A 123132-nucleotide genomic window follows, 5' to 3' on the forward strand; every position below is an offset into this window, starting at 1 on the left:
ATGGACATAAGACCTAATGAATAAATATGTAAGACATGTTAATTCAGCTCAAGAAAATGATTGCATAATCAGAACTGCCCGTTCAGTATACCAACCTAATTAAGATAAAAGATGTCATGGAAAAATATCAATTAGTCATTTGTACCTTTATAGCTCACAAAGTTGCTTCTCCAGCCAGCTTACTCCTAATGAGTACCTCTGTGTCTAGCTCCTTCTCTATGCTGTGCTATATCACAAGTTCTTTAATAGTTCTCAAATACCCCTGATCCTAGACAAATCACAAAAGCTCTTTTCCTACTAAAGAAATAAAGCGGAGCAGGGGGTGGGGAGCGAAGACAAACTACTTCTAAATTTCACAAGAGAAATGGTCTTAATGGTACTTTCCTTTTTTTTTTTTTTTTGAGATGGAGTCTCACTCTGTCACCTAGGCTGGAGTGCAGTGGCACGATCTCAGCTCACTGCAACCTCCACCTCCCAGGTACAAGCCATTCTCCTGCCTCAGCCTCCCAAGTAGCTGGGATTACAGGCGTGTGCCACCACACCCAGCTAATTTTTGTATTTTTAGTAGAGACAGGTTTCACCACGTTGGCCAGGCTGGTCTTGAACTCCTGACATTGTGATCCACCCGCCTCGGCCTACCAAAGTGCTGGGATTACAGGTATGAGCCACCACGCCCGGCAGGTACTTTCCATTTTAAAACTAAAAACGGGCCAGGCGCGGTGGCTCACGCCTATAATCCCAGCACTTTGGGAGGCCGAGGCAGGTGGATCATGAGGTCAAGAGATCAAGACTATCCTGGTCAACAAGGTGAAACCCGTCTCTATTAAAAATACAAAAATTAGCTGGGCATGGTGGTGCGCACCTGTAGTCCCAGCTACTCGGGAGGCTGAGGCAGGAAAATTGCTTGAACCCAGGAGGCGGAGGTTGCGGTGAGCCGAGATCGTGCCATTGCACTCCAGCCTGGGTAACAACAGCGAAACTCTGTCTCAAAAAAAAAAAAACTAAAAACGAGCCACATCCACTTGCTACATATTTTGTTACACTAAACCTCAAAATGTTCGTTCCCTTCCTCCAGCTAAAGATTGTAGTATGTGACCCTTCCGATTCTGGAGTCCCTTCTCACACCCTTTATTAACTCTGCCCAGAGGGTGACACACAATTCCTCGATGGCTCCCCTGCTGCATCTACCAAACCTTGCACCCTGTGTGCTGAGGTCATCTTTCTGGAACTGTTGTTAGAAAGCACAAGAGCCTTCTGGGCACAGTGGCTCATGCCTGTAATTCCAGCATTTTGGGAGGCCGAGGTGGGTGGATCATTTGAGGTCAGGAGTTCAAGACCAGCCTGACCAACATGGTGAAATCCCGTCTCTACTAAAGATACAAAAAAATTAACCAGGCATGGTGGCACACGCCTGTAGTTCCAGCTACTCGGGAGGCTCAGGCAGGAGAATGACTTGAACCTGGAAGACAGAGGTTGAAGTGAGCCAAGATCGCGCCACTGCACCAGACTGGGAGACAGAGTGCAACTCGGTCTCAAAAAAATAAACGAAAGCACAAGATCAGCATTCCCAGGCAGCCCGCCTCACCTCTCTTCCTCTGGGTCTGCTCCGTGACTCTAGAGAAAAGCTCCATCTCTTGGTAAAGCGTTCCAGGCGTGTCTGCTTTTGATGCAGCACACATCGAGGCACCACCTCTTCTGTTAAAAATCTTATATGTCCCAGGACTTTGTTCTTAGGATAAAGACCAAAATGTGTAGCCCAGCCCCATTTGGACAACTTTACCTCTTTTCTTGAACACCCCGCATACCCAGCCTTGTTTGTTTCTTAAAAAGCCAGGCTTCCTTCTGCTCCAGTCATTTGTCTTAGTGACTCACTAGACGTTGTGAACATTTTGCTATATCTGACCTACAGAAACAGCCATTTCAAGCTGTTAGGGTGCTGCAAAAGTAATTGCATTTTTGCCATTAAATATAATTGCAAAAAACGCAGTTACTTTTGCACCAACCTAATAGTATGTGCCTCTCCCCACACTGCTCTCCCTCCACCCTGTGGCCTGGCAGCCTCCATTCTCCTGCAGCTCTCAGCTCTGCCTCCCCTCAGGTGCCTCCCTCACACCCCTCACCATGCCCCATTCCCGGCCTGCTGTGAGTTTCATGGCACCCTTTACATCCTCTCCCGGGCCTTTGCAGTTTGCGATGATATAGTGTGACTATGGAACCAATGTCCCTCTCTTCTGCTAGGATGGAAGCTCCATGCCATCAGGATTGCATCCTCAGATGGGCACTTAGTAAACACGTGACCCAGAGCCCAGCAAGCATTCCTTCCACACATGCTCAGCAAGCATGGAAGGCCCCGGAACCTGCCATGGCCGCAGTTCCATACCCGCGCATCCAGACCCTCACATCAGCTTCCTGTCGCCCCTCACAGCTCATCTTTCTACCACATTTTCATTCTGAGCAGCTCAGAAATGTGGGATCCTGGGACCATGAACTCCACTACTACCTGCTACCATTGTCTCAGTGGGTGAGGCGAAGACACAGACAGAAATGGAATGACTGACGTGAACACAAGCGGAGGACCAACCAATGGCAATGCCAGGGTCTGCACTCAGGATTCTGGGTGTCCCACTCTGCTCAATCCCCCCAGCTCCTGCAATACTATTATAAAAATGGTGTACAGCTTACCACATCAAAAACACCTCATCATACAGTCACTATCGCCAGTCACAAAGTAGAAGCAGAAAAAAGATGACTCAAGGCCAACGTACATCTGACCCCTAATTATTAAAAATACAGCCAATGTCCTATCATTTGAATTTTGCAGGCCAGGCACAGTGACTCACCCCTGTAATCCCAACACTTTGGGAAGCTGTGGTGGGAGGATCACTTAAGGCCAAGAGTTTGGGCCACACAGCAAGACCCCCCTCTCTACAAAACATCAATTGGCCAGGCAAGGTGGTGTGTGCCTGTAGTCCCAGCTACTTCGAAGTCTGGCAGGAGAATTGCTTGGACCCAGGAGGTTGAGGCTACAGTGAGCCACGATCCTACCACCACACTCCAGCCTGGGTGACAGAGTGAGACCTCATCTCAAAAAATAAATAAATTTTGCTTCACATCATAAACGCTTAGGTTTATAATTATTTTTAAAAAATAATTTAAAGCTCTATTCCTCTCTTACTGATTAAAACTTTCTTTTTTTGAGACAGAGTCTCACTCTGTCACCAGGCTAGAGTGCAGTGGTGCAATCTTGGCTCACTGCAACCTCCGCCTACCAGGTTCAAGCGATTCTCCTGTCTCAGCCTCCCAAGTAGCTGGGATTACAGGCATGTACCACCACACCCAGCTGATTGTGTGTGTGTGTGTGTGTGTGTGTGTGTGTGTATTTTTAATACAGATGGGGTTTCACGGTGTTGGCCAGGCCGGTCTTGATCTTCTGACCTCCTGATCCACCCGCCTCGGCCTCCCAAAGTGCTGGGATTAGAGCCATGATCCACCGTGCCCGGCCTAATTAAAATATTTAAAAATTTGAAATTCCTAGCAACAATATATTAACAACTATATGCATATATGATTATACACACATATAGAAAAAATAATCCACAGCACCCAAAACTAAAAACGAAAAAATAAAACCTGAGAAGTCAACCTGCAGAGAATGAACCATTGCTTACTTTTGAGAAACCAATGGAGGGTAAAAAGAGCTAATATTTTAAAACCAAAAAAAACTTTCACGGTGACACTAAGATCAAGCTATAGTTTCTTTTCCCTCTTTTTAAAAAGATTTCTTTCTGTCTGACCAAGTGAAATTGATGTAATTGCCAATTAGAGCCCCCATGCAATTATTTTGCCAATCAATTTATATTTCTATATAATAAGGCTGACAGTTACTTTTAAAGGAAACATTATGAAATATTCTTCAATGAAGTAAAGAATTATTTAACAGATAAATATTCTTAATGGGCCTCTCTTACGGTTTTCAATAAGCTGTGCACTTGATTAACCCCACAAGCCTGTCTGGCACAATCGTAATTTCTACAAATTAGATAGAAAGGAGGGATCATAAAGAACAAATTAATCACCGAACGAGCTGCACTTCAGTCACACGAGAGCTCATTATTCATATGAGTAAAGTTGAGGAATGAGCTACGACCACCATAAAACACAGCCACGTCTTCAAGGATTCTGCAGGGTGATTGCTCCACCAGTCTCTGGCTGATGGCACTGCAGACGGTGGCCAGAATGCAGGGAAGCCCACTACAGGGTGGGCTGCAGCCTTAGACAGGCTTGATCCTCTACTCTTCAGGTTCCCGAAACCCTCCTGGTGTCTAAGCCCAGGAGTTAGAGTTTATGGTACCATTAAACTCTTTTTTTTTTTTTTTAGCCAGAGTCTCACTCGTCACCCAGGCTGGAGTGCAGTGGCACAATCTCAACTCACTGCATCTTCCACCTCCCAGGTTCAAGCAATTCTCCTGCCTCAGCCTCCCAAGTAGCTGGGATTACAGGCATGTACCACCATGTCCAGCTGATTTTTGTATTTTTAGTAGAGACAGGGTTTCACCATGTTGGCCAAGCTGGTCTTAAACTCCTGATTTCATGATCCGTCTGCCTTGGCCTCCCAAAGTGCTGGGATTACAGGTGTGAGTCACCGCGCCCGGCCGCCACTAAACTCTTAAGGTAACAATGACAACATCTGAGGCGCTCAAACTCTTTCTACTCCACTATCTGATGAAATCATGGCACAGACTCATGTCACTGGGTTTCACCACCCGGTCTCTCACCAATTGCTATGACCTACCTCTACAAGACTGGTGAAAATATATCAAATATGACTCCTCGGCTTCCTGGCTGTGTGGTTTTGGCATGTTGCTGAATTTCTTTCAGCCACAGCTTTTCCATCTGGAAAGTGGGAATAGCAATACTAGCTTCACAGGGTTGTGGTTCAGATGAGAGGAGGCTGTGCAGCATCACGCCCGGCGCAGGGCACTCCGGCGCAGTGCCCAGCTCCCAGTCGGTGCTCAGCTCCTGCCACCCCTCAGACTGAGGCAGGACTTCAGCAGCTGGACCAGTCTTGCTCTCGTCTCCACCCCCACAGCCTCCTGCACGGGCCAGCACCCACCGGACAACCCAACAAATACCCTTCTCTGCAAATTCCCTACATTCTTCCGTTTCCAGTGAAATCAGTCTCTACACAACGACCACTCCGAGGACTCTCCACCTCCGAAATCTTAATCCCGCATCGTTCTTCAGGACTACAAGCTCCTAACCTTGAAGCCCAGGGCCTCCAGTCCTCAGACGCCTCCATTCCTCCCAATCTCTCGTCTCCCTCTGCTCCCCGCCCTACTTGGAGTTTGTGGTCAATCATGTTAGCAACAGAGAACCCCGTCTACACCTGCCCCCATGACACCTGCTCCATCCACCATCACACTTGCCTGGCAAAAGCTGAGCCCCAACCCCTAAGAAAGCCTCTGCCTTCTTCCCTCCTGTATTTGGGTTACATGGAAGTGGAAACTCAACAGGAGAGAATCCGCCAACCACCTGCAGTGGGTCAATGCAAGCACTGGGTGCCTTCTGTGTTTCCCCTTCCTCCCTCTGTCAGGGATGCGGTCACCTCCCCCTCCTCAGCAGCCCTGATAGGGTCCCTTTCTACCGCTCCCACTTCAGTAGCCTCCATCTCTCTCGCTGTGATTTCTCCCCAACCCTCACCAGATGCAGAAAGAAACTCATAAGCTTCATGTTCCTTAATCCCATCTTGGATTAAAAGTTCATAAAACTGAAGCTAAAGCCCTCAGGAGCAGCTGATGAATATCCCCAAGAAGTGAGAGGCTGTTCCCACAGGGGTTTTGTGCTGGAAAGAGCAGCTCTAAGCCAGCCATCATCTTGTTAGAAAGGTAACGTTTGTCAAATATTCACATACCATTTGCCGGATTTTTTAAACTTAAGGCCATTCGTATAATATTCTCACCGTCGTAAAGCTGAGTTTACGTCTAAATCTGTTAAATATGGGAAAGCAACTTCCTGCGCTTTTTAAGAAGGTCCCACTCTGTAGCCCAGGCTGGAGTGTGTGGCATGACCCTGGTTCCTGCAGCCTTGAACTCCTGTGCTCAATGGATCCTCCCACCTCCGCCTCCCCAGTAGCAGAACTACAGGTACTCGTCACCACACCTGGCTTCTGCACTACTGAAAGTTTTGTTTTAATAGTCCTAAAGACTGTAGACTTGTAATTTTAGAATTTAATGAGTATATTTGGTGAAATGTTTTTTATAAAGAACTGCTCACTTGGAGTTGTAATTTTGTCATGGGAGTTTGACTCTACCCATTAACTCTAGGAATGCTTAACTCATTTCGATATTATGATCTAGAGCTAATTCATTCAACCTGAAAAAAAGGTATGTGCAGATTTTATCAAAATTACTAACTTAACTTTCAACATTTTTCTTCCTTATAAAGTGACTGATGCACATTGCAGAATCACAGTTCATTTCTATATAAGGTATCTGCCAGGCTTATTGAATAAACAAAAAATTATAACTCACCTCTATTAAACAGCAAAAGGACCACTGCAATTCTCCAGCAGATGAGCAAACAGAAAATAGGATCTCATTTGCTTAAGGAACAGCCAGAATTCATACTCAGATCTTCCTGAGTCAAAAACCCTTCCTTCTGCTCACTGCCTTTCAGATCCAGCTACACTGGCATTGCCTAAGGGGTTTAAAAACAAAAAGCAAAAACTGAATGCTCTCCCTGGGGCCCCTATTCTGATTCTCTTAATCTGGGATGGATCTTGGCCGAGGTTGGGAACCACAGTAGCATACCTGTCACATTCTAATGGATCATTCTATCCTGTCAATGTAGGTTTAAAACAAAATGTTCTCCTACAGTCCTTTAAGTTGACAAGCAGAAGTACAATCTCCAAGACCACCTTGTTCCAAACAAGGAACATGGAAGCTTTGGGTGTCCTGTGGTGGAAGGGCAGGTTATCCAGCTCTAGCTTAGCCAGCTGGCACAGCACTGACGTGCAGAGTGGTGTTATTCCTGAGATTTGGAGAAGGCACAACAAAGCAGTTGCCAGTGCACAAACGCAGAGCAGAGGCAGAATGGCAGCACCCACTGTGAGATGTGTGCAAAGCATGCTGAATTGAGTGGGGTGGGGTGAAGGTGGGAGTGTCGGGTGGGTCCCTGAATAACACAGACCTAAGAGGAAAATGGTGTTAGAAGGAATAATTGTCACTACCATGTTCAGGGTGCAAAGGTGTGACCAAAGGCAGGCAGACCCATAGGGAACTTGATGCAATAAAATGGTTGGAAGATCACGAGAAGCCAACAGTCCAGCAATCCCAAGAAGCAGCAAATCCCCAAGGGAATGCAGAGAAACACTTTGGATGAGGGGAGAACTAGGTGGTACCAAACTCTTGACTGGGGAGAATGAGGACCTAGCACGGTGACAACAGAAGAGACTTGGTAAACTGAGGTTTGGTAAACTCAGATTTTACCACACTGAGTTCAATATTAAACTTATTTCTAAACTCAAATAATATCACGTTTTTTGCGCCTGTTTTTGTTTTAAGACATGGGGCCTCACTCTGTCACCCAGGCTGAATGCAGTGGCTCAACCCTAGCTTGCTGCAGCCTTGGCCTCTTGGACTCAAGTGATCCTCCTGCCTCGGCCTTCTGAGGAGCTGGGATTTCAGGCACACACCACTGCACCTGGCTACATTTCTTTAGGGAGGCAAATTTTCTGAGAACAAAACATACTTCATTCACTGCCTTTGAGAGTGAAAGTAAAAAAAAAAAAAACAGAACAAAAAAACATACTTCACAACTTAGAATACCATAAGTAACAGTTTTTCAAGTAACATAATTATAAGAATTATATGAAGAGTGAAATAAATCTAAATCATCTATTAATTGAGCAAATTACCTTTCAAGCTAGAAATCCGTTCGGCAAACATCAGAGTAGTTACTGAAAGCTTACAGCCATGAATCCTGAATTTCTAGGAAAGAACATCAGAAATCATTAGGCACTCCTTCCCACCATACCCCAGACACAAAAACCATCTCTGATGGGTTATCCAGACCCACACCACTGCAGAGCAGGCCATCCACATCATTCAGAAAAAGAAATTTCCTGGCCAGGTGCAGTGGCTCACGCCTGTAATCCCAGCCCTTTGGGAGGCCGAGGCAGGCAGATCACCTGAGGTCGAGAGTTCAAGACCAGTCTGACGAACATGGAGAAACCCCGTCTCTACTAAAAATACAAAATTAGTTAGGCGTGCTGATGGGCACCCATAATCCCAGCTACTCGGGAGGCTGAGGCAGGAGAATCACTTGAACCCAGGAGACAGAGGTTACAGTGAGCCAAGATCATACCATTGCACTCCAGCCTGAGCAACAGGAGTGAATCTCCATCCACCCTCCTAACCAAAAAAAAAGAAATTTCCTTCCATGAACTTGGTGTTAATGAAATCCTCCAATAATGTAAAAGAGAAGCACAGTGACAAGGGAGAAAACCAAAAGACCACCACACTACAGCAGAAAGATATTTATAAATATTCTAACAGCTTTTATTACAATGGTGCAAGGGAGTATTTCATCCAACACTCACCGACAACAAACCATCATCTTCTATAAAACAGCTCCAGAAAGTTCAAACAAAAAACTAAAAGACACATGATCTGTAGTAATTCTCATACAATACAGTTTAGTGTTCAAACTTCATGTCACTCCAATAAAGTATAATCATTTTCTAGCAAACAAGTGGCAAAAAAGTTTGCTGTTTTATTTGTTTGCCTATAAACATATCAGAACATGCCTCACAATTAAAAACTTTGGATTACAGCACTCCATGACATCAAGATCTATTCGTGCTTAGTATCAGCCAGTTGTACCAAATACCATAAAATACAAAATGATAGGAAATATAAACATCGATTTGTATTTCAAGTTTAAACATTTTATTTACAAAAATAGGCTGGGAGGAAAAGGGTTTGTGCCCCCACATTCTCTCCTGGTGCACAACGATTTTGTGCCATTTTCTAAGGTTGTTTTCTCTGACGATTTCCAAAGTCACATTTGGATTCCTTCAGAATTGTATTTGTCAGCTAGCAGCAAGGAGGAGGAGGAGGAGGAAGGGGAGGAGGAGGGGGAGGAGGAGGGAGGAGGGGGGGAAGGGGGGGCAGGAGGAGGGCGGGCGAAGGAGGAGGCTGGCAGACAGCGTCGGCACACGGATAAATGGCTTTGACTGAAGGACCCGCGCCGCGCCTCATGCACCGGCAATGCAAGCACGCTGCTCGGCAGCAACACCGACGTCACTATTTACAGAACGGCGGCCTTCTCTGGGTTCTGAAGGACACTTGTTCCCCAACGTGACACCATCAGACGACGCTTTCAGGCAGACACTAGGACATGACTCCGAAGACGGGGTTGTGGCGGCAGATGCTGGGCCCGTACTCTTCATAGTCCTTCTTGGTGTGGCAGACCTGAAAGAACTCGGGCTACCAGAGGCAACAGGCAGAAGGAGAGAACGCACTTCAGAAGAGAATCGACGGAAAGCTGCTACCACGCAGGCAAGACACTCTCCTCATCCCAGCCTCTACCCTGCCTCATGGGACCACTGCTGTGTAAGATTTTACCTCTTTGATGGACTGAACTACTACTAAATGGGGATTATTTTACTTTTTAGAAGTTTTGTCAGCCTCTGTCTTCTTAGGACCAAACAAATGCTGCTCCCCCACTAACAACATGTGAGCTATTCACAAATTTGAGGGGGAAAAATAATAATTATTTGGAAAAGTCACTGGAATTAATGATTAATGTGGGTTTTTTTTTTAGATTATGTTTGGATTCCACTTATCATGTTATCTGTAACCCCTAATTAACAAGGATACTTGATAAATGTGTTGTGTGATTATTAAGATATAGTTTATATATAGGGCCAGGCACAGTGGCTCAGCCTGTAATCCCAGCACTTAAGAGGCCAATGCGGGTGGATCACCTGAGGTCAGGAGTACGAGACCAGCCTGGCCAACATGGTGAAACTCCATCTCTACTAAAAATACAACAAAAAAATTAGCCAGACGTGGTGGTGGATGCCTATAATCCCAGCTACCTGGGAGGCTGAGGCAGGAGAATTGCTTAAACTCAGGAGGCAGAGGTTGCAGTGAGGCAAGATCACACCACTGCACTCCAGCCTAGGCGACAGAGTCAGACAGAGCGAGACTCTGTCTCAAAAAGAAAAATAAATATATATATATAGTTTATATCTACAGAATTGTCTGTTTAGAGCGCACACTATTTCACCTTCTTAGACAATATTTGCCCAAACTCAACAGCGAGCACAGGAATGGCAACACGGAGCCCTTGAGAGAGGGACTTACAGTCGAGGCCAGCATGGAGCCTCCGAACCATACGGCATAGCGCTGCATGTGATGCGTGACCACCTGCACCTCCACGGGCTTCGGCTGGAAGAGAAAGCAGCTCTCACTTACTGCACACACACAGACACATCTGTGATCCAGTCACCCTCCAGCTGACCCGACCATGGCTTCACCCGGAGCCACCCTCCACTCAGTGGCACAAGTACAACCTCACACCCAGCACTCAGTGACACTCTGCCTCTGCTGCCAAATCCCCCACCAGATCTACCATAATTCCAGCCCTGGGGGCTCAAAGGAACACGGTGCGCCCAGCAAGCAGAACCGCCCTCTCACAACACTGAGGGCATTAAAGTACAAAAGTACAAAATCCAAGCAACTAACCTCACTGATTTTTTTTTTTGACCAAATATTTCAGATGTTCTGGCACTGGAGGGTTCATCCCAAGTAAGACTGACCATCCCCAAAATACGAAAAGAAGCTGTGCTTTCCCAGCCGTGGACTCGTGCACTCTCTTTCTGGCCCGCAGCCCCCCATCCAAGCCCGCTCTTGGTTAGAAGCCCAAGATAATCACCAGCTGCCAGAGAATTACTATCTTGGAGAGACGCCTTGTAACTCCCTGCTAACATGAGTTATTTTCGTTTAATGAGAACATTTCCAGAGGACATGAGAAGATCTTCATGGTAAATTAGTACTATCTCCTGGGGACGCTGGTCATTATGCCCCATGTCGTAAAAGTACGACACAAAAGGCAACTGCTAGCAGGTATGACCAGGGAGACTGTGAAGCTGCCGTGGCTGTGTCACCAGGACCATAGGTCTGAACCACCGGCCTGGAAGGAGCTCCGGCAGCAAACCCCCGTGGTAATGTCACAGTGCAGCTCAGAAAGCGACACACATTTGTTTTTCTTTCACGTGGCCCAGATAAACTCTGTGTCAGGAAGGCCCAAGTCAGGCCCAGCGCAGAAACCGCCCTCCTCCCCCGGCACCACGTGGAGGCCCCTGGCTCCTACCTTGATCCTCCCGCCGCTGAGCTCCTCACTGAGCCTCAGCCTGGCATCCACTACTCTCTTCAAATCTCTCTGCAGTCGGCGTCCGAAATCCCTGAACATGGTGGAGCCTCCTGAGAGAACGACATTCTACAAGACACAAAGGAGATGGAGCCTTGGGTAAAATCACCCACCCACAACAGAACCCCACAGGCCCAGTCGCTTGTGGGCATGACACACCGGCCCTATGAGAGACACGATCAGAAGCAAAGTTAATGCTATTGGAAAAAATGTAGATTTCTTTTTTTATGGTGACAACAATGTGTCACAGATGGCTCCTGGATCCTTTCCTCCATTACAGCAAGGCAAAAACAAGGCGATTCTGCTCCCTTATGCTCCTCCTGCCTACCCCTCACAAGGACCAGGAAGCCACAAGTAACAACAGAAACTCTCCAGCTGACTTGAGCCACATGACCACTGGCTCTCCCGCTGCTTTGCCTTAATCATCACCAGGGGAAAGTCTTCTAATGGATGCCTGAAGCCTCTTAGAAGGACGATCTTGGAAAGAAAGCATCCAAGTTACCCAAAGAAACGTTCTCCGGTGAGCCACCCAACCAGCACTGCCCTCCAGTGCCAGGACTCACTCAGTGGCCACACAGAAGCTCGGTGTGGGGCCGAGGAAGGGGAAGCACCTGCCTGCCCCGCTCCCCCTGCCCAGAACCTCAACCAGCCCTCTGTCCAGTGTTGTCCGTGCTGCCCGCCTGTCAGTCATCCACACCATCAGCTCCTGACCTACAGCCACTGACATCCTCATGGCTTGATGGCCCAGGTCACCCAAGCAGCCAGTCCTCTTCTGATGCATGTCAGAGGCTACAGTGGCCTAACCTACGTCACTCACCTCTCGCCCTCTCACCACGGGCACTGCATCATCTCATACCCTCACAAGATGAGGAAGGGTGAGCACGTACAGTAAGATATTTAGACAGAGAGAGAGAGAGAGACCACATTTATATAACTGTTCCTATAGTATATTGTTATAGTAATTATTGTATTTTATTATTAGTTATTGCTGTTCAAAAGTCTCTTGCTGTGCCTAATTTCTAAATTAAACGTTATCATAGGTATGTATGTACAAGAAAAAACACGGTATATACAGGATTTGGTACTAGCTGCGGTTTCAGGCACCCACTGGGGGGTCTTGAACCGTATCCCCCACTGACAAGGGGGAATAATATATCTCCTGATTGAACTTTCTTAGAGAAAACACCAAATGAGAAAACTACATAAGGAAATTCATCCTTCAAGGAGTCAAAAAGCCCTACTTGCTTTAAGACCCTCTCAATATGTTAGCTCTTCCCAAGTTTCTGACCAACTGTAGAACTCTGTTTTCAGGCAGTCCTCTCAGTCAGCTCTGTGTGCGTGAACAGTGAGTCCCTCACCAAGTTTACAGGTAAGCAGAAGTCACAAGGAATCAGTACAGAAAAAAATGCACTTTTCTGTCCCCAGCAACCCAGGTTCTAAGTTGTATGGTGTGAAAGCAATCCACTCCTGCTTACGGCTCTCCGGGGGAAAGACAGCCAGGATGGAGTGGACAGGGATCATTTTTCTCTCATGCCAACTCCTAGAACTGCTGTGACAGCACTCACGTAGACTCAGGATTAGATAGTTGAAGTGAGAGCAGGAAGAATGAAAGGGGGCAGGAGCCATGGGAAGCCACCAGGGATCTGGCCTTCCACCTGGAAAAGCCACCAGAGATCTGGCCTTCCACCTGGGGAAGCCACCAGACCGGAAGCCACCGGGGATCTGGCCTTCCACCTGGGGAAGCCACCGGGCATCTGGCCTTCCACCTGGGGAAGCCACCGGGGACGGGAAGCCACCGGAGATCTGGCCTTCCACCTGGGAAAGCCACTGAGGATCTGGCCTTCCACCTCAGGAAGTGACCAGGGATCTGGCCTTCCACCTGGGTAAGCCACTGGGGATCTGGCCTTCCACCTGGGGAAGTGACCAGGGATCTGGCCTTCCACCTGAAGCCGCCACCACGGACCTGGCCTTCCACCTGGGATCTGCCCCAATTCTACCCTGAGTGTCTGTAAAGAGAAATTTCACCTCTGATTACCTACCAACAGCAGATGTTTCATAAATCATCTAACATGCTGTAGCTGCTCAGCTTCTAAGGTGAAAAGGCCGTCAGGGGCTAAAGAAGCTGTGTCCAACCCTTTGAATCCAACATTTTTGTTTATCTGTAGTGAATATCAAAAAAATTATGCACAGGACCTTTTTATTAGCTTGCCAGCTATCAATAGTGTGAGTGTACTTTATGTGTAGCCCAAGACAATTCTTCTTCTAATGTGGCCCAGGAAAGCTAAAAGGTTGGACACCCCTGAGCTAAAGCTTCTACAGTGGCTTGGCCAGGGACAGAGCCATGGGAAACCACCAACAAGTGGCTACCTGTGGTCTCACAAAACTGTGCCACAATATTTTTTTATCAGCTCAAGAATCTTAAGTCATATATGTATGTATGTATTTCAAGACAGTCTCATTCTGTCATCAAGGCTAGAGTGCAGTGGCGTGATCTCGCCTCACTACAACCTCTGCCTCCCAAGTTCAAGCAATTCTCCTGCCTCAGCCTCCCAAGTAGCTGGCACTACAGGCGACCGCCACTACACCCAATTAATTTTTTGTACTTTTAGTAGAGACGGGGTTTCACCATGTTGGCCAGGCTGGTCTCGAACTCCTAACCTCATGATTCATCCACTTCAGCCTCCCAAAGTGCTAGGATTACAGGCGTAAGCCACCACACCCGGCCAAGTGTAATATGTTTATGGGAAGATCTGGGCTTGGCCTTCAGGGACAGGAATCAAGGTGGTTCTGAGGCCATCTTGCCAGGGCTCTCTGCAGCAGTGAGAGATCTGCTGGAACCTACCACCCCACCCCACTCCTGGTGCCTGCCCCCCACTTCTCACAGGGAACAGCCCTGAACGCAGCAGACCCTCTAAGGGGGGTACCCCCACCTTACAGAGACTATCTGATAATGAACACACTGGATAAAATTCCTGGCAACGGTTCTCTGCCACGAGAATTGTGCAGTCTGTCCTCATCTGGGGGTTTCACTGCTACAAGTTTGTTTGCTTTCTTAAAACTCTGTGGGCATGGCCAACTGAAGAAACTGCTGTCACGTCCATTTCTCAAAAGGCAACCCCGACACCCCTCGCCACACGGATACTATGAGGTAACTGAGCACCTGTCTTCTTGACAAATTTTAAGTCTAGTTTTCAAGCCAATATCCTGTCCCAGGATCAGCATCATGAATAATCACTGTTGTCCTCTATCACCTTGTGGAGAAATCTCTCATGACCAACCTGAGAGTGCCTGGCTCCTGTCAGCATCTAGGGACCATCAACCACAGCTGCAGCTATGGGAACGCTGAACTCAGGGGAGCCCCTGGTTAACAACACTCAGATGACATGTCACCAAAAGGTGAGGACTGGCAGGAACAAGTCCCTGGCAGATAGGGTGGCAGCTTGAAATCACATAAACAGGATTATATTCTGATCCCTGGCTTCCTTCAGATGGGTCTCATGGCCTGGTGACTGTTTCAGACACACTGCATACCTAGTTACCATCATATTAAGAATCATAACTTAAAAGCATTATTGATATTTTGATCATCTCATCTTAAAATAAGCCTCGACTGACCCCTCCTCCTGCTCTCTAGTTACTGGCAACACTGGCTGATGACGTCTGGAGAGATAGACCCTGGCCTATATCCAGTAAGAATTAAATGAGGACTGAGGAAGAGCAAGGATGGGCCAGTGCTTGAAATCAGACATTCTAAGGGTACTTTTGCTGAGGTTTCTGGTTTCGTCTTTTTGTTCTTTTGCTATTGTTTTTCATTTGCTTTTTAAAGTCCACTGCAGAAACTCCTTTAAAACTTTTCCAGGCTAAGGTTCCTACAGCCTCGCTCTCTGCTTAGTCTCCTCATAGCCCGTATGTCAGGCGATCCCCGTGTTCCAAGGAAGCCTGGGGTGTCAGAACTCTCCCTTGGCCCACCGCTGTGCAGCAGAGGAGCCCCAGGCCAGGTTCCTTGACTGTCACCCTAGACTTGGTGAGCTTATCCTTCCCTCAGACAATGGTCAAAGGAACGAGTCTGCTTCTAACTGTGACACCCAATGCCCAACACAGCACCATGGGCATACCTGCTGCCTCATCTCAAAATTCTGCTATTGTTATTTGGAAGGATAATCTGAGGGGTACGTAGTCTGTTCACACCTCTAAGTCTTCTAAATGATCCGAAAGTACCAGGGGAATGCTCCCTGTCTGCTCGGCGTTCTTTCCGTATTCACCCAGAGGACTGTCTCCCCTCTGAACTTGCACCTCGAGCCACTGGAAGACACGGCAGGAGGAAACGCACGTCATTATCCACATGGGGATGGGTGAGGAAGGTATTCTCAGTGAGGGTCTAAAGAAGAAATTTCTCTCAGCTCTCAGCGTCAGAAAAAGCTGGGCCTCTTAGGAAAACCCACTGGCCTTAATCATATGTCCCATGAGCCCTGTGCCTTCCATTATAGACTGGGTTCCCCTCTTTTCCCTGGCTGCTGCGAAGCTGAGAGTCAGGAGGGGCCTCTCCCATGGCTAGGCACTACCACAGAATGGTGTGCAAGGGCTCTGTCCTCGTCCGACCCTGCTGCGCTATCTCCCACCCTCACTTCTCCTTACCAAGTTTCCTTCAGCTACTTCATCCTTGCATATTGGATAAACTTTCCTGCCTGCTTCAAATTTTCCACACTAGAAGGCAGGCAGGCATGCAGGCAGGAGGGGAAAGGGGTGTGAATTTCTAAGGACAGGCAAATAGGAGAGCTGAAGCTCAGCTGCACTATCTTCAGGCAAAATACAGTTAATCATTCAAGGAGTTTACGAAAGGATGCTGGCTCCTCATTTTGAATTCCTTTTTTCCTTCAGTAATTGAGGGACAAACCTCAAAAGCCTAAGTATCCCTGTGATTGGCAGCAAACATCCCGCTGCATTCGGCAAGCACTTGAATTAAAGGCACTGAACTGGCAGGATGGCTCACGCCTGTCATCCCAGCACTGTGGGAGGCCGAGACAGGTGGATCACCTGAGGGCAGGAGTTCAAGACCAGCCTGGCCAACATGGAGAAACTCCATCTCTACTAAACATACAAAATTAGCCAGGTGTAGTGGCGCATGCCTATAATCCCAGTTACTTGGGAGGCTGAGGCAGGAGAATCGCTTGAACCCGGGAGGCAGAGGTTGCGGTGAGCCATGATTGTGCCACTGCACTCCATCCTGGGCAACAAGAGCAAAACTCCATCTTAAAAAAAAAAAAAAGGCACTGAACTACAAACGTGAAGAAAACATACTGGTGAGCTCTGCAGAGTAGAGACTGCCTGCATTTTTAAAACAATCGTTTGAATGTTATAAATGCATTCATATCCGATTTTTCTTCTAAAAAGCAATTCTATTTGTTTCCTACATTAAAAATAAGTAAAACAAAAATCATTTCATGGCTGAATCTTTCCTTTCACTTAAGAAAACGCCCAGGAAGACAGCTGCAGGTGGAAGCTAAGACTGTGCTGCGCTCTCAACGGGGTCTCAGGCAGGCACAGCCCCGGCCAACGGCAGTCCCTCAGGCGCCCATGTGCTCCGCTTTTGCCAAGAGCACCAGGAGAGCTGCACACACCACCCCACGCATAGGCCCCTAAAACAGAGCCAAGTCACTTCAGTAGTGGCATCCATCTCAGGAGATTCTATAAGGGGAGGTCACGACCCAGCAACAGGCGGGGGCCCAACAGCCCTCATTCACGCTGCTCCTTTGCGATTCTAATCCCTGCTTCCTCACCGTGAAATACACATGAGCACCAAGTGTACAGCTCAGCACAGACTAGAGCTCCTCACGGTCAGCACTCTGCATGGGCACAGTTAACGTAGCCACAGGCAGTGAACTTTAAAACTAGGCAACACAATAAAACCTGAAGACAACATGGCATGAATACTGGAAAGATTCGGGACAGCCTGTGCCATCAAGGTACTTCTGGAGAAAATTCTGAAAGGAACATCATGAGCTCAGAAAGTATTCAGCAAACGAAAAGAATCTGGAACAGGAGAGACTTTGAAAAAAAGGGCAAAAAATGAAAACACTACCTGAGGGGTAGTGTGAGTCCAAGTTATAACGTGCATGATGTTACCCAGCATATATCGTATGTAAATGGATACAAAACTTCAAAGCGGCCAGGCACGGTGGCTCACGCCTGTAATCCTAGCACTTTGGGAGGCCGAGGCATGCAGATCACAAGGTCAGTAGTTCAAGACCAGCCTGACCAACATGGTGAAACCCCATCTCTACTAATAATACAAAAATTAGGCGGGCATGCTGCGGCCACCTGTAATCCCAGCTACTCAGGAGGCTGAAGCAGGAGAATTACTTGAACCCAGGAGGCGGAAGTTGCAGTGAGTCGAGATCATGCCACTGCACTCCAGTCTGGGCAACAGAGTAAGACTCTGTCTCAAAAAGAAAAAGCAAAAAAACTTCAAAGCCTGATTAGAGTTGAAGAAAACAAAAATCCCTAAACCGAGTCAATTAAGACACTCAAGTTGCAAGTGGTGGATAAGACAGCAAGGGTCCCACTGGGCCATGGCAAGGGGACAGGATGGTCTCACCAACCAGGTCAACTAAGCACCACTGTTATGAGAGCTCACCAGATATACTAATCTCCTCTAAATCCTCTCAGATTTCTGGCCTAGAAGTAGATAATCTGTATCTGGTGGCATTACAGGCTCTTTCTGTTGACTTTGCTGTGTTAGAAAATAGATCAAATACAAAAGAGGACTTAACATACAATCAGATTCACATTAAATCCTTGGAGTGATACATGAACTGAACAGTAATTCCACCTTCTTAAGACATACATGGGCTCTTGTGCAGAAGGTTCTGTAATAATTTTAACCACTGTAATCAAACTAGGTGACAAAAAAGATAGTGACAGATAAAATTTATCCTCAGAAAACTTCAAACAGGGCAATTTACCCAGCAAAACTGGGAGCTGGATTTCAGAGAATGAGAATTTGTAAATCACTATTAATGGCTATTTTAATACATTTAAATTCTACTTTTATGTAAAAGGCAAATATTAAGACAACAAATTAATACAAGAGATTTTTTTAGGCCTGGCATGGTAGGCTGGGATCATGCCTGTAATTCCAGCACTTTGGGAGGCCAAGGAGGGTGGATCACCTGAGGTCAGGAGTTTGAGACCAGCCTGACCAACTTGGTGAAACCCCGTATCTACTAAAAATACAAAATTAGCTGGGTGTGGTGGTGCATGCCTATAATCCCAGCTACTTGGGAGGCTGAGGCAGAAGAATCACTTGAACCCAGGAGGCAGAGGCTGTAGTGAGCTGAAATCGCACCGTTACACTCCAACCTGGGCAACAGGAGTGAAACTCCATCTCAAAAAAATAAAAATAAAATAATTTTTTAATTTAGAAAAAATTTCAAGCTTAGCAAAAGCGATACACTCTTTATTCAGATTTGCCTACTGTTAACATTTACAGTAGTGTTTTTCTTTATCATTTGCACGCATTTATTCTGTCCCCTCCCCGCCACATACACACACACATATTGGGGCGGGGAGCATCTGACAGTAACTTATATACATCATGGCCCTTTACTATTAAATACTTTAGTGTATATTTACTAAAACTGAGAACATCCTTTACATTACCACAGTACAACTGCCAACTTCATAAACTTAACATTAATACAAAACTTTAATCTGCTGTTCCTATTCCCATTTTGTCACTTGATTTATTAATATTCTTTATAGCATTTTTTTCTCTCCAGTCCAGAGTCCAGTGCAGGGTCAGACTATGCAATTACTTGTCATGTCTCTGTAATAGGTTTTTTAATTAAAAAATTATTCACTAGGGTATGAAAGTAAATGTTCATTATAATACTTGAGAAGCATTACATGATCTTGAGTTGCCTTCAAAGGCATAGTATATAAATTCATTTCTTTCATGTATTCACATAACCATACAAACAGTGCTATGACTATGTGGTCAAATGATTTTGGATAAAGTCACCAAGATACTTCAATAGGGAAAGAATCATCTTTTTCAACAAACTATGTTGGAAAAATTGATATCCGTGGAATGAGAGGATGAACATTTATTTACTTTCTCATTTAATATACACAAATTAATTCAAAATTTATCACTGGTTTAAATGTAAGGGCTAAAAGTACAAAATTTCTTCTAAAAACCAGTTTCCAAAACTTTGTAATTTTGTGGTAGGTAAAAATTTCTTAGCTAGAACATAAGAAAGCATGAAGCAAAAAAGAAAAAAGTTGATAAATGGGTTTCCATACGTTTCTGTTCTTCAAAAGACACCACTAAGAAAATGAAAAGACAAGCCACAGACTAGAAAAAACATCTGCAACACATAAACCTGACAAAGGATTTGTATCCAGGATATCTGAAGAATTCTTATTGAGTTGTAACTCAATAAAGAAGAAATCAATTAAAAATGGGCAAAAGATTCAAATAGACATTTCACGAAAGAAAATATACCAATGACCAATAAGTACAGGAAAAGACATCAACAACATCTGTAATCCGGACCGTACAGCTGAAATCCACCACACACCACGTTCAGGTTAAGACGAACACTGCAACTCCTGTCCATTGTTGGTGGGAGGGCAGACGCTCTAAGTACTTTGGAAAAAGTCTAGCAGTTTCCATAACGTGAAAATTATGTACACTTAGCATACAACAAAGCAACTGCACTCCCAGCTATTTCCCAAGCGGAATAAAACATATCCAGTAAACGCTGAGTGTATTTCCAAATGTCCAGAGCAGGGCTCTTGGTAACAGCCCAAACAACTCAAATGTCCGCCAGCAGGAGACGGCTGACTTGTGGCACAGCCATTTGCTGAAGTGCTCCCAGCAGTAAGAAAGGACAGATGACATGCACGTACACCTCAAAAGCACCAGCTGAGTGAAGGAAGCCAGAAACAGAGCACATGGAGCAACTCCATTTCCAGCAGCCCCCATTGTCTGCGGTTCACACTCCATGGTGTCAATTGCCCATGGTCAACCACAGTCTAAAAAGATTAAATGGAAAATTCCAGAAATAAACACTTTGTAAGTTTTAAACTGTGTACCATTCTGAGAAGCGTGATGAAATCTGGAGCTGTCCCACTCTGTCCCGCCTGGGGCACGAGTCATCTCTTTGTCCAGCATGTCCACACTGTATATGCTATGTGCCCTGAGTCACTCAGCAGCCACCCCGGTGATCAGATGGACTACTGCAGCATCACACTGCTGGAGTTCAGGTAACCCTCATTTTATTTAACAGCCCCAAAGCACAAGAGTGGTGATGCTAACATACTGTTATAACTCTTCCATTTTATTATTAGTTATTGCTGTTAATCTCTTCCTGTACCTAATTTATAAACTTCATCAAAAGTATGTATATATTCAGGGAAAAAAACATAGTACGCAGAGGGTTTGGTACCATCTACACTTTCAGCCATCCACTGGGGGTCTTGGGACATGTCCCCCATGGATAAGAAGGGACTCCTGTATACCAAACTCTGGAAAGTCAAATCCCCTCTACAGTGATAGCAGATTGGTGCCTTCCTGGAGCAGGGCCTGAGGAACTTCCGCAAGTGATGGTTCCCTTCTTACTTTAACTGTGGTGATTATCACATAAGTATGTAAACTTGTCAAATCTTTTCAAGTCATACACTTAAAATGGGTTCATTCTACTCTATGTAAAATACACCTCAAAGTTGAACTTTTAAAAACAGAGCAACAGAAGAGAAAGTGATGGCGAGGGGCCACTCTGAGTTGAGAGGGCAGGAAAGACCTTGCTGAAAAGGTGGCGTCTGAGACTTAAATGGCAAGAAAGAAGCCTAGAGAGGGTGCACACGTTCAGCCGAGGTACACCGTCTCTAACTCTTCATTTTCTCAGTGGCCTGTAACAGGGTGAGGATGGAAGATTGAGTCAAGTCACCCAATTTTATTTTAACATTTTTAACATTTAATCCCCAATAGTTGCTATGGACAATAGGAAAACAATACGCTCTGTACTTTGAGGCCTTTCCTAAATGCAAACTTCAGCTCTCACCCTAGTTCCACACGTTTCTTTGTGTTCAGAAATTCCAATGTGAACCAGTAAACTCAACACAGCCTTTAGTATTTAAGAAGGAACAGCCCTAGATCTCTACTCACTCCTCCCCAAAGTAACTATCCATGTAAGAAAATGAAAAGACAAGCCACAGACTAGAAAAAACATCTGCAACACATAAACCTGACAAAGGATTTGTATCCAGGATATCTGAAGAATTCTTATTGAGTTGTAACTCAATAAAGAAGAAATCAATTAAAAATGGGCAAAATGCTCCTTCTGCCCTCTGCAGACACTCCTGTCACCCCCACTCTCTAACTCTACTCCTCCTCACTGGCAAACATCCTCTTTCACACAGACACACTTTAGAGAGAACTCCGGGAGAAGGCGAGAGCCTCTGGGTCCCAGACCAAATAACAGCTTTATCTCATGTTTTGCTCCTGCCTGAGCTTCTGAACATGACAACTAACAGCAGATACATCCCCACATCCACTGTCTACACGGATGTGACACACGCAGCAGTTTCCAGATCTGTAACAACACAGAGATGGTCATGTCTCCTGCACACGTGTCACCAGACAGGCTGCATTCCTACATGTCTTCCACTAGCTCTGCCCAGATACTGTTTCTAAGCTACTGCTGCAAAGTACTCTTGTTTTCATCATGTTGACCTTCAGCCTACAATTACTGAACTGAACTGCAGCTCTATACACAGAAGAACAACAGCCTCCAGGTTAGAAAAGTCCCAGTGTGGGCACATCCTGGGGAAGCTGGCCAGAGCAGAGCTGCCCCAGATGGTGCCTCTCACGGACAAGGTGGAAGGAGCTGGCTCGTACTTCAGCAGCCCCTGACCAGCCTCACCCTAAGCCACCTGCACCACCCATGGGGCTGACTCCCGGCTGCAACTCGCCCCACGCCCTGCGGCCAATAGCAGAAGTTTCCGGGGACAAGGGGACCCTGCCAGAAGGAGAGTGGAGGGTGGAATACGGTCTAAAAGGAACATACAAGTGCTACGCGACAGGCTCTATGGAGCTGTCAGCCTGACAGGAACACCAGATGACAGCAGAGCCCGGCAGAAAACAGGCGTTTAGAAAGGCAAATCAGCACTGGCCCCAAATCCAGGTTTCCTGACAGCTGTTTGAAGCCCTTCACCATCTGACCCCAGCCAGCTCCCTGTAGCCAAGTGGGAATGCCCAAAGGCTCCCTGCAGCCAGATGGGAATGCCCAAAGGTTCCCTGCAGCCAGGTGGGAAACCCAAAGGCTCCCTGCAGCCAGGTGGGAATGCCCAAAGGCCTCACATTCCCCCCACTGCCTGGTGCTGGGGCCTGAACCAAGCAGCAAACCCACTCACCCATGGGCTGCCCTGCCCTGCCCTCATCTGTGAAGACATCACCAGGCTGCTCACAGGTCTCTAAGGAAATTACATGGTAATGATGTCAGCACCGGCTCAGAGAAGGCAGGACTGTGACAAGCATGGTGAGTTCTCTTGCTTGAGCCTCTCCGCCCTGGGCCATGCAGAGGCCTGAGCAGTGTCAGGTGTATGCCCCGTCTGTCCACTCCTCCCTGAAGCCGGCACTGCACACAGCGCTCAGTAAGCATGGCCCTCCTCAGGCATCGTGGAATGAACGATGAGCATTTCATTCGCTCTACCCTCTGGAATAAAGGGGGGTCAGTAAAGGAAAAAAGACTCTAGCAAGTAACTCAAGAACCAGAAACAACAACTGACAGTTTCTGGTAAGTCCTTGAACTTTGGTAACCTCCTGATGTTTCTCCCTAGTTTCCAGGTTCTCAGTCAGGGACAACTGTGCTCCCAGTGGACATTAAGCAACATCTGGAGACGATTTTGATTGTCAGGCCTGGGTGACGGTGTGTGGGTGTCACTGACACTTTTTGGGTAGAGGCCAGAGATGCTGCTAAACATCCTACAAGGAAAATGTCAATAGCACCCAGGCTAAGAAACCCTGCCCTAGCTAGCATCAAGCAGTAAAACCAAAGGTGCCTGCACACCAGCAAAGAGGGCCACTGGGGAAGTGGTGTGCTACTCTGCAGCTAATTCGAGATGCGCAGGAGTCCCCAAAGGCAGAGGTTGCTCGGGGGGAAAAAGCAAAGGAAACCAGGCAAAATCCCTGGGAACTTTAAAAATAGAAAAGTCAATCGGCTAGAGGCTGCAGCGGGTGAGGAACTGCTGCTCTGACCTGGGTGTGGAGCGCCATTCCAGAATATCACTTGAAGTCATTTCATGGAATACAACAACAGTGCTTACTATCTGCCTGACACAGCTGAAGGCAATTCCACACACCAACTCCTTTTACCTTGTCAATAATGGGATAAAGCAGGTACTACTCCTATCCCTGTTCTGCCGAGAAGGACACTGAGGCACAGTGAGATCAAGTAACCTGCCAAAGTCACACAACTGAGCAAGCGGTAGGCATTGCAGAACACACACCTGGCAGTCTAGGAGCTCACTGGCATGTGGTATCCACACCTGCAGGCCACACACTCACCACACCTGAGTGCCACCAACCCCCTCAGCCCATGCACGCAGCACGGCACTCTAACCATCAGCCCACACTGCCTCCCTTCCCGTGACACAGAATTCAGACACCACCTTGTAAAGACCAATCTGTAAAGTAGCTCTCCCTGCGCTGAGCTGAAATCTGCCCTGGTCTCCCTCTTTCCTTGGCACTGCTCACCTTCCAGCCAGCTGCCCATCAAATATCCCAAGACAGCCTACTGCTCGCTGCCAAATCGCAAGTCAAACAATGCTACTTCCCTCAACCATGTCTCACAGGCCATTATTTCAGGATCTCTTGCTGTTCTGGGACCCCTCCTCTGGATATTCATCAAAATCCAACAACAAGCCTCTCATAATGTGGGCCCTCCTCCCAAGCAGAACACAACACTATCAACACAGCGTGTCTCCCCAGGACAAACAGAAATAAACTCTGAAGCAGTGAGGCGGAACTCTGACCCTGAGGGCCATCCAAGGTCAAATGACTTACCATCTCCTAATAGAGCAAAAAGTGGTCTGTGGCTGTAAAAACCTCTGCGTCCGAAGCAGTGGGAACTAGAAGAAGCGTTACTACTTTTAAAGTCCCTTTGGAGGAGAAATGAACCTATTCTTACCACCACCAACCATGCTGCACAAGACAAACAGGAAATCAAAAATTAAGTGTTATAGTAACTGAAACCAAGGAAAACATTTCTTAACAAACTCAGCTTTACAAAAGCCTACCCGCCCCTGATTAAATGAAAAAACTTTAATGGAAGGGTTGTTTCCATTCTAAACAGAGAAATGACTCTATATGAGGAAAAGGAAAAAGCCCTAGATCCAACTTCGCAGCCTTCCCAGCCCCTCACACTGCCATCCCTTTCAAGCATCCCTCTCCCGGTGCTTGAAAACACAGAAATAAATTAGAGCACAAACCACAACAAAGCAGGTCTGAAGCTTGTCTGAAGCTTCTCAGCCATGCCTACGACACACCATTTCTCAGTGTGACAGGTACTGTTATTACTAACACACAATCCAATTTTCTCTGAGAAAATGACATGGTTGAGAATCTGCCTCTCTTTCCTAAAATGTATTCAGCAGGTGTCTTTATGGGAGATTAAACACAAGGAGATGTCCCGGAGCAGCAGAGGGGCGGGATCAGGAGAGGACAGACTGTCCCCACTCATTTTCCTAGTACCCCTTCTCTAGCTTTAGCTAGCCTGCTTGCATCAAGGTAAAACTGGCTTTCTAACTCGTCTTTTATGAGGATTAAAATGTTGCCTGAGCTTATTATTTTTCAACCTAAGGAATTATCCAGATTTATGTACTCTGGTGGCTTAAATGCAGCTTACAGGCATCATTTGCTTTGGGTTTTTTATTACCTATGCTTGTTTCACCTTCAGAGTGGGGAAAAAGCAGAAAAAAAGAGAGAAGTGAAATTCCCAATAAATTTATTCTTTCCATTTCATCTCAAAGTAAAGTAACAGTGTTTATTCTAATAATTATGTACCTCAGAAATATAAACATTTAGCCTAATAGGTTTCTTTTTTGTTTTTCTATTTTTGGGGCTTTTTTTTTTTTGAGACAAGGTCTCACTCTGTCACCCAGGTGGAGTGCAGTGGTGCAATCCTAGCCTCCTGTAGCCTCAACCTTCCAGGCTCAAGCAATCCTCCTGCCTCAACCTCCCACCTGTAGCTGGAACTACAGATGCATACTACCATATCCAGCTGATTTTTTAGTTTTTCTTTTGTAGAGATGGGGTCTTGCTATGTTAACTAGGCTGGTTTCAAGCTCCTGGTCTTAAGCAATCCTCCTGCCTCAGCCCCCTAAAGTGCTAGGATTACACACATGAGCCATCACATCCGGCCTGCATTCTTAGTCAATTTCCACAAGGAAAAGTAAGTAAACATTTTTCTAAGGGAGTCTTTAAGAAAAGATGTCACAAATGATAAAATTTTAATATTCTAAAATCAAACCCCTTTAATTTTAGAAAAGCAGCAGATTATCCCATACAACAGTCTAGACAGAAAGCTCTCAGCAGCCAATCTAGCACAGACAAAACATTTTTAAATGCCCTATTCATCTAATATTGTTTTCAAAGTAATAAATGAAACAGCATATATCACTACTTTATTTCACTGCTTATAGAGCACAGAGCAACATGACTTCTTTTTTTTTTTTTTCCTTGCAACAGGGTCTCCCTGTGTTGTCAAGGCTGGAGTGCAATGGTGCAATCTCAGCTCATTGTAGCCTCAACTTTCTGGGCTCAAGTGATCCTCCCACCTCAGCCTCCCAAGTAGCTGGGGTCACAGGTGCATTCCACCACAAATGGCAATTTTTTTTTTTTTTTGGTAGAGATGGGGTCTCCCTATATTCCCCAGGCTGGTCTCGAACTCCTGGCTCAAGAAATCCTCCAGCCCTGGCCTCCCGCAAAGTAATGGGATTACAGAGGCGTGAGCCCCTGCACCTAACTTAACATGACTTCCGAAAATAAGATTCTGAACTCGAGGTTTGTTTACTTTAGCAGCTTAACAAATATTTACTAAGCGTATCTTTTGAAATACTTCTTTCAGTAAGATTATAGAGTTGGTCTTCAAATCTAAAGTCAAACTCCCCAGACAGCAGACAAAGGCCCCTCAGGTCTCACCCAACCTACATCCCCGCCCTCCAGCCTCCACATCTCCATGGTCTTGCAGACTCTGAGCATCTCTGGGGGATGTTTCCGGCACCTGGAAAGCCCCCACTCACCAATTGTGCTAAAAGGAAACCAATTGTGCTAAAATTGCGAGCCTGGCAACCCCTCCTTCCCCGACTCCTCGCTGAGAGCACAAAGCCCACAGGCCCCACAGTGTACTGTGCATCTCATTCGCCAGTTCAGCAGCATTTACTGAGCACCCGCACGGGCCAGGAAATGTTCTGAGCACCGCGGGTCAGCAATGAATCTGACATATCAAAATGGTTGCCCTCTTGCGATGTGTTTTGGGTAGGGAGATAGAACTATTAAGTATAAATAAGTAAAATATATAGCAAATCATGAGATAAATGTTATGGGGAAAACAACAAAGCAAGGCAGGGCAAAATGGTGTGGGGGAAAGTGCCAAGGTACAGTCTGAAACAGGGTGGTCAGGGCGCCTCACGAGAAGACGGTATTTGAAGGCAGTGAGGAAGTGAGCCACACCGGGAAGAATTTTCCAGGCAGAAGGCGCAGCAGATACAAAAGCCCTTGTAGCAGAAGGGCTTAAGCAGCAGCGAGGAGGGAACCAGGCAGGCTGTCATGGAGTGGGGCAGACAGGAGGAGCAGGAGATGAGTTCAGTGAGGTCACAGGGCCAGATCACACAGGGCCTGGTAGCCCCTGGCAGGATGAGCTTTAAGTCTGGGTGAGCGGAGGGCTCTGGGGTTTCCTCGGACTGACCTGATTTAGGGTAATTAAGATGGTAACAGCATCACTCTGGCTTGTGTTGGAAAAGGGGAGACTAATTAGGAGGCCACTGCAGTAATACCAGCAAGAACTGAGATGGGCTTGGCCAGGACAGCAATGGATTTGGCCATGAGAAATGGTGGCTTCTAGGTATGTTTTGGGAATGGAGTCAACAGAACTCACTGACAGGGATGACGTCCAGTATAAGAGAAAAATGGAGGCCAGAAGACAATTCTAAAGTTATTGGCCTAAATAACTAACTGAAAGGCTGGAGCCTCTGCTAACGAGAGGCGGAACAGGTTTACAGGGTGGGCTCCGCTCACACCATTACATCTGAGGGTCTATTTGACACCTCAATGGTTATAGAAAGACTACTGGATGGATGAGGCTGGTGTTTGGGCTACAGATACAGATTCTGGAGTTATCAGAGACAAACAGCACTCAATGAACTGGATGACATCAACAATGGGGCAGACGCAGACACGGAGGAGAACAGGGCCAGGGCCGAGTCCTGATGAGTCCACGGAAAAGGAGGGCAGGGAAGGAACCCACAGTGCAGCGGGACCAGCAGGACACCAGGCACATGCTGTCCTCCAGGCCAGCAGGAGTATGCTTCAGGGACAAGGGACCCATGGAGCCACATGTGCCACAGGGCGGGTGGGTGGAGGCCTGATGACCGGCCAGGAGTGGGCCATGTGCAGGCTACACCGTACACACAGGGGCAGCTGGGCAAAGCCATGAGGAGGAAGCCATGAGAAGAGGTCATGGCCGGAATGTGCTGAAGCAAGGACATGAGGAGAGGAAGGGGGCAAAGAAAGGCTGGGGCAGGTGGAACAGGAAGTGGCGTTGAGAGAGGGCTTTTTAAGAAGGAAGAAATGATGGCTTGTTCTAGGCCACCTGGAAAGACCCCACAAGGAGGGGAATGAAAAGCGGGAGAGAGGGAAGGCCTGCAGGAGTGCTGTGCAGGGCAGAGACGTCCTCGGATGTCCTCAGGGACAACTTGGCCTCCTGTGAGGCCGGAGGTCCTGACTCTGGTCATGCAGTGTGCCTTTTGGACAGTGGGGTGGCCTATAAGCCTCTTCCCAGAATATTTTTAAGTGCATAAAATAAGCAGATTACAAAGGAAACCAATTGTGCTAAAATGCAATTATCAAAATTCAAAAGTATCAAAAGACTTTTATAATGTGAGACAGTAACTCACAGCTTCATATTTTAAGCAACAAGATCTTGCAGCAGGTCTTTGGAAGAAGCGATGAGCGTCGACACTTCAAGGACTCTGCACCCATGACTGTGCCTTGGAACTACCTGGGCTCCAGGTGGTGACGAAGCCAGAGGTACCAGGTCCAGCTCCACTCTGTCCCTTGCCATTTACTCCTTCAGAAAATCTATTTGGTAGAAATGGAACCAAAGCCTGACTGTTCTCACACCCTCCATTGTGAAGCCTTGCAGTCTCCTGAAACAGCCTCCTCACGGGTTCCCTACTTGTATGCTGTGCCCCAGAATCTACTTCCAACACAGCAGCCGTGACCATCACATCAACACACGTCCCATCAATGCCACTCCCACCCTCACGCCCCTCCAGCGTCTTCTATGCCAAACCCTGCCCACAGCACACAAGCCCTGGGGCCTCCAGGCGGCCCACTGCTCAGGCAGCGACTGGACCCATGGGCCACACCTGGACCACCACCTGCTTCAGTGCAAGGTGTGAGCTAAGACTGATGTTTACGCTGCTAAAAGGTTGGAAAAAAATCAACAGAATAACAATATTTCATGACATATGGACAGTACATAAAATCCACATGTCAGCATCCATAATAAAGCTTTCTTTATTTGAAGACAGCCCTGCTCAGCTGTTCATGTCTACGGCAGCTTTCATGCCATGATACAGAGCTGAATCCCTGTGACAGCGACCACACAGCTCAAGAAAGCTACAGCATGTACCCCGGCCCTTCCACCTGGGACCAGGACTCTCACAGGAATGCCCCTCTCAGGCTGAGAGGTGAGGTTCTCTCTCGCTGCCTCCCACCCTCACCCTGCCCCTCGCCACCTCCTGGCCGTGCTGCTCACTCTTCCCTCCTTGCTCTTTCTTGCCTGCCCCTGCCTCAGGGCCTCGCTGATAGACAGGCTCCACCCTAGACTCCTGCCTGGAGCCCCTCGTCAACTGGCCCAGCTCCATGAGGCCTTCCCTCACTAGTTAGAGGAGGCTGAACCTCCCCACCCACCAACCCCAGACTCCTGTCTCCTCTGCTCTATTTCTCCTCCTTGGCACTCGCACTATGTATTTCACTCATGCGCTTGACTACTGTGTCTCCTTCCCCCGCAAGAGTGCCACATTAACGATGGCAGGGATTTTTCTCCTGTTTTAGTCACAGCTGATCCTGTAGGTCTCCTATAAATAGAGCTCAGTGAATAAATGAATGAAGGCCAGGCACGGTGGCTCACGCCTGTAATCCCAGACTTTGGGAGGCCAAGGCAGGTGGATCACCTGAGGTCAGGAGTTCAAGGCCAGCCTGGCCAACACGGTAAAACTCTACCTCTACTAAAAACACACAAAAAATTAGCTGCATGTGGTGGTACACACCTATAATCCCAGCTACTGCTGAGGCAGGAGAATCACTTGAACCCAGGAGGTGGAGGTTGCGGTGTGCCGAGATTGCGCCATGGCACTCCACCCTTGGCAACAAGAGCGAAACTCTGTCTCAAAAATAAAATAAAATAAAACAAAACAGAAATAAACGAATGAATAGGTCCTGCAGGGACAGCACAGCCACCTGCTCACTCTGCCTCAGAATCTCACTCCGTACCTCCACAAGGCCAAAGCCTAGCCTTCCACTCTGCATCCTGGATAAAGCAGCTTTGGCCAAAGGGGCCTTCTCTCCCCCATATTCTCATAATGCATAACACATATCGTTAGTGTCTTGTAACAAAAAGGGAAAACTCAAAATGCACTAATCTGCTGCAAGTCAAATCAAGTTTGGGTACTGCTTTACAAAATCACAAAACAAAAGTTCTCCCTTCCCCCTCAAGTGAACCAATTCAAAAACGTATTTCATACAACCGCTGTGTTGGAATAAACCTGCAGCACTTTCTCTGAATTAAATCAAAACTAAATTGGTATTCTCATGTCATTTCTGATTCCCCACGCAATCATGTGTCTGTTCTACACGACCTGGTGTCAGCCCCCAGGCATCTTATCTCTGTGGGTCTTGTGTCATAGCGTGTAAGGGTTCAGGGCTCACGTACCACTTCTCATCAGCATTAACAGTAATAACAGGAGAAACATGCTCAGCATGTGCTGGTTACATGCTGTCACAGTCACTGGCCACTTACACCTGCCTCACCATGATGAAGCAGGTGTTATTACCCATTTTCAGATTAAAGTACCAGCAGTCAGAAGCTAAGTAACTGGCCCAAAGCCACATAGCCAGGGAGCTGCAGATGTGCCTGACTCCAAAGCCGGTGCTCACCGCCATGGAATTAAGACAACACTATAAAAAAAAACCAATAATGATATTTATTCAGTACTTAGTTATTAGTAAGAATAATATTTACTCGGGAAACACAGACACATCTCGTTTTCTTGTGCTTTGCTTTCTTGCACTTGGCCGATCATGTGTTTGTTACCAACGGAAGGTTTGAGGAAACTGCATCAAGCAGGTCTGCCAGCACCATTTTCCCAACAGCACGTGCTCACTTCATGTCTCTGTATCAGCATCTTTTAGCAGTAACACATTTTTTAAATGAAGGAATGTACACTGGTTTTTTAGAAATCATGCTATGATACACTTGAACCATAATATAGTACAAACAGCCTTCGGGTGCACTGGAAAACCAAAAAATGTGTGTGACTCACTTCATTGTGCCATTCACTTTATTGGGATGGTCTGAAATTGAATCCACAAAATCTCCAAGTTATACCTGTAACAACTTTTATCATATATCAAGCACTATACTTCACCCTCTGTAAGGAGGATCTAATAATCCTATGAGACACTTAGACCATGTCCATCCTGCACCTGAGGACGCAGAGGCTGGGGAATGAGTGCAGTCACGACGCTGGTATGGCTCGGCCCACGAGGAGACCCACGCAGCCTAGCCATGCAGCCTATGCTCTTACCCACGACAATCTAAAAATAATACTGCTCAAAATGCTTCCCAAAAAAGCCAAAATTCAAAATGACTGATTCCAAAAAGCCATTTAATTCAGAAAACAAAGTGATCCTTTATCACTTTTGATACACTGTGAGAAATCAGTAACTCTCCTGGGTTATGTTCTAGCCATCAGCAGTCTTCTGGACACTTTCCTGACACCAGCCCACCGTCATTCCCTCCCACAGTCCATGCAGAACTGCGATTGGACATCCAAACACATTCAAAGACCGGCTGAGCCAAGTCAGCATTTTAGCCAGAAAGTATCTGCCCCATTCAAGCCAGCAGATTCTCAAATCACAATATTCAACTCGAAAAGCACACCATTAGTTACAGCCTCCTGTGCATGCCAGATTAGGCCAGAAAAACATACATATCTTGGTAATGAAATAATCTTGACCTAAGCTAGAAAAGTATCAAAAACCTAAATGCAAAAAAAAGAGTTGGTATTGAAACAGACATAGCATGGAGCATCAGGCTTCATTACAAATCATGTTTTTAAAGAATTTCAGTCACTTAAGAAAGTGCTCACAACATAATGCTACTAATAAGTAGCATATGAAACACAATATAACAGGATATATCTACCTACCTATTTACAGTTCATGAAAAAGGAAAGATGAAGTAACAACATAAACAGCGAATCCAAAAAGAGTAACTTCCGCTTTGTAAATATGTTTTGTGCATCTAAATTTTCTAAATTCAACATGAAGTTTAGATTGGAAATCATACACTCTGCTCATCTGTAGAGTCTAAGTTTTCTTCAGTAAACCTGGGTGGTTATGACACGGGTCCTCTATCAGCCCCCTCCCTCCAACCCCGTCTCTACAGCACACCTTTCACTTCTCACCTGGTGTCAGATGCTATTTATTTATTCAGTTCACTGTGTCAACTGGATAAATGTATACTTCATGATGCCAAATAAAAGTCTCAATTTTAAATCACCCCTGCAGATGGAAAGGCCTTGTCTTTATGCTGGTAAAAGAATGTCATAGTGCATACCGTTATAAACACCACACATAACCCATTAACCTTCTGAAATTTATGTCAGAAAGGCTGGAAATAAAACCTATATTAACAGCAAGTTCTTAATATCTAATGTGGTATGAAAAATAACAAAAATTCTCATTCCTGTAACACTAAGAGGCTCTCTTATTAACCTGGTTTTGCAGACACACAGTGCCACCTACCAGCCATCCTCTGTAACTGCAGGTGCAACGTAAAGAACAGCTCACAGGCAGGCTTTCCCTTCTCCCTGGTATTTAGCTGCCCATGACCACGACAGGTTAAGAGGACAGCCCTGTTAGAAGCCCCTGCTATTTCTATATTGTATTCTTTAAAAGTTTTACTTCCGTAGGAACTGGAGCTTTTTACTGTCGAACTGAACCGAGAGACCACAATCCCAGCGGTGTCTGAACCTACCCGTGTCTAAAATACAAACTATTGTGATACCCAACAGTGTCCTAGGAGAAATCCAGGCAAGTCTCCAGGTCCAGCTCTAAACAGCTGCCTGATGAGAAGGGACATAACAACTAATGGCAAATTTCTTACCAGGATTACCCACACATCTTTCCTATAACCACCCCTTCCTGCAACTGCTGTGATTCGGTCTCTACCCAGCTCCTCTCACAAGGCTGCTCACTGCTACATGGTGAACTCAAGGGCTACCTCTTGCCTCTCATCCTGTGTGACCTCTCAGTGCCACTTAACAGGGCCCCCTGGCTTCTAGAGTTTTCCTTCTCTTCTCAGACAACTCTTTCTTGACTTCTGTGACAGTTAATTTTGTGTGGCCACTTGGGCAGGGCACTGCACCCAGTGATTTAACCAGACACTAACCAAGGAGTTGCTGTGAGGGTATTTTGCGGATGTGATCAACATTAAGGAAAGATTACCTTCTCTAATGTGGCTGGGCCTCATCCAATCAGCCGAAGGTCTCAAAACCGAAACTGAGACTTCCCTGAGAAGGAATTCTGCCTGAGTTTCCAGCCTGCCAGCCTTCCTACAAATTTTGGACTTGCCAGCCTGAAAGCAAGTCAATTCCTTAAAATAAATTTTATAGATAATATAGAGATAAAGACACAGATAGTGGCCGGGTGTGGTGACTCACACCTGGAATTCCATCACTTTGGGAGGCCAAGATGAGAGGACCACTTGAGCCTAGGAAGGCTCTGATGATGAGACCAGCCTGGTAACATAGCAAGACCCCATCTCTTCAAAGAAAAAGATAGAGATAGTGAGATACCTGCTATTGGTTCTGTTTCTGAGGAAGCCTGATTGACAATCTCTCTGGCCTCCTTTCTCTGCTCATCTTAAAAGTCTGACCTTTCTGCTGGTTCAGTCTAAGGCCATCTTGTCCTCACCTGCTGCTCTCCCTCGATGACATCCATCTGCAGACCTTTTATTTCTATTAGCATGCCAATGGTCCTCAAATCTCTGTCTGGCCCAGACCTGCAAAGCCTCCAGCCTACATATGCAACTCACCATCTCCACCAGATTAGACCTAGTCTTCTGCTGCCTCAAAAGGGTTCCCTGTTCCTGTGTCTCCTCTGCCAGTAAATGACACCCCCACCCTCCTAGATATGCAAGCAAGAACCCTGAACCTTTTCCTCCCTTTTCCTCCGACTTGTCAAGCTCTCAACTATGCTCTGGGGCCTCTCTCCTCTCCCTGCTTCCTCCAGGTGCCACCTACAGCCACTTCCCAATCCAGGTGCTGTCCTGCCTCCCCGTGGTTCTATAGAGGCCTTCTGCCTGGTCTTCCTGAATCCAAACCCCGTCTCCAATCCACGTCCCCTGGTGCAGCCCAAGCACTTTTCTAGAACTGAAGTTGGGTCACATCACACCCTGCATAAAATCGTCAGTGCCCTCAGGATAAAATCTAACTCCATGTGAGGCCCCTCCAGGTGGGTATGCCCGTCTTTCCTCGGAGCCCCAGTTGGTAATGGTGGCCCCCGTGCCCTCCCCCTAGGCCCTGTGTAATCTGGCCCCAAGCACATCCCAGGCCTTACACTCCCCATTCCCATGTTCAAACTTGAGGTCCAAGGAGGCCCAATTCCCTCCAGACCCACAGGCTCACACTACTTTCCTTCACCCCAGTGCCACACACAGATCCCACTGCCTGAAAAATCCTTCCCTCCCATGCTGCATTCCCTGCTCTGACCAAGTCATATCAGCCTTCACTCCAATCTGAGCTGTCCCACAGAGTAGCCGTTAACCACATAAGGCAAGTTCAATTCACAGTTAAACAAAGTTTAAAGCGCTGTTCCTCGGCAGCACCAGTCACATTTCAAGGGCTCAGTGGCCATCCTGGGCAGCACAGAGGCAGACACTGCCATCACCACCAAGCATCACTGGAGAGCACAGACCCGGATCTTCACATGCCTGTCTATACGGATGCCCAGCCCAGGCCCCCATGGCTCTCCCAGCACAGCCCTGACACACCCCGGCTGCTCAGCGCCTGCAGTGTAGCCTGGCGCTCTGCAACTGCTCATGATATTACTCGATGTTGCCACAGCAGCAGAGCTCCGCCATCTACCTCTCCACCAGCCTCCCAGAGCAACAGGTGTCTTCATGTTCTTCGGAGTTGGGCAAGTCAATGTCCAATTTTCAGTTGTTAACATCAGCCTTCCCTTCTCAGTAAGACAAGTTTGTGCCATTTTGGGGTGTATCAACAGGAAGCATGAAAAAGAAGTTATGAGGGATATTAGTGTGGAACTGGAGCTAAAAGAACAGAGCTCTAGAACCTTCCCTGCCTTCTACCCTGACCACACCAAAGCAGCTACCTTTTTATTTGTTCACATATCACAGTTCAACCAGGACTTCATCTGAATAAAAGACCTATTTGAAAAACATGAAAAACCAATGATATGTATTTTTTACTGACTTTCTCTCTTCATATATTAAAGGTATTTAAACATACTCAACATTAAAAACTAAAAATAGAGCCAGTGCAGGGTTCACATCTATAATCCCAGCGCTTTGAGGGGCTGAGGCAGGATGATCGCTTGAGGCCAGAAGTTTAAGACCAGCCTGGGGGCCGGGCGCGGTGGCTCATGCCTGTAATCCCAGCACTTTCGGAGGCTGAGGCGGGTGGATCACGAGGTCAAGAGATCGAGACCATCCTGGTCAACACGGTGAAACCCCGTCTCTACTAAAAATACAAAAAATTAGCTGGGCATGGTAGCGCGTGCCTGTAATCCCAGCTACTCAGGAGGCCGAGGCAGGAGAATTGCCTGAACCCAGGAGGCGGAGGTTGCGGTGAGCCGAGATTGCGCCATTGCACTCCAGCCTGGGTAACAAGAGCGAAGCGAAACTCCGTCTCAAAAAAAAAAAGACCAGCCTGGGCAACAGAGCAAAACCTCAACTCTACAAAAAAATATTTTTAGTTAGCTGCATGTGGTGGCCCATGCCGGTAGTTCCAGGGGGGCTGAGGTGGGAGGACTGCTTGAGCCCAGGAGGTCGAGCCTGCAGTGAGTTGTGATCACATCAGTGCACTTCAGCGTGGGCGACAGAGAAAGACTCTGTTTCTAAATAAGAATAATACGTATATATTTATTTATATATATATATATATATAAACTCATTTACTCTGCAACATGCTTCTCTAGTTTCAAAGGCATTAGCATAATTATTATATATATACTCATTTCAAACAATTTGTCACAGAAAAATCAGTCCCTTTGCTTTATCAAGACGTATTCACATCTGCTTCACCAACTTCATGAAGAGGAATTTTTAACTCCCAACCCACTGCTGGAGCAGGTTAAAGATATTTTATTGCAGGCCCCACTCTCCCTCCGAGGTCTGTTTCCCACTACCTTCCCCACTGCCGTAGGCTCTGCCTAACACAAGCGCCTCAAGCATCTGCCCACTCTCCTTCTATCTGCGCTCATTATCTTCCCTCCACCTGGCCGGTCCACCCACCCACAGCTCTGTAGGCCAAGCTCTCAGACTCAGCTCAGATGGCAGCTTCTCAAAGCCATTCTTGATCTCCTCTAATTAAATGCAATCTGCCCCTTCTCTCAATTACCATAATTTGCATGATTCACTTTAATGACATTTAGTTTGTAGTGGTTCCCATTAGAGTTATTTCAGTATTTTTAGCTTCTTTATAAGCTCTTGAAGACAAGAACCATATCTAGTACATACTTAAATCCCCTAATTTAACAATAGTATATTGTACCTAACAGGTACTCAAGTACCTCCTGAATAGAACTGAGAAGTAGAAAGACATCTATCACATTACAGAACAATTCAAATTGGCTTCCCCCTCAAGTAAAGTGTTCAAGTTACTAAACACTGGCGGATACAGGAGTGGGCTGGTGCTGACGGTGGTTCTCAGGTTGGCTGCACATTAGAGTCACCTGGGAAGCTTTTAAGACACAGGTGCCCAGGCTCCCCCCAGCCCAAGCCCAATTACATCAGAATCCCCTAGCGTGGGACCCACACTCTGGTCCACTTTACAGCTCCTGGATGAAGAGGGTGAGTGAAGCTTGTTTTCACCTGCTCTCACACGGAGGCTTCCCCCAGGCCCCCGATCCTGTCATTCCTGGGGGTGGAACACATAAAGCAGATGTGTAAATACCCTTCTCATGTACAAGTCAGACTGAAATAAAAATCAGACAGATGACGGCTACTTTCATCTAAAAATACTGTTTTGCTTGTTTAAAGATTCTGAATTTTTAGTCAAACTCATAGAAGCAGAGAGTAGAATGGCACTGCAGAGTGGGGGGATGCTGGTCAAAGGGAACAAACTGAGAAGTTTGTTAGAAGATGGGCTAGCTCTGCAGGCCTAATCACAGCATGCTGAATACACCGGGAAGTGTATATATGGTGTCGTGGAAATCTGCTCAGAGAGTAACCTTACACATTCTCACTGCACACATTTAAAAAGGTAGCTGTGGTGATGGATGTCTGCATTAGCTTGATTGTGGTAAACATTCCACGATGTATATACTGTATCAAATCAACAAACTGTGCACCTTAATTATACACAATTTTCCTGCTCTTAAAGTTTATATACACACACACACACAAATTTTACTTGTCAATATACCTCAATAATATACCTACTAAGTACTCATAAAAATTAAAAATTATATTTCAGTAAAGCTAGGGGAAAGAAGATTCTAAATTTTCCAAACCATCTTTTATTCTCACTTTCTATGTTCTTGTCCTCTCCTCGTCTGTCAGTCTGAGGAACACGTTAACGCAGTGGCCAGGAGGGTTTCAGCAGAAGCTAAAGTGCACACCTCCTATACTTGCTTCGCAGTGCTCAATCCCACCAACGATCCAGTCCAGGAAATATAAACAGCCCAGCCCCACTGGTCCAGACTAGAGGCGCAGGTGTGGCAGAGGGAGAGCAACCACCTCCTCTGATGACAAAAGCACATCTTCAGGGCATCCACTCTGCTGGTCAATGTGGCCAGCACAGCTGCTCAAACGAGGCTGCGGAACCAGGCAGCCGAGGTCAGGAATCGGCCCCACTGCTCCTGGAGAGAGGGCGTCTCGCCCAGCGAGAGTGGCCCAGCAGGTGGGAAGCAACATCGAGGACAGAGAAGGGAAGGACGTGGCATAGTTAGACCAAGAGGAAAAGCACACCCTAGGACACAGGGACACTCGGCTGTCAGAGATAAAGGCGATTGTGTGCTCTGCAGAAGTATCTGTAGCATGTCTTCTAACCAGAAAACTGTTTTAGAATTATTTTTAAAAACCCACAAACCTACAGATCTGTGCATTTGCTACCACAGACAATGCTTTTTGGGCACTTAGGAGTAGAAGGAGTTAGAGAAGGGAGCAGAGGAGGGACTGCACTGAGCAGGAGCAAACCCTGTCAGTGCGGCTTCACTGCTCCAAGAGGCTGCTTCTGGAAGGACCCTCCTCCATCTCACACAGTGAGAGTCCATCTGGGAGGGCTGACAGCTTCCGGAAACCGAGTCAGCAGAAGCCCTGGCCAAGCTGTATGTGACTCCACCCTGAGCTGTGAGCAGAGCTCCGCAGTGACCCCTCCACAGTCTTTCCGAAACACAGCACGGAATTGCTGAGGAACTAGCAAAGGCCATGCCTCGACACGCACAGCCTGAGGGGAGTCCGCAGATGATGACCCCAGGCCGACCCGGACAGTATTAGAATGAGGCTTCATAAGGCACTCCTCACATGTCTCCAACAGGCTCTCTCCCGCTTTTGTAAATAAAACTTTATAGGAACCCAGGCATGCCTAGTCGTTCAACACGGTCTTCGGCTGCTCTGGCAGAACTGAATAAATGCAGCACAGACCATATGGCTTGCAGAGCCAAAATGATTCACCATCTGGCCCTTTACAGAAAAAGTTGGCCAACTCCTGGTCTGATATCACCACAGGGGAAAAAAACACTACAGCAGCTGTTACCTGGCAGGCTAACGCACAGAAATGGGCATTCTTAGGCCTCAATATTAAGCTTCTATCTAGTCATCAAGCCCCATACTTTAGAAAGAGGCCCCTTTCTCGGTGGCTACGGGAGAGGTGGTGGTGCCCACCAAATACCACCCTCGTGGCTTCTAGTGCTGGTGGGAGGCTGGTCCACGTGATAGCCGTTGAGGAGGGGTGGAGCAGCCCGACAGCTGCCTCCACTCCAGCAGTGGGGACCCATGGTGATGTGTTCCAGAAGGGCAGCCACAACATAGTGGCAGAGCCTACTGCCAACCACACCAACTAGGAACCATGTGCAAAGAAATAAACCTTTGCTGCTAAACACTGAGATTCTGGCTTAATTCTTCCAATTAACATATTCTGGTCTACTCTGACTGTAACTTAGAAAGGTGGCAAAGGAGGTAGCCTCCTTCATGTCTCTCATTTCCCTCCATGGGGTATACAGCTCAGCTACATGACAAAGGAGAAAGCATGGCCAACACTAGGACATTCAGTCCTTCCACCTCTCAACCCTACTTGAATTTCAAATCATTTGCAAGGCAGTCATAACACTGGAGAGGTCCTATACAAAAAACCAAGATGGCTGATGGAGGACAGGATTTATTCTGCACAAACTTGACAGGCAGGGCCAAGCTATACCCTCCTGAAAGCCACAGAGAAGAAATGATTACCCTGGTGACAAAGTGGTCAGGGACAGGGTTTCCCTCTTTGAAGAATAATATTGCTGGCTGTGGTGGCATGTGCCTGTAGCTACCTGGGAGGCTGAAGCAGGAGGATCGCCTGAGCCTGAGAGGTCGAGGCTGCAGTGAGCTGTGATCGTGCCACTGCACTCCAGCATGGGCGACAAAAAGAATCCTCTTCCCTCCACATTTTACATAATTTTCAGTGTGATATGGTGGGAAAAGCATGAGTTTTCAAAGACATGGAAAATTGACTTAAAAGACAACCATGCTACTTGGCAGCCTTGTGATCTCACCTAGCACATAACCCAGGTACCTTTCACCATCTTTTCCCAACTCTGGGGCTCAGCATCATTATCTACTAAATAAGGGGCTCCATCTACATGGTCTCCAAGACCACTGCTACTCCAAAACTTCTATAAAGTCCAGGGAAGTAAACTGTCAAACAAGAAAATTTCCACCCCATCAGGAGCAATCTTTAACTGTTGGCAGTTTCCCCTGCTTTAGGATGGGATTAAGATTGAACAGTGCTCGCCTGGTGCCTGCTTTCACTGCTGAGAAGACCCAGTTAATGTCAGGCAGGATTTAAGAAGTGGAAAGGACGTAACATGCTATCTTTCTTAATTTTCATACCCCAGTCTCTTTTCAGTTTCCCTTTCTTTGTGCTTTTTATTAGAAAAATGTTTAAGAATATGCAGTAAAAACTAACCTATAATTTGTTTACACCCACAAAAGTTATCTAAACAGAAAAAAATTTTAACAATAAAATTTCAAACAATTTTAAAACACACAAAAAAAGAAAGTAAAAGTTATCCATCATTCTACCCCAAAGATATTTAAGAGTTTAGCATACATAATTCAAAAACTATGCAAACTATATTTTATATAAAATGAAATACAGCCGGGCGCAGTGGCTCACACCTGTAATCCCAGCACTTCAGGAGGCCGAGGCGGGTGGATCACGAGGTCAAGAGATTGAGACCATCCTGCTCAACATGATGAAACCCCGTCTCTACTAAAAATACAAAAAATTAGCTGGGCATGGAGGTGCGTGCCTGTAATCCCAGCTACTCAGGAGGCTGAGGCAGGAGAATTGCCTGAACCCAGGAGGCAGAGGTTGCAGTGAGCCAAGATTACGCCATTGCACTCCAGCCTAGGTAACAAGAGCTCAAAAAAAAAAAAAAGAAAAAAGAAATATATGTAAATTTTACAAGTTGCTTTTTTACTTAATATATAACTGTAGCTATCTTTTCACGTGAATTTACATTGAGTCACTTATTCTTTTATAAAGCTACATAGTATTCCAGGGTACAGGTGAAGCAATACTGAGTGCTCTCTGTTGAGCCTGGTTCCCTCCTCTTTACAATTCAGCTACCTGAGTCTGAATAAGGTAAGTGAAGTCATGACAGTGAGAGCTGATAGCATGACTCACTCAAGCAAAGGTTAATTAAAGATGAAGGAAGCCTAACTGGCCATCTCCTTCTGCTCACAATCTCTGGCTGTCAGTGAGATTTCTTTTTACTCAATAATCACATAGACTAGATTTTTCTCATTCCAGGTTTCAAAATTCCCTGCAATCAAAGAACTCTGAAAAAAAATACATGAGCATATTCTGTTTGACTGTCCCATTTTGGGCTCTAAGTCTATCTGACAAGAGCACGTCAGCACTAAACCCAAATATGCATAAAACGAAACCAGTGGAGCTCACAGAGAGCATGGGGGAAAAGTATCATTCTTTCAATCAATATGTGTGGCTAAAACTGTCCAGCTTCAAATATATCTTGTCAGAAAATAAAATATATTTACAATACTTAAATAATTCTAGTTGGCCAGGTGCGGTGGCTCACGCCTGTAATTCCAACACTTTGGGAGGCCAAGGCGGGTGGATTGCCTGAGCTCAGGAGTTCACGACCAGCCTGGGCAACATGGTGAAACCTTGTCTCTACTAAAATACAAAAAAAAAAAAAAAAAAAAAAAAATTTATCCAGGCATGGCAACACGTGTCTATCGTCCCAGCTAGCTACTCAAGAGGCTGAGGCAGGAGAATTGCTTGAACTCAGGAGGCGGAGGTTGTAGTAAGCCGAGATCGCTCCATTGTACTCCAGCCTGGACGACAGAGCAAGACTCCATCTCCAGGGAAAAAAAAAAAAACTTCTAGTTAATTGAGTCATTTTCTGTTTTCTCCTACAATTATACTGTCTTTAATAAATCCTATAAAACAGAAGGTGAAATAGGAACATCTACTAATAATAGATAGTAATACACTCTTCTAAGAATTATGGGCCTTTAGTTGTGGAATGAGATGGAAGTACCTTACCCAGGCAGCTTATACCTTATACAGTGGACGCCGCACATCGATGGGGCAGTTCTGTATTACTTCATCAACAACATCCGAGATGGACTCCATGAAGTCTGGGTTGGCAAACTGAATTGTTTATCAATATAAAAGAAACATTACACATTTCTCTCAAATAGAACAACATGAAAACTTCTGTAAAGTAACTTTAACAAATATACAATTTATTAAAACTTAAAACAATTCACATTGGAATGAAGGATATGTCAAATGAATCCCACGTGACTATGTGTGCGTGGGGTGGTGATGACAAATTTCTCCTCATGAGGTAAAATGTGTGGACTTAGTGAAAAAAAAATATCCAGCAATAGCAAAGACAGACCATCCCCACATCATGAATACACAGTGATTCAGTCTAATAAGAGAAGTGGGAAGCATGTGCATGATCTGTATGAAGTGAGGCAAGAAATATGAGTGTATATCATTTGACAAAAGAAACAGGTTCAATGAAAGATTAATTAAATTTGGTCTAGAAGATGGGGGAAGTGTTTTTTTTAATGAGAAGTGTTTGTTTAAAATGAAACAAGCCACATGATAATCATGTTATTGAATACAAAGCCTTAGATTCAATTCCATAAGTTAAATAAGCTAAAGTATAACTAATTCAGCTCAATTACATTTCCTTTGAAATATTTTAAAAATCAAGGAAAACTTCAAGTGCCATCTCAGAGGAAGAAGGACGACATTCAGGTGCTCACCAGCTGTTCTCTGGACATTTGACACATTTCAAATCAATATTATTAAAAGTGAGCATTCACTAGATTATCACTGTTATTATTTTATTCATCAGATTACTAGTGAGGTATATATTCTGTGCTGTTTCTCTGTACAAAATAGTCACATACACATCTAAAAATAAGAAGCAGTTTATAACCCACCTTCTGAATATAAACTGAATTAGCCAGGAAAATATACCAAAATATAAATAAAATGCATTATATGTAAATCTTAAAATATGCCTCTTAATTACTGCTTTCTGCAAAAGTACTAATAATTCCTCATGATTGCTAGTTAAAATAACATTTCTAATTCTTAAGATTATCTAAATAACAAAAATGCTGGCCTTAGACAGAGAAGCTTTACCTAACCTGCAACAGGGAACAGAGCAGGACCCACTGTCCAGGGTTAAAATTAGAAGTTAGGAAGGGCAATCACCAAAGATAAAAAGGTTATAGATTATCCCACTCATGCACAGGCAACCTCCATATAGTCCTTGAGATTAGCTACCTGGAATACTAGCATGTGACCACCCACAACCTTTGGAGATTACTTTCAATTCTATCATCTATTGCTCCTGAACGTCTTCATAGATGTGGTATAACCCATCCTTTACTATTAAAGCAGATAACCAAGTCTATGAAGAGGCAAACTGAACAATCTGTCAAGCAGACAAACTGCGCAGGGGACACAGGGAGAAGACCGAATGGCAGCCACCCTGCTCACGGGCCCTTTCCTGGGAACCACTCTTTCTGCACTCTGGGTGGCAGTATCGCTCCATCCACATACTTCAGCACACAAAAAAAGAAACATCTTACCTCCGGATGAAAGAATATTTCAGGTCCCAGGAACCTTTCATAACCAACGTCTATAACAAACTTCTTTTGGTTGATCGCATTAATGCCCGTGTACTGTTTGATCCACTTCCGGGGATCCACATCATACTTGGCAAATTCCTTGACTATATCGGGGCAAATGTAACAGTATTTCTCCTGCATATACACACAAAGATGTTGCCAGGCATTAACAACTACCCAGTGTCTCTGCCCTCAGACAAATAACCAGGAACCCCAGGCAGTAAGCACACCCCTGGAATCAGATCTGCCCCCACTGTAACTCTAGTGTGGATGTGCCGTCAAGCCTCACATTCCACATGACTACACTTGGACTTTGGACAGTTAAGTCTGCTTTCTCTGCAACTCAGCTATTAATCTCAGCCTTAGTCTATCCAATTTTACTGCGATCCTATCTGAAATGACAGCTACAGGTGTCTATAAGCACCCTGTCTTGCCTTGTTCCTCTCAGGCACCCCCTATGGCCTGCCCTGGCACCTCTCTGTTGTCCACACTGGACCAGCAGATCCGTGCTACAGCCTCATCTACCGAGTGCAGCACCGTCTACACCCTCATGCCTGACTGCAGAGGCTTCTTTGGGTCCCAGTACGCCACAAGCCAGGTGGCCACTATCAACCTGCTGGTTGTTAATCTGGTGTGGAGTTGGCCGCAGCACTGTCATCGGTTCCCCTGACACTACTATCTCTTTAAGGTAGAGATAATGTACCTTGTTGACGGGGTATTCTAAGTTCCTCAGTCAACACATATTTATTGTCTAGGCACTTCAGATATACAAATGAGTGAAACACACACAGATCCCTGCCGAGATTACACTCTAGCTGGGAGTCAGACAACAATACACAACCATAACAAGTAAATGACATGGTAGGTTATAAAGTGATAGGTTCCGGGGAACAAAGGAAAAGCAAAGTCAGGCAGGAGGCCTGAAGCCGTGCTGCTGCGAGAGAACTCGCTTATGGTTCTTAGCGACAGGCAGCCTGAGGTATGCAAAATGTCTCCTGGTGTGACTGACGCTCTTGGACACCTCTGTGTTGATCATGTGTCCTTAAAGCTGACCTCAGCAAAGCAGCAGGTGACCCCCAGGTACTAGATGCTGAAAGTACGCTGCCTACAGGAAGAACCAGGCAGGCTGCCCAGCTGGCACTCGACACACTGGAAGGAATGGCTCTCTCAAGGGCCTCCGAAGATGTTCTTGAGGTATTAAGTTTTAAGTTTCTTAGCATCCCTGAAACATACTCTAATGCCATCTTCTGGGTATCTTTGATATACTCTAGCAGAATTTTAAGAAGACCAATAGGCAAAAAGTGTTACACAACCCTGTGTTCCTTGATGACACAGAGAGAGACAGGGTCAGCTGATTACAACCTCAAATCTACCAAGACTGGAGACAAAAGCATTCAGTTGTCCGCAGAGGCCTGGTCAACATCCTATGGCATCTCAATTTACTTAACTGAAATGCTTCCCTTGAAATGCTTCCATAGAGGTGGGTACAGAGTAGCAGGCTTAATCTTTTTTTTTTTTTTTTTTTTTTTGTGAGACGGAGTTTTGCTCTTGTTACCCAGGCTGGAGTGCCAATGGCGCGATCTCGGCTCGGCGCGATCTCGGCTCACCGCAACCTCCGCCTCCTGGGTTCAGGCAATTCTCCTGCCTCGGCCTCCTGAGTAGCTGGGATTACAGGCACGTGCCACCATGCCCAGCTGATTTTTGTATTTTTAGTAGAGACGGGGTTTCACCATGTTGACCAGGATGGTCTCGATCTCTTGACCTCGTGATCCACCCGCCTCGGCCTCCCAAAGTGCTGGGATTACAGGCGTGAGCCACCGCGCCCGGCCCGCAGCCTTCATCTTAAGGTTCAGGATACATGCCGCAAGGGTGGTATGTTCCCCTGGGCCTGCTCACGACCAGAGAAGGCCATGCAGTAAGGGGAAGCAGGGGGACTCTAAACCACGCCTTTCAGGATCTGTTCCTTTAAAGAGAGAAGTGAGGCAAGAACAGGACTATCCCACACAGCAGGGACAGGGCAGCTGATTTGGAGGCTATAAGCGGAGTCTCTCTTACTCCCAGCCCTCACAGAGGGGTGACACACAGTCACATCGAGCACACCAGCTCAGATTTCAGGGTCCAAATGGGAGGGAACTCAGACAGGCCATGAGGAGAGGTAAGGCCCAGCATGAGGGCCGCTCAGCATTCCTGGCGGAAATAGGAAGGACTCAGACTCACTGAGGGCATCAATAACAAGAGGCTCAATTCTTTCCTATTTTTTTTTTCTTTTTTGAAATAGAGACGAGATCTCACTATGTTGCCTGGGCTGGTCTTGAACTTCTGGCTCCAAGCAATCCTCCTGCCTCTGCCTGCCAAAGTGCCAGGATTATAGGTGTGAGCCACTATGAAGGGGCTCAATTCTGACTTACATTTCTAACAGATTTGAAGTGGCAAGGGGCTTCGAATAGCCAAATGTTCTACCACTGAGGAAAGGCAAAGAAAGGAGAAGGTAATCCCTTAGAAGATATTTTAGTCTAAAAAAGAATGTTGGCCGGGCGCAGTGGCTCAAGCCTGTAATCCCAGCACTTTGGGAGGCAGAGGCGGGTGGATCACGAGGTCAAGAGATCGAGACCATCCTGGTCAACATGGTGAAACCCCGTCTCTACTAAAAAAATACAAAAAATTAGCTGGGCATAGTGGCGCGTGCCTGTAATCCCAGCTACTCAGGAGGCTGAGGCAGGAGAATTGCCTGAACCCAGGAGGCGGAGATTGCGGTGAGCCGAGATCGTGCCATTGCACTCCAGCCTGGGTAACAAGAGCGAAACTCCATCTCAAGAAAAAAATAAATAAATAAAAAAGAATGTTTAATGATGCCTCAGGAAAGCTTCCCCCGAAATGGAAGGGACCATGTCTTCCCCCACTTCACCTTTTCAGCACTGAGAGCCCATTCCCAGGAATCTCTGGTCACAGGTAAAGCAGGGCAGGTGGTACCCGACTGCAGAGCCTGCCCCATGCCAGTGTCTCCTGGCCTAAAAACACCTTGGGAATCATCTCTGATGCTTCCTTTCCTTCAACCAGCCTTAGTTATGAGGTGCTGAGATGGGAGGAAGGCAGTGAGAAGGGTAGGTGTCAGGCTCACCCCCATCAAGCTCCGCTACACTCAGAAACTGTGCAGTATGGCCAGGCGTCACACCCACACCTATGTGAATTTTGTGTAACAGCTCTGGAGTCTAGGTTCTGCTGCTGTGGTTACCTCCTAATTCTAGAGCAAAGCATGGAGGCGGTGTAGGAGGAGCGCTCTGGTAGCTGAGGGCTCTGGCAGCGAGGTTCCAGCTGAAGATGCTGCCTCTGCACACTGGCATGCTGCACCAGCTACCAAGCTGTTCTCGGTGACAGCTGGAAACCTCAGAGTATCAGTTTGGAGGAGGTTAAGCTTTACATCTTCAGCCCACTTAACTCAAGGGGTAAAACAAATCAAGCCCCACACTCATGGGAAGGGGAAAGGAAGGAGAGGAGGAGCAGGGACGATGGCACCAAGGGGAAGTGTCCAGAACATCATCTCTCTCACCCCCAAACCAGCCGGTTTCCCGTCTGTTTTTACCTTAATGGCTTTTGCGGTCTCCAGTGACTGCTCAGGAGGGATTCCCACCTCCCTCTCCCTTAGCAGCTGTTGAATGAAATACGTAATATCTCTACCTGCAATCGGGATGTGTTTGATGCAGCTTCCAATTACATAACCTTCTGCCTAGGGAAGAAGAGGAGGCAGAACAGCTGTGTTAGTGATTCCGTGGTAGAGAGCAGCCTGGACGCATGAGGTTTCCTGTCTCAGCCTCCCTGTCTGTCCCTCACGGCACTAACAAGCATTTATGGAATCCCCACCCTCTGCAAGCTCAGTACTGGAGGTCTTTCAAAATGACTGCGTATGCAATTCCATTAGTATTCAAATTTCTAGATTATTCCAATAACCTGACACTCTCCAAAAGCAACCAAAATGATGTGTTCATTAGGAATATGAAAATAAAAACCACATAGGATAGTTCACTTCCAAAAAGTAACACTGTCTGTGAGAACAGTAAACCCAATAGGATTTTTCCCTAACAAAAAGAAAGTTTTATTTCTATAAATTGTAAAGCCAACTATAAATCTACTTATGTTTAAAAGTCAGCAATTTGGTTAACACACAGGGCTTAGATTCTAACAATCTGGATTCAAATCCCGGCTGCACATCTGCAAGTTTCACACGCTTCGGCCTCAACACAGTTGTCCGTAATATGAGGCAAACAATACCCTGCAAGGGCCAGTAATACAGTTCAGGTAAAATTGTGTGTGTCTAGCACATAGCACTGGTTTTGGGGGTTCAGAGCCTCTCACTCCACTGCCTCCCTGAGCCAGTGAAGGCATGTCTGTGAGGGGCCAGGAAAGGAGGGTGACCACCACCTGGGCCAATCAATGGTAGGGCAGGTGTCAAGTGTCCTCGTGCCCACAGCAACGATAGGCCCAAAGCTCCCTCATCAGCCTTCCTGTGGGCACAGACCTGCCACAGGAGCCAAAGGCTTGGACACACATCCAGCTTGTTGTACAGGGGATGAGCAGAATGCAGACCGTCAGAGTGGACAATGCCTACCGCTGGATCATCCAGTAAAGAGACACCCAGGTTTCACATTACAGCACATCACAGCTTCTGTGCCATAATCCCCAAGTGAGACAGAAGGGAACACAGAAGTGAAATGCTGACTTCATTTTACAGGCGCATTCATTCTAATAATGGCATATAGTCACCAGTTAAGTTGCAAGGACAATTTACTGAACTCCTCCTATTCTTTTTTTCTGATGTACCTAACTCCTAGAAGCAAAAAAAGACTTAGCCTTTCTGCAGAGTCCAAGTATTCGCAAAGCATTTTAAGATGGAGATAAAAGATATGTACAATTAAAAATCAACTTTAACCCATAAAAACAACATTAACTTTCTAACACATAAACTATTCACAGTTACAATATTCTATACATTACATGTAGTATTTTCTAAAATACTGTTAAATATCAGCTCATGACAGTAGTAAAAATACTAAAACAAGATACATGTCCAACAACAGAAAAATAAATTGTGTACTTCCTAAACATATTTTCACAGAATATTTAACCACAAGAGAAAAAAATTAAGGTTAAATTAATATACAAAATATAACTTTAGGATTGGTTAGAATCCCAAACGAGACATGAGACATTCCAATTGTGTTTAAAATGTGTGTCTATGCTTATGCAAACACTTGTCTTACAAAAACAGCTTAAAGACTATAGAACTAAAAGTATAATATGGGTTTCTGGATGGGTTTAGGGGTAATTTTATTTCTTCAAATTTTTCTATTTTATCCAAATTTTTAATGACAAATGTAATATTTATAACTGAGGGTAAAACTGAACTAAGATACAATTAAAAATCTTTTCAAACAACTTTCTTGGTAGGCCTGGACACACTGTGAAATATATTTTTTTTCCTAAGTCAGATATAAGAAATAGGCAAAGAACCAAAGCGGGCGCAGGCCAGGGGCCCACAGGAGCCTCATCTTGGATCTCAGAGCCCTGCTCTCTGAGGAAGCCGGCGGCCTGAGTTCGTGGTGAGTGCTCCACACCTAGGGCACTGACTCTTCCCGAGTTCCATGGAAAGAAGTGCTGAGACTGGCTTCAAGGGGGCTCAAGTCAAGTACACACTTCACAGGGCAGGGTATACACCTCTCCTCCCATGGGAAGGGCACATGGGCAGGAGCACAAGCTATGGGGAAGGGAGATTGGCTTTTTTCTCCCTGACCATAGGCACATTGATCATTAAGCCCGTCCACTGCAATGATTCCTAACCTTTAAGGAATTAAAGCATGAGTATATTAGTATAGCATCCCATCACCTTCTCAAAATGAAATGGTGACTATTTTTCCAACTAAAGTAAATGGTTTTTTTAAAATCCTAATTTGCATTTTAAAAGAGCTGTGTGTATATGTAAATATATACACATACACATACCCATAAGCATATGGAGAAACATATCTGTAACATACAGAAGTAACTAGCAATGGTGGTTCCTGAGGAGGAGACTTCACAGGAGGAAGACCTGGATGAGTCTGACTTTTCTCTGAATACCCTCTTCAGACAGTTCTGATACATTTTCCAAACAAATGAATTTTAAATAATTCCTTTAAATAGTCCATTGGACCATAAGAAAAATTCAGAGATCTCTTGAAACCCAAATTAGTAATCACTTCTCTAATATTTTGAAAGTTAAAACCAAAAACTGGTATTGCAGAGCCTTCTGCAAGCCAAAATGTACACTCTCCCCTTCTTGATTTTTAAATAAATGTTTAAAACAAGAAGCAATTTTTCCAAGCCTGAGCTGGTTAAAGCCATTCCCATCTTTTAGCAGACACAGATGTGCTCCTTCAAATGGCCACGCACTGCACCAAACAGGACATCCAAAATGGCATCTTTCTCCCAACATGGCAGAATCATAAGCCAGGAAAACATTCTTGTTGATGTTACACCCACAGGAATCAAGCAGAGGCTCTGAAGATCCAGAGACATCCTGGACATTCTCTGACATTCTGACAGTAGAAATATGCCACCATGAATTTAAAATTGCTCAAGCCAGAAATACTGGCCATCTTTTTCATTCTTTCCCACACAGTTGGGTTTTTAAAACTTTTATTACCTCTTCTAAGTAAAACTATCATCTAGAATGTATTTTCATTATAGAAGGGTTTTTTTTTAAAATTATTTCCATCCTTACCTCAAATCAGGTGTTAAGCCTATAGAGAGTTACATATTAACTATCCTGCTTACCACTGGGATAACATGGGTGACTCCATCTCCACTGTCAATGACTATCCCCGTTAACGTACGTTCACCCACTTGTCGAGATGTCCAAGATGCCGCCAAGGCCAGCACTGCCTGCAGAAAAGACACAGAAGCCACTTACTCGCACACGGGAACTCTTTCTAAAGCATCTGCCTGCTCCTACCAGACCCAGTCAGAAAACTCTCTCTTAATGTGTCTGAGTCACTCTTTCCGCTTCCTATCCATCCTCTAACCCCTGTCCCTCAAATTCCAATTCCAACTTGGACAACTAACATGAAAATTTTGAGTACTTAAAACTGTAGGAGTCAAGTTTTCAATAAAGAAACCTGGCTGAGTGTGGTGGCTCATGCCTGTAATCCCAATACTTTAGGAGGCCAACGCAGGCAGATCACTTGAGCCCAAAAGTTCCAGACCAGCCTGGGCAACATGGCAAAACTCCATCTCTACAAAAAATACAAAAATTTGCCAGACATGGTGGCCTGCATCTGTACCTCAAGCTACTTGGGAGGCTGAGGTGGGAGGATCCCTTGAGCCCAGAAGGTCGAGGCTGCAATGAGCCATAATTGCACCACTGCACTCCACCCTGGACAACACAATGAGACCTTGTCTCAAAAAAAAAAAGAAAGAAAGAAAAAAAGAAACATAAAGCTTTACAAAGAAAAGCCAGTGAGAAAAATATTTCATTAAAGAATCACAAGATTTTAATTTCTAATTCACTGGTTTCCAGTGTGGGCCACAGATTGGCAATGAAGTCACTTGTAGAGTTGTTTAAAATACAGATTACTAGGCCTCACACCCAGAAATTCTAATCTGGACGGTACAGGGCAATTTTTCAACCAAATAAAATTTTGCCCCAAAAGGGACATCTGGCAATGTCTGGTACCATTTTCTTTGTCGGGGCAGGGAGGCTCAAGGTGGGGCTGCTATCTTCTAGTGGGCAGAGGCCAGGAATGCTGCTAAACACCCTGCAATGCACAGCGCACCGCCCACAACAAAGGACTACCCAGCCCAAAGCACTGAGGGTGGAAAACCCTGGCCAAAGATGAAGCCCAAAATCTGTACTTTTAAAAAACATTCTCCAAGTAAACTTGATGCACAGACCACTTTGAGAACCACCAGTCTTATGTCTCCTATCCCATGGAATATAAATAACTTGGGCAGGGGAAGATTTGGAGTTAAATGCATTTGGAAGTGCTAGAATACATAGATTTCAACACAGGAAACCTCAGAGCCTGGACTGTGCTGACAGGCACTGTGAATCAGCACAAGAAAGCTGCAGGATGCAGCACTACCCAAATTCATTTCTCTATGGAACTCTTCCTCCACCTCCTCCTTAGAAGTGACTAGTATTATGCAGAAAACATTTGGGCAACACCCATTTTATTTATTCCATAAAATTTTAGTCAATTTCCTTTCATAAGGTGGCAGGCAAATAATGACCAAATACAACCAAAAAAACATCACACCAAAAACCTGCAGCTTCAGAACAAGTTCTGCAAGCTCATGAAAACACAGGGTCCCTGAGAAGCAAGACAGTACACCGGGATGAGTAAGAGCCTAAAACCCAAAATCAGATAGTGGATACCTCTAAAGGTATTTGTTTTTCTGATCAAAGTAAGTCAAAGATGCCAAAAGAAACAGCACCTATATCTTGTCACTCAGATAAAAATGCATTAGACTTTAATGCATGTAAAAAGAGCCAGATGGCATCTATACCAATGACATAAATATAAAAAGAAAAGTCATGGGACATGTTCTCTATGGTCCTGGATGGCATGGGGGGAGGGGGGCGGGGAGCGGGGGGGAGGGAGTAGAAAAAGGAATAGCGCACAGCACAGTCTTCCAGCAGAGAACCTTGGGAGTTACCATTTCTTCCACTACTAGACAGCTCAGATGCTTTGAGAATCACAAAAATAACTTTTTACCTGAACTGCAATGTAGAGTCCTGGTACATTAAATGATTCAAACATAATTTCTGCAAGATACTCTCTGTTTTCTGGTGTATTGAGTGGAGGTTCTGTCTGTAAGAAAACATTCACTATATTTAGTGTTTACCCAAATTTCATGTGAATACATCAGAACCATAAATAGGTTAACCTGAAAGTATGTTAAGCAAGGACATTATACAGTTTCCTAATTTTACAGCTAGAGGATGCCCGAAGTGATTAAAGAAATCTGGCTGTGAGCCTTAAAAGCTTTGAGGCAGCAGAGTAAATATCTCTCTGAAGGCTTCTGTTCTTATTACCCACCCAAAATAAGAACAAGTTACAGAAAAAGAAATTCTATCTTTGATAACATAACACCTAAACACCCTGAAACTGAATATCCCAGAAGCAAGTTGCCAAGGTTTGTGAAAACACAACCAAGACAAGTGAGGACACCAAAGGCGAACTGGTGACTTCAGGTCTCAGCACAGGAGAGCCGGAGGAGCAGCAAGCCCTGGCTCGGGACAGGCCCGGGGTGAGAAGCCACAGGGTGGCAGAGCAGGCAAGGTCAGACCAAGCACCCTTCAGTCCAGCGGCAAAGGAAGAGGCCAGGGCAGGGCACAGCTTCCCCCAGACACTACCCAGGACCTCCCCAGCCTACCCACACACTATTAGTCCAGGAAGAACTCTGCTCATTCAAAGAGGAGTAAGGGGCACAAAGAAGCCAGTCAACAGTCATATAAAAATACTCAAAGAAAAGGGACAGAGAAAATAGGAAAAACAAATGGCACACAAAAAACACATACTTAGGGCCAGGCGTAGTACCTCACACCTATAATCCTAGCATTTTAGAAGGCTGAGGAGGGAGGATGACTTCAGCCCGGGAGTTTGAGACCAGCCTGGGCAATATAGAAAGACACCACCTCCATGAAAATATTTAAAAGTCAGCCAAATGCCTGTGATCCCAGCTACTGGGGAGGCTGAGGTGAAACCACCTGAGTCTTGGAGGTGAAGGCTACAGTGAGCCAAGACCATACCACTACACTCCAACTTGGGTGACACAGCAAGACCAGAAAGGGAGGGGAAGAAGGGAGAAGGGGAAGAAGGGAGGAGGGGAGGAGGGGAGGAGGGGGGAGGAAAAGGGGAGGAGGGGGGAGGAAAAGGGGAGGAGGGGAGGAGGGGAGGAGGGGAGGAGGGGAGGAGGGGAGGAGGGGAGAGAATATCTGGAAAAATATTAAAACAAAGCAGATAAAAATTCCCAAGAATTTCCAAAGACATTTCCAAGAATCCAAGTATCTATTTTAAAACAATAACCATCATCAAACAGGAGGAAATGACAGGATAACAGAAATAGAAAAAGAATAAACCTGATTTTTGTCATTCAACAATATACTATGAACATTTTTCCACGTTAACAAACATAGGTCTATATTTCATATTTAAATCTGAAAAAATAGAGGGTCTCTGGACCTTGTGGCAAAACATCTACATTATCCTTTATTATGAATGAACTGTGCACCCGCCCACCTCTAATTCTTATATTAAGCCCTAACTCCCAATGTACTGTAAATGGAAATAGGGCCTTTCAAGAGGTAATCACGGTTACCTGAGGTCATAAGGGTGGGGCCCTAATTTGATAGGACTGGAGGATGGTCTTATAAAAAGAGGAAGAGACACCAGAAATCAGTCTCTCTCTCCTATTCTCTCCCCTCTCTATGCTCACACAGGGGAAAGGCATGTGAGAACACAGCAGGAAAGGTGACCAGGAAAAGGGCCACACCAGGAGCCAAACCCGACAGCACCTCCATCTTGGGCTACTAACCTCCAGAACTGTGAGAAAATAACTAAGAGTCTGCTGTTTAAGCCACCCAACCTGTGGCATAAGAAAATTACAGCAGCCAAGTAGCCTAATATACTGCTGAGACAGGAAATGTACAGTCAGCCTCAGCCTTCAACACAGCTACACTTAACACTAGACACTAGGACACATGGGGCCACACTTAGAGAGTCCTCGAGGGAAGAAGGTACAATCCAAGAATTCTACATCTGGCCACAGTGTTAATCAAGTATGCTACAAAATCAAAATATCTAATGTTTGAGATGATGGATATGCTAATTACCCTAATCTGATACCCACACATTATATGTATCAAAACATCACTCTGTACCCCATAAATATGCACAATTATTATATGTCAATTAAAAATATATATAAAATAAAATACTAAGGAGTACCAAAATATAGATCCTTAAACATACAAGAACTTAGAAAATTTCATTCTCATGAGTCAGAATTTATTCGTTCATGAACTATTAGAGGATAAACTTTATCTAATCAAGAAGAATCCAAAAAGTCCAGCAAAAGACTTATAGTGAGCAGTGAAGCCATTTAAGATGTAGAACTAAAGACTTTTCTTTGGCCAGGTACAGTGGCTCACACCTGTAATCCCAGCACTTTGGGATGCTAAGGCAGGCGGATCACTTGAGGTCAGGAGTTGGAGACCAGCCTGGTCAACATGGTGAAAACCCATCTCAACTAAAAATATAAAAATTAGCTGGGCATGGTGGTGCGCACCTGTAGTCTCAGCTACTCGGGAGGCTGAGGCAGGAGAATTGCTTGAACCCAGGAGGTGGAGGTTGCAACGAGCTGATGATAGCACCACTGCACTCCAGCCTGGGCGACAGAGCGAGACTCTGTCTCAAAAAAATAAGACTTTTCTTTTCTGGGAATTACAGAACAGAATGTAAATGTTATAAGTTTTAACAGAAAAAAAAATCTTATCAATTTGAGCAGTGTACAAGGAAAGGAGAGAGTGTAAGGACACTTGCCTTTTACAGTGGAATCAAAAGGTATTATTTCAAACTGACAAAGTATCAGAGGCATTAGTAAACATAAAGTTAAAATGTTAACATTGGAATAAGTTAGTAACATAATTAATTAAAAGCAGGTGGTGGAGAGAAGAAAGGGGAGGCAATAATATGTGGCAATACCAACCTGGTCACTGATTACAGCAGGAAGGAGATAGTTACCCCTAAACAAATACAGGGCAAATGTATCAAATTATACTAAAATATGCAAAAATAAGACCTTTTAATTATTACTAAGAACACACACCTAATACAAAGCAAAGAGAAAAACAAGTCTTCGGTTAAAAAATACTAATACTTAAATAAAACACATTAACATGAAGCATAACATTTTTTTAAAATAGTTAAATTAAGACCAAACATATCTGTCACACAGTATCATGCCATCCCAGTCTGGTTAAGAGATCTGAAGTCAGACTGACTGGAGTCAAATCCCAGCCTTCCACTTTACTAGGCTTGGGAAGTTATTTCCTCTCTCTCTCTCCCTGAGTCTCCTCATGGGTAAAGTGGTGGTAATCAGTACCTAGCTCACAGAGTTGGAAAGATTAAAGGCAGTCTAAATAATGTGCTTAGAGCAGTACTGGGTACACAGATGTGTTCAATGGAAGTGAGCTGCTATTACTAAAATTAATAAATGAGAAATTCGACTACTAAAAGTCTTTCGGTTAAAAACGAAATCAAATTACATTCTGAGGCTGAGACCCAACTAAAACAAAGAAGCTCAGAAAGGTAAAAAGTCAACACTGTCTGTATCAGAAGATCGATAACAACCTAAATACCCAACACTAAGGAACTAATAAATTATGCTACATCTAGAAAAGGTAACACTTTGCAACAATTTAAAAAAATGAAGTCTATGAAGAAACAATCTCTATGATGAATTGTTACATGAAAAAGAGAAAGGTGTCTCCATTCTGTATATATTCTTAAACATCCTTCTGCATCAACAATTTTTAATAAAAACTTTTTTTATTTTAGACAGATTCTCACTCTGTCACCCAGGCTCGAGTGCAATGGTGCAATCTCAGCTCTCTGGGAGACTCCACCTCCCAGAATTCAAGCATTCTCCTGCCTCTGTCTCTGGAGTAGGTGGGATTACGGTCAGGTACTACCACACTCAGTTAAATTTTGTATTTTCAGTAGAGACAGGGTTCCACTATGTTGGCCAGGCTGGTCTTGAACTCTGGACCTCAAGTGATCCACTCAACTCAGCCTCCCAAAGTGCTGGGATTACAGGCATGAGTCACCATGACAGGCCAAAAACTATTTTTAAACAACAAGGTATGGTAGCCGGGTGCGTGCCTGTAGTCCCAGCTACTCAGGAGGCTGAGGTGGGAGGATCACTCCAGCCCAGGAGTTCGAGGCTGTATGACTGCACCTGTGAATAGCCACTGTACCCTAGCCTCGACAACATAGAGATTCCCTCTCAAAAAAAAAAAAAAAAAAAAAAAAAACAGTCCAGGCACAGTGGCTCACTCCTGTAACACCAGGACTTTGATGGGAGGCTGAGGCGGGTGGAGGAGTTTGAGACCAGCCTGGCCAACATGGGGAAACCTCCTCTCTACTAAAAATACAAAAATTAGCTGAGGACGGTGGCGTGTGCCTGTAATTCCAGCAACTCATGAGGCTGAGCAGGAGAATCACTTAAAACCTGGGAGGCGGAGGTTGCAGTGAGCCAAGATGGTGCCACTGCATTCCAGCCTAGGCAACAAGAGCTACACTCTGTCTCAAAAAAAAAAAAAAACAAGGTGTGGGGAGAAGGGAAATAATGCGGAGTTGTTCAGTGAATGCAGAGTTTCAGTTTTGCAAGATGGAAAAGTTCTAGAATCTCTTACACAACAGTTAACATTATTAAACTATACACTTAAACATGGCTAATAGAGTACAAATAGTATCAGGTATTCTTTTTACAATTTAAATTTAAAAAAACACATTTAATTAAAAATCCAAGGTGTGTAACAGTACATATATTGTGTTACCATTTGTGTAAAATAAGTGTGTGCTAACCCATATGCCTACACACAATCACTACTGGCTAAGAACTGGTAAGGGCGACTTCCTCCAGGCAGGAAAGAGGCAAGGGGGCACGCTTCCTAGAAATCTTCCAGCACCTTATCAGCTCTGCACTGTCTGTGTATCACTTCTTCAAACAACAAGCAAGCAAATCTACCCACCAACCGGCCTGGCACTTTAAACTCTGGCACAGAGGCTGATGCAAAGTTCAAACATGCTGCCCCAATTAAGTTTTAGTCACTGTAATTAATATCCATCAATTCCTGGATGGGAGAAAGGAAGCCATCTCAAAACGTGGAAGAGAGAATAATGAAGTCATACTCAAATACAGCCTGCAAATAGGGGACCTAAAAAGCACTCCGCAGCACATTACTGATTTCAGCATGCCTACTCAGGGGCTGAGGAGATTAAATTTGCTAATAGCAGTGAAGTCCCCAGAACACAGTCAATAGTATAACTATTAGTGATTACTACTTTAGATCTCCTTCATTTAAAGCACATGACTAAGAGCTGCAGCTTCCAACAGTAGTTCGTACAATCTCTCTCTTACGGTACTGCCTATCGATCTGAAAAATGGGCCTAATAACATTACCTATCTAAGAGGGTTGCTGGTGGGATTAAAAAATGAGTTAATTCTTGTAAACACTTAGAATGGGACCAGGCACATAGAAGTACTCAATAGGTCGGGCATGGTGGCTCACGCCTGTAATCTCAGCAATTTGGGAGGCCGAGGCAGGGGGATCATGATGTCAGATCGAGACCATCCTGGCCAACATGGTAAAACCCCATCTCTACTAAAAATACAAAAAATTAGCCGGGCGTGGTGGCACGCGCCTGTAGTCCCAGCTACTGGGGAGGCTGAGGCGGGAGAATCGCTTGAACCCAGGAGGCAGAGGTTGCAGTGAATCAAGATCGCACCACTGCACTCCAGCCTGGCAACAGAGCAGGACTCCATCTCACCAAAAAAAAAAAAAAAGTACTCAATAAATGGCCATAATTGCCAATATTGTATCTCATTCCAGAAGAAATAACTTATTAACTAAAGAAATCTCTATAAAGTTGTTTCTCATCTTAAATAGGAAACCAAGCATAACTATAAGTGAAATAAAGCATTAAAACTGAGTAGAATAGGAACCCAAGCATAATTATAAGTGAAATAAACAAAGCACTGAAACTGAGTAGAGGTGGAGAAGCATCAGGAGAGAAGGTTAAGAAGGGATGAAGAGTTATGAGTACAGCTGGGGAACGTTTCTTGCCTCCCAGCAAAGAGCTGCCTATTTAACCTGAAGCAAAAAGAGACCTGCAGGAAGACATCACCAACAAGAATCACATTAACCCTGGCTCCCTGCATTCTCTCTGGGTCTAAGTTCAGGGTGAAATCATGATCCAAATAAATCCCAGATGTTTGAAGATTAAATATAAATATCAAAGGAAAATGAGTTTTACTACATACAAATTTAAAGTTACAGATGTCCAAATGAAATAACCAAAAGAGAAAGGCAAAAAATTAACTGATGAGAAAGTAACCTGCTGCAAATATAACAAAAGCAGCTTTCTACCTTCATTATATGAAAGCTTCCAGAGAATAAGCAGAATGTGGTATCTACATACAATGGAATATTATTCAGACTTAAAAAGGAAGGAAACGTTGGCACACGCTTCAACATGGATGAACCTTGAAGACTCTAGCTAAGGGAAATAAGCTAGTCACAAAAGGACAAATACTATACGATTCCATTTATATGTGGGCCCTAGAGTCATTAAATTTAGGGACACAGGAAGTAAAATAGGCACTCCAGGGGCAGATAAAGGAGTAACAGAATTTGTGTTCAATGGAGACAGTTTGAGTTTGAAAAGATGAAAAGGCTTCTGGAGGCAGACAGTGGCAATGGTGTGTGAATGTGCTAATGCCACCAGGCTGTACATTAAAAAATGGTTCAAATGGTAAATTCTGTTATGTGTATTTTAGAATAAAAAAATTTTAAGTAAAAACAAAGTTCACAGAAATCACAGCAACAAGAAAAGCAATAAAACAATGATATGTAAAAGAGCACAGGGCATGAATGGACAACTCGCAGAAGAGGACATACAACTAATATGTGGAAAAATGTATAAGGCCAAAGCTATCAAAAATGCAAATTTAAAGCATAAGGTAAATTTTAATCCATTAAACAATAAAAAAGATATTAATTAACGCTGACAAGAGTACAAAGCAAGCAAGCCTCTTGTACAGTGCTGACAGCGGTCTACAATGGCACACTGTGCACAACCGCTGAACTTCATAATCAAACACTGCTAGTTCTTTTTAAATAAAAAATACTCAAAATATAGGAAAACTGTATGCACAAAGATTATTTCTTATAAAACCAAGAAAATGTCTAATAATAGTGGAACCACTAAGCAGGAAATACCTACTAGATAATCATATAGCTGTTAAAATGAGGGCTATGAAAATGTAAGAAAATGAGGAGTACAATATTGAGTGTAAAATCATTTTTAAAATGGGTAAAAAGATTAAATGAAAATATACTAAATGTCAACAGTACCTATGTTAATGTGATAAGACTATAAAAAGTCCCACAGATATCTTCCAAATTTTCTTTCTCATACTTACAATTCTACTATAATGAAGAGGGGAAATAATCTCTACATTTAGTGTTAAACTCTGAGTTATGGCTGTGGGGCAAGATCACACAAACTCCTAATATAACTTCCTAATGCATTTTATCCACAGACAGAGACTTACAGCAGCAAGATAGCAACACCAAGCAGCAGACGCAGCACATCTTGCCACAGCTTCCTCCCAGCCAGCGGCTCTCTAACGTGGATGACACTTTAGATAGGTAAAACCCAGCCAGAGTTGTGAAAGCAGCTGAATCTTTGCTTTGCCACTGTCTTCATGCCTGTGAGTGACACCATTATGGCAGGCATTGTGAGATACATTTACCGACACTGCAAGTTCGTTACTGACAGACCACAGATCTATTATGGGAAATGTCAACAGGCCCAGAAAGAAGCATTTCTCAGACTTCCCTGTGGACAGGGATGACTAAGTGAGTAAGTTCTGGCCAGTAAGACACAAAAGCTGGAGTATGGTTGCCAGGAAAGCTCCTTACAAAGCTGAGGTAGACTCAAGTAGTAGACTTGCCTCCTGCCCTTAACACCCTCTTCCTTCCTAGAACATAGAGGTGACAGCTGGAGCTGCAGTAATCAACTTGTGATTATAAGGCATCCTTAGAATGAAGGCCATGTATTAAAGACACTAGAGTAGAGAGACCCTTAGCAACACCAGAGAGCTGCCATATCAGCACTGGACTCTGCTGCAAATTTATTTTATTTAAGAAAAATAAAGCCTTAACTTTTTTAAACTATTGCTTTTTATATTCTATTACTTGCTGCCAAAAACAATTCACCATCTTTGAAGAATGCAAATCTATGTATTTCCATTTAAGGGAACATTTACAATATAATGATGTTCTCTTGGTTCTTGAATCAAAATCAGCGCTATTCAGGGCCATATCCTTAGGGGTTCTGAGTACCACAATCACAAATCCTTCATCTCCCTCCACCTCCCATTTCAGCTCTATCCACCAGCACTGACGGTATAATTATTCCTTTAGGAGATAAATGTAATCAAAAGTGTCTCAAACTATTATTTATAACAAGATCTAAATCGGGGATGTCCAGTTTTCCTGGCGTGTTTCCTCTTGTTTTTAAGACTAGACAAGTGCAGCAGTGAGAAGAGGAGAAAAAAAATAATCTGGGTTTTTTTTTCTTTATTTTTTTTTTTCTTTTCATTGGCATTTTCACAACATAGAGGATAATCTGATTTTTTTTTAACTATAGAAGCGTATGACCAAAGCATCAATGAATGCAAGCTACATAAACATTTTTATTCACAACAGTGGTAAAATTATCACCTGGTATTGATTTAAAAATGAGTAATTCATGACTATCATAAAACCAACCCGTATTTCAGGATGAAGACAGAAAACTGAACACATGTATCTAATATTACTCCACCTCCATGCCCCTCTTTAATTACAGTCAAGAAACATTTTTTAAAATACAAATCCTCAAGGAAGAGAGACTAGGAGAGGAGGCGACAATATACTGGAAGCTGAAAAGGATGTGCAAGAGGTCACTTAGCAAATCGAAGAAAGCTGACCTCTATAATGGCTAGGTCCACACGAGTGAATGAAGAGCACAAGGCAGGTATAACCATCCTCAAGAATTCAGGAAGGAAACTACAGTAAGTCAGGACATGACACAACTGTGATTCAGATGTAGCGCACTGCTATGTCTAGCATTTTTAATTTCATCAGGTTCATGAAGAAAATGATTTCACAGAGCTCTAACCTGAACTTTACCTAGAGATTTCAAGAAAATCATGTATTCATACATTCATCTCTAAAATACCAAGGATGGCATGTTTTATTTTTAGTCATCAGAGTTGATTTTCCATCAACAATCAACACGTGAATGCTACCAACTCCAATATCAACATCTGCAGCCTGGAGCCAGCTGTTCCTCTGCTCTTTTACCCATGCAGCCCAGTGACACCCTTAGACCTCAGCATGTACAAAACCAGACTGTCCTCCTTCATCCACTCTCCCCTAAGTGAGTTTCTTCTCAAGTTTCCCATCTGAACCAATCACATTATCATCCATGCACTGCCCAAACTCAAAATCTGAGTCATCCTAGATTTCTCTCTTAACCACTACCAATTCTCATCACTAAGACCCATCAATTCTACCTCCTGTAGATCTCTACTAACTATGTGTAACTTACCCCAACCAACTGTATGTGATCCAAAAAAACAACGGCATACAAAAGCTAGGGAGGGTACAAGCCAGAACAATGAGGCCAAATATGAGAACAGGTGAGATAACTACCTGAGTAATACAAACAATGTCTGTCCCGGCTCCTTAATGAGTACTGGCTCCGGGAGTCTGGTTTCTCTCAGGTGGCCTCAGCTTCAAGATACTGAACTGGGAGCAGAGTGCTGGGCTTAGGGCAACCTAATAAACAATGTGTGCTCCCAGGCACCGCACTGTACTCCTAAATGGAAGTCACCACCCCAGCTTCACCATACTATACTCGTAAATGGAAGTCACCAACCCAGCTGCACTGCACTGTATTCCTAAATGGAAGTCACCACCCCAGCTGCACTGCACTGTACTCCTAAATGAAAGTCACCACCCCAGCTGCACTGCACTGTACTCCTAAATGGAGGTCACCACCCCAGCTTCCCTGCACTGTACTCCTAAATGAAAGTCACCAACCCAGCTTCACTGCACTGTACTCCTAAATGGAAGTCACCACCCCAGTTGCACCACATTGTACTCCTAAATGGAAGTCACCACCCCAGCTGCACTGCACTGTACTCCTAAATGGAAGTCACCACCCCAGCTTCCTTGCACTGTACTCCTAAATGGAAGTCACCACCCCAGCTGCACTGCACTGTACTCCTAAATGAAAGTCACCACCCCAGCTGCACTGCACTGTACTCCTAAATGAAAGTCACCAACCCAGCTTCCCTGCACTGTACTCCTAAATGGAAGTCACCACCCCAGCTGCACTGCACTGTACTCCTAAATGGAAGTCACCACCCCAGCTGCACTGCACTGTACTCCTAAATGGAAGTCACCACCCCAGCTGCACTGCACTGTACTCCTAAATGGAAGTCACCACCCCAGCTGCACCGCACTGTACTCCTAAATGGAAGTCACCACCCCAGCTGCACTGCACTGTACTCCTAAATGGAAGTCACCACCCCAGCTTCCCTGCACTGTACCCCTAAATAGAAGTCACCACCCCAGCTGCACTGCACTGTACTCCTAAATGAAAGTCACCAACCCAGCTTCACTGCACTGTACTCCTAAATGAAAGTCACCACCCCAGCTGCACTGCACTGTACTCCTAAATGGAAGTCACCACCCCAGCTGCACCGCACTGTACTCCTAAATGGAAGTCACCACCCCAGCTGCACTGCACTGTACTCCTAAATGAAAGTCACCACCCCAGCTGCACTGCACTGTACTCCTAAATGGAAGTCACCACCCCAGCTGCACCGCACTGTACTCCTAAATGGAAGTCACCACCCCAGCTGCACTGCACTGTACTCCTAAATGGAAGTCACCACCCCAGCTTCACCACACTGTACTTGTAAATGGAATTCACCACCCAGCTTCTCTGCACTGTACTCCTAAATGGAAGTCGACACCCCAGCTGCACTGCACTGTACTCCTAAATGGAAGTCAACACCCCAGCTTCACTACACTGTACTCCTAAATGGAAGTCACCACCCCAGCTTCCTTGCACTGTACTTGTAAATGGAAGTCAACACCCCAGCTGCACCGCACTGTACTCCTAAATGGAAGTCACCACCCCAGCTTCCTTGCACTGTACTTGTAAATGGAAGTCAACACCCCAGCTGCACTGCACTGTACTCCTAAATGGAAGTCAACACCCCAGCTTCCCTGCACTGTACTCCTAAATGGAAGTCAACACCCCAGCTTCACTGCACTGTACTCCTAAATGGAAGTCAACACCCCAGCTTCCCTGTACTGTACTCCTAAATGGAAGTCACCACCCCAGCTTCACCACACTGTACTTGTAAATGGAAGTCACCACCCCAGCTTCCCTGCACTGTACTCCTAAATGAAAGTAACCACCCCTGCTGCACCGCACTGTACTCCTAAATGGAGGTCACCACCCCAGCTGCACTGCACTGTACTCCTAAATGGAAGTCACCACCCCAGCTGCACAGCACTGTACTCCTAAATGGAAGTCACCACCCCAGCTGCACTGCACTATACTCCTAATCAGAAGTCAGCCATCCCAGCTTCACTGCACTGTACTCCTAAACAGAAATCACCCATCCCAGGTGCACTGCACTATACGCCTAACCAGAAGTCCCCCATCCCATCTGCACTGCAGCATATTCCTAAACGGAAGTCCACCACCCTAGCTGGTGCAGAAGAAAGTTCCTCCACGCTGAGGGAATACCCATTTTCTTCCACTGATTAAGAGCTGTATAAACGGACCCTTCCTGAGGGATTTTTTTTTTTTTTTTTGGAGACACAATCTTGCTCTGTCGCCAGGTTGAAGTGCAGTGGTGCAATCTCGGCTCACTGGGACCTCTGACTCCCTTCCTGAGGGATTTTCCTGGGTGGCTTTGACTATACATGTTCCCTTATATAATTTTAAGAACCTTGAAAAAGACAGAACTCCCCTACGCCCTCCTTGGAGCACCAGTCACCTCACACAGGGTCCTCTTCAAGACTCTGTGTGCCAGCAGTGTCTGCTCATGAAGTCTCCCTAGAACAGAAAACTGGCCACGCAGCTCACTGTCTACACCACGTAAAGGCTTCCTGACCTACCTCTCTACACTCCCCCACTCTCATCACCCTAACCCAGTCAGTCCTCAGAGTCACCATGCCCTCTCATTGCTGGTCGTCTGCATGTGCTAGTTGTTTGCTCTTGCAGGATTTATATTCAAAAAGTTTGAAAATCCCTTCTGAAGTTCTAATTCAATTTCCACTCAAGAGCACTGCATCTCTTTGAAATCTGAGTCCGTTCTGAGCTCTGGGCAACGCAGTACTGGGGAAAAATGGAATTCCCAGGTGCTGTCTACTCAGTCCACATAACCCGTGTAACCTGAGTGTCTGTACCTCCATGAAAACAGTGGCCAGAAGCTCATTCTCTCTGCATATTCAGACTGGGCACAGCTGTCAGAAAGGGTAATTCTGTGAGCTCCTAGGGGGTCCATCATTTGGGCCTCTTAGACTCTCTTAAACCAAGAAGCCTTTACCTGATGTGCCAGTTCAGTAAACGTCTTCAATTCACCTTGATGGCTTAGCCTTAAATCTTTCCACCTGGTTCACTCCCCTTTAACTATTCCATCAACACACAGTTAAGGACATATACCTGAAGGAAATTTACCATTCTCATCACTTCCTCAACCACATCATGCAACAAAATGACTTGCAGAATTCAAAGCACAATATATGTAATACAATATTTTCTTATGTTTTTAATAATAAACGATTGGTTTTGCACATTCATTGCAGGTACCCATTATTAGCAAACGGCCTTTTCCATGTTCACACCAAACCCCTCCAACTCCATCCTGGCAAGTGGTTACATTTTACTGTATCATATATGCCAGCTAAATCAGAAAAAAAATTCCCCTTTAATAAAAATGTCCTGTGCACTGTGACCTGGTGGTCCATATTTGCTCCACATGCCTAAGATTAGATGTCCCTCTAAGTAAAGCAAGAAGAACTCCTGGCACAGTAAGCTGAAGTAGACAGAAGGAAGCAGCTGGGCTCACTGCCTGCTCCTAAAATCCTCTCCAACAGGTAGTTTATGTGATATGCTAGAGAAGGAAAAATGCCAAATCTGACAGGCGGGAATCTGTGTTTTGGCTGTAAAGACAAAGCCACTCACACACAGTCAGTTTCTTGGCTCCATGTGCTCCACATAAACCACTGGGAGCCAGGCATGGTGGCTCACGCCTGCAATCTCAACACTTTGGGAGGCTGAGATGGGAGGATCACTTAAGCCCAGGAGTTTGAGGTCAGCCTCAGCCTCAGCAACACAGCAAGACCCCATCTCCACAAAAATTTTTTAAAACTTAGCCAGGCTACTGGCTTCTACCTGTGGTCCCAGCTACTCAAGAGGGTGACGTGGGAGGATCAATTGAGCCCAGAGTACAAGCCTGCAGCGAGCTAGAACCGTGCCATTGAACTCCAGCCTGGACAAGACAGCAAGATCCCATTTCTAGAAAAATAAAATACAAAGCAAAACACTAAAATAAAATAAACCACTGTGGATCTACAGAGCGAAAACACAGAGTGGCCTGTGAAATGCAGTAGCCATACTTGGCAATTTCAGTTGTGAAGACACAGCCAGGGAAAAAAGATCAAAGACTGGCTTTAATATACATTGAATATATATTGGTTATAGAGTTACTCCATATTTAATAGTTATTCCATTAACTATTAGCCTCATAGTTAAAATATTTCATATATCAGATAATTCTTAAAAACACTTCATGTTCTAACATTAGAAAGAATTTTATAATTGGATCTCGGACCATTTGACAATGTACTTGTAGGGAAAAAAAACCCAAACCTAAATTATGTAGGTTTACTATGCAGCTTATGTTACATGAAACTGTCTCTATAAAGCAAGCATTCCGTACATGCAATTAATTTTAACTTGAAAAAAACATCTCATGGAAGAAAACATGTAATGTTGAATAGAACCATCAGAGAACCAAGAGATATTTCTTCTTGTTTATCTGTGATCTTTTATTTCATTTGAACAAAATAAATTAAGTATCATAATTAGGGCCCAGAACTCAGTTCAGTTTTATTTTACAGTAACATTTAAACCCTAGAAAAAAATAACATCTTGACCTGCTTCCTCTGCTCTAAGTGGCAATAATTACAATCATCTTGCCATGTCTCAAGGAAACGAAAGTAGGCAGTTGGTTTACCCAAATCCATTCCTCCTTCTATTGTCCTTGTTTTTGGAGGCCTGTTTAGTTCCTTACCCTCTTCCAGGGTTCAGGTCATCAGACATGTTCTCCCCATCCCCTGCTCCAAGGAGAAAGTCTTGATGAATCTAAGCCAAAGTAATTCCATTCCTCTTGCTCTAACCAGGTTAGGCATAGGCAGATGGGGCAGATCTGCTGGGAAGGTTTCTGGGAAGTGATGTGCAAGGAAAACCTTCTACTTCTGTATGGAAATATCCAAAGACGTGATCTAAGAATTAAGCGGCCATCCTGGGGCCGAGGGGAACAAATAGAAGAGCTCAAGCTAATGCCCTAGGCTGCATGCTCAGTTCCATTGCTGAGCTGCTAAAATAACCAGCCCTGGAACTGCCTCACCTTGGCTTTCTGTTTGGTGAGATAACAAGCCCCTTTTTGTTCTGAACAATTTTTTTTTTTTTTTTGAGACGGAGTCTCGCTCTGTCGCCCAGGCTAGAATGCAGTGGCGTGATCTCAGCTCACTGCAACCTCTGCCTCCCAGGTTCAAATGATTCTCTGCCTCAGCCTCCCGAGTAGCTGGGATTACAGGCGCCTGCACCACGCCCAGCTAATTTTTGTATTTTCAGTAGAGACGGGGTTTCACCATATTGGCCAGGCTGGTCTTGAACCCCTGACCTCGTGATCCACCCACCTCGGCATCCCAAAGTGCTGGAATTACAGGCATGAGCCACCGCGCCCAGCCTGTTCTGAACATTTTTATTGAGCTTTCCACTATTTTCAAAAAAGCAGCCTGATTCATGCACATATCTTTAGAAGGAATTTAAAATGCCCTAGAAAAGAATAATCTTCAGTTTAAAATCTAAGCAATTTGAATTTACAGGAATATGTTCCTCTTAGTTCCAGTTACTCACCATTAAAAAATAATGGTCCTCAGGTTCGGCTCGAAGATATTTAAAAACCACTTGCTCCATGAACCTTTCCATAAGATCCCAGTCTTCAATGATTCCATGTCTTATTGGCCACTGGAGGACGAGAAACCAGAGTTGTCAAGCGTCAGTTCGTGACAATAAAAGCAATTGTTTAACAGTGGCACAGAAGAAACTGCAATATTACAGAATAAAGGTCTCCTTCTTGTTGCAGTTTTTGTTAATTGTTGTAAACAACAGCATTTAAAAAAAAAAAGATTAAGTAACATTAAAAAAAGATTAAGTTACATTATTGCTCATATTCTCCTCCACTCATTTCTACAAACAAAGAATCACCCTAACAATGAGGTGGGGACAGGCCAGGCATGTTGGCTCACGCCTCTAATCCAACACTTTGGGAAGCCAAGGCAGGAGTATCACTCAAGCCCAGGAGTTCGAGAACAGCCTGGGCAACGTGGCAAGACCCTGACTCTACAAAAAATTACAAAATTAGCCAACCACAGTGGTGTGTGCCTGTAGTCCCATCTACTTGGGAAGGTGAGGTGAGAGGCTGAGGCTTCAGTAAGCCAAGACGGCACCACAGCACTCCAGCCTGGGTGACAAAGTAAGACCTATCACTAAAACAACAACAACAACAAAAAATGAGAAACAGAAAACTGCAGCTAATTACCATAAAACTGGATTTGGAGCTTAAAAAAAAAAAAGTCTGACAAGTTAGTCAACCTGCAATTTTCCAGAGGAGGGAATCTTGCTTTCATGTGTGACCTGGTGTTTCCTGAGTCTATTCTGCATTCCAGGGATGTTAATTCCCTTCATTCTCCAATCAAAAATACCCCTCTTCAAAAACAACCACGAGCACCACCTCTATTCAAACATAAAAATATAAACACATTCCGGCTGGGCACGGTGGCTCATACCTGTAATCCCAGCACTTTGGGAGGCTGAAGCGGGTGGATCACAAGGTCAAGAGGTCGAGATCAACCTGGGCAACATGGTGAAACCCCGTCTCTACTAAAAATACAAAAATTAGCTGGGCATGGTGGCGTGTGCCTGTAATCCCAGCTACTCGGGAGGCTGAGGCAGGAGAATCACTTGAACCACGGAGTTGGAGGTTGCAGTGAGCCAAGAATACGCCACTATACTGCACTCCAGCCTGGTGACAGAGACTCCAACTCAAAAAAAAAAAAAAAAAAAAAAAAGAACATAAACACATTCCACGACTCACAAACCCAACTTCTAGATGACTATTTTGCATTACTCATCCTGCTGCTCTACACTTAGACAAGCAAATTCCTGTCCGAAGTTTACCTTTGTAGCATACGTAGGTTTATCGATGGCTTCATCTCCTATGAAAAAGTCAAGGTCATCAACTCCCCTCAACACTCTCCTTTGGGCTTGGTCAACTACCTTTGCTGACTCTCTGATGGCAATACCTTAAAAAAAAAATACACAGATTTCTATCACTACCCGTATCTATTTAAAAGATCAAAAGGGATAATATCCCTATATACATACAAGTAAATTTCCATTGTTAGGGTTCCATGTGGAATCAAGGGTGCTCACAGAAATGACAATGTCAACAAGCACATAAAATAATACGGAAACTAATACAGAAACAGGCTGTTCTATTCTGGTATGATTTTCAGAATGTACAAAGGAACTGAGCTGCTCTGCGTTTATGTTGACAGAAGCTACATTACTAAATTTCTCAGTTTTATCTGGAAAAATCCCTCAAGATTGTAAGTGAAATGTCTATACATCAGTAGCCTCCAAATTTAAAATACAACATAGAAGGGGAGGAAATTCTGTATAATACAGAAGAGGAGAATAAACTGAAAAATAATGTCTACAATAAAACTCTACATCACATAGCCTTAAAATGTATTTTTAGTTTTGTTACGGGGGGAAAAAAAGCAACAACTTCCCATTAAAAGGATAAATCAGAATGTTATTGGTTAATATCTGTACCCCAAAAAAAGGACCATAATCAAATAACTATATTAAAATTCCAAATATTAATGGTTTCATAATACATCATTTTAATAAGATCTTAACCTTAAATATTTGAGGATACATTTAATAGTAAATACTCATATCAAACTTCATTCCAGAATTTAACATCTATTGAAATGTGGAAGGCATCACAAAGATTCCATTTTCCACTTAAATTCCTAACCCCTAGTCACACTCTTGAGCTCTCCCAAGAGCTTATTTTCATCCATCAGGTCTCTACATAAACACCATCTCATCCCTTAAAGGCTTCCTTGACAATCTGTAGTTCTGCGCATGTGTCTGATGCTTTCACTGGCCCCTCTATACTTACATTATGGCATTTTTCAGGATGAATTACGATTGTTAAAGATTAGTCTACCAAACTAGACTGGAGATCCCTTGCAGTCAGATAACATACATCTTTTACTGTTTCTCCAGTGGGAGGCTCAGATGTCATTAATAATAATAATTTACATTTACTGAACACTCTGCTAAGTGTTTCCTTTTGCACACTATTTTATTTAAGCCTCATAGTAGCTTTTGAGACAGGTACTATTATCTGCATTTTATAGAAATGGAAGCCTAACAATCTATCAAGGTCACACAGCTTCTAAGAGACACAATAGGGTTTGCACCTAAGCAGGTTCCTATCAGAATAGGCATTAGAGAAACACTTGTTAAATTAACATTCTACTCCACTAAAATTTTATTGTGGGTTTGAGAAATGGTAAAACTATACCTAAATAATTCTAACATAAACCTAATTCCATAAATATACTAATGACATCTCACTACCTTTAATGTATTTCTGATGAAAGAACAGCTCTCTAGCTATACATATATAAGTGCTAGATAAAATTTCTCTGAATTAAAACATCAAAATATTTGTGACTTACTACCTAAAGTGATGTACAGAATCAGTATAATCTTTACCAAAATACCAATGGCATCCTTCACAGAAACAGAAAAAATAATCCTAAGTTCATATGGAACCACCACAAGATACCCCAAATAATCAAGAGAATCTTTAGCAAAAAGAACAAAGCTGGAGAGATCACACTACCTGACTTCAAAGTACACTACAAACCTACAGCAATCAAAACAGCATGGTACTGGTATAAAAACAGACATGTAAACCAATGGAACGAAGAGCCCAGAAATGAATCCATGTATTTACACTCAACTGGTTTTACAAAATGGGCAAAGTGTAAATAAATGGTATTGGAGAAAAACTTGATATCCACATGCAGAAGAATGAAAATGAATGCTTCTCTCTCAACCATATACAAAAATTAACTTAAAATGCATTAAGACTTATTCGATGTAAGACCTGAAACTATGGAACTAGTAGAAGAAAATGGGAAAATGCTTCATAACATTGGTCTGGGCAAGGATTTTTTTGGACAAGACCTTAGGAACACAGGTCACAAAAACAGACAACTGGAATTATCAAACTAAAAATCTTCTGCACAGCAAAGAAAACATCAACAGAGTGAAGACACAATCTATAGAATGGGAGAAACTATTTCCAAACTACCTGACAGAAGATTAATAACCAAAATATATAAAGAACTCAAACAGCAATAAAAAAAATAACCCAAGTGAAAAATGAACAAGAACCCTGAATGGGCATTTCTCAAAAGAAGACATATAAGTGGCCAACAGGTGTATGAAAAAAATGCTCAACATCACTAGTCATCAGGGAAATGCAAATCAAACCCACAATGAGATATCAAACACCTCACCCCATTGAGAATGGCAATTATCAATAAAGCAAAAGATAATAAGTGCTGGGGAAAAGGTGGCAAAAAAAAGAATCTTTATACACTATTGGTGAGAATGCAAATTAGTACAGCCATTATGGAAAACAGTATAGAGGTTCCTCAAACAATTAAAATCAGAACTACAATATGACCCAACAATCCCACTACGGGGCATATACCTAAATGAAATGAAATCAACACGTTGAAGAGCTAGCTGCACTCCCATGTTTACTGTAGCACTATTGACAATAACCAAGATATGGAATCAACCTAAGTGCCCATTAACAGATGAATAGATAAAGAAAATGTGGCTTTATACACAATGGAATACTATTCAGCCATTTCAAAAAAGGAAATTCTACCATCTGCCCCCAACATGGATGAACCTGGAGGACATTATGTTAAGTTAAATAGGCCAGGCACAGAAAGACAAATATCACGTGGTCTCATTCATATGTAGGATCTTAAAAAGTAGATCTCATAGGAAGAGGAGTGTAGAATGGTGATTACCAGAAACTGAGGCTATTAGGGGATGGAAAGGACAGGGAGATGTTGGTCAAAAAATAAATAACCACAGTTAGACAGGAAATATAAATTACAAGAGATCTAGTGTACAGCAAGGTGACAACAGTTAATGATGATATACTGCATTCTTACAAAATGTAAAGAGAGTATGGTATGTGCTCTCACCACAAAAATGATAACTATATAAGATAATGCACTTGTTAATTAGCTAGATTTAATCATTTTGTAATGTATATATACTTCAACACATCATATTACATATGATAAAAATACACAATGTTATCTGTCAATTCAAAAAATTAAAATCAGAGCCAGCTATGTTGGCTCATGGCTCATGAATGCAATCCCAGAGACTCAGGAGGCTAAGGCAGGACGATCACTTGAGCTCAGGAGTTTCAGAACAGCCTGGGCAAAATAGCAAGACCCCACTTCAAAAAATGCTAAAAAAAATTAGCCAGGCACAATGGCATACATGCCTGTAATCCCAGCTACCCAGAAGGATCACTTGAGCCCGAGAGGTTGAGGCTGCAGTGAGCTATGATCACCCCATTGCACTCCAGCCTGAGCAACAGAGTGAGATCCCATATCTAAAAAACGTTTAAAGGTCTAAAATCTGTTTTTAATTAAAAATCTTTTTTAAATCCTTGTGACTGAATTTCAGGAGACAGTAAATACTGTTTCTAGGCTGGGCACAGAGGCTCACACCTGTAATTCCAGCACTTTGGGTGGCCGAGACAGGCAGATTGCTTGAGCCCAGGAGTTTGAGACTAGCCTGGGCGACACAGTGAAAACCCATCTCTATACAAAAAAATACAAAACCTAGCCAGGAGTCCCAGCTACTTGGGAGCCTGAGACAAGGGGACTGGGAAGTTGTGACTGCAGTGAACCATGATCACACCACCATACTCCAGCCTGGGTGACAGAGCAAGACCCTGTCACTAATAAACATAACAAAATGTTTCTGAACTAATTTCTTCAAACAGTCCAGCCAAGTTAATTTTTCTACACAGCTACTTCATGAATGAGCACACAGACTTTGAAGTCCTGAAAACCTAGGTTTGAGCACTTACTCGCTAGCTGACTTGAGGAAAGTCATTATTAACCCTCAGTGCTCTCTCCTCTAAAATGCATATACCACTACCTACCAGGGTGGTGAGCATTACATGGAACAATGTTTACAAAGTGTTCAGCTGAGAATATGCTACAGAGTAGTAGTCAATAAACAATATTATCTATACTAAATTGGAGGCCAAATTTGTGACTGGCTGAACACTGAACAGGTACCCAGATACAACCATTCCAGAGAATAACTGAGAAAAATATTATAAAAATATGTTTATCCAGCAATTCCACTTTAGAAATTCATTCTAAAGAAATAATCATTGAGAAAATAAAGGTATATATACAACAATATTCTTTGTAAAACTAATTGTAATAGCAACAAATTGAAGGGGGAAACTTAACTGACCTGAAATCAGAGATCAGATAAATTACATCAAATCCTTAGAAAGAGCTACTAAGGGCCGGGTACAGTGACTCACGCCTGTAATCTCAGCACTTTGGGAGGCCAAGGGGGGCACGTCATGAGGTCAAGAGATCTAGACCATCCTGGCCAACATGGTGAAACCCCCATCTCTACTAAAAAATATAAAAATTAGCTGGGCGTGGTGACGCATGCCTGTAGTCCCAGCTACTTGGAAGGCTGAGGCAGGAGAATTGCTAGAACCAGGGAAACGGAGGTTGCAGTGAGCCGAGATCTCGCCACTGCACTCCAGCCCGGCGCCTGTCGACAGAGCAAGACTCTGTCTCAAAAAGTAAAAAAAAGAAAGAGCTACTAAGTTGCGTTTCAGAATATGCGCAGTGTAACTCCACTTCAGTAAATTTACAGAGTTACATGTGTGTGTTTAATGTAAATTCAGAAAAATAAGATGGCTAGCCAAAAGATTAATACTGGTTAATTGTGGGTGGTAGAACTACCAGTGACTTTTTGCTTCTTCTATTGGGCATGTTGGTTGTTTTTTTTCAACTATTAAAAAAAAGGTAAAGAAAATAAAAGTAAAAGCTAATCTTTTGCTTGCAAGCTAAAGCACTGCCATCTTGACCAGAGCCAAAAATAATAATAATAATAATAATAAATTAATTTAAAAAAGCATTTATCCTGTTACCTCTCAAAATCATTTACCTTTAAAGCCTCATTTCCAAATGAAAAGTTTTCAAGGTAAGTCAGGCTGTAGAATTTTCTCAAACAGAAAGTTATTAAGTTAGCTAGAAATTTATGTTAAAAATTATTCCAAGATAAGTTAGTAAACATATACAATTATTTCTAAAAGTAGACTATCTGAAATCTCCAATTTACTACAAATGAAGAATGACAACAAAGCTATAAGGGTGAATTTGAGGCCAGGAGCGGTGATTCATCCCCGTAATCCCAGAACTTTGGGAGGCCAAGGTGGGCGGATCAGCTGAGGTCAAGAATTCGAGATCAGCCTGGCCAATATGGTGAAACCCCATCTCTACTTAAGAAAAAAAAAAAAAAAAAAAAAATTAGCCGGGCATGGTGGTACATGTCTGTAATCCCAGCTACTCAGGAGGCTAAGTAGGAGAATCGCTTGAACTCAGGTGACAGATGTCGCAGTGAGCCAAGACTGAACCACTGCACTCCAGCCTGGGCGACAGAGTGAGACTCCGAATCAAGAAAAAAAAAAAAGAGTAAAGTTGAGGCCTTTTTCTCAGAAAGACATCTTGAAGTGACAGGATAAAAAGGTGAAAAGAAAAAGATACAGGGCAGAAATCACTTTCCATGCCTCATTTTCTCATTCCAACTCACTGCCACATTTATAGTCTCAAAGCTATCAAGTTATGAACAGTGGCACACAACTAAAGGACAGAACTTCTGCAGAACTGAAGAAAGCAAGAGCGAAGTGGAAACGCCAGGGCTGAGAATGAGAACAAGAAGCGAAGAGGACGTTGGAGACCTCGGGCTGAACATGGGCTAGAAAAGTCTGCTGGGCCACACCCATCTCTGATAACATCCATCTCTGACCACTCTGTGCAATGGCACACTGACTGACACCACACAGAACCATCTGATGCACAACTTTGGTATTCCAAAGGGCCACTGGTGAGACAGCTTGTAGCAAACCTCAAATATCCTCATCCAATGTGCCACTACAAGTGACAGATTCTATCCTCTGGGCAAGATCAAACTTAATTGTGTGTGAATTCAGAATTAAACTGCCAAATCAATATAAAAGGCTGTAAAGAGATAAAGGCAAAAGGATTCTCCAATTCATGACATTATTCAAGTTTACCAACTATTTGAGAGCAATATATACAACCAAAAGAAAAAAAGATCTCATCTGAAGACTCTAGGAAAAAAAAAAAGAAAACCAAAAAAAACTACCACCTTAAAGAAAATGCTAAACTTAGTAAGAATGAAGCTATGACATTCAAAAATTAAATGACAACAAAGTAAATCCTACCTCTCCCAAAAAGGCAAATCAAAGCACTGACCCCAAATCATAGATCTATGTATCGATGGCCCTTAAAAATTAAAACACATACACAACATACACACACACACACACACACACACACACACAAAGTATACTTCTTTTAACTACTTTACAGGAAGCAGCTGTATCCATGCAAGAGAATAAAAGTATACAGAGCTTATATTTCAAATATTTTGTCTATACCTATGGAAACCAAGATGTGGACCAATCAGTTCTTATGAACACAATGGAGAAATGTGTCTAAATAATCTATGTCACCCAAGCTATCTCTAATACACCACAACATACCACAGTGCCCCACTTCTACCACGACCCAGCAGTAACATGGAGCTCCTCCCCAAGTGAGTGTCAACGAAGGCCAATAGGAGAACCTGAACTCTGACCCCCAAACTGGCAATAATGAAGTGGTATCCCCATTCCCCTGCTGGAGCAGTGTCAGAAAGGACTTGCTAAAACACAAAATTAAAATAAGAAGTTCTTAACCTAATACCCAGAATATCTAGGTTTCCATTTTAAAACTCTCACCATAGCAAAAACCAGTAACATCTCAACTGAAAAGAGAAAAGACAATGAATAGACAATGCCACCGAGATGACAGAGACATACAATTATCACACAAGGATTTAAGGGGCCATCATAAAATGCCTCAATGAGCAATCTCAAATACTCTTGACTCTTGAAACAAATGGAAAATAAAAGGAAGTCTCAGCAAGGAAATGCAAAGACACAGCAAAGAAACAAGATATAAAGACAAAACCATATTTAAAAATTACAATAACTGAAATAAAAATCTCAAGAGACAGCCTCAACAGAAGAAAAGGACAGAAGAAAGAAACACTGAACTTGACAGAGTAACAGAAACTACCCAGTCCCAACAAAAGAGAGAAAGTAGACTGGAAAGGCCAGGCGCAGTGGCTCACACATGTAATCCCAGCTCTTTGGGAGGCCAAGGTGGGCAATCACCTGGTAGGGCAATCATCAGCCTGATCAATATGGAAAAACCCCATCTCCACTAAAAATACAAAATTAGCCAATTGTGGTGGCGCATGCCTATAATTCCAGCTACTTGAGAGGCTGAGACAGGAAAATCACTTGAACCCAGGAGGCAGAGGTTGTGGTGAGCTGAGATCATGTCACTGCGCTCCAGCCTGGGCAATAAGAGTAAAACTCTATCTCAAAAAAAAAAAAAAAAAAATAGACTGAAGGAAAAAAAAAAAAACAGAGCCCAGAGTCTCAAGGACATCTAGGATATATAAGAAAAGATTTAGCATTCATGGGTCAGGCATGGTGTCTCACGCCTGTAATCCCAGCACTTTGGGAGGCTGAGGTGGGCAGAGCACAAGGTCAGGAGTTTGAGACCAGCCTGGCCAACATAGTGAAACCCAGTCTCTACTAAAAATACAAAAAAAATTAGCCAGGCATGGTAGCCAGTACCTGTAATCCCAGCTACTCAGGAGGCTGAGGCAGAAGAATCGCTTGAACCTGGGAGGCAGAGGTTGCAGTGAGCCGAGATTGCACCACTGCACTCCAGCCTGGGTGACAGAGCAAGACTCTGACATACATACATACATACATACATACATACATACATACATACATAAGCATTCATGGATTACAAGTTCCAGAAGGAAAAGAGAAAGAAGAAAAGGCGGCAGGACGAGAAGGTATGCAAAGAAATAATGCCTAAAACTGCCAAATGTGGCAAGAAAAAAAAAGGGGGAAGAAAAAAATAAGATATCAACAGATTCAATACTGAAGAAACCCCAAATGAGAAAACAAAAAAAAATCTGAAACGTATTATACTTAAACTTCTAAAAACTAAGGATAAAAAAAAAATCGGCTTCCAAGGACATTTCTCATCAGAAATCATGGCACAAAATAAAGGCGGGGTAGCATGATATTTTTGTGCTGAAACAACTGTCCATCCAGAATTTGATGTTCAGCAAAAATATCCCCTGAGAATAAAGAGCAAATCAAGACTTTCAGTTGAAAGAAAACTAATAGAATTTGTCACCAGCATACCTACTTTGAAAGAATGGCTTGGGATAGTAAGGCAGTCTAGATTCTTTTAATCAAGAAAAAAATAAATAAATATCAAAAAGAATAGCTAAAGGAAGTTTTCTAAAGAGAAATGACAGAAGGAATCTGGGTATATCAATAAGAAAGAAAGAACAATCAAAAAAGCAAAAATGTGGATAATTATTATTTTCCTTTTCCTCTTCAGTTTTCTAAATTATGTCTGGAAGTCGAAGCAAAAATTATAACTGGTGTAAATCTACTGAGATTCAATATATATCAAGGAAAGATTTAAGACAATTATATTAGAAATGGGGAGCTGGGGCCGGTGGCTCATGCCTGTAATCCCAAGACTTTGGGAGGCTGAGGCGGGGGGGTCACTTGACATCAGAAGTTAGCAACAGCCTGGTCAACATGGTGAAACCCCGTCTCTAATAAAATTACAAAAATCAGCCAGGCCTGGTGGTGCATACGTGTAATCCCAGCTACTTGGGAGGCTGAGGTAGGAGAATCTCTTGAACCCGGGAGGCAGAAGGCGCAGTGAGCCAAGATCGCACCCCAACCTGAGTGACAGAATAAGACTCCATCAGCAAGGAAAGAAAGGAAGAAGAAAGGGAAGAAGAAAGGGAGAAAGGGAGAAAGGGAGAAGGGGAGAAAGGGGGAGGGAGGGAGGGAGGAAGGGAGGAAGGAAGGAACGAAGGAAGGAAGGAACGAAGGAAGGAAGGAACGAAGGAAGGAAGGAACGAAGGAAGGAAAAAGGGGGTAAAGATACCTACAGGGAGGTAGGGTTTCTACATTTTATTCCAACTGGGAAACTGTTGATTCCAGTAGACCAAGAAAAAAATATATGTATATGTATATAATTTTTAATAATATATAATGTAATAACTAGAACAATCACTTAAAAAATTATACAAAGAGATATACTCAAAAACATGATAGGGCCAGGTGCAGTGGCTCATGCTTGTAATCCCAGCACTCAGGGAGGCCAAGGTGGGAGGATCACGAGGTCAGGAGATAAAGGCCATCCTGGCTAACAGGTTGAAACTCTGTCTCCACTAAAAATCAAAAAATTAGCTGGGTGTGGTGGCACATGCCTTAGTCCCAGCTACTCAGGGGCTGAGGCAGGAGAATCACTTGAACCTGGGAGGCAGAAGTTGCAGTGATCCAAGATTACACCACTGCACTGCAGGCTGGGCGACACAGAGAGATTCCATCTCAAAAATAAAAATAAGGCCGGGCGCGGTGGCTCAAGCCTGTAATCCCAGCACTTTGGGAGGCCGAGGCGGGTGGATCACGAGGTCAAGAGATCGAGACCATCCTGGTCGACATGGTGAAACCCCGTCTCTACTAATACAAAAAATTAGCTGGGCACGGTGGCGCGTGCCTGTAATCCCAGCTACTCAGGAGGCTGAGGCAGGAGAATTGCCTGGACCCAGGAGGCGGAGGTTGCGGTGAGCCGAGATCGCGCCATTGCACTCCAGCCTGGGTATCAAGAGCGAAACTCCGTCTCAAAAAAAATAAATAAATAAATAAATAAATAAATAAAAATAAAAACACAATAGACAGGCCATACGCAGTGGCTCATGCCTGTAATCTCAGCACTTTGGGAGGCCAAGGTGGGCAAATCACCTGAGGTCAGGAGTTTGAGACCAGCCTGGCCAACATGGCAAAACCCTGTCTCTACTAAAATATTTACATATATATGTATATATATACATATATATATGTGTGTGTGCAATTCTAAATATATAATTTATATAAATTATATCTATATATTGTATAATTTATATATATAAATTAGCTGGGGATGGTGGCACATGCCTGTAATCCCAGCTACTTGGGAGGCTGAGGCACGAGAATAGCTTGAACCTGAAGGCAAGAGGTTGCAAGGAACTGAGATGGTGCCACTGCACTCTAGCCTGGGTGACAGAGTAAGACTCTGTCTCAAACAAAAAAATTACAGATAAATCAAAATGCAATTCTAAAACAAATGTACAAATAACCCACAAAAGTTAGGCAAGACAAAATAGAAAAATAAACAAAAGGAATAAACAAAAGCACTAATCAATAATTACAATAAGTGTAAATGGTCTAAACATATCAATTCAAAATAGATACTAGGTGAGTACATTAAAAAAATACCTGAATTCTGCTGTCTACAAGAAACTCTCTTCAAATGTAATGATATCAATAGGCTGAAAGCAGAAAGATGAAAAAAGATATTCCATGCAAACATTAATCAAAAGAAAGCACAAGCAGCTATACTGCTATAAGAAAAAGTAGTCTTTCCAGCAAAGAAAATTACCACTTACAGACAGGGACATTACATATGATAAAGAGGCAATCCATCAAGAAGACAAAGAAATCCTAAATGGGTATGCACCAAAAAAAACAGAGTTGCAAAATATGTGAAGCAAAAACTGATGGGAAAAAAAATACATAAATCCACAATTATAATTGCAAACTTCAATGCCTCTCTCTCAATTGCTAGAACAAGTACACAGAAAATAAACAAGATTATCAAAGAATTCAACAATGCCATCAACCTACAGGATCTAACATTTTATAGGACACTCTGCCAAACGAGAAGAGAAAGCACATTGTTTTCAAGTGCCCATGCAGCTTATACCAAAATAAACCTTATGGTGGACCATAAAACAAACGTCAACAAATATAAAAGAATTTAAGTCATACAGAGTATATTTTCTGACTACAATAAAATTAACCCAGAAACAGTAACAAAAAGATAATGAGAAAATCTCCCACACACTTGGAAATTTTAAAACACAGTTGTAAGAATCCACAGTCAAAGAGGAAGTTTCAGAGAAACTAAAAAATACATAAGATGAAATGAAAATATAACATTAAAATTGGGGGGAATGACAGAGCTAACACAGTGCTAATAAGGAAAATTTTAGCACTAAATGCTTATATGAGAAAAGAAGAGTCTCAAACTAATAATCTAGAAAAAGAAAAGCAAAATAAACACAAGGCAAGCAAAAGGAATGAAATAATGAAGATAACAGCAAAAATCAATGACATTTAAAACAGGAAACTTGAGAAAAATCAATGAATCAAAAAGCTTGCTCATCAAAATTAAAAATTTCCACTTTGTGAAAAACTCTGTGAAGGTAAAAAACCAAGCTACAGACTGGAAGAAATTATTTTAAACTACATATTGGACCAATGAACTTATATCTAGTATATATAAGCAACTCAGCAAGATATCATCTCTACAAAACTTTAAAAATTTAAAAATTAGCCAGGTGTGATGGTGTACACCTGCAGTTCCAGCTAGTCAGGAGGCTGAGGCAAAAGGATCACTTGAGCCCAGGAGTTCAAGGCTATAGTAAGCTGCAATTACACCACTGCAGTCCAGCCTAGAAAGAGAGAGATCCTCTTTCTAACAAACGTAAATTTTAAAACAAAATTAAAAATAAAGAACTCTCAAAACACAACAGTAAGAATATAAATAGTCAAATTTAAAAATGAACAAAATACATGAAAAGGCATTTCAAGGAAGATGACATTCAGGTGGCAAACAAGCACATGAAAAGATCTTCAACATCACTAGCCATGAGGGAAATGAAAATGATGAGAAATCATTACACATTTACTTGATCAGCTAAAGTAAAAAATAGTGACCAGGCACGGTGGCTCACACCTGTAATTCCAGCACTTTGGAAGGCCAGACGGGTGGATTACTTAGTATCAGGAGTTCAAGACCAGCCTGGCCAACATGGTGATACCCTATCTCTACTAAAAATACAAAAATTAGCCAGGCATGGTGGTGAGCACCTGTAATCCCAGTTACTCAGGAGGCTACGGCAAGAGAATGACTTGAACCCAGGAAGCAGAGGTCTCAGTGATCCAAGATGGTTCCACTGCAGTCCAGCCTGGCAACAGAGCAAGACTTGTCTAAAAAAAAAAAAGAAAAATTAGATGGGCATGGTGGTGCATGCCTGTAGTCCCAGCTACTTGGGAAGCTGAAGCAGGAGAATCACTTGGAACCTGGAGGAAGAGGTTGCAATGAGCCCAGATCGCACCACTGCACTCCAGCCTAGGTGACAGAGCAAGACTCTGTCTCTCAAAAAGAAAAAGAAAGTGATCTACTGTATAAGGAGTAGTATTTTTGCTGAATAGTATTCAGTGTATGATGTACCACCATCTGTTTAAATATTAATATACTGAGGAACATATATTATGGAGATAATAAAATTATAGAGATAGAAACTGAGTAGTGGTTAAGAATAGTGGAGGGAGAGGAGTAAGTTTAATTATATAGGAATAGCACCACAGAGATCTTGGTGGTGAGAAAATAATTCTGTAACTTGATTACAGTGGTAGTTCAAAGAATCTACAGGTAGAATTACAAAAACATAGACCTATACACACACATTGTACCAACATCTGTTTCCTGGGGCTGGCCGGTTTTGGTTTTTTAGAGACAGGGTCTCACTTCTGGTTGTAATACTGCACTACAATTTGTAAGATGTAACCTTTGAGAGAAAATAGGAAAAGTGTACACAGGATCTCTCTAAACTATCTTTGCAACTTCCTATTAATCTATAATTATTTCAAAATAAAATATTTTAAAGACAGTTTATAAATGACTTAAACAAACTAGAAAATAAAACACTTCAGCTGTAATGATGAATCAAAACTAACAAGATTAAACTTAATAATAAAGAACATTGGGCCAGGCACAGTGGCTCTCGCCTGTAAGCACTTTTGAAGACCGAGGCGGGCAGATAGCTTGAGCCCAGGAATTCAAGACCAGACTGGGCAACACAGTGAAACCCTGTCTCCATTAAAATTATAAAAATTAGCCAGGCATGGTGGCACACATCTGTAATCCCAGTTACTTGTGAAGCTGAGGCAAGAGAATTGCTTGAACCCAGGAGGTGAAGGTTGCAATGAGCTGAGATTGTGCCACTGTACTCCAGCCTGAGTGACACAGCAAGACTCTGTATCAAAAAGAAAAAAGAATAAAGAACAATGTAAAAGCTCTGCAGTTAAAAAAAAAGTTGTTTGGGTACAGGATTATACAATGTGGGTAACCAAGGAAAGGCATGACTACTTTCCTAAATGCCAAGAAAAGTCATCTGACAGCAATCTAAGGCAGATTATTAAGAAGAGAGTATCTAAGGACGTAAGACACAGATACTTCAGAACATTTGCTATGACAGTTGAGAGACACGGCAACAGTAATTTTTTTAATCCAGTATATTTCTGAAAAGACTGTTATATATTTTTACTAAAGCTTGAAGGAATAAACAATTCCTATCTTATGCAAACTGTTCCAGAGAATAAAAAAAGAAAGCTAACAAACTTATTTTATGAAGCCCACGTAATACTGATACACAACCAGACAAAAACAATACAAGAAATCAAAGTTACAGTCTAATCTCACTTTTGAATATTGCTGCAAAGTTCCCAAATAAATATTTGCAATTACAATTCAGCAGTATTTCATATTTCATAACCAAGTAGGATTTATCCTAAAGATGAAATAACTGTTCAAGCTGGACACAGTTGCTCACTCCTATAATCCCAGTCTTCTGAGAGGCTGAGGCAAGAGGATCACTTGAGGCCAAGAGTTTGAGACCAGCCTGGGCAACAAAGAGAGACCCCCATCTCTACAAAAAAAAAAAAAAAAAACAAAGAAAATAACTGCTCAATATTTGAAAACGTATTAAAGTAATTCCTCCTATTAAGAGCAGGTGGGCTGCCAGGCACGGTGGTTCACATCTGTAATCCCGCACTTTGGGAGGCCAAGGCGGGTGGATCATGAGGTCAGAAGATCCAGACCATCCTTGCTAACACGGCGAAACCCCATCTCTACTAAAAATATAAAAAGTTAGACAGACGTGGTAGCACACACCTGTAATCCCAGCTACTCAGGAGGGTAAGGAAGGAGAATCACTTGAAGCTGGGGATTCTCCTTGAACCTGAGGCAGAGGTTGCAGTGAGACGAGATTGAGTCACTGCACTCCAGCCTGGGTGACACAGCGAGACTCCATCTCAAAAAAAAAACAAAAACACCAGGTGGGGTTGCTCATACCTGTAATTTCAGCACTTTGAGAGTCCAAGGTGGGAGGACTGCTTGAGCCCAGGAAGTTCGAGACCAGCACAGGCAACATACTGAGACCACATCTCTACAAAAAATTTAAAAATTAGCCAGATGTGATGGCTCTCACGTGTGGTCCCAGCTACTTGGGAAACTGAGGTGGGAGGATCTCTTGAACCTGGAAAGTCAAGGTTGCAGTGAATCATGATCACGCCACTACACTCCAGTCTTACAGTGTCTCAAAAAAACAAAGAAAGAAAGAAAAAGCACAAATGTTCAAAACCATCTGATCATCTCAATAACAGAAAAGCCTTGACTAAATGTCAATACTTACTGTCATTCATAATTTTTTAAATTAAAAAATAAAACATCAGATTAAACTAGGAAGAGAAGAGCACTTTTTAACCTGAAAAAGCATTTCCACAAAAACCTGCAGTAATCACTAGTAGAATACTATAATAAAATCTCATTCTCTTTAAGTCAGACAGTCAAAAAAGCACCTGCTGCCTCCATACTGGTCACTGTTTTAACAGAAGTTCTGGCCAACACACCAAGACCAAGAAGAAACATGAAGTGCTAGGATTGGAAGAGACAGAGTAACCATTATTTGAAGGCAATACAATGGTCTGCATAAAGAAACTTAAAATAATCCACAGACTATTAAAACAAATAAGAAAGGTCAGCAAGGTTGTTGGATTTAAAAAAAAAAAAAAAAAATGTACAAACCTCAGTAGCATTCCCATATGCTGGCCATAATGAATCAGAAAATATAATTTTTAAAATATTTTGACGACAGCAACAAAAACATAAAGGTACCAAAAATTAAGCTAACAAAAATTATGTAAAAGTTATTTTCAGGTTTTGTTTGTTTTTGAGACAAGGTCTCACTATGTCACCCAGGCAGAAGTGCAGTGGTGCAATCACAACTCACTGCAGCCTCGATCTCCAGGGCCGAAGCAATGCTCTCACCTCAGCCTTCCAAGTAGCTGGGACCACAGGTGAATGTCACTATACCTGGCTCATTTATTTTTATTTTTTGTAGAGACAGGGTCTCACTATGTTGCCAAGGCTTGTCTCAAACTCCAGGGCTCAAGCAATCCTCCCACCTCAGCCTCCCAAAGTGCTGCAATTACAGGCACTCTAAGTCACTGTGCCCAGCCTTCTGTGTAAGAACTTTTTTTTTTTTTTTTTTTTGAGACAGCGTCTGGCTCTGCCAGTCAGGCTGGAATGCAATGGCATGATCTCAGTTCACCACAACCTCCGCCTCCCAGGCTCAAGCGATTCTCGTGCCTCAGCCTTCCCAGTAGCTGGGATTACAGGCATGAGCCACCATGCCTGGCTAATTTTTGTATTTTTTAGTAGAGACAGGGTTTCACCATGCTGGCTGGGCTGGTCTCGAACTCCTGGCCTCAAGTGATCTGCCTGCCTTGGCCTCCCAAAGTGCTGGGATTACAGATGTGAGCCTCCACGCCAACCCTGTAAGAGCTTTGTAAAGAATACTTTAGGACATTACTTGGAAAAACATGAATAAACAATAAGACACATATACCATATTCAAGGATAGGATTACTCAATTCCTATCCACCAAAGTCAAATTTGATGTCAAATTCTTCCCAAATTAATCTATAAATAATTAAAACCCCATTATAACTTTCATGGAACTTAAGCTGATTCTAAAATGTACACTACAGAGTGAGAGCCAAAGCTATTCTGAGAAAAAAAATGAGTAGGAATCAAACTCACTAGATTAAAACATACGATAAAGTAGTAATGTTTAACACTGTGAGTATGGAACATAGACAGAAAAATATATCGATGAAACAATATAAAGACACTGAAAATATTCCCAAGCATAAATGGTACCTCAGTATTATCAAAGATGTGTGCCAAATGGGAACATACTCTTCAATAAATAGTGCTGGGACAACTAGCCTGTCACATGGAAAACAAAATTACCTATCTCTTTCACACCATACTCACAAATTAACTTAAAATTTTCTTAGAGAAAAAAATACAGAAAGTCTTTATGACTTTGGAGTAGAAATGCATTTTTTTTTAAGACGGAGCCTCTCTCTGTTGCCCAGGATGAAATGCAGTGGCACAATCTTGGCTCCCCAAAACCTCCACCTCCTGGGTTCAAGCAATTCTCCTACTTCAGCCTCCTGAGTAGCTGGGACTACAGGCGCACGCCACCATGCCCAGCTAATTTTTGTATTTTAGTAGAGACGGGATTTCACTGTGTTGGCCAGGATGGTCTCAATCTCTTGACTTCATGATCCGCCCCCCTCGGCCTCCCAAAGTGCTTGGGATTACAGGCATGAGCCACCGCACCCAGCCCAGAAATGCATTTTTTAAACAGAAACAAATTATCAAAGAAAAAGACTGAGAAGTGTTACTATATCAAAATTTTAAATTTCTGGATGATAAAAAATAATTTTTAAAAATGTCACAGAATAAAAAAGTATCTACAAAAAATTCATATTTAACCTCTACAAAGAGTTCCTATAATTATATTTAAAAGACAAAAAAAATGCAATAGAAAAATGGGCAAAGATATGAACAGACAATGAAAGGTGCTCAACCGTACCATTAATCAGAAAAATGGAAAGTTTTTGAATGATCCATTGTTTTACATTCATTAGACTGACCGAAATGTAAGTAAAACAATACCGATTGTCAAGCCTGTACGAAGCATAAATTCTCCCCCACTGCTGATGGGATATACATCAGCCTCCTGGAGGAGCAATGTGGCAATGCCTAATAAGGATGAAGAGGTGTACAGCCTCTGACAAAACAATTCCATTTCTCATGATTTCCTCCCAGGAAACTAGCACATATGCATAAGGAGATTGTTACTGCACCATTTTATTTAACAGAGAAATGTGGAAAATGCCCAAAAGGGAAAAAAACTGTTGTGGCAGGGCACAGTGGCTCACGCCTGTAATCCCAGCACTTTAGGAGGCCAAGGTGGGCGGATCACAAGGTCATGAGTTCAAGACCAGACTGGCCAACATGGTGAAACCCTGTCTCTACTAAAAAATACAAAACTTAGCTGGGCATGGTGGCTCGTGCCTGTAATCCCAGCTACTCGGGAAGCTGAGGTCGGAGAACTGCTTGAAACAGGACCCAATAGGCGGAGGTTGCACTGAGCCGAGATCATGCCACTGCACTCCAGCTTGGGTTACAGAGTGAGACTCCATCTCAAAAAAAAAAAAAAAAAACTGTTGTATATTCACATTAGAATTCTGATGCAGATCTGTATCAGCACTGATAAATGATAAAAACATAACATTGAGGGTTTTTCTTTTTAAAGACCACACAGCAAGTTAGTTACAGTATGATACCATTTTGGACATGTCTGAACTCACAAACTAATGTATCCTTGTACATGTAACATACAGCTAAAAATGGAGTAGAAAGTCAACCAGAAAACATCCACTAGAAGAAACAAAGAAGGAAAAAAGAGGGGGCTGATACTTAACCTGTAATGTGTCATTTATTCATTTACTCTGATACAAAGATGAAATATGCAATAATGCTGATGTGCTCATTCTTGGTGGTAAGTTCACCGGGGTGGGGTGTGTGTGTGTGTGTGTGTGTGTGTGTGTGTGTGTGTGTGTGTGTGTGTGTGTGTTTTAGAGACAGAGCCTCATTCTGTTGCCCAGCCTGGAGGGCAGTGGCGCAATTTCGGCTCACTGCAATCTCTACCTCCCAGGTTCAAGTGACTCTCCTGCCTCAGCCTCCCGAGTAGCTGAAATTAAACGTGCACCACTATGTCCAGTTAATTTTTGTATTTTTAGTAGAGATGGGGCTTTGCCCTTGTGGCCGGGGCTGGTCTCGAACTCCTGACCTCAGGTGATCCGCCGTCCTTGGCCTCCTAAAGTGTTGGGATTACGGGCCCTTTCTCTCAGCCCCTCCCTGCTCCTCCTCCAGCCTCTTTCTACTGCTGTGATCACTACACATTCTCCTCCTAAAGCTGTGGCAGGACCACGGATATCCTCCAACAACCTAAGAAAAAAAAGGGAAAAACTTTCTTTTTTTTTTCTGTGCAAATTCTGCACAGAAGCTCAAAAAAACCAGACACATTCAGAGCTGCCCCTGGAAGCAGGGACAGGGCTTGCGACTTCTCTAGTAAAGTGGGCCAGGCCCCAGAGAGAAGCCTCAAAAAGAGTCTAAAAATCCCTGGTATGCAAAATGAAAGTAGAATTCCTTAAGAGGACACTTGCAAGTCCTTCACCACCCAGCCCTTCTCCACAGGTCATCCCCACCTTCTGGCGCTCTCCCCACCTTCCCGCAGCACCCCTGCCTCTTCACACCCCCATAGTGCCTAGCCTCCTTGCCCAGCGGAGCAAGAAAATCTCGCTCTAGCACTCACTGCACATCCACACACTTGCATGCCACAGTTCCACTCCCAGCACCAAGACACATAGCAGGCCAACTGTCCACGCTAACCCAGACCCTCACTTCCACATCTCAGTATGCTCACTTCTGCCCCATCATCTTCTAACCTTGACTCCTGGGGCCTCTCCATCTCTTGCAACAAATTCAGCCCAACAATACAACTGTTCTTTCACTCCCACCTCTTTGACAACTGTATTATCCTCCTAGCTTCTGCAACTGCTAAGGTTCTGACAGCAGCAGTCTGAGAGCTCTCCTACTTTTTGACAGTGAATGAAATCCTGCTAATAACTGTCTTCGCTTCCCCTCTCTATTAATGATGACAGGTTAAATAGGGCAGCCAACTGCATGCTACCGACAGTTTTAAATGGCAACACATTAAAGCAAAAGGTGCAAGGTCAGCCTTTTATAGCTGTTGGACTTAACAAGGTTAAAATCTAATCTTCTGCTTTGAAACGTCAGGAAGTTCAGTTTATCAACTCAGCATGGACTGATCACATTCTGGGGCATTCACATTAATGAAATTCACAAAAGACTGATTCATCCTACAGAACGCCAATTGTTATGGACTGAACCATGTCCCCACAGAATTCACTACGCTGAAGCCCTAACCCTCAATGTGACTGCATTTGGAGACAGAGCTTTTAGGGAGGCGATTAGCGTAAATGAGGGATCCCCATCAATAAGAGTGGTGGCCTTATAGGAAGAGAAAGAGACATCAAAGAGGTCCCCCCGCACTGACACAGAGATCAGACCATGCAAGGGCACAGAGAGAAGGCGGCCACACGGCAGGCCAAGGAGAGGGATCTCACCAGAAACCAACTCTGACAGCACCTTGATCTTGGACTTCCAACCTCCAGGACTATGATAACATTAATTTCTCCAGTCCTTAGTATTTTACTATGGTGGCTCAAGCACACTAAGAATCTCATTTATTAATTCAAAATGAGAACACAGCAGACCAATCACGCCTGTCATCAAGGATAACCCATTCATGGCAGCAGAGCATTAAGATCTAGAAAATCATATTGATGGCCAGTTATTCAGCAAGCAAGGAACTGGAATGAGGTGACTTAAATGTTCTCAAAGAATCTGGAGTCCACTTCCTAGTGATGTGAATACCTACATTCACCGAATACAGCTTTAGCCCTCCCCTGAATAAACACTCATCAAGCATCTTCTCTCCAACTGTTTTTCCCTGTCCATGTTCTGCACTCTTCGCAAAGTCTGTTATTATAATATCATGGACCCCTAACAACTTACAATTTCTAAAATCACAACTTATCTTACAAGAACTACATGTACAGAGCAGAGTTTCACTTACTCTTGATTAATACATCTTACACTTTAACAAATTGTTTCCAAATAATAACCTGAAATGTAGACAGTCCCAGAGAATCCTATCCTTTAAACAGCTGACTAACCTTAGGAAGACTCCTACGGGAAATAAAGAGTGAGCAGAATACCCCATACCAAACTTCAAGGACACTTCCATGAAACTTATCATTCTCTACTGATTAAAACTGAAACAAAAACAGAACACTGCTAAACACAATGAAAACAGTTATCAGGCCTATCACTTCCATCCCGCCCCACCCCCCCAAAAAAAAAACCTTTCAATAGAGTGAATAGTGTAACACAAGAGATATTCAGTCCATTAAGTTGCTAAGCTAACCGACTATATGTACTTAAGACTACAAATTAAGGCCGGGCGCGGTGGCTCAAGCCTGTAATCCCAGCACTTTGGGAGGCCGAGACGGGTGGATCACGAGGTCAAGAGATCGAGACCATCCTGGTCAACATGGTGAAACCCCGTCTCTATTAAAAATACAAAAAATCAGCTGGGCATGGTGGCGTGTGCCTGTAATCCCAGCTACTCAGGAGGCTGAGGCTGGAGAATTGCCTGAACCCAGGAGGCGGAGGTTGCGGTGAGCCGAGATCGCGCCATTGCACTCCAGCCTGGGTAACAAGAGCGAAACTCCGTCTCAAAAAAAAAAAAAAAAAAAAAAAAAAAAGACTACAAATTAACCTTAAAGACCAGATATACTTTTTTCTAGGCAGTTCAGGCATTTATAATTGAATAAACGGACCATGCTGACCACCCAAGCTGAGATTCCAATGACAGTGACAAGGGGCTTTATCAGAATGGAACGAAAGGAATAGAAAATTGTGGGGTAACCAGAACAGTCTTCTAAACGAAGATGGTAAGTACATTAATACACCTTGAAAAACAGAATCAGAACACTTAGAACAATTCTGAGAAACACAAACCTTTATAAACCCAAGGATAGAGCTTTACTTACATGAAGGAATAATGAACTGGGGCTCAGTGTTGCCTGCGTAGCCAAGCTTGGTATACCTAAAAGCACAAAGTCATCAACACATGTTTAGATAATAATGCTCTCGTCTATATTGAATTAATGTCTTTTATTACAAGCTCTCCAAGTCCTAAATTATCAAGCCTCAGAATACTCCTTGAAATTAAAAAAATAAAACTTGTGATCACTGAGAATCAAACACTAATTTCAAATAAGAAAGCAGTTTTACAAAAACTTAAAATAGTATGCTTGTTTCTACTAGAAAAAAAGAAACACATATATACTAACATATAAATTACATTTTGTGTATCCCTAATAACTTTAAAAGTGCTTTTACTCTATCTTTACAAAAACTCTGTGAAGAAAGTAGAAATTATCCCTGTTTTGCAGATGAGAAAAGGGAGGCACTGAGAAGTTGATTAAACTGCCCACACTAAATGAACTGCAGAAAAAGAACTCCACTCTCCATACGCAGGCTAATTCCAGCACTGGCTCTCTAAGAAGTATACTTACTTCCTAGAACTTTTATGCAAACTTTCTGAACTTTGGGGGTGGGGGGGTGGTTAGAAAATGATTATGTAATTTTCTTAAAATGTCATGGCATATGTCTAAGAAACAGCTACTGCCATCTCCTGAGAAGCATCTGACAAGAGCATCTCTTTATCATCTCATTTCAGAAGAAGCCCATTTTCTGTCAAGACACTGCATGATAGATTCCAAAAGTCTTAACTAAAACAAATGCCAAAATACTACTATCTGTTCCAAAAGCATTTGCTAATCTACTAAATATAAAAGGGGGGGGTGGTGGGAAAAAAAAAACACCACTCAGAACCATCTGCTGGAAATAAATTTGAGAAGCGGTGAGTAAATTGAGAAGACTCATCAGCACGTCCCTTCTTATTAGGATTACTCTAATTAACAGTAAAACAGTAACGTCTGGACAACCAAGCCGTCATTCTGTAATAATACTTATGGTGAATAAAAATACTAGCAGTGCTGGCCAGGCGCAGTGGCTCATGCCTGTAATCCCAGCACTCTGGGAGGCCAAGGCAGGCGGATCACCAGGTCAGGAGATCGAGACCATCCTGGCTAACACAGTGAAACCCTGTCTCTACTAAAAATACAAAAAATTAGCCGGGTGTGGTGGTATGTGCCTGTAGTCCCAGCTACTCGAGAGGCTGAGGCAGGAGAATCACTTGAACCTGGGAGGCGGAGGTTGTCTTGAGCCAAGATCAACCCACTGCACTCCAGCCTGGGTGACAGAGGGAGATTCTGTCTCCAAAAAAAAAAAAACAAACTAGCAGTGTTGAAACTAACTTTATTAATTCACTGTATTTTAAAAATTATTTCAAGATGCTTGATAGTAAATTTTTTATCTGGTAATACTTCTAAATTCTAAATTAATTTTGTAATTTTTAAATCTATTTTACCATATGCTAATTTTACTATGTTTGAACACAGAGTGAATGGGTAAGGTCTAAGGAGACAAAAAAAAAATGCTCGCCTTAAATCACACATTACTGCTCAGCTTCCACAAGATCTGAGATCTTCATGCCATAGGATCCAGGGCAATGCCAAGTCCTGGGACTCCTCAGGCCTGAGTCCTGAGCTTCTGGAGGCAAGACCCATGTGAAGTCCGCTCCAGTTCCACAACTAGAGAGCTGGAAACAGAGTACAAGGCCAAGTGGACCCACAACAACTCCACTTCAGGGTTCACAGACCTACAAAGGGGATTTCAGAGCCAACCCAGGATGGAGGCAACAGAGACTGGCCTTTAGAATTCCAGATCCTCCCTAATTCGAACATCATTCTGGAATTACATTCCAGAAAAGAAATATAAATAAGTGAATTACTAACCCAAGGCTAAAGATGCCTACAGAATCCAACAAGCAGATCTGAAATCATCAAATCTGTGTCTTTAACAAGTTACATCAGCTACTTCCCACAAAAAGTATGCACCTTATGCTTAAATAAATCCACCTTCCCACACCGTTAGACTATGAGTTCCACACGCTGCCTAGAACAGGGTCCTTTCTCATGGCTGTATCTACACCCCCGGCACAGTGCCTGGCACATGGCAAATACTCCAGAAATATCTGCTGAATATATTCTTACCAGTTGCAACAAAGGTAATCATTGTTAAACTGCCAGGGGAAGGACCAATATTTGAAAAAGGGATGCTGAAAGTCAGAATCTAATGGAACCAGAAAAAAATCACAGACATCATCTACTACAATCTCCTACTTAAAGAGGAGCAGTGGCCTATGCGTAATGGGTTTTAGAAAAAAACAATAAACACTGAAACCAATATGTTAAAATGTTAACATTTATTAAAATTAGGTGCTAAGTATCATTCAGGCTGTTATATCATCTTAATATTTTGCACATACTGTACTGGTTAAGACCATGCACTTTGGCACCATACTGAATTCAAATCCCAGCCCCACTATTTGACAAATGTGTATCTTTGGGCAAGTTACTTTACCAATCTGTATGTCAGTTACAGTAAAATGGGGATAATACAACCTATCTTTTACTTTAGGGTTAGTATAATAATTGAGTGAGTTAGTATATACAAAAATACTAGAATACTATCTATGTAAGTATCCATTATTATTTTTATTATTATTTTTCTACATGTTTAAATATTCCCTAATTTAAAATTTTGAAAAATTAGTGTAAGCACAGTGGCTTACACCTTTAATTCCAGCACTTTGGGAGGCTGAGGCAGGAGGACCGCTTGAGCCCGGAAGTTTAAGACCAGCTTGGGCAACAAAGCAAGACCCCATGTCTACAGAAAACTTTTTTTTTTTTTGAGACAGAGTTTCGCTCTTATTACCCAGGCTGGAGTGCAATGGCGCGATCTCGGCTCACCACAACCTCCACCTCCTGGGTTCAGGCAATTCTCCTGCCTCAGCCTCCTGAGTAGCTGGGATTACAGGCACGCGCCACCATGCCCAGCTAATTTTTTGTATTTTTAGTAGAGATGGGGTTTCACCATGTTGACCAGGATGGTCTCGATCTCTTGACCTCATGATCCACCCGCCTCGGCCTCCCAAAGTGCTGGGATTACAGGCGTGAACCACCACGCCCAGCAGTAGAAAACTTTTAAAGTGGCTGGACTGGTGATGCATGCCTGTAGTCCCAGCTACTTAAGAGACTGAGGCAAGAGGACCCCTTAGCCCAGGAGTTCAAGGTTGCCTCAACCTCCTGGGCTCAACTATGATTGTGCTACCGCACTCTAGCCTGGGTGACAGAGCGATACCCTGTCTCCAAAAAAAAAAAAATCTGAAAAGTTTAAAAAAAAGCAATGTGTTCTGTGTCCCAAGTGATAGCATTCACCCTTTCCACTGTACACCACGGACAGTTTAATTTGTATAGTGGTAAGAATGAAATGTATGAAACAAATGGTAAATCTAGTATATACCTGGTAAGTCTTCAACAACTATGTCTCATTTCCACCCCAAAGTTTTGTACCCTAAAATCGTAACTATGACCCACAGCAGAAAAAGGTCAGACTACAAAAACAGACTTGAGCACTGTTAGGCCCACAGCTCTTGAACTAAACACAGATGCCACTCAGCAACAGCTGCTGGAATGTTCAGATTCTGGAGCTACAACGTTCTTTTAGACAGTACAGTCTTGGAAGGAGGCCTCTGTCAGAGTCACACTAAGCATTAAGTATCAATGACATTAAGCCAACAATAATTTTCATGACTGAGGCAAACCAACATGAAGATATATTAATATTCTTACGTGTTAACAACTTACTATGAGATCTTCCCTTACCCTCCTAGCAGAACTGAAGTTATTTTTAAAAACACTAGCAAAAGCACAAATTATTCAGATTACTTAATTCTAATGCAATATCTTTCCATTTTCCTGGGCTATTCCTTATATATTAATAGTATCAAACACACTTAAAAGTTTTTTGACTTTGAGTAATCATAATGTAGCAAACATCAAACAAAATTTTTAAGAGACATTCAAATTTAAAATTTTAATAAAATCTCCACCAACACAGGCTCATCCATCCCAAACTTCAATGGCAATCTATCAAATATAACTTAGTACTTGTCATCTAAAAAGCGCACATCCTCAAATTCTTTCCTAGGAGGAGAACTCAACGCTAGACTGGCCTGCCCCATTAGAGATGACAACATTACAGCTCAATGTCATGAAGAGTAGGACCAAAAAAGCAAAAGTAATACACAATTCTTAAATATGCAACGTGCTCAAGACACCATTTACCAGAATAAGAAACGTTCCCTATTTCAACCAATTCACTAACTAGAAACAATGTAGCAGGCGCTGTACTAGACACTGAAACATACAGACTGAGGACCGGGGTGGGGGTGGACATGGCCCAGGTCCTCAAAGTGTTCCTCAAAATGTTTACCTATTAGACAGAGGACTTCAGATTGAGTTTTCCAGTTTTTCCAGTTGTAGCATGGCTTACTTTACCTGGAAGGCAAGTTTATGATCATCTGGGTAGGCACTGAGAAAGAAGAAGCCACGTGAGGCTTATGAGGCTTGACCAGATCACCTGGGAAACTCCTGAAACAGATTCCCAGGATCTGTGCAAATTTCACTAAACAGGAATCTCCAGAAAAGACTGGGCATCTGTGTTCTTAACAGCCCTCCCTCACACACATGGTTCTAGTGGTCAACCAGCGTAGAACACTGACCTTGACTACGCCACATGAAGCCACCTTTGGCATTTTAATATAACGCAAGCTCCCCAACTTCACAGTCACATTCTACCAAAACCTCCTTCCACCCACCACATTTAGCAAGATATATCTATAGTATTAAAGTTTAATACTGGTCAGAAGTTCAAAAGAAACAACTCAGATGTCCTTTTTTTTTTTTTTGGAAACCAGTCTCACTCTATCGCCTAGGCTGGAGTGCAGTGGTGTGATCATGGCTCACTGCAGCCTCAACCTCCTGGGCTCAAGTGATCCTCCCACTTCAGCCTCCCAAGTAGCTGGGACCACAAGCACATGCCATCACACCCAGCTAAGTGTTTTTTTGTTTGTTTGTTTTGTTTTTTGTTTTGTAGAGATCTGGGCAATATTCCTATGTTGCCCAGATTGGTCTCAAACTTTTGGGTTCAAGGGATCCTCCCACCTCAGCCTCCCGAAGTGTTAGAATTATAGGCATGAGCCACCAAGCCCAGCTACCAAATGTACCAATTTTGTCTTATTTAAAACACTGTAAACACCATGTGTTCAGGTACTCTATGAAAAAAAAAGGGAAAAAAAAGAAGGAAATGCTTTTCAATTCAAACTATGCAATTAAGAAGTAGTAAAAAGGCCAGGCGCAGTAGTTCACATTTGTTATCCCAGCACTTTGGGAGGCCGAAGCAGGCAGATCACGATGTCAGGAGATCGAGACCATCCTGGCTAAAATGGTGAAGCCCTCTCTCTACTAAAAATACAAAAATTAGCCGAGTATAGTGGCAAGCGCCTGTAGTCCCAGCTACTCAGGAGGCTGAGACAGGAGAACTGCTTGAACCCAGGCAGCAAAAGTTGCAGTGAGCCAAGATTGCGCCACTGCACTCTAGCCTGGGTGAGAGAGACTCCATCTCAAAAAAAAAAAAACCAAGAAGTAGTGAAAAAAGGCCAGGCACAGTGGCTCATGCCTGTAATCTCAGCACTTTGGGAGGGTGAGGCGAGCAGATCACCTGACCTCAGAAGTTCGAGACCACCTGGGCAACAAAGTGAAACCCTGACTCTACTAAAATACAAAAATTAGCCGGGCATGGTGGCACTTGCCTGCAATTCCAGTTACTCAGGAGGCTGATGCATGAGAATCACTTGAGCCCCAGCACCACTGTACTCCAGCCTGAGGGACAGAGTGAGACTCCATCTCAAAAAAAAAAAAAAAAATTGCTGGACGCAGTGGCTCACATCTATAATCCCAACACTTTGGGAGTCCAAGGCGGGCAGATCATGAGGTCACGAGATCAAGACCATCCTGGCCAACATGGTGAAACCCTGTCTCTTCTAAAAATACAAAAACATTAGCTGGGAATGGTGGCACACGCCTGTAGTCCCAGCTACTCAGGAGGCTGAGGCAGGAGAATTGCCTGAACCCAGGAGGTGGAGGTTGCAGTGAGCTGAGATAGCACCACTGCACTACAGCTTGGTGACAGAGCAAAACTCAGTCTCAAAAATAAAAAAATAAAAGTAGTAGGCTCACTATGAAAGTAAAATCTAGGCTCAATCTATGAAAGTAAGAAACTTAAGATAAAAAGGGAATATTCCTTAGGAAGAGATGACGGGGGGAAAAAATCTGAAACCAAAATAAAATGAAACACTAGAAGAATCCTTATTAAAGCCAGAATTAAGCTAAGGAGATCTACTATCATTATTCTGATTTTACACTGTTTAGGAAGAACTAGATATTACAAATCAAAAAGAACTAAGTAAAGGAAAAGATTCTGGGAAGATGGAAGAGATTAAAATCTAATTCTTTTTTTTTTTTTTTTTAAAACAGAGTCTCACTCTGTTGCCCAGGCTGGAATGCAGTAGTGTGATCTCAGCTCACTGCAACCTCCACCTCCCAGGTTTGAGAGATTCTTCTGCCTCAGCCTCCCAAGTAGCTGGGACCTACAGGCATGCACTACCACGCCTGGCTAATTTTTTTAACACAGATGGGGTTTCACCATGTTGGCCAAGCTGGTCTCGAACTTCTGGCCTCAGGCAATCCACCTCGGCCTCCCAAAGTGCTGGGATTACAGGCGTGAGCCACCGCACCTGGCAAATTTAATTCTTTATAGATGATAACTGTATACCTGGAATAACTAAGGAAATTAAGTGAAAAACTAAAAGCAATAAGGGAATTCAAAAAGATGACCAGTTATGAAATGAATAGACAAAAAAAAACAACTTCCCTAACAATAACAAATAAGAACATATAATAAATGAAAACATCCCATTCAGAAAGGCAACAACAGACTACTACCCTTAAGAATAAACTACAGGCCGGGCGCAGTGGCTCAAGCCTGTAATCCTAGCACTTTGGGAGGCCGAGATGGGTGGATCACCTGAGGTCAGGAGTTCGAGACCAGCCGGGCCAACATGGTGACACCCCATCTGTATTTATAAAATTAAAAATAAATAAATTAATTAATTTTTTAAAAAAGAATAAAACTACATAGCCAAGCTATATGTTTGGGAAGGGAGAAAAAACAGTAGCTGGCATCCATATCTGCTTCTCCGGGTGAGTGGTGCTGGGGAGGTATGTAGGACTTTATGTGGCCAGCCACACACACACACACAAAAGAATAAACTACTACATAACATAACTATATGACTAAGCTATTACTCCTACCCATAAAATATTATCCTTCAAATAAACTCTCCATATACAAGCAGACAAATAGAGATATACCTTAATCTTACACAGGAAGAGTCCTTTTTTTGTTGTTTAATTTTCTGGTCAATTGGTTCAGGATAAGGAAGAGTCCTTTTGTTTTTTTTTTGAGTCAGTATTTTTAAAAGGAACACTGAATATCACTAAATCTACCTACAAATGTAATGCAAAGCCATTCAAAATTGGTGCCAATACTGAAGGTGGTAGTAGAGGGTTCAAGAGCCATTATAAAGGGTCACATTATCTAACAAAAATTGTAATGCATACACCCTATTAGCCAAATAGTGCCTTTCTAGGAATATACTCCACATAAGTATTTTTAGATGTATGCAAAGATATACATACAAAAAAAAGTTTAGTGAAGCACTATGATAGCAAAACAACTACTAGAACCTGGAAACACTCAAAATAGAGGATATATTAAATAAATTATATTAAATTACATAAATTATATATCTATTAGATATTATATACATAAATTACATATCCATTCAACAAAATTCCATACAACCATCAAAAGTGAAGATGTATAGTTACTGCCATAAACAGATATATAATATAGCTTGAAAGTGCTTGCAAACAGTATATATTTATAATGTGAGGCCAGCTTAATATGGCCACAATGCTAGGTTCAAATCCCAGTACCAGCTATGTGATTTGAGGCACGTAAATTAATCCTTTCATTCCTTAGTTTCTTCATCTCTAAAACATGGGTAAGAATCCCTACCTCAGTGTTAAATGTTGCCATTTTTGGATAATATTTTGCAATTCAAAAGAAGTAGGATTTCATTGTGCAATAATTTTATTTACTTACTACTGAATATTATTTTTTATATACTAGGGATCTCTATTTCTCTCATGAAGTGTCCTTAGACAACTTTTCTACTAGAGTTTCAGTGTTCTTATCAATTTGTGTGAACACTTATATACTGAGGATATTTGTGCTTGCTCATACACACTGCTATTTTTTCCCAGTTTGTTTACCTTGTTTACTTTGTTATATATTTTCTGAAATATAAGTATTTAAACAGCCTAGGTGATCAAATATACCAATTACTTTCCTGAATAATTTCCTTCATTTTGTTTTTACTTTAGAAGTCCCTCTATAGGCTGGGTGTGGTGGCTCACGCCTGTAATCCAAGCACTTTGAAGGCCAAGGCAGGCAGATCACCTGAGATCGGGAGTTCAAGACCAGCCTGACCAACATGGTGAAACTCCGTCTTTAAAAAAAAGAAAAAAGTCCCTCTATATACTAAAATTTCATATCATTTCTCTTCCAGTTTTATATATACACATATATATATCTCCATCCCAAATGAGAAGAACTATACTAATCCAATTTTCCCAAACATATGTAAGCATTTAAGACTATCAACTTTACATTAAAATCTCTTGGGTTTTTTTTTTTAAACACTACCTTCCAAAAGCTAGCATGATGGAGGTAAGCACTACTCTCAAAAACACATAAAACTGGCCAGGCACAGTGGCTCACGCCTGTAATCCCAGCACTTTGGGAGGCCAAGGCAGGCGGATCACGAGGTCAGGAAACTGAGACCATCCTGGCCAACACGGTGAAACCCAGTCACTACTAAAAATACAAAAAAATTAGCTGGGCGTGGTTGCGCATGCTAGCTACTCGGGAGGCTGAGACAGAATTGCTGGAACCCAGGACGCGGAGACTGCAGTGAGCCTAGATCACACCACTGCACTACAGCCTGGGCAAGTGTGAGACTGTCTCAAAAGAAAAAAAAAATACATAAAACTATACCTACAGATTGCCAGCCAAATTCTCAAACTCAGTATCACCTTCCATGTGTCCCTTAACTTGTCTGAGACCTTTTCTCATACGGAAATGAGAATTGGGACTGGAATTGGAGGGCTGAGGAGCAAGTGTGGATGGCCCAAAATACTCAGGCCATGGTGAGACCTCCTCTCCTGCCCCACACTGCTGGGCACTTGCTCCTCCTCAGCTTCAGCCTTCTCTAGAAGTTGATTTTGTGGAATGTGTAAAGCAAAGGGTCTTTGCACTCACAGTTAACTGGCAGGGCCAGAGTACAATGATAAAAATAAAACATTTTTAAATAAACCAAAAAGATAACAATTAAATCCTTATTTCATTTAAAATTTTTTGCTTTACATTCAAATAATACTCATGCTTTCTTTTACTGTGCATTTGTTTGGCATATTTTTGAACTACAGTTTTGTGTTTGTTTGTTTTGAGACAGAGTCTCACTCTGTCGCCCAGGTTAGAGTAGTGTCATGATCTCCACTCACTGCAACCTCCACCTCCTGGGTTCAAGCAATTCTCCTACCTCAGCCTCCTGAGTAGCTTGGATTACAGGCGCACCCCACCACGCCGGCTAATTTGTGTGTTTTTGGTAGAGATGGGCTTTCACCATGTTGGCCAGGCTAGTCTTGAACTCCTGACCTCAAGTGATCCATCTGCCATGGCCTCCCAAAGTGATGGGACTACAAGCATGAGCCACCACATCTGGCCCCTTTTACTTTCTTTTTTGAATTTTTTTTATCCCTTCACTTTCTGAATGACTGACTTACATGTACAGTTTTAGTTTAGTACAGAAAGCAGGTTTAGCTGAGTCCATGCCAGATGAGGTCGTCTCATGTGCAACACAACAGTTTTATTCTTGTTTTAACTTTTGTACTATTCCTTGTTGTTGCCTGTTCCCTTCTCCTCCATCATCTATTTCATTTTATTGATTTTCTTCCTCTCAATTTGTACATTTCAAAGGTATACAAAGTCTGTTTTTAGTATGATAGCCTTCTCAATTTACCAATTTCAAAAAATAAAACAGTATTTCTTAACTACATATTCTGAAAGATACAACAATTAGCACAATGGTATCTCCTGGTCCCACTCCCCACCCCCAGCCCAATCCTAACCTAATCCCCCAGGATGTTGTTGACTTTCAGGAAATGTTGCTATGGTGTGTTATCATTATGTTGACATTGTAAGGTTGAGTCAGTATTTATTCAATTTTTTTTTGGCCTTCTGGCTTATTTCTTCAAGGAAGATTATTCAATTATTCGAGCTGGTATCTTTATACTTCAACCTCTCTATTTGTGGGGTCCTCACTGACTCATCTTTCAGTTGGTTGAGTTATATCTGCAAATAGATTTTTAGTGAGGTTTATGAATGCCATTAATTCCTGAGCTGTTGCACATTTGTAAATGTCATATCATGCTGAATTTTAATGACATTTCAATCTAATCATATTGTCTCCTTCTTGCCCTAACTCCCCTACTTTTGATTTTTCTTTTGTCAGTCTTGCTTTGTCACCCAGGCTGGAGTGCAGTGGCACAATCATAGCTCACTGTAACCTCAAACTCCCAGATTTACACCATCCACCCACCTCAGCCTCCCAGGTTACTGAGACTACAGGCATGCATCACCATACCTGGCTGCTTTTTTTTGGGCAGGGGAAGGGGTAGAGACAGGGTCTTGCTATGTTCCCCAGGCTCAAGCAATCCTCCTGCCTTGGCCTCCCAAAGTGCTGGGATTACAGGCATGAGCCACTGTGCCCAGTCTCCCTACATTCTTAAGCATTGCTTCATCAGCTTTTGGCACAATTACGTTGCTGAACACCCCAAGACTAAAGTGATTTTATTTTTTCCATTATAGGTGGCCTGTTTGCTTTTCTCCTGCTTAAATATGTGTAGGATTATTTTATCATTCAGGTTTTATAAATTCACCAGGATATGCTTCCATTTTAATGACTCAGTGAATTTCTTCCAGTTCACAGTGAGTCCTTATATTAATATTACATGATCTTTCATTATATTCCAGGTAAACTTTGTCTTTTACTTATTAATGTTACATCCATTCGACGCACTCTCTTCTCTTCTTCAGGAACACTAGCTCTGACTACAGCAGATTCCTTCTGGACTCTCTCCCACAGCTTCCAATCACCATTACCTCTTTGTTCTTCCCTACCGTGGTCTATGTACTTTCAGGAAGTTGATCCTCCATGTCAGAGATTTCAGAAGCACTGGTACTACACCTCATGCAACCTCCAACATGCTTTTCATTCCTGAAATGATCTGTTTTCTATTTCTTTCCTTATGGATGTCAGCCAACCTTCATGTCCTCCTTTTAGCTTTCTTTAATCTTTTAAAATTACTTCTTTGTTCTTTTGTTTTATTGAGCCCATGTTGTCTAAATTTAAGAGTAAACTTGTTTTATCTAAAATTCCATTCTAGCTGGGCACAATGGCTCACATCTGTAATCCTAGCACTTTGGGAGGCTGTGATGGGTGGATCACCTGAGGTCAGGAGTTCAAGAACAGCCTGGCCAACATGGTAAAACCCTGTCTCTACTAAAAATACAAAAATCAGCCGGGCATGGTAGCGGGCACCTATAATCCTACCTACTCAGGAGGCTGAGGCAGGAGAATGGCTCGAGCCCGGGAGGAAAAGGTTGCAGTGAGCCAAGATTGAGCCTGGGCAACAGGGCAAGACTCTGTCTCAAAAAATAAAAATAAAATAAAACTCCATTCTAATTACTGAAATACTCTTTCCAAAGTATCCTTTTTCATCTATTTTTACTTGTTATGTTTCTTTCCTTATTTTCTGTGCATCAGTCCCATGATGGGTCCTTTCTGCTTTACACTCAGCTTTGAAGGGGAGCACATCTCCCTGGACCTACTTGCTCAACAACAAAACAACTCTTCCCCCTGCTTACAGTGATACTGAATACAATGTCTTGAAATCGCTGTGTAGTCCTTTGGTTGTTTAGAAGAATTTACTGACAGTGAGCAATCAGAGCCTGAATTTGGGTATACTTTCTCACTAATTCTACTAAATCCTTTGTTCTGAAGATACATCTAATTCCAAAGTTCATTGTGAAGGACAGGTGGGTTTAAAGGGAAACGCCTTATCTTAGATATTAGCAATTCCTGATCAGATATAAGCTGGTCATCCTCACAGGTTTTCTCCTTTAGTGGCACAAAGTCAAAGACCATAATGACACTGTTACTACATGAACCCTCTTTCAGCCCAGCATGCCCTGCTATATTTTAGGATGGAAAGGAGCTGCTGCAAGAATATGCTTCTTTGGCAATGATCTATTCATCCATCAGCTCCTAGCTCTGCCGTAAGGACTGTGAGTGGTACCTTCAGAAACTTATGCTTAGATACCTGCAACCAACCAGAGATGGGCAGGAATGCCACATCTCAGTATCCTCCTGCAAAAGGATCCACACTTCACTGTAAATTTCATAAAATGTTATATGAATTTTAGCTGTTTTCTTCTCTATTTTTGGTTAGTTTTGTTCATTTTAAGGAGGTTCCAGGAAGTAGTGCTACGTGAATATGTATTTATAGCACCATATGTCCAATAAACTATTAAAGAATCTTTTAGTGTGAAAAGGATATAAGACATATGGTAAAATCAATGCTACAGAGAACTTTTCCTAAATGAAGCTTTTATGGCAGTTCTAAGGGAAAAAGTATAGTAATTTATGGCTCTGTCCTCTGTCAATACAGGTTCAACGCAACATGAAAAGAACGCACATAAAGTATAATAAATTTGTTGACTGCTAATGATTTTTATTTATTAGAAGTAAAAGGCTTTTTTTTTTTTGCAAATCAGATGCTGGAAGGGAGAAAGGAAGACAGGAAGAGGAGATGCAAGCTAATTTCATGATTACTCATAGTTGGGAGCCAACAGAAAACAGCCACAAATAAAAGGACTATATATAAGGATAACCAGTAGACAAAAATACAGTCTGCCCTTAAGTCCACCAAAAAAGATATAAATCAAATAAAATTGACTACATGGCAAAAGATTATGTTTAAATATATATGTCAATATTGCAAAACTGAGGCCAAATATATCAATTACATTAATACATACAAATATGCTTAACTCACCTATCTATGAGCATAAATGAGCTTAAGTCATCCAATAAAAGTCAACATTTTCAAATTGACTAAAAAACAAAATCAAACAATATTTTGGGTACAAAAAATTCAGAAAGGATAATAAAAGGATGGACAAATATATATATCAGATAAACACAATGAGAAGCAAGCAGGGATCACACACCTTGATATCTGACAAAGTAGATCTCAGCTGAGAAAACAATTAGAAAACTACTTGATATGCTAAATCAACAACTCTAGGGAAGAGACAAGTTATTTCTAGTTGGATAACCAATATGGCAGCACAGAACCTATGAAAAATGCAAGGAGACCTTAATAGGAGACTAATAACAGGAGACCTTAATATGCCATTCTTAGTCCAAGACAGACTAGGTAGACAAAAAAAAAAAAAAAATGGAACCCCTAAATAACATCATTAATAAGGTAGTTCACATAGATACATTAAACTTTGAACTTACAAAGATTGTATCTCCTAGCCAGGCATGGTGGCTCATGCCTGTAATCCCAGAACCTTAGAAGGCCAAGGCAGGTGGATCACTTGAGGCAAGGAGTTCAAGATCAGCCTGGCCAACATGGTGAAACCCCATCTCTACTAAAAACACAAAAATTAGCCAGGCATGGCATCAGGCACCTGTAATCCCAGCTACTAGGGAGGCTGAGGCATGAGAATCACTTGTACCCAGGAGGCAGCGTTTGCAGTGAGCTGATATTGCACCACTGCACTCCAGCCTGGGTGACAAGAGTGAAACTCCACCTCAAAAAAGGAAAAATAAAGACTCTATCTTCTTTTTAAGAATACAAAGAGGCCAGGCACTGTGGCTCAAGCCTGTAATCCCAGCACTTTGGGAGGCCAAGGCGGGTGGATCACCTGAGGTCAGGAGTTTCAGACCAGCCGGGCCAACATGGTGAAACCCCATTTCTACTAAATACACAAAAATTAGCGGGGTGTGGTGGCAAGCGCCTGTAATCGCAGCTACTTGGGAGGCTGAGGCAGGAGAATTGCTTGAACACAGGAGGCGGAGGTTGTAGTGAGCCAAGATCACGCCACTGCACTCCAGCCTGGGCAACAAGAGCAAAACTCCATCTCAAAAAACAAACAAACAAACAGAGAACATTCACAAACCCTCTTAGACCATAATAAATGGGGGAAAAAAAAGAAACCCACATCAGAACTATCCCACTAAAATCAGGGATAAAAGAATAATGCTCACTAACCCACTGTGATTTAAATGAACATTGTTTTGGAGGTACTGGCCCCTGCACTCTGTCAATATAAAGCAGAGTCCCTAAAAATGGAAAGGAAGAGGTAAAACAATCTCTATTTGCCAATGACACATTTTTGTTTTTGTTTTTGTTTTTGAGACGGAGTCTGGCTCTATTGCCCAGGCTGGAGTACAGTGGCTAGATCTCGGCTCACTGCAACCTCTGCCTCCAGGTTCAAATGATTCTCCTGCCTCAGCCTCCCAAGTAGCTGGGATTACAGGTGTGTGTCACCATGCCTAGCTAATGTTTTTGTATTTTTAGAAGAGATGGGGTTTTGCCATGTTGGCCAGGCTGATCTCAAATTCCTGGCTTCAAGTGATCTGCCCACCTCAGTCTCCCAAAGTGCTTGCGGTTATAAGTATAAGCCATTGCGCCAGGCCCAAGGACAAGTTTTTATATCTGAAAATCCCTATAGATCAAGAGAAAAATTCATACAAATAACGTGAGCATTCTATAAAGCAGAAGATTATAAAATGAATAAATACCATGAAAAACCAGCATGTAGTCTAGGAATGAAAAACCTAACAGTCTTCATATATTCAAGAACAACAGAAGATAAAATGAAAGAGAAGGCACCATTTATGATAGCAAAAAAAAAAAAATCAAATACATAGATAAAAATAAAGTTAACGAGAAATCTACCTACAGAAACACCACAACATTCCTAAAAGACACAATATAGACTTGAACGAATAGAGAGATGAACCATGTTCTTTGATGGGAAGACTCAGTATCATAAAGAAGATGCTGGTCATTAAATTAACTTTTAAGTTTAATACAATGCCAATAAAAATGCCATCAGGCTTTCTCCCCCAGAACTTGAGAAGCTGATTATAAAGACCACTTGGAGGAACAACCAGTAAGAATATATGGGATAGCCCTAAAAAAGAATTAGATGGGTAGGGCAAGTCGGCATCATTAGAAATGAAATCATTTTAAATAGCCTCACTAATTAAAACTGTGTAGTGCTGCTATTATGAACAGACCAATAGACTAACACAACACAATACAAAATCCAGAAATAAACACGATTGCATAGACAAATGTAGCACATGAAAAAGGCAGCATCTCCAGTCACTGGGTTTTTTCCATATTATGTTGATAAACAGGACAGCCATAGCCACACACGCACAAAAATTGATCCAACTGGGTTCTTTCTTCATACCTTATCTCAGGATAATTTCCAAATGAACTAGAGATTTAAATTTTAAAAATGAAACCATTAAAAAAAAACTACGAGCCAGGCACAGTGGTTCACATCTGTAATCCCAGAACTTTGAGAGGCCGAGGCAGGGGGATCACCCAAGGTCAGGAGTTCGAGCTCAGCCTGACCAACATGGTGAAACCATGTTTCTACTAAAAATACAAAAATTAGTGCGATGTGGTGGCATGCACCCATAGTCTCAGCTACTAGGGAGGCTGAGGCAGGAGAACTGCTTGAACCTGGGAGGTGGAGGTTCCATGAGTGGAGATCGCACCACTGCACTCTAGCGTGGGTGACAGAGTGAGATCCCATCTCAAAAAAAAAAGAAAAGAAACCACCATGTAACCTGGAAATAAAAAAAACCTTTCTTAACTATGACTCAAAATCTAGAAACAATAAAGATAAATAAATCCAACTGTCTAAAGAAAACAAACTCTGCATGGTAAAAGACAAATGATAAATAGGGGAAATATACTTGTAATGTATACCGAGGGTTAATATTCTCTATGTGCAGAAGAGTTAATGGACCTGAGACTGCTGTCCCTTAGAAAGTCCTACTTAGAGGAATGGCCTTTAGCTGCCATCTAGGATCTTGGAGTTTGGGGGTTCCCACCATTCTCTAAATGCTAAGAGTTCACTGTCCCTAGAGTGGCAAACAATGTGGTTTATGCCAATGCCTTGCTTTCCTTCTGGGACATGGAGAAACCCATCTCTGACTGGCACATGCTATGCACAGGCTGCCTGCATGACAAGCCCCCAATGAAAACCTTGGACAGTGAGTCTCTGAGGAGCTTCCCTGGTGCAGAGCACTGCACAAGAGGTGTCATAACCTAATGCTGGAGGAATTAAGTGCAACTTGGGTGCCTGCACTGGGAGAGGACTCGGGAAGCTTGCCTCGGTTTCCTCCAAGCTCCACCCCATGTCTTTTCCCTTGGCTGTTTTTGCTTTGTACATTTTCACTGTAGTCTTGTCATTTTTCCTAGCAAATCACTGTAACTGGGAGTGGTCTGCAAAACCCCAACAGACCCTAATACATGAAGAACTTCTAAAAATAAAGAAGCAAAAGACCAAACCCCAGAGAAAAGTTAGAGAAATGAAGAGACAAAAAAATAAATGCAAGGATTCTTACCATAATCATGAAAGTAAATTGTTAAAATATGAAGTTCAGCCCTCTCTTGTACTCTCAATCTCACCCGCTCTTGCCCATCCATCTGCCAGCATGGGATGACACAGCACGTAGGGCCTCATTAGATGCTGGCACCATGCTCTAAGACTCCCCAGCCTCCAGAACTGTGAACCAAATAAACTTTTTTTTCTTTAAGGTGTGCACTTTTACTGAACTGGTCTCAAGTCAGTATACAGGTATGCCCTGGCTGCCTCCCTACCTTCACCCACTCCCAGGGAAACCAAAAGCCTTCATACATCTCAAGCCAGCGACAAAAATGGGAACCATGATGGCTGATCATTCAAACTCAAAAAAAAAAAAAAGCATTATCTTAAAAATATTTTTTGGGGTGGGGGAAGAAAAAAAAAGAAAAAATTAAAAAATATATATATTTTTTAAAAAGCATTAAGGAGATTTTTTAAATTTTGCATTATATAATTTACATGAAAGCAATGCTGTCACCTCTGCTTTGCGGACTTGGGAGAGAACTGGGCCATTCTCCTGACAGAGAAGTAGGGTGGCTTTTGGGAGGGCAAGGGACGTCCTGGAACACCGAACCTCACAATATCTGGAATGACTATAAAAAAAAAAAAAAGGCCAGGCACGATGGCTTTCACCTGTAATCCCAGCACTTTGGGAAGCCGAGACGGGTGGGTCACCTGAGGAAAGGATTTTGAGACCAGCCTGACCAACACGGAGAAAACCCGCCTCTACTAAAAATACAAAATTAGCCAGGCATGGTGGCGCGTGCCTGTAATCCCAACTACTCAGGAGGCTGAGGCAGGAGAATCGCTTGAGCTGAAATCACACCACTGCATTACAGCCTGGGCAACAGAGCGAGACTCCATCTCAAAAAATAAAGAAATAAAAAATAAAGAACATGGGAGCCAGCCTGAATGAACTTCACTTGGCCAAATCTGGAAAAATTTAAGCATCAAAACAAATCATAGCAATAACAGTCAGCTGAGATCTCACCATTGCACTCCAGCCTGGCAACAAGTGCAAAACTCTATCTGAAGGGGGTGGGTAGGAGAAATGGGGTCAGGGTAAGACCCTGTCTCAAAATAAAAATAAAGAAGTTAAATCAAATAAATAACAATGTACAATCAAAGTCCTCAGCCATTCTGTAGAACTCTGGGGGATGCTCACTCCAATGAACTGCTGTCACCTTCACCATTCTGCTTGTAATCTCAGCACTCTGGGAGGCCGAGGCGGGAGGATCACCTGAGGTCAGGAGTTCGAGACCAGCCTGGCCAACACGGTGAAACCCCGTCTCTACAAAAATATAAAAGTTAGCCAAGCATGGTGGCTCATACCTGTAATCCTACCTACTGGGGGATGAGGGGAGTGGGGGACTGAGACGGGAGAATCACGTGAACCTGGGAGGCAGAGGTTGCAGTGAGCTGAGATCACACCACTGCACTCCAGGCTGGGCAAGTGGGTGAGACTCAATCTCAAAAGACAATAGTAATAATAATAAAAAAATAAATTATCTTGGCCGGGCACGGTGGCTCAAGCCTGTAATCCCAGCACTTTGGGAGGCCGAGGCAGGTGGATCACGAGGTCAAGAGATCGAGACCATCCTGGTCAACATGGTGAAACCCCGTCTCTACTAAAAATACAAAAAATTAGCTGGGCATGGTGGCGCGTGCCTGTAATCCCAGCTACTCAGGAGGCTGAGGCAGGAGAATTGCTTGAACCGAGGAGGCGGAGGTTGCGGTGAGCCGAGATTGCGCCATTGCACTCCAGCCTGGGTAACAAGAGCGAAACTCCGTCTCAAAAATAAATAAATAAATAAATAAATAAATAAATAAATAAATAATCTAGTGTGTGGTATTCTGGTACAGCAACACAAAACAAAGATTCTAAGTTATCATTTCTTCTAGGTTGGTAAATTTACAAAATGGCAATAGGCTCTATTGGTGAGTCTGTAAGACACAAGTATCCACACACATTACTGGTGAGAATGCACAACAACGAGTGGAATTTGACATTGCCTAGCAAAATTACATATGCATTTGTCCTCTAACCCAGAAACCCCATTTCTAAAAATCTAACCCACAGATACTCAGGCAAAAATACAAAAAGATATCCTTGCATTCTTTTGATAACAGCAGAATGCTCAAAAAATGAAGACATGGCTAAAGAACATGAAAGGCCAGGTGCAGTGGCTCATGCCTGTAATCTGAACACTTTAGGAGGCCAAGGTGGGCAGATCACCTCGGGCGGATCACCTGAGTTCAGGAGGTCAAGACCAGCCTAACCAACATGGTGAAACCCCATCTCTACTAAAAATACAAAAAAACAGCCAGGCATGGTGGTATGCCCCTGTAATCCCAGCTACTCAGGAAGCTGAGGCAGGAGAATTCACTTGAACCTGGAAGGCAGAGGTTGCAGTGAGCCAAGATCACACCACTGCACTACAACCTGTGCAACAGAGTAAGACTCCATCTCAAAAAATAAATAAATAAAAAATAAAGAACATGGGAGCCAGCCTGAATGAGCTTCACATGGCCAAATCTGGGACAATTTAAGCATCAAAACAAATCGTGGCGATAATAGATAATAACCCACTGATAACAATAAGGACAGCATAATGGATAACTCTTTGAACAGAATGCCAACTCATACAGACAATAAATAAACAAATGAGGGCTAGGAAAAGTTCTCCCTTAAGATAAAATGTTAACTAATAAATGGAGACAGAATACTAGAGTTTAAAAATCACCCATTTTGCAACCATCACCATAATAAGCAATTCAGGCAAGAATCACCAACGCTCCGGGCACAGTGGCTCACACCTGTAATCACAGCACTTTGGGAGACCAAGGTGGGTGGTTCATGAGGTCAGGAGATTGAGACCATCCTGCCTAAGACAGTGAAACCCCATATCTACTAAAAATACAAAAAAATAGCCAAGCATGGTAGTACGCGCCTGTAGTCCAGCTATTTGGGAGGCTGAGGCAGGAGAATCGTTTGAACCCGGGAGGTGGAGGTTGCAGTGAGCCGAAATCAAGCCACTGCACTCCAGCCTTGGCAACAGAGTCCAAAAAAAAAAAAGAATAGAGTATGTATATAAACTATTTCCCCACAAATGGGAGAATTAATTACAAACGAAAACAGTAACTGAACGGTGAAGAAACTTTGTGGACATCCAAATGATCCAAGTGAACTTCATGAGGAGCGAGGCAAGTCCCTATCCTTTGCCTTTTGATGGGATGCACTAAGAAGGATCAAGAGGACTTCTGTGGTAGTCCTGACAAATACGAATATCCTGTATCTATCACAGGGAAACACTAGGTAACAACTGGCTGTCAAAAATGTCAACATCTTGAAAGACAAAAAAAAAAGTTAAGGAATTATTCCAGATTAGATGAGACTTAAAAGACACGATAATTACCAGATACAACATGTGGTGCTCGATGGGAGAGGTCTTTTATGGGTGACATTCCATAAAAGACATAAATGGGACCATTCACATGAATCCGTACTGTATACAGCATACTACTGTATATATGTTAACATATATACAGTAGTATCCTATATACTGATTTTGATGACTGGTATGTGATTCTAGAAGAGAAAATGTGTCCTCAGAAAGTACACATTGAAGTATTTCGGTATAAAAGGATATGATGTCTGCAACTTACTCTCAAACAGTACAGGCAAGTAATAACATGTATGGACATACAGAGAGTGACAAAGCGAATGTTAACAGTTGGTAAAACTAGAAAAAGAGTACATAGTAGTTTTTTGTTCTCTTCCAGCTTTCAGTAGATTTGAAATTATTTCAAAATAAGTTGAAAAATGCAAAAGACTTCATTTAAAGAGTCTGGCTCAGAGAAGTGAGACTGGAGTTGTGAAATACTCTCTCAAAACTCGCAGCCTAGTCATCCCTTTAAATAGACAAAGCTTTATTTTTGGATCCAGCAGATCCCTTTGTCCATATTATCCTGGCCCCCAGCACACCACTGCTCACTCAGTCTGTTCTGGGGTTTACCAGAGGAGAATTCAAAAATACTGGGGTGAAATTTATTCGTAAAAAATACTGTTTATCATGCTGTCCAATAAATCATTAGTGCCCACGATGATTAATGTTTCTTTTACAGTTCGATACTGCAAAAAAGGCTTTTTTCACCCAAGAAACAGGTATTTCTCTTGATTTCTGATGACAGGAATTACATAACTATGATGCTGTCAGAAAGACTAAGGTCGAATGTAGGGTGACTTTCCAGGTTCGTTCTTTTCCTTTGGCTTGGTTATTTTTATCTGAATGTTACCACTTTTTGTCCTATTTGAAGGCAAAACTCAATCCAAAAAATCATTTTAGCTCTCTGGGAAACATAAGAACTACTGATGTGCTCAAGTTGGTAACTTCGGGCTCTTTCAGGCTCCTCCTGGCCATACATTGGATATGGGGAACTCATATGAGGATTCCCTGCCACTGTTTCTAAGTCTTAACACCAACGTCTGAAGCACAACTTTGGGCCACAAAATAATGATCTATAGACGTTGACTCTCCAAGTTAGCCAAGTTACATTAATCACTCACCTCAAAAGGTCAAAACTGAGCACGACATTTTGGATATTTATAGCAAGAATGATGAGTAAGGTCCATGATTTAACTAATATTAAAAGCATGACAACTCTGTGAGCATTATTTTATTTCTTCTACCAAGAAATCCTTTATATTTCAATCGCTCTGCAAGACCAATAATACAAAGCAAAAAACCCACAATCGAATGTGGAAATGAAAAATATTTTCACATGATGGTTTCACCCTTGACACAACCAGATCTGAGGAGAGATGGGGTGAACCCATGGGGGGAGGGCATGATTTAAGGGAGCCAACAACTGGGAGAGGGAAGTTGTATCAACAACGCTGATTTTGGCTTGTATTTTAGGTTAGAAAAGCAAGTTCTAAAATAAAGAGCTATAGAGCTTGACACAATGTGATTTTAAAAAGAATTCACACAAGCAAAGAGGCAGATTTTTCCAGCCTGCAACCAATTCTGGTCGCTTCAGCAGCAAAAGGAAAGGAGATGGACTGTAGCAAATCAAAGAAAGCACCCCCACAAGGTTGTCAAGGAAACCAAACCAAGTAGAAAAGAATCAAGGGTGAGGTGAACATGCCATGGAACATTTTGTGGCAAAAACGATTAAAATTAAAATCCCTTCTTGAAAAAAACATCTGTTTAAGAGACCAGATTTACTTCCAGGCTATTTTACTAAGCACTACAACCAAAATGCAAGCAGACAAGCTTGTATTCCCAAACTACCTGCGAAATGGATTCAGCAATCACCTTACTACAACAAGCTAACTTGTGCCACCGATATTTCAGGCCATTTCCTAAGGTCTCTCTTTAGCATCTTAACGGCATCGAAAGAAGAGGTCACACTCAAAAAGTTAAAAACAAAAACCTCTACCCCAATTCCACAAACATGCTTTCCCAAATTTAGGGTGTTTTTCAAAATGGAGTCTTTTTAAACACATCATTTTTAAGCGAAAAGGCAAATCTATGCAAACCAAAGCGACAGCTTGTTCCGAGTGTGCCATTTCAAACTGGAAAAGAGCAGAGAGGGCAGTAAAAAAGGTGTAAAGTTGGGAGATCGATGCAATTCTCTCCACAAGTAGGTGGTAAAGAACCATCAGCCAAGGGGAATGACACGCACACGCGGGCACAGAACGAGGGCCAGCGCTGAGAACGCTGGAAGGCAGGGACACCGTTCGCTAGGAGGTGAGTGACGTTAAAGGATCTGCAGCGTGTACCTCACGCTGGCGAATATTCCCAGGAGGTCCCGCGCTCCCCGTGCCCCTCAGGGTGGCCACCCTGGCGGCGGCCGGAGCAGGGCTGCGGGTCCAGGGGCCCCGGCACGTGGGGGGGAGGTGAGGAGCGCCGGGCTCCCTCAGAGTGGGCACCGCGTCCCTCCCCTCCGTGCTTCTCTCGTGGCCCTTCCCGGCGGAGAACAAGGGGTTTTACGACATCAAGGCAAGGCTAGGAAGGAAGCCGCGGCCGGCGCCCCACCTGCCCAGGTGGTCGCGGGGCTCAAGCCCGGGGCGACAACGCAGGTCGACCTCCAGGTGAGGTGGACGCCGGGGGCCGGGAGCGGGGCCGCGGAAGAGCGGGGGTGGGCGCCGAGCGGCTCTTACCCGGTGCCACAGTCCACCACGCAGGGAGGCAAGGAGCCCGCCATGCTCGGGACGCGCGGCGCTCGGCCCCGCCGGCCGCCCGAGAGCGCCCAGCCGCCGTCCGCTCCGCCGCCCGCTCGCCCCGCGCGCCGCCTCTCCCGCGAGCCTCCGCAGCGCCGCCGCCAGGAGCCCGGATGCTCGGCGGCCAGCACGTGACGTCACTCCCCGGTCGACCAATCAGGACGCGCGCACGCCCCGCCGCCGCCCACCCCCCCGTGCGCCATCTTTAGTGCTGGCAGCTATGCTTCTTGGCACCACACGTTCAACCTTGCTGCTAGAGAGATTGGGGTTTATTTTGAACTGACTTACGTGAACGTAACCCCATTTCTGATGCTTGGCGACTTTCTCATCCTTTAAGTCTTGACTCGAATGTCACCTTGCGAGGGAAGTTTTTCCTGATCACGCTGACTAGGACCCCTGCCGGTACTTTATCCTCTGTCTCAAAAATCTGTTGGTTTCATTCCTAACCCTTAAAGCAAAGTGTTTATATTTTTATATTTATGTATTTGTAGTCTGTCTCCCCTACTGAACTATAAAATCTTGTAGGATAGGGCTTTAGTCTGTCCCTGCCTCCCTGCGTGGTGGACTGTGGCACTGGGTAAGAGCAGCAGGTGCTTAGCACAGTATTTGGTGTATATGTGGAAGTGCCCAAATGTTTATTGAATGACTAACCTTCCCCATATAGAAAAAAATTAGTTGGAATTATTATACTTAACACTGCCTAAATTCTTCTAAGAAGAAAAATCTGCAAAACAAATGCTTGGCCAGCCTTAAGGGAATGAATGACCTTAGTCTGAGTAAACCACCACATGAAGAACACTCCTGGAAAGTGTTTTCAAGTATCAAAGATGGGATAATCGCCCAAAAGTTCTTACTGAAACCAAAGAAGGCAAAAACCGCCTACTATATTATAAAGGTACTAAGAGTCTCACTTGCCACTTGCTTCTTGCTTCTTGCCCAATCGTAAATTCTTGGTACTAATTTTTTAGGGGCTTTCTGGAAACATACTGTCTTTACAGGTACTTAAAACATTGTGTTTTTTCCCTAGACGTAATAGATACATTGGCCACTCCTATGTAACCCATTATCATTTCTTTTTTTTAACTGGTAAGTACCCATTAAGGCCCAGACCTAGAGAACGTTCAGGAGAACTGAAAAGAGAAGTAAATGGGCGGAAAATAAAAGGGAGTTTAAGTGTAGAAGAATCCCAGTTTAGGAGCCCAAGGCCAGAGTCAGATTGTCTGGCTTGCTTTGTGTTTTGTCAAAGCCCTGCCTAGCTCCCTTTTTTTTTTTCTTTTCTTTTTGTTTCTTAAAGACAGGGTCTCGCTACATTGCCCAGGCTGGAGGGCTGCAACTATTCACAGGCACAATCCCACTCGTGATCTGCATGAGAGTTTTGATCTGCTCCATCTCTGACCTGGGCCAGTTCACCCTTCCTTAGGCAACCTGGTGGTTCCCTGCTCCTTGGGAGGGTAACATATTGATGCCAAACAGGGCAGATTCATCAGTCTGGGTGGCACAGAACTCTTGGGTTCAAGGGATCCTTCCACCTCAGCCTCCCAAGCACTGAGACTACAAGCAAGTGCCACTGTTCCCAGCCCAGCTCCCATTTTTTCATGGCCCTAGCCTAAATATAGATTAATTCTAAATTACAGACTGTTGACACTGCCATGTCTTTTTATTTTATTCCCTTAACAGACATATATCAAGTGCCTACTGTGAGTCGGCCTTTGTATTAGACTGAGCATGCAACAGTAAACAGGATGTTCAGAATATCTGCCCTCAAGAGTCTAGTGGGAGACAGCAACAGTAAACAGGCAATTACAATACAGTGTAGTAAATGCTAAGACAGGGCACGTCCTAGGTGCCCAGAAAGCCATTAGAGGGGCTGACTTGGGAATCAGGAGACTTCTCAAGGCAATGGTATTGAGGCTGAAACCTAGAGGGTGGGCAGAGAGTAGCTAGGTGGAGGAGACTATAGCGGAGGAGAGTGTTTCTGGGATGGATAACATGTACAAAGCCCAGTAAGACTGCAAGGCTTGTATGGGACACAGCTACTTCACCAGGTAAGAAGCCTTAAAGGAATTTGGGACTGGCTAGTAATAAAGGGTGTGCATTTTCAGAAAGCATCTTCTCTGCATAGGACTTATTGGGATTGATGGCCATGGTCAGCAGCTGGTAGAAGACAAAAGATTTCCTGACCTCCGTGATTTCCTCTAGACACCACTAACCCTCGATGTATCAAAGATATTTTGTAGGCAGGTAACAGAAAACCTAACTGAAAGTGGTACAAGGAAAGAGCCAATTTATTATCTCACACAATAGAAAATCCAGTGACTCCAGGATAATTTGACGGCTCAATGGCATCATCATGATCCTGTACATTCAGTTCTACCAGGGCCCTGCATGTTGACGTTTGTCCTCAGCCTCGTCCCCTTGCAGTTTTGAGATGGCTGCAGCCACTCCATGCACCAAAATCATGATGGACAAAAACAGTGGAAGAAATGCCCCATCGTGATGCCCATTCTAAAAGGGAGTGGGAGGAAATGTTTCCAAAAGTTCCCAGCTGCTTCTCTTCTTGTGTCATTAATCAGCTCTTTTTTTATTCTTTTTCTGGGGTGACCATGACAAAATAGCACAAACTGGGTGGCCTCAACAAGAGATATTTATGCTCTCACAGTTCTGGAGGCCAGAAGGCCAAATCCAGGCGTCAGCAAAGACATGCTCTCTCTGAAGACTCTAGGGGAGGCTCTGTTCCATAGCTTTCTCCCAGCTTCTGATGGCTGCTGGCAACTCTTGGCATTCCTTGGCTTGTAGGTGCAGCACTCCAATCTCTGCCTCCATGATCACGTAGCATTGTCCCTGTGTCTGCACCTTCACACGGCATTTTCCTCTTCTTATGAGGACACCAGTCATGTTGGATTAGGGCCCACTCTAATGACCTCATCTCAACTTAATTACACTTGCAAATATCCTGTTTCCAAATATCACATTCACCGGTACCAAAGGTTAGCATTTCAGCATGTTTTTGTAGAAGAGACAATTCAACCCATAATTCCAACCTATGCCAAAAGCAGTCACTGGATGGCTTCTTCATATTCCTAAATCTATAGCATTGCCAGCATCAAATGATGTTTATTACAAGTTCATTTGAGAGTGGTGTTGGGACGAGGCAGTACTCAGAATAGGAGTTATGAAATAGTAACATATGATTGTTAGATATAGTGAACTCCAAATTTCTCTTCAAAGAATCAGTGTGTCAGCATGCTCAGCTCTCTTATTCTTTAATTCTCTATTTTAAAGTTTAACTTCCTTATAGTTTCAGTAAACAACCTTTTCCACCAGTTCTAATCAGTAGTTCACCTCTGTTCCCCCGGTCCCCTGCCCTGTCCTAACTCATCCCAGTCACCTGCTGTGGTCACCTGCTGTGGTCACCTGCTCCGGTCACCTGCTCTAGTCACCTGCTCCAGTCATCTGCTCCGGTCACCTGCTCTGGTCACCCCCAGTCACCTGCTCTGGTCACCTGCTTTGACCCCAGTTACCTGTTCTGACCTACCTGTAACCATCCTTCCTGCCAAACTACCCACCCCGCCACTCTGGCTCGTACCTCTGGTCCCAGTCAGAATTTGACTAGACTATGTGGTCTAACCCTAGCCAATAGGGGAACGACACAGCAGTAGGAGTGACCTCCATCAGGAATAAGTACCCCTTGTCGAGGTGTGCACTTGCCATTGTTCCATCTGTGAGCCTGCACCCTTCCATAGAAGTAAATTGCCTTCTATAGAGGAAATTTATATTTGAGTGCTACTTCTTTTGCGGCACTGAAAATTTTACATATAACATGATATACTGAGTTGACTTAGATTATTGAAGAAGACCCCCTTGGGCTGGAGGGAGGCCTCATTTCCTCTGAAATATATGGCTGCCAATACTGTACTGAAATTGGGTTTGATCAACAAGAAGACGAATGTCCATTGTGTGAAGACACAGCACTGTCTTGTGAGAACACAAGAAGGCAGCTGTCTACAAGCCAAGAGGAGAGACCTCGTGAGAACCCAACTCTGCTGGCACCCTGATCTCAGACTTCTAGCCTCCAGAGCTGTGAAAAAATAAATGTCTGTTGTTTAAGCCACCCAGTCAATAGTATTTTGTCATGTCAGCCTGAACAGTCTAAGACAATTCTCTGTATATTCTTCTGTCTTATTCTTAGATTGTAAACTGCTACAGATCAGAAACTGATTGCATCTGTTTTGACAGTGCCTAGGGCAAAATACCCACAGAGATATAAATCTCATATTCTATAAGAAGCACTTCAAGTACTACCTTTATTCATTATATTGCTATGGAGGTTTCTCCTCTCCAATATACTTTGCAGAATTCCTGCTACTAAATGCATGTTATCCTAGGAATCTTTTATCTTTGAGTAGCTCAGCCTACTTTCTGATTTGTCCCTTAAATTCGACTTGTAATGAGAAAACTGTTTTAGTTGGCTTTTGTCAGCAGGAAGAAGCATCTCTTTATTGAGCTTTTACCTAACAATGACCTCCTACTCCACCTGCTCCCAACAGTCAGAAACATGGAAACCAGAACACCTCCCATATAGAATTCAGCATCTCCTCTGTAGCAGACAATGTGACTGCTTCATATCAGCACCACTCTCAAATAAGCTTGTAATAAACACCATTCGATTCTGGCAGTGCTGTGTATTTATGCATGAAGACAGCTTAAGAACAAAATAATCAGGGTTTACAGATTGTCTATTTAATGGGATTTAGTGCATGAGTACTCAGATGATTTGATCTTAATTTCCTGCATTTAACTAGTTGTTCTGGGCCAAGAAGGAAAAAGAACACAAAAACTAAAGGCTGTCTTCAAAAACTGCCCACCCAGCAGCTCCGTGAATCTTAAATCTCAGAGCTGTAGGCAAGAGCCAGCTGTGTGTTCCCTGTTGCCATGAGGATGCAAATGAGAACGGAGTACCAAAAAAATTAGAACCCCATTCCTTTGAAAGTAGCTGGCATTCTCCTTCAGGAGGAAGGGCCTGTCACTGGACTCAGTGGGCCTTGCTGATGTCTTGGCAACAGCAGTAGAAAAAGGTCCAAGCAAGGGTTGATTTGCCAGAGCGTGTTGAGTGTGTTCAGAGTTAGTGACAGACCCCAAACCACAAGACTTCAGAAAATCACCTCGAGAACTGAACATATTCAGACCAACTCGGCTATGTTTTTGTCTCCGCCCAGGGCAGTTACTCAGACTGTGACCCTCCATGCCCCCTTCTCTTCTTGCTTCCCTCCTATACCACTCAGCTGCCAAGCCCTGGTCATTCAACCCCACCACATCCCAGTGTCTCTGTCCCCTGCCTTTTATTCCAACTGTGGCTCTTGCTCAACTGCTCAGTAGCCTCCCACTAGCCACCCTGTCTCCAGGCTTTTGTCTCTCCAAGACATCTTTCAGGAAAATTATACTGCTATGAAGGACATCATGAGAGAATTCCAAAATCCAAACCTTTATTATGGCATTCAAGGTTCTCTAAGAGCAGACTCTAAATTACCTTTGCAATCTCATCTCCCATTATACCCCTTGGCACATGAGGACACACCAGGCCACACACTGTTCTTCAAACCCTCTGTATTGTCAGGGGTTTGTGCAGCCCTCTGAGTCTAGAACATGCCTCGCCTACCTCATTTTCGTCATCCTTCAAAAGTGTTCAAAGCCTCACTCATCCTTCCAATTTCAATTCACATCCGCTTCATTTATTCATTCAACAAAATAGGCTGAGTGCTTCCAACTGCCTCTCATCAGAATAAGTCACTGATTCTATGCCTACTACTCAATCTAGAGGTGAAATCTGGGGATCTGCATTTTAACAGGTTCCTCTGTTCTATCAGGCAATATTTAGGGTTTATTTTGAGAGAGAAACATAAAATTCTAAGTCCCACAACTGACTGAACAGACTCCCTGTTGGCCAAGAACCTTCAAAGCTGAATTCCTGGCCATAAAGGGGTGAGACATGGCTTGGCTGTGTATCCCCACCAAATCTCATCTGGAACTGTACTCCTGTAATCCCCACGTGTTGTGGGAGAGACCCAGTGGGAGATAACTGAATCATGGGGTGGTTTCCCTTCCACACTGTTCTCATGGTAGTGAATAAGTCTCACAAGATTTGATACTTTTATAAGGAGAAACCCCATTCACTTGGCTCTCATTCTCTCTTGCCCCTGCCATGTAAGAAGCACTTTTCACCTTCTGCCATGATTGCGAGGCTTCACTAAACCTACTTACCAGTTGGGTGCGGTGGCTCACACCTGTAATCCCAGCACTTTGGGAAGCCGATGCAGGTGGATCACCTGAGGTCAGGAGTTTGAGACCAGCCTAGCCAACGTGGTGAAACCCTGTCTCTACTAAAAATACAAAAATTAGCAAGGCATGGTGGCACATGCCTGTAATCTCAGCTACTTGGGAGGCTCAGATGGGAGGATCGCTTGATGCAGGGAGGCAGAGGTTGCAATGAGCTAAGATCGCGCCACTTCATTCCACCCTGGATGAAAGAGCAAAACTCTATCTCAAAATAAATAAATAAATAAATAGAAACCTATTTAACAGGGCCAGGCGCAGTGGCTCACGCCTATAATCCCAGCACTTTGGGAGGCCGAGGTGGGTGGATCACGAGGTCAAGAGATCGAGACCATCCTGGTCAACATGGTGAAACCCCGTGTCTACTAAAAATACAAAAATTAGCTGGGCATGGTGGCACGTGCCTGTAATCTCAGCTACTCGGGAGGCCGAGGCAGGAGAATTGCCTGAACCCAGGAGGCGGAGGTTGCAGTGAGCCGAGATCGCGCCATTGCACTCCAGCCTGGGTAACAAGAGCAAAACTCCGTCTCAAAAAAAAATAAAAATAAAAATAATAATAAATAAATAAAAATAAAAATCTATTTATCTTCCCAGTCTCGGGTATGTATCTACAGCCTAAAAACTGACTAATACAAGGTGAGAGCCTGGACATGCCTGGTTACACCCCCTCCCTCTCTAACTGCCATTTGGTTTTCTTCCCTAGGGGTAAACAGAAACCAGGCCTTTCAAAGACGCCACCACTGAGTTCAACCAAAGGTGGGACTGCTGCCCCTCGCTTTGTACACAGCTGAACAGCATTCCTTCCTCATAAGCGAGCACCGACCACGGAGCGGTTCTGGCCATCTACGGAAGATGCACAGTGAGGGTCTTCCTGTCCTCTGCTTCACCTTTTGACATCAGAGCCCTGAAAACTCCACCCTGAGATCACACTTTCAGTGCCACCATTTTTTTAACATGGGACCCATGGAGAAGCATGAGGCTCAATTGCACATGCGCACGTTTCTCATCTCATAAATATTCATGGTGTAGCTTATTGAATATATGTATATTCTGCCACCCCATTCAGCATAAATCCCTGTCTCTTCTAACCTTCAAACTGCCTGTTTCCAGCTTCTCGCCAGAGGCTACGCTTCCATGGCCCCCTTCAAGGCTGTAGCCCTTTTTGAAAAATAAAGCTCTCCTTTCCAAATTTATGAACCTCATCATTCTTCAGTTGATAGTTTGTAGCAATTTCCTATCCAATTCTTATGGAGAACTGAGTTACAATAATATCTTCATTTACAAAGCATTTTCCAGACACCATTATGTTTAATCTTCATCACATTCCCATGAGGTAGACATTATAAATACCTCTCTTAATCAAATAGGAAAACTGAGGCTCATACTTTGAAAATTAGCATAGATTAAAATTTAATTTTGTTCTGAGCACCTTCTTTAGGCTCTCTTGAGAAAACAGGAACCACTAAAGCATTGCAAAACCAGCATCTGGTAAGCATCGGTATGACAGACGTCAGAGCCCGAAGGATCTCAGCCATCAGTCCTTCATACTGACCCAGTCCTTTTATCATTTTAAATACACTTTTCTACTTTTGAGCTCTTTACCTCGAACGTTGTCTATGCTCAGTAACAAATGGCCATGAACTGCCGTCAGGCAATCACTATATGTCCTAGAGCCTGAGTGGTATCCAATAAAAATTAAATTCTTTTGCCAATAGGGAGTGAAACTGCTGAGTAGCATAAATTGGACTCCAGGCAATCTGGACACAGTGTCCTGCCAAAAGCTAGGTCCAAATGTTTCTTGCCATTGTGCAATCTCACAAGCAACAGGTTTTGGAGGTGTTGGCTTTTCCAAGGGTCTCTCCTCTCATTGATGTTCATTCTAGAACATTATCAGAAGCAGGACAGCAGGAATTCTCATGTAATTATAGTAGAATGAATGAAGCAAGACTATGTCATTGAAAAAAATTTCTTCACCAGATATTAACTTGGTCTTTTCAAGCAGAAGTTGTGCTGGGAAACAAGGAGGTCACAGTGAATGGGGTGGGGCAACAGGGCAGGAACAGGAAGGAGGGAGGTAAATGGGAACCCACACTTGCTACATTTGACTGTTTCAGTCAGCAGAAACTCTACTTACAACAATGTGTATCTGAAAACTGGGTGCAAAGTTACAATATGTTTCTGAGAAAAGAAGACCTTTTATCAGAGGAATGTCAGTCCTTTTAAACTGTCAGGCCCAGAGAGGCACTGAAATGAGACAGCAATCAGGTCCTACTCTCCCTTTTGTGAGCTATGTATTCATGCCATGAAACTGCTTAGTATTGCCATAAGTAGCTATAAATTAACCTAATACTGCCACACCGGACTCTATAACCCAAAACCTACAGCTTAACAATGTAGAGCCCATCAATAGTTTATTTGATATTAACGTAAATTATTGGTAACAACTCAGGAATTGCTCTTTTTTTTTTTTTTTTTGAGACGGAGTCTTGCTCTGTCACCCAGGCTGGAGTGCAATGGCTCCATCTCGGCTCACTGCAACCTCCCCGTCCTGGGTTCAAGCAATTCTCCTGCCTCAGACTCCTGAGTAGCTGAGATTACAGGCGCCTGACACCACGCCCAGTTAATTTATTTATTTGTTTGTTTGTCTGTTTTAATTAGAGATAAGTTTTCACCATGTTGGCCAGGCTGGTCTTGAACTCCTGACCTCAGGTGATCCGCCCACCTTGGCCTCCCAAAGTGGTGGGATTACAGGCGTGAGCCACCGCACCCAGCCAGGAATTGCTTCTTTTTTCCCTTTAAAAATCCACTTGTGAAAAAAATAAATAAATAAAATTCTGTAAGTAGCCAACTAAAAAAAAAATCCACCTGTGGCCAGCTACAGGGATTACAGGCATGTATCACCATGCTGATTTTTGTATTATTTTTAATAGAGACGGGTTTCTCCATGTTGGCCAGGCTGGTCTCCAACTCTCCACTGCAGGTATCTGTCCGTCTCGGTCTCTCAAGGTGCTGGGATTACAGGCATGAGCCACTACACCCAGCTGGTTTTCATTCTTAAAGAATCCATGAGGCTGGGCACGGTGGCTTACCCCTGTAATCCAGATCACAAGGTCGGAAGTTCAAGACCTGATCACAAGGTCGGAAGTTCAAGGTCAGAAGTTCAGCCTGTCCAACATGGTGAAACTCTGTCTCTACTAAAAATTCAAAAAAATTAGCCGGGCGTGGTGGCCGGCGCCTATAATCCCAGCTACTTGGGAGGCTGAGGCAGGAGAATCACTTGAACCCAGGAGATGGAGACTGCAGTGAGCCGTGATCACGCCTTTGCATTCCAGCCCAGGCGACAGTGCAAGACTCCGTCTCAACAACAACAAAAAGAATGAAAACCAGGGGCCTTTCCTGGGTGGCTATTGTGAGTGTGAGGCTCCAATCACTTCACTGTCAGCTAC

The 123132-nt window shown here is 43.3% G+C and overlaps 1 protein-coding gene across 2 annotated transcripts; it reads right to left on the minus strand.

Annotated features, from left to right (window-relative positions):
* Window positions 1-8534: 8534 nt before the first annotated feature.
* Window positions 8535-90274, minus strand: ACTR3B (actin related protein 3B). 2 transcript variants are annotated; one of them, XM_064368854.1, is made up of 11 exons: window positions 90219-90274; window positions 68942-69066; window positions 67619-67729; window positions 52325-52420; window positions 50385-50492; window positions 47158-47301; window positions 43539-43712; window positions 41980-42072; window positions 11380-11505; window positions 10371-10454; window positions 8535-9488 (listed from the first exon to the last, which is right to left on the minus strand). In XM_064368854.1, the coding sequence occupies exons 3-11, from the start codon at window positions 67688-67690 to the stop codon at window positions 9393-9395; spliced, it is 993 nt and encodes a 330-aa protein (XP_064224924.1). In that variant the 5' UTR covers window positions 67691-67729; window positions 68942-69066; window positions 90219-90274; the 3' UTR covers window positions 8535-9392. The 2 variants fall into 2 exon arrangements, with proteins under 2 accessions (XP_064224924.1, XP_012298180.1); XM_012442757.3 differs by lacking the exons at window positions 67619-67729; window positions 68942-69066; window positions 90219-90274 and adding an exon at window positions 55320-55339.
* Between the last annotated feature and the right edge of the window lie 32858 nt (window positions 90275-123132).

The sequence above is a fragment of the Aotus nancymaae genome, unplaced genomic scaffold (genome assembly GCF_030222135.1).
Source record: "Aotus nancymaae isolate 86718 unplaced genomic scaffold, 86718_ANA_hifiasm-v0.15.2.pri h1tg000002l, whole genome shotgun sequence".
NCBI lineage: Eukaryota > Metazoa > Chordata > Mammalia > Primates > Aotidae > Aotus > Aotus nancymaae.

What these genes read in the sequence shown, in the direction of transcription:
- ACTR3B (XM_064368854.1), bottom strand. Translation starts at nt 67,690, where the DNA reads ATGGAAAGGTTCATGGAGCAAGTGGTTTTTAAATATCTTCGAGCCGAA. An exon ending in GACTCTACATTGCAGTTCAG is followed by an intron (nt 50,493 to 52,324) that starts GTAAAAAGTTAT and finishes TCTTTTCTGCAG; the next exon opens with GCAGTGCTGGCCTTGGCGGC. An exon ending in GCTCCATGCTGGCCTCGACT is followed by an intron (nt 9,489 to 10,370) that starts GTAAGTCCCTCT and finishes TGCCTCTGGTAG; the next exon opens with CCCGAGTTCTTTCAGGTCTG.